This window comes from Nerophis lumbriciformis, linkage group LG17, assembly GCF_033978685.3.
Source record: "Nerophis lumbriciformis linkage group LG17, RoL_Nlum_v2.1, whole genome shotgun sequence".
NCBI lineage: Eukaryota > Metazoa > Chordata > Actinopteri > Syngnathiformes > Syngnathidae > Nerophis > Nerophis lumbriciformis.
In genome coordinates this window covers 23,007,501-23,115,000 of record NC_084564.2, presented here as the reverse complement: position 1 = coordinate 23,115,000, position 107,500 = coordinate 23,007,501, and the positions used below count along the sequence as shown (strand labels likewise).

Below are 107,500 nucleotides of genomic sequence, written 5' to 3'. Positions count from 1 at the left end.
TATACAATTTAATAAATCAGAAACTGATGACATAGTGCTGTATTTTACTTCTTTATCTCTTTTTTTTCAACCAAAAATGCTTTGCTCTGATTAGGGGGTACTTGAATTAAAAAAATGTTCACAGGGGGTACATCACTGAAAAAAGGTTGAGAACCACTGCCTTATTGTCTGCTGTCTGCTTTGTTCTATGCAAGTTGGAGACATCTCATGCACATTTTTGCATGTTTTGTCATTTGTCATTTGAAAACTTTCAACACATTGCACGTAGAAGACGTGGGCGATGCTGGGAGACATTTGATTGGTTAGACTTCTCAAACTGTGGTACGTGTACCACTGGTGGCACACGGGCTTCATCTCGTGGTATGCCAAAGAATCTCTTGATTGAAGTTAGTGTTTTATTTTCCTGCATTCAAACACAGTGTTACTGTTAAAAATTTCAGAACCACTGTGTTAGACAGTGGCGTTGCATTTGAGTGCTGCTGGGACAAATTCCGATAGCAAAAATGTCAATGATTGGACAAAATGTGAGGAGGAAATTGCGAGGATTGGACAACGTTACGAGGCTGCGCATAATACGCAGAGATTGTTTGAATTTGCGTGATCAGAAAATCCTGGAGGGACTGTTTAGTAGGACTCAACTGTAATACTTTTGATTTTTAGGCCCATTCATTTAATTTGCACATACAAGAAACAACTAATAGGATAATACTAATACCATACAAATCTCGATTTTCCCAATACATTATCTTTGTCTATCTTAAACCGACTACTCAATTTAGATTTACACTATATTGCCAAAAGTATTTGGCCACCCATCCAAATGATGAGAATCAGGTGTCCTAATCACTTGGCCCGTTGTATAAAATCAATCACTCAGGCATGGATACTGTTTCTACAAACATTTGTGAAAGAATGGGCCGCTCTCAGTGATTTCCAGCGTGGAACTGTCATAGGATGCCACCTGTGAAACAAATCCAGTCATGAAATTTCCTCGCTCCTAAATATTCCAAAGTCAACTTCATTATAAGAAAATGGAAGAGTTTGGGAACAACAACAACTCAGCCATGAAGTGGTAGGCCACGTAAACTGACAGAGAGGGGTCAGCGGATGCTGAAGCGCATAGTGCAAAGACTTTCTGCACAGTCCGTTGCTACAGAGCTCCAAACTTCATGTGACCTTCCAATCAGCCCACGTACAGTACGCAGAGAGCTTCATGGAATGGGTTTCCATGGGCGAGCAGCTGCATCTAAGCCATACTTAGACTTAGACTTAGACTTAGACTTAGACAAACTTTAATGATCCACAAGAGAAATTGTTCAACACAGTAGCTCAGTTACAATGATGGAAAGTGTAAGGATGGAAAGGACAATGCAGGTATAAATAGACTAATATGGCGATAAAAAATCTAACATATATACGAATATATACATAATATGTGTACAGAATAATATATATACAGATATATTATGTCAATAACATATATACAATATATACCAATGACCACGTACAATATTACAGTATATACAATATATGTGACAGCAGCAGCATACAATAGAGAGTAGATCCAGCAGGAAATAGAAAATAGACATTATAAACATTATAAACAAAGAGAAGTAGCTAACATGTCAGGTGTCAGGTAATAGGCAGATGTCATCTATTGCTGTATGGCGAGTGATTATACAGCTGGATGGAGTGTGGAATGAAGGAGTTCTTGAATCGCACAGTGCGGGAAGGAAGTTGAAGGAGCCTGTTGGAGTATGAACTCCGCTGTCCCTTAATTGTCAGGTGGAGTGGGTGGGCAGGATTGTCCATGATGGCCAGCAGTTTGTCCAGTGTCCTCCTGTCCCTCACTGACACAAACGCCTCCAACTGCGTGCCAATAGTTTGGCCGGCTTTCCGGATCAGTTTATCAATCCGGTTTGAGTCCATTTTGCTGGTGCTGCTCCCCCAACAAACCACTGCTAAGTACAGTGCACTGGCCACAACAGACTGATAAAATATCTCCAACAGCTTGCTGCACACATTAAAGGACCTAAGCTTCCTCAGGAAAAAGAGTCTGCTCATGCCCTTCTTGTAAACAGCTTTGCAGTTGTCCTTCCAGTCCAGTCTGCTGTTCAAGTACATACATCACCAAGTCCAATGTAAAGCGTCAGATGCAGTGGTGTAAAGCACGTCGCCACTGGACTCTAGAGCAGTGGAGACGCCTTCTCTGGAGTGATGAATCACGCTTTTTCATCTGGCAATCTGATGGACGAGTCTGGGTTGCCAGGAGAACGCTACATTTCGGACTGCATTGTGCCGAGTGTGGAATTTGGTGGAGGAGGAATTATGGTGTGGGGTTGGTTTTTCAGGAGTTGGGCTTGGCCCCTTAGTTCCAATGAAAGGAACTTTGAATGCTCCAGGATACCAAAACATTTTGGACAATTCCATGGGATGGCACTTCAGGTTCATATGTGAGTAAAGACTGGTGGCCAAATACTTCTGGCAATATAGTGTATGTGCTGTGTTGGAATACGTACTGTATGTGCTATAGTGCGTATATGAGGCCATTATTGCTGTTCATTCAGTCATGGATGCAGTAATGTCGCCACAATAGATTCCCCAAGGGAGGAAAGCATCTTCACTCTACAAGAAGGAATAAAATGTTGGTACTTGAGGTTTTAAGAGGATCTATTCAACATGCAAATGGGATTAATTACAAGAGTGAGCTGAATTATGGGAGCTAATATTTGTAGCGTTGTGGTGACAATCTGCCTCAGTGTTATCTCCTTAGACTTATCTTGCTAGTCTCCGCTTTCAGTGGGAAAACATCCCTGCCTCTCAGTATGCACGTGTGTGTGCGTGTGTGTGTGTGTGTGTTGGCGTACAGTCAGCCATGACGGACGGTACAAGGAATCAACTCACCGGGGCCATCAGGAAGCACATTCCAAACTTCTTCCTGTTTGCGGCACTCACTCACTTCCTGGCAAGTGTCTGATAACTTTCGAAAGCGCTTCATCATCCTTTGCTCGAAAGGAGACTGAAATAACTGGGCTGTGACCTCACGGTTAATTTATTTTTAGTATGATTCATTTTGTACCTATGCAGTTTGAATAGATATCAGCAGATTGATTATTGATAATTAGACATTTTGCTTTCATAGTATGTTTAGGGTAGTTATCAGTTTTGTAGCATTTTGTCTGAATGTGAGCAGAGTATAGTCCTACCATAAATGATTTAACTACAGACAAAAGCAGACCCGACCGCAGAAAGGTTTTATTGAAAAATAAAGAAGTCAAAACCTGCTCGCGGGATGTCTGTCCTTGATGGTCCTGAGAACCCACACGACGGCTTGAGTCGGTCACAAGATTCTTAATAGGACTAGTTGTTTAAGATCCTTAAATATTCAGCACAACAATTGAATGGGGTTGGAGATGCCCTCTTGGGTGGGTTGGAATTCGGCAACAATCACGTGGTGCCACCAGTACGACACATCTTCAGTTTTGTTCCCCGACGTTTTTGATTGATTGAAACTTTTATTAGTAGATTGCACAGTACAGTACATATTCCGTACAATTGACCACTAAATGGTAACACCAGAATAAGTTTTTCAACTTGTTTAGGTCGGGGTCCACGTAAATCAATTCATGGTAATTGGGTTATTGGGTGTTTCGGCCATTCATCACCAGTGTTGGGTTAGTTACTGAAAAACAGTAACTAGTTACAGTTACTAGTTACTTTATTTCAAAAGTAACTCAGTTACTAACTCAGTTACTTACGCCAAAAAGTAATGCGTTACTGTGAAAAGTAACTATTTAGTTACTTCTTCTACTTCTTTTTTTTTAAAGCTCCCATTAATGCCCTTTTAGCCTTCTTTCAGTACTGTTATTGCACTGGAGAATAATACAATCTGTTGATCAACTTGACATACATTTGCATCACTGAACTCTGCTAAGCAATGTGCTCTACATACAACACACAAAGACAAAGATATGTTTCAAAGGGCCAATTTATTTCAGGCCAGAACAAATTGACAAAACTATTTTAAATAGCTGCAACATAACATACATAAGTAACAAACAGCATAATAACACTAACACTAACACTAACACTAACCACGTTAAACCCAGATTCCGAACTAATAAAGGTCTTAACTCATTGTCTTTCTATGCCACTTCAATATGGAATGCACTCCCAACAGGTGTAAAAGAAAGGGCATCTCTATCCTCCTTCAAAACCGCACTAAAAGAACACCTCCAGGCAACTACAACCCTAAACTAACACCCTTCCTTCCACATAATACCTCTTCGGATTGTAAATAATCAAATGTAGACACTTTTTCTTATACTTTCTGATCTCTCTCTCTGTGTCCACTACTTGCTATACATATCCTACCAAGTCAGTCCTACACTGTTCCAATGTCCATTTCTCTGATGATGCAATTGTTGATGACTGAAGTGTTGATACCAACCAAACCTACCCCCCCCCCCCCCCCCCTCCATATCCCACACCCCGGATTGTAAATAATGTAAATAATTCAATGTATATACCCTGATGATTATCTTGTGTGATGACTGTATTATGATGTTAGTATATATTTGATAGTATATATCTGTATCATGAATCAATTTAAGTGGACCCCGACTTAAACAAGTTAAAAAACTTTTTTGGGTGTTACCATTTAGTGGTCAATTGTACGGAATCTACTAATAAAAGTTTCAATCAATCAATCAATCAACAACATAGCTGTAAACCTGGCTTCACCTAAGGAAGGCACACGTGACATACACAGAGCCTAACCAGACAGATTTGAATTGTTGTTTTGGGCAGGAGACGGGATCTTTGATCCAAGACACAACTTACATTTAACTAAAATGTTATTTTCTTTGTGCTCGACAAAAAAAAAGAAGTGAGAATATCTCATACTTGCCAACCCTCCCGAATTGCAGTGCCTCTCCCTGGGACAACCATTCTCCAAATTTCTCCCGATTTCCAGCCGGACTTAAGGCACGCCCCCTCCCGGTCCGTGCGGACCTGAGTGAGGACAGCCTGTCGTCACGTCCGCTTGGCCAACCAAAAAGTAACCACAGAACACTATACCGTATAGTCGTATAGTGTTATGTGGTTACTTTTTTGTTGGCCAACGGTTTACGTTGTATTGCGAAATCCCCCTCCCCTCCCCTCCCCTCCCAACACCCAGACACACACACACACACACAGAGAGTGCAGAGGAAGAATCAGAAGCACGTCTCTGCTTCGCTGGAATAAAACACACTCAGATCCTCAGTTTCTAGCCGATACTACATAAAAAATAACGTAAAATAACGCAGTAACGCATCATGTAGTAACGGTAACTGAGTTACTGAATATAAAAAATAACGCGTTAGATTACTAGTTACCGCCGAAACTAACGGCGTTACAGTAACGCGTTAGTCCCAACACTGTTCATCACCATACTTGCCAACTCTCCCGGATTTTCCGGGAGACTCCCAAAATTCAGCGCCTCTCCCGAAAACCTCCCGGGACAAATTTTCTCCCAAAAATATCCCGAAATTCATGCGGACCTGAGTGACGTGTCGACAGCCTGTTTTCACGTCCGCTTTCCCACAATATAAACAGCGTGCCTGCCCAATGACTGTAGAATGATCGAGGGCGAGTTCTTGGTTTCTTATGTGGGTTTATTGTTAGGCAGTTTCATTAACGTCCTCCCAGCGCGGTAACAACACACAACAACAGCAGTCACGTTTTCGTCTACCGTAAAGCAGTTCGTCTGCCGTAAACAGCAATGTTGTGACACTCTTAAACAGGACAATACTGCCATCTACTGTACATGCATATGTGACAATAACATCTAGGGCTTTTAGAAAGTGCAGTGCACAACTGCGCACACAACAAGGAGACGAAGCAGAATGCATCATCAGAGAGGGTGTTCAGCATGGTTAGAAAAATAGTGACAGAGAATAGAACAAGGATGGACAATTCAACCCTTAACTCAACAATGAGTAGATGAGTGTGTTATGTGTGTGTATATGTGGAAATAAATGAACACTGAAATTCAAGTATTTCTCTCATATATATATATATATATATATATATATATATATATATATATATATATATATATATATATATATATATATATATATATATATATATAATAAAATAAATATATATAGCTAGAATTCACTGAAAGTCAAGTATTTCTTATATATATATATATATACATACTGTATATATGAAATACTTGACTTGGTGAATTTTAGCTGTAAATATACTCCTCCCCTCTTAACCACGCCCCCAACCACGCCCCCGACCCCCCCACCTCCCGAAATCGGAGGTCTCAAGGTTGGCAAGTATGTTCATCGCAAGAGAACCTCTGCCGAAGTTGGCCCACCACAGGCTGATCAGACCTGGGTGTGTGTCTCATGGTGTCACCATGTGGTTATTTGGCAGCCCATGCTGCATCATAGTAGTATTTATACGCAGTTACAACACAGATCTTTTCTCCTGCAATTGTGGCACCCCATTAAAAACCTTTTTAGGTCAGAAAACTCGATTTAAATACTGTTTATAGACTAATTTTTTTGTGATGTCAAGGTTTTAATGTATTTCTATGCAGCATGCGATATTTAGTTACACCAGCAGAGGGCGCTTAGTGCCTTTGGTAACAGTAGCTGGCGCTGTAGAAGAAGTCTTGGGGCGGCATGGCGTAGTGGGTAGAGCAACCGTGCCAGAAACCTGAGGGTTGCAGGTTCGCTCCCCGCCTCTTACCATCCAAAAATCACTGCCGTTGTGTCCTTGGGCGGGACACTTCACCCTTTGCCCCCGGTGCCACTCACACCGGTGAATTGAATGAGGTGGTGGTCAGAGGGGCCGTTGGCGCAAATTGCAGCCACGCTTCCGTCAGTCTACCCCAGAGCAGCTGTGGCTATGAAAGTAGCTTACCACCACCAGGTGTGAATGATTGATGGGCTCTACATGTAAAGCGACTTTGGGTACTTAGAAAAGCGCTATATAAATCCCAGTTATTATTATTATTATTATTAAGTCTGTCAGTACGTGATATGAAAAAAATGCAGATGCATCAAGCTCCGGTTGTAACGCGGTTTTAATTGTTTTGCAGGTAAGCTGGTTTGCATATAACACATACAAGCAGTAGTATAATTTATTCTGTATCTTTTGGAGTAGGCAATGTTAAGCTAAGGTCTGTTTTGTTCATTTTATGAGTTAAAAACGAGTCACATTCAGTGTTATTTTTTAAGATGGCGGACGTTGGTCCGAGGGTAACCACGGTGACGAAGCAAAATACAGTTAACTTTAGTTTAAGAGTAAGTTCACGACATAAATACTCAGAGATACTTGAAAATAGGGCGTTAAATGCCATTGGATTAAAAACATGATTCAAAGGTAGATAAAAACAGTAAAAAGGGTTTTTGTGTATAGGTATGTATATGTATGTATATATATATATACATTTTTATTTTATTTTTATGAATATTTGTAAAATTGTTCGACTCCAGACATTGTATTTTGTAGAAGAAGTCAGTCAGTACGTGATATGAAAAAAAGCAGATGCATCAAGCTCCGGTTGTAACGCTGTTTTAATTGTTTTGCAGCTTGATCCTGAAAAATAAATGTGCCGCACAACGAAAGAGTTGGCCCATCTTTCGAGCTGTGTAACACAATAAGCACCTCGGAATCTGGTAAATGCATGATCAGTTCCACATTTGCATCCCAAAATTACGTCCACTATGTTTGAAACATGACTATTGATTTTTTGTTTGATTGTAAGTAGGAATTTACTTGGGTTTGCTCATACTTCCAGACAAATCGCCCTCGGTTTCATGTATGGGAGTCTTTATTAGATGTGTGTAATGGAATGCTAATATCCAATGCCCATTGGATGGTGATTTTTAAAATGAGGCAGCCAGCTCGGCTGTCACAATAGGAATGGCTGACTCACTGTTTGAGTGGCTATCAGCGGGGGAATGTTGGAGGAGCTCCAGTGATTGTGAGAGCCTGGCACTGTGTGGCAGCCTCACTTCCTGACTCCAATGGCCGGGAAGATAAAGGAGGCATCAGACTGGCCAGTTACCGTACTTAATGTTTATGTCCCATAAGAATCATAGGATATATATATATAAACTAATTTTTTTAGGCTTGACTGGCTAGTCGTGAATTCAATCCCGGCCTCGGGATCTTTCTGTGTGGAGTTTGCAAGTCCTCCCGTGACTGCGTGGGTTCCCTCCGGGTACTCCGGCTTCCTCCCACCTCCAAAGACATGCACCTGGGGATAGGTTGATTGGCAACACTAAATTGGCCCTAGTGTGTGAATGTGAGTGTGAATGTTGTCTGTCTATCTGTGTTGGCCCTGTGATGAGGTGACGACTTGTCCAGGGTGTACCCCGCCTTCCGCCCGATTGTAGCTGAGATAGGCTCCAGCACCCCCCGCGACCCCGAAGGGAATAAGCGGTAGAAAATGGATGGATGGATGGCTCAGCAAAGGAATATTAGCATAGTAAAGTGACTGTAGTTGCATCTCTATTTATTTAGCTTGAAAAAGTTGAGACTAAATGACCAGCACCCTCTGTTGGTTGCGTACAAGTAGTGCACACAGTTCATTAGGTTGTGATGCACAAATTCATCAACAGAAGATGGGACATCCTCATTTTTTCACATGACTGTAAATGACATTTGGTGCACCCACTGTGTTTTGTGCTCAACATACTATGAAAGACAACCCTGGCATACGAGTAACATTATTAACAATGACGAAATGATTTGACAATTTAGTCAATTAATTAAAACGAGGCGAAAATGTTGACACAGACGATGTCACGGCCCGGGCACATGCCAATGCGCATTCATCTATGAGCCATGCGAAGCGCACCTCTGGACACATCCACGGCCGCTCATATCCTACACTCTCCAGCGGCAGCAAGCAGCTGCAATCAATCTGCACTCAGCGCACCTCTGATTGATGAGCTTCCTGGGCTTCTTAAGCCAGTGCAGACCTGCGTTCTGGGCCGGAACTTAACCATCCGTTCCTGTACCGTAAGCGATCCTTTAGCTTTATGCAACCTTGCTGTCTCTCTCTCTGTGTTTTCTCTTCCTTCATGTTTGATTGGTCCCGTGTCTTTCTTGTCGTCCTCCCAGCAGTCTGCCTTCGTTCCCGTGTTGATGAGCTGTGCGTCTCGTCATTCCTCTTTGCTTTGCTTCCCGGACTGCCTCTTGGATCTCGACCTCCCGCTTGGACACGGACCTTCTTCGCCTCGCTCTTCGCCCTGACTACCCATCTGCTCACGGATCTCCAAGCTTGTTTTGTTCCCCCCTGGACTTCCTCACCTCTCGTTCAACACACCTGGTAACACTCATTAATTCCTACACATGGTCACACACATACACACTCTTGGATTTTCGTCACACTCCATACCCTCGTTTATTAAGATTATTGTTGGTTATTATACATATAGCGTATATATATAATGAATACATATAGCTTTACTGCCCCCTTGTGGTCTGTACCGTCTACTTCCTCCAGTACATAACAGACAAAATACAATCAGATTTAATTTTGTCTTTAGGCGGGTGGTAGAAAATATCCAATCACAGTTGCATGTGGGAGAGGAGCGGGTGGAAAAGCATTAAGGGGATTATATTTCAAAATGACTTCTACTGTATTGAATTACTGGTACTAGAGCAGGAGCAAGGTCGCTTACTCTACCACATGTCTGAAAATAAATACTTACTTAAAAACAAACTATTAGTATTAACTAGCTGTGTAGACCATAGGCTGGGAGCTGAGCCGAGTTTACCCGCCAGTATAATAAGCAGTATTGGTCTCTGATCACCAAGTGCAGAAATGACAGTTAGATTGGTGATGACGTGGGGCAGTTTTTGCCACTAGGCTCCACCCACTACGAGTAGGTAGGTACAGATACACCCATCGGGCACTTCAGGGTGTCATTATCATCATTTCTACCGAATAAGATCAAGATTTCAACTTGTGGAGCTGAGTTTTTAAAGTTTTGTATTTTGTGGCGAATCATCTGAGCAATGTTTGGCGCCATGCCACGCCCACATCTCATGGTGTAGGCAAAATTTGTTCGCAACATATCATTATCTCTATGTGTAGCATCTGTAACTTTGACCGTGACTCATTAGGCAAAAGTCCCTAGGAGGATTTCGTTAAAGTACCACCCCTTTTTTCACCGAAAAATGGCCAAAAACCATCGCAGCAAAGTTTGGCGACATACCACGCCCACATCTTATCGCGTAGGAAAAATTTGTTCGCAATTTATCATTGCCTATGTGTAGTATCTGACATTTTAACCGCGACTAATTTGACTTATTTGGTCAAAGTCCCTAAGAGGAGTTTGTTACATTACGACATACTGTGCATAAACATTCACTGTACAAATATACAGATACTGTACATATACATTCACTGTACAAACATACATATACACATACTGTACATACAGTCTACAAGTACATATACTTAATGTACATACACTCATGCATATAATCACATTTCAACAAACATATATTAACGTTGTTGCCCTGGGGGAAACTGGGTAACACATGGCACACTGACAAAGCTTCACCTATTGTTACTATAACAATCTACAAGGTTACTATAGTTGGCATATCTTCCTTTTTTTCTCTTTCTATCCACTCCTGATCCGGCCCGGCTGCACCAAATAATAATATACTGTAAATGCATTTAATAAAGTCAAATACAAATAAGGCAACAAGAGAAGTATACCACACTTCTCTTTTGTAAAGTAAATTTGTACAGCCGATGTGGTCATCTACATCAACAATATGATTTGCCTTAGTAGCTGGACAGGGCAAAAACAATGGAAAACAAAAACCAAGATGGCTGACTTCCTGTTTGTTTTCAGGCAAGGGTTCCTGAGACTTTTATGTGCGTCCCGTCATGATAGACGTCTCCTGCGGGTTTCGTGTGGATACGTGAAACTGGTAGGAGGGGCTAATTTTAAAGGCAGCGCTAGAGAGCAATTTTGAGATTTGACATTTTTGATACCCCCAAAATATTAAATATTTCGCCATACCTGATGCGCCTGTAAAATTTAGGGACTTTTCATGCATGTTAAGGGCCGCTAAAAGGCATCCAAACGTATAGAAGAAGAAACAGCAATTTCAATAGGCCTCTTGCGGTGTTCTGCATTGCTTGTGCAGGGTTTGCTCTGTTGTTAGGGTCCTAAATATATCATTAAATATTGATTAAGTGATCAGTTTATAAATAGAGAAAAGAGAGGCTGTAGTCCTCTGACTCGCCACACTGGTAAAGCTTGCAGATCCATCTTGCCACCATGTTTAATCAGAGAGTAAGCCAGCGTTTGTTTTGTTTTTTAGTTTTTTCAGATGCAAAAACATTGTTTTACTGTCCGAATGAATTAATGAATGAATGTGGTTGCCAATATGGAGGATTATAAATCCAAGATTAAAAACCTTTTTTAAACTGGACTTTAGACAAAACAGAGGTGATCATACAAAGCAGTGTTTTTCAGTGTGCCGTGAGATACAGTCTGGTGTGCCGTGGGAGATTATCTAATTTCACCTATTTGGGTCGATCTACGTTCCCATCCTCACCTATGGTCATGAGCTTTGGGTTATGACCGAAAGGACAAGATCACGGGTACAAGCGGCCGAAATGAGTTTCCTCCGCCGGGTGGCGGGGCTCTCCCTTAGAGATAGGGTGAGAAGCTCTGCCATCCGGGAGGAGCTCAAAGTAAAGCCGCTGCTCCTCCACATCGAGAGGAGCCAGATGAGGTGGTTCGGGCATCTGGTCAGGATGCCACCCGAACGCCTCTCTAGGGAGGTGTTTAGGGCACGTCGGACCGGTAGGAGGCCGCGGGGAAGACCCAGGACACGTTGGGGAGACTGTGTCTCCCGGCTGGCCTGGGAACGCCTCGGGGTCCCACAGGAAGAGCTGGACGAAGTGGCTGGGGAGAGGGAAGTCTGGGCTTCTCTGCTTAGGCTGCTGCCCCCGCGACCCGACCTCGGATAAGCGGAAGAAGATGGATGGATGGATGGATGGGTTAAAACAATTTTTTGCAAACCAGTAATGATAGTCTGCAAATTATGTGTTGTTGTTGAGTGTCGGTGCTGTCTAGAGCTCGGCAGAGTAACCGTGTAATACTCTCCCATATCAGTAGGTGGCAGCAGGTAGCTAATTGCTTTGTAGATGTCAGAAACAGCAGGAGGCAGTGTGCAGGTAAAAAGGTGTCTAATGCTTAAACCGAAAATAAACAAAAGGGGAGTGCCCCTAAAAACGCATTGAAGCTTAGGGAAGGCTATGCAGAACACAACTAAAACTGAACTGGCTACAAAGTAAACACAAACAGAATGCTGGACGACAGCAAAGACTTACTGTGGAGCAAAGACGGCGTCCACAATGTACATCCGAACATGACATGACAATCAACAATGTCCCCACAGAGTAGTATAAAAATAACTGAAATATTCTTGATTGCTAAAACAAAGTAGATGCGGGAAATATCGCTCAAAGGAAGACATGAAACTGCTACGGGAAAATACCAACAAAAGAGAAAAGGCCACCAAAATAGGAGCGCAAGATAAGAACTAAAATACTACACACAGGAAAACAGCAAAAAACTCAAAATAAGTCACGGCGTGATGTGACAGGTGGTGACAGTACACCTACTTTGAGACGAGCTATAGTGATGCATGGTTGGTTACGATTTAAAGTCTTATCCAACAATTGCGACAACAACTTTTTACTGTCAACTGAGTTTCGTTTTTTAATGATTTCTGCTGGTGGTGTGCCTCCGGATTTTTTTCAACGCCAAAAAATGTTCCTTGGCTCAAAAAAGGTTGAAAAACACTGATACGAAGTATGTTTTCCTGGAGGATAGATATTGCTGCTTCAGATGCAAACACAGTAAGGTAAGAAAGACACCATATTGTATTTATTTCATCAAAGCAAACAAACGAGACCAAGATGTATTTGACGTTTCTATGAAAGTGAATAACTCCATCTAATAGTAGAGCATGTGAGTTTAAGTAAAAAATAAAATAAAACCAGGGCAGGTCATTGGGTTCAGGTGTAAGTAAGGGAGTTACACAAACAAATGAAGACCCAAAATGCAGACATTAGGCACATGTGTCGCATGTGACTGGTTTGGTTCTAGACAGGAAGACACATGAAGAAGAGGGAGGAGAAAGGAAGTGTTAATTAAATGTAGATTAAAGTAATCTTGATGCATCTTTAAGACCCCCATCATGGTAAACTCCCTTTCCCACTGGAGTAAACACAGGAAGATGCTGCTCATTAGCGTCTGTGATGCGGTGAAGGCGCTGACGTCCTCCGCTTCTGTTGTCCTCCTACTCACCAGTCAGTGTGTATAAAGCGCTCTAAACACCCCTAATTAGTCTGTGGTGTTGGAGAAGTGCTTTCGCAGCAGAGCCAGGATCCAATTCTCATTATCAACATTTCCGACTTTTATCTGCCACTTACAGTAGTGCTTTTCCCTCATTCCTCGTCCTCTCGCCTTCTTTGTAGCTCACCTGTTTCCCACCCACGCACCTCTCACACATCTTAAATCACTCAATCTGCGTCACTTCGCTCCCTCCTATCTTTGGTCGACGACAGCTCCTTCTTCCCTAATTTAATTGCTTCTAATTCCACTTACACACGTCCAAAGCCGCATCTACACACACCAGACGGCAATCTCTCTATCTTTTTTTCTACTTCTTCTTCTTCTCCCCCAAGAGACATGATTTACTCGTGTCAGGGACAAGGACATCTGCCTATTAGGAAGTGCCTCTGACGTAGGCATCTGCGTCCCCTCCTCCTGATTATCCCCCTTCCTCATCTGCCTTCTTCTGCTGCTCCTCCTCCTCCTCGCCTTACTCAAATTGGGGTTGCCGACCTTTTATCGTGCAGACTGGTGAATCATCGGCAAGACTTCGCCGAGGTGGGACGCTCCCCAGTCGCTCCGCCCGCCCAGGATGCTTCCGTCCTCCTTGCCGTATTAGCAGGGTAACCCGACATTGTCTGCTCTCTACTGTCACATCACTCTATCACACGGCGAGGACAAAGACGTGGACTGAGTGGTGGGACAGTGGTGAAAGATACCGTACAATGCTTACATGCCATTATTAAAAAATTACACACTTAGGGCCGGATCTACTAAGATACTAAACAGCCTGTGCAATCTTGTGTGGTGTTCGGGTCTGTGGGACCCGTTTTAATTTTTTATTAACAGAAAAATTATACAATTAATAAATTTTTCAAACTGAGACACACTGACTTTGGCTGATTTTCTGTGAAGAACATATATCAGAATACATATTTAATGACCACACACCATATACTCCCCCTACATATTTCTATTACATATAAGATGTCCGAGTCCACTGGACAGAAGTGTGGAAATTGATGTTCTGTGTACCACATGCACCCACCCACCCTCCCACACAAACACACACACACACACACACACCAACACACACACACACACACACACACACACACACACACACACACACACACACACACACACACACACACACACACACACACAGCAGGCCTAGACAGGAGGAGGACAGAGTGTAGGTACACAGAACATCAGAGGGTCAAATGTGCGAGAAAATGAGAGCAGACAGTGTTGACAAACAATGTTGCAAGCTTGTGTGGGAACCGCAGGTGCAGAAACACAAAAGAAGAATCCCTGTGGGATGCAGAAACTGGCAGATAAATTTTCCGTGCAACGTTCATATTGTTGTTACACAGCCAGCGTTTGTGGGTCTGATGGACCCGTTGCATTTTGTGGCTTTTAATGCCTCACAATCAAACACTTTTATGTTAAAATACTGAACAGATGTTTATTGGGATAAGGTAAACATCACACTTTTATGTTAAAATACTGAACAGATGTTTATTGGGATAAGGTAAACATCTGTTCAGTATTTTAACATAAAAGTGTTTGATAGTGAGGCATTAAAAGCCACAAAATGCAACAGGTCCATCAGACCCACAAACGCTGGCTGAGTAACAATAATATGAACATTACACAAGGGTTAAACTACTATAGGGTTGTACGGTATACCCGTATTAGTGTAGTACCGCGATACTAATAAATCATATTCTGTACAATACCACCTCTGAAAAAATACCGGTCCCACACCCCTATATCAGTAGGTGGCAGCAGGTAGCTAATTGCTTTGTAGATGTCGGAAACAACGGGAGGCAGCGTGCAGGTAAAAAGGTGTCTAATGCTTGAACTGAAAATAAACAAAAGGTGAGTGCCCCTAAGAAAAGGCATTGAAGCTTAGGAAAGGCTATGCCTGTTTACATGCTAAGCTTTTCTTCTTCGCTATTCCGTTAGCTTCCCGTGCTATCGGCACACTGGTGCTCTTTTGTTTGTATCCCGCATGATTTATGGACATTAAATCATTTCCTTACCTGCATCTTGCTTCTGTAGTCCCGTCGGCATCCTGGGAGAACGATGCACGCAGTAAAATGCGACCCTGCCGTGACCACTATGACCATACACGGCAATTATTGCATACTTGCCAACCTTGAGACCTCCAATTTCGGGAGGTGTGTGTGTATAAAGGGGTGGGGGGCGTGGTTGGGGCGTGGTTAAGAAGGGAGGAGTATATTGACAGCTAGAATTCACCAAGTCAAGTATTTCATTATATATATATATATATGTATATATATATATATATATATATATATATATATATATATATATATATATATATATATCTACATCCTGAAAATATGCAAACAAAACTGTGTTTAGATAATTGATACTTCAAACTTGCATAAATAAATATTAAGGAATATAACATAACTCGGCTTCTGATAGCTTCAAAATGTAATGAATAAAATGTTAAAGTTGTTAATAAACAAGCAATTATTTTAATAATTAAATATGGTCATTTTAAATTAATTACTATGATCATTTAAAATTAATTATTTCAAATATGTTTATTTTAATGTATAATTCTATGGCTGAGTGTAATAAGGAGTCAGAAAAAATACAAATAAAAATATAATTAATTTTGATGTTTTTAGCAAAATATAGTACAATTTTTTGTATTTTTTTAAATTAATAAATATATTTATTTTTAGGTAAGATAAACATAATAATACAATTTATCTGTAGTCTGGATGATTTAGTTCTTGTCACCCTGTTGTCCTCCCGTCATGAAAAAAGGCTGTCCTCACTCAGGTCGCATGGAGCTGGAGGGGGCGTGGCCTCCAGCTCCGGCTGAAAATCGGGAGATTTTCGGGAGAATATTTGTCCCGGGAGGTTTTCGGGAGAGGCGCTGAATTTCGGGAGTCTCCCGGAAAATTCGGGAGGGTTGGCAAGTATGTTATTGTAAAAGAAAATGTCACTCATATCTTGCTTTTGAGTATATTTTAATGGAATACAAAATCATTTTGATCAGTAGTTGGGAAGGAGTAGGACAAACCAGCAGTAAAATGTATCCTTTTTTAACCAACTATTGGGTCAAGGAGCACTAAATAGTTAAGTTTGGAATAACCCAACATTGTAGTGAGCATAACTCAGCTTTTGTGTTAAATACATTCAACCCAATAGTTGGGTTATCAATCAACCAACATTGAGTTAGCATAACTCAACTTTTGGGTTAAATAATTTAACCCAATAGTTTGGTTGGGAATAATGCAACATTAAGTTATCATAACTCAACTTTTTGGTTAAATAATTCAACGCAAAAGTTGGGTTGAAAAAATTAACCCAAAATGTTGAGTTAAAATAACTCAAAAAGGGGTTTGTCCTTTTCTGAACCAGCACTTGGGTTATTTTTTAACCCAACATCTTTAGTGTGTATACTTGGTGTTTAAAAGGTGTGACCTATTCATGATCACATTGAGCGTATCTTTAGGAATTTTACTTTTGTTTCAAGACTCATTAAGAAAATGTGGACATTTCTAATTTCGGTTGATAGTGCCCAACCACAAACCCATTTTCACAGAAGGTCCTCCAAAAAGTATTAGGGGTACCATAGATTGTCCATTGAAATGTTTCAAGACCACAACAATGTGATTATTTTGTTTGGTGGAGATACCAGAGTCCCTTCTCTTCTTTAGAACTATAAGATCACCCTTGACGAAAACACAAAATCTCATACTGACTAGGACACAGGAAGGTAGAAGGTTTTGTGCCCGTTACTTGTGCGTTCGTCTCAGTCACTCTTTTGATTGATTGAAACTTTTATTAGTAGATTGCACAGTACAGTACATATTCCGTACAATTGACCACTAAATGGTAACACCCGAATAAGTTTTTCAACTTGTACTTTACCATGAATTGATTTACGTGGACCCCAACTTAAACAAGTTGAAAAACTTATTCGGGTGTTACCATTTAGTGGTCAATTGTACAGAATATGTACTGTACTGTGTAATCTACTAATAAAAGTTTCAATTAAATTCAATCAATCAATCAATTGTTTAAGTCGGGGTTCACGTAAAGCTCTCATCAAAAGCTATGAAAAATCTTGTCTTCAGATATTTCTTTGCCTTCAACTGTGTCTTCTTCAGTGATGCCATTTTTCCAGCTTTCCTAAGCTAACATGTCTGTGAGCACTGAACTTCTCTTACTTCTAAGCTGTCCAACTCTGGATTCTGGCTTCCTGAATCACCTTTCATTCTTCTAAACAAAAGAATCTTTAGGGGTTCATTCGCCCCTTTTGTTTGTCAAGACCCTGCTGACAATTTGCAGCTCCCCCCAGCCACATTGCCCAAAGTGTTTACAACTGAGCCAGATGTGAAAGGCAGCATCTTGACTTCATGTAGATTATTTGCTGATGTTATCTGGGAGAAGGAATCTGCATAAACAGAGATGGTTCAAAGCAAGCAAAGCTGTCTTTAATTTCAAAGCTCCCTGTTCCTTTTTAGTCATCCTCACATTTTTATCAAAGGAGACTATGATGCAAAACCAACTTTTCTTATCAATTGGTAACTGTTGTGTATTTGGAATTTGCGTAAGTCCCAAAAATGTGAAACCAAACCATGGAGGCATGGCGGACATATTTATAAAACAATCTTACCTACCTTAATACTTCCTACCTACATGCGACCTACTCAGTGGCCTAGTGGTTAGAGTGTCCGCCCTGAGATTGGTAGGTTGTGAGTTCAAACCCCGGCCGAGTCATACCAAAGACTATAAAAATGGGACCCTACCTCTCTGCTTGGCACTCAGCATTAAGGGTTGGAATTGGGGTTTAAAATCACCAAAAATGATTCCTGGGCGCGGCCACCGCTGCTGCTCACTGCTCTCCTCACCTCCCAGGGGGTGATCAAGGGTGATGGGTCAAATGCAGAGAATAGTTTCGCCACACCTACTGTTTGTGTGACAATCATTGGTATTTTAACTTCCTCCAAAGTAGCCGTTTGGAATTTGCCCAATTTATGAAGTTTTTTCCAATTGGTGACATCAGTGGGTATCTCCATATATGGTAAAGCTTTACGGGAAGAGCTTTGCGCGAGTCCGCCATTGTAGTCCGTAAGTTCCTTTTTTTTTCTATCCTCTTGTTGTGGGGCAGACTGGCTCTAACACAAAGTAGCGTGCAGTTATACGGTCAGAAAGTGGCCTTGAAGATGGTTTGTAAAACATAATCGATGCAAAATGTTGACCAAAGAACCACCATTATATGTTATGTCGGCCACAAGGAAGTGTTTTGAATGTAGAAACAACAAAATATGACTCCTTTAAGTAAATTCATGATCTTACTATTTCAGTCTTTTGCACATCCTCTCAGAGTGTTGCTATCTTTTTAGCCTCCCGTCTTGGTCCCTAATCTTGCATCTGCACTCCCTGCTGAAGATATTAATGAGAACAGCTGTCCAGAATCCCAAAGAAATACTGTAGCAATGGAGCACATGTAGTCATCTGATGACTTTACCAAAACAGGGTATATAAAAGTTTACTATTTGCCCAAAGACATGTTGCACTGGGAATGCTTGTGACGGCAACCTGGCCAGACGGTAGACCACACCTGGACACATCTGGACCAGGAAGGGCGGCCTTGGTCTGAATCCAGTACATCCGGAGTTGGAACACACAAGGAGATGTAGTCAAACACCACAACTGTTCACCAACTTTAGAGACTTCAAAACAAAACAATCACACACGACCGTTACTTCAGGACAAAATAATCTTATCAGTGTAAAAACCTACTTTAGAAATTGTCACTGCTGAATGAAAAGCTTTGTTTGTGGAGCTGATTCCTGTATGTGAACATTAATAACATTTAGTCTCCTTCTCTTTCTTTCAGACATCCGTTTGTCCTTCCCTGCCCAAACCCTCACAAATCATCCATCTTAATTATTATTATCATTTATATTTTTGTTAGTTTTTTTTGGCTAAGTCATTCCAGTCTAAGCTTTGATATAATGTCTACAAGCAGCAGTTTAGAGCCACTATTTACTGGAAGTAGGTAGCTAAAACAACATAAACACTCACGTTGTGTCCTTTGACAACATAACTTTAAAATATGTACATCCTCAAGACAAATCATTAGGTACACCTGCACACTTTATTTAGATACAATGCAATCATTTTACAACAATATTGATACAGCTTAGAGAGATTCATTTAGCTCCAGCCCACCTCATTGGTTGGCCACAGTGGGTTGTAGTCGTAATTTTTATGGAGGACATTCCAGCATGCAAGTAATATGCATATCCTCAACGTTGTATAATTGTTATTATTATTTTTTTTTGTGTGCTTGTATTTCAATCAAGCTTGCTCAAGTTTCGTGTACTAAAATTTAGTCGCAATTTGTCTAAACTTCCTAAAGTTACAGTGGCTGTTTTGTAGAGCCATTTTGTGCCCGGCAGCACATCCATTGTGTGCAATCGATTTTTAATGCTCAATCAGTTTGAGTGCTGATTGCTACTTTGTGTTGCTTTTAGGTGTTTTTGGCCTCTTTAGGTTATTTTTCTAGTTTTGCTATCCAAAAAAAGCAATGGACAAGCGATGTGTGGTTTGAAACATTCAGGAAGTATCCACAGCGTTGTCGACACTGCTTCCTTGCTGCTTCTCCCTTTATTTTTTATTCCTAATAATTGTAGTGATTTGGCTGTTTTAAGTTAAAGACTTTTGTGATTTATGAGTGCACCACAGGGCTATTGACAGCGTGTGTGTATGTGTGTGTGTGTGTGTGTGTGTGTGTGTGTGTGTTGTCAGGGTGCTGCAAATGATGACAGTTTAGCTTGTTGTTGTTTTGGCTTTTTTATTAAATAGAGAGTTGATCCATCACCCCCCTGTTATGTTTGATGTACAGTACTGTATTTATTTCTGTTCTAAGTGTACAAACTTGTACTAAATTATGGACTTTTGTTGAAGCTGGAATCCTCCATCCATCCATTTTCTACCGCTTGTCCCCATTATTTATATTCCTCTGCTTAGGCTGCTGCCCCCGCAACCCGACCTCGGATAAGCGGAAGAAAATGGATGGATGGATGGATGGATGCATTATTTCATATGGAGAAATTTGCTTCAATATACAATTTTTTTTGTATTTACGAACCCTGTTGAAGAACTGTTTTTGTTCATAAATCGAGGTTCCACAGTAAGTCTGACATATATAGTCAAACTTTGGGGTTTGATAACAGCGGCACCGTTTGGTGCATTGGTCAAAAAACCCATTAGCAACATAGTTAATGTTTTCACAAATTTTCACTATCGTGTACATCAATAGTAAAACTAATACATACCGTCCTGAGGTGTCCTAATTTATTCTACATGACTATTTTTATTATTGTAGTCCGTACTGTGGGAGAACAATACTTCATTGTACTGACAGTTGTTTAAAAAAAAAAAAATATATATATATATATATATATATATATATATATATATTATTAACCTACCTAATCTCTTATGTACACATCACTTTATGATATTCATACATAAGTCCTTTTTGAAACCGTGGCTCCGCTCAGGGCACCTAACTGCGGGTTCTGTGGCATTAATCATGTTAAGTGTTTGAGCATCAATCTTTGCTAATTATGTGGCTGAGGTACTTTACTTTCATGACTCACAGTGATGCACTTCGCTGAAGAAAAATTGGATTTTGTCCGAACACAACAAATGAGCCAGTCGTTAAGCTCCATTGTTTCCGTAAGTGACGCAAACAACAGTCGTCTCAGGGCTGCGTGACTTGAAGCATCTTGTGCATGGAGACCTTCAAAATTTTGCTGTAGGAATACATTTGGAGACAAACAGACATGTCATGGAACTGGAGGCCGGCTAAGTTGGCTCAGGAACAGGAACAAGCTGGGTGCTGGACAGTAGGAAGTGCAAGGTGCAATGACGACCTTGCTGTACTGTGTGTGTGTATGAGGAGGACCGCAGTAGACAGCGCCTATAAGTTCCTTGCAGGCACACTGAGCGTTAAGTTAAAGTTAAAGTACCAATGATTGTCACACACACACACACACACTAGGTGTGGTGAAATTATTCTCTGCATTTGACCCATCACCCTTGATCACCCCTTGGGAGGAGAGGGAGCAGTGAGCAGCAGCGGTGGCCATGCCCGGGAATACTTTTTGGTGATTTAACCCCCAATTCCGACCCTTGATGCGGAGTGTCAAGCAGGGAGGTAATGGGTCTAATTTTTTTTAGTCTTAAGCTGTGTTTCCACTAATTTATGTTTTAAATCCCAAGTGACAAAATTATTTCTAATGCATTATAGGTCAGATTCTTGGTCATGTATATACAGTAGTCCATCCGTCCATCCATTTTCTCTAGTTTAATTGGTTCTGTGACCGAGCTTTTAACTCAAAACACTCATATCTAAAATCAATGTCGCCCATTTAATTGAATTTAAATCAATTCAATTGATGCTCTGATGAGATGGCGACTTGTCCAGGGTGTACCCCGCCTTCCGACCGAATGCAGCTGGGATAGGCTCCAGCACCCCCGCGACCCCGAACGGATGGATAGATGGATGATGCTCGGCCCCCCAAAACATAACAATTTTAACATGTTACATACCTTTTAAAAAGAGAAACATTGTTTAAAAACAATACGATATTAACAACTGTTATAGTAATAATAAAGTACAGTATTTACCTTGGAGAATGGACTTTTTTGTTTTCTACTTCCAGCTGCTTCTCCGTCAAACACACCATAAGGAGCTTTTCCATATTTTCATGGATATGTGATGATATTATTTTAAAATTTTTGGCTGGCGTTAGACTCATTCTGCGTCAGTGTGGTGGAGACTAGCAGTGATACCCTCGAATTGCTTCGCCAACCAAGTTGGCATCACGCTTTGTCATGTTTCTGATGATTTCTGTCTTTAATTGAATGACTATCATCCGCTTGTTCTCGGCGCCGTCTTTCACATTCACTTTCTTCCTTTCCATAGTTGGAAAAACAATGGCATATCAATCTCTAGCTATAAGCTAATGCTAGCAAGTAAAACCAGATGTTTTGTTCAGATCGGTTCCCTGTGACATTTGCTACACCAAATGGGGATGCTTGTAACAAAAGCTTAAAGGATAACAATCAGCCAAGAGGCCGCACTTATCTCAATACACTGTTAAGTTTGGACATTCTTAAAATGAGATACTACTGTATAGACATGTTAAAGTCATATTTCTAGAAAAAGCATGTACTCTTTAGAATTACGTCAAAAGGTCACAATTAAACAAAGTTGTACAAATAAGAAAAATAAAGTATTTTGTCAGACTATATTTGTAATGTAGGGGGGAAAAACATGGTTTTTCACATGTACTGTCGCGATCAAAAGTTTACATACACTTGTAAAGAACATAATCTCATGGCTGTCTTGAGTTTCCAATAATTTCTACAACTCTTATTTTTTTGTGATTGAGTGATTGGAGCACATTGTTGGTCACAAAAAACATTCATGAAGTTTGGTTCTTTAATTAATTTATTATGGGTCTACTGAAAATGTGAGCAAATCTGCTGGGTCAAAAGTATACATACAGCAATGTTAATATTTGGTTACATGTCCCTTGGCAAGTTTCACTGCAATAAGGCACTTTTTGGTAGCCATCCACAAGCTTCTGGTTTAATTTTTGACCGCTCCTCTCTACAAAATTGGTGCAGTTCAGCTAAATGTGTTGGTTTTCTTACATGGACTTGTTTCTTCAGCATTGTCCACACGTTTAAGTCAGGACTTTGGTAAGGCCATTCTAAAACCTTAATTCTAGACGGATTTAGCCATTCCTTTACCACTTTTGACGTCTGTTTGGGGTCATTGTCCTGTTGGAACACCCAACTGCGCCCAAGACCCAACCTCCGGGCTGATTATTCTAGGTTTTCCTGAAGAATTTGGAGGTAATCCTCCTTTTTCATTGTCCCATTTAAAGCACCAGTTCCATTGGAAGCAAAACAGGCCCAGAGCACCACCACCATGGTGTTCCTGGGGTTAAAGGTCTCACCTTTTCTCCTCCAAACATATTGCTGGCAATTTTTGTTTCATCTGATACCACATGGACAAAGATAAGACCTTCTGGAGGAAATTTATTTGGAATGAAACAAAAATTGAGCTGTTTGGCCACAATACCCAGCAATATGTTTGGAAGAGAAAAGGTGAGGCCTTTAATCCCAGGACCACCCCACCTACCGTCAAGCATGATGGTGGTAGTATTATGCTTTGGGCCTGTTTTGCTGACAATGGAAATGGTGCTTCAAATGGGACAATGCAACAGGAGAATTACCTCCAAATTTTTCAGGACAACAAGGATGTTGTCCTATATATATATATATATATATATATATATATATATGCACCCCCCACGACCCCGAAAGGGACAAGCGGTAGAAAATGTGTGTGTGTGTGTGTGTGTATATATATATATATATATATATATATATATATATATATATATATATATATATATATATATATATATATATATATATATATATATATATATTTGTCATTCAATGTTAAAAAAGAAAAGGTGCAATTTTATGAATATATATGTGATGATATAATATGTATAATATATATATTTTGTATATGTTATTTATATTATACATATATCATTGTACATATTATATTGTATATATCATTATTATATATGATATACAGTATATATGTGTGTATATATACTACAGTATATATATATACCGTGTGTGTGTGTATATATATATATATATATATATATATATATATATATATATATATATATATATATATATATATATATATATATATATATATATATATATATAAATCTAGTGGTTAGAGTGTCCGCCCTGAGATCGGTAGGTTGTGAGTTCAAACCCCGGCCGAGTCATACCAAAGACTATAAAAATGGGACCCATTACCTCCCTGCTTGGTACTCAGCATCAAGGGTTGGAATTGGGGGTTAAATCACAAAAAATGATTCCCGGGCACGGCACCGCTGCTGCTCACTGCTCCCCTCACCTCCCAGGGGGTGATCAAGTGTGATGGGTCAAATGCAGAGGACAAATTTCACCACACCTAGTGTGTGTGACAATCATTGGTACTCTAACTTATATATATATATATATATATATATATATATATATATATATATATATATATATATATATATATATATATATATATATATATATATATCAGTGACGTGCAGTCACTAGAGGCAGGTGAGGCGGGGCCTCATCTGCCATCATGGAAAGGAAAAAAATGTAAAAAGAAAAAAATAAATTAAATTGTTATATGTATCCAGTGATTATACTATAAAGTTATTTTCCATTTAACTTAACCAGTTTTAGATTATTTTTATTCAAAATCGCTGAATTTTCACATTTGCCGTTCAAATACTGAGAAGAGACGGTGCGGTGAACAGCAGCCAGTTGAGGCACGTCACTAAGTGCCGCAACATGGATTGCGCAATGACTCGGCTAACTGCTGGCCTGCTGTGCAGTGAGACTGTATTGCTATATGAACTATATTATACATTTCCATAGTTTAGTTAGCTGAGGTATATAATGTACAGTGTATTTTGTCAACAACTGTATGTGTGTAAAGTATTTCTTGTGCTGAGCGATCATAAAACGGCTGCAAAAGACGCATTGGCTGAGGCTCGCCTCCTGCACCCCCGCCGTAGAATTGTTATATCAACTAAACCCCACACTTAAACTTTCCACGTGCAAGATTGAATCTATTTAAAAAAATTATTTCATAAGAAGCCAAAAAGTGCAAAAACTATAATGTTGGTGTTGGAGGAGTTGTGAATGACTGCAGGGACACAACATTAGATACACCTGCAGACTGCAGGTGTACCTAATTCACAACTCCTCCAACACGAACATTATTGTTTTTGCACTTTTTGGCTTCTTATTAAATAACTTTTGTAACCTATTTTCATGGGCTTTCCTCTTTGTGATGTTAAGTTCCTGTTATGCGCTGTTATACAGTATATGCCTTGAGCTCTTATTTTGAAGGCGCTAAGAGCGGAAGTGATGTCACGTTGCGGAGGTTTTTGAAAGAAGGTAAATAAAGTGGTCCTCGTGTAAACTGGAGCCTCCGTGTTTGTTATTTTGTAGTTTCATACAGTATAGGCGACATTTATAAACCCTCGGTTACACTTTTTTAAATAGATTCAATCTTGCACGTGGAAAGTTTAAGTGAGGGCTTTAGTTGCGGCGCATGGACTTAATTTCTAAGTAAAGGTAAGACCATAATAACGTTTTTTTGTAATTAAATGTGCTTTTTTGTGTGCTACAGTTTGTATGTGTAAAGTTAAAGTTAAGTTAAAGTACCAATGATTGTCACACACACACTAGGTGTAATGAAATTTGTCCTCTGCATTTGACCCATCCCTTTGATCACCCCCTGGGAGGTGAGGGGAGCAGTGGGCAGCAGCGGCGCCGCGCCTGGGAATCATTTTTGGTGATTTAACCCCCAATTCCAACCCTTGATGCTGAGTGCCAAGCAGGGAAGAATGCTGGTATGAGCTTTTAAACATAACCCGTTAACTGCTGCCTATCAAATGGTGAATAAGATACTCTTTAGGGTTCATATGTTTGTAAATCTGACTGTGATGAAGTCAGTGCCTCACCAGCCATCAACCTCACCGCACGTCACTGATATATATATATATATATATATATATATATATATATATATATATTAGTGTGTGTGTGTGTATATGTACTGTGTGTATATATATCCATCCATTTTCTACCGCTTATTCCCTTTGGGTTCGCGGGGGGCGCTGGAGCCTATCTCAGCTACAATCGGGCGGAAGGCGGGGTACACCCTGGACAAGTCGCCACCTCATCACAGGGCCAACACAGATAGACAGACAACATTCACACTCACATATATATATACATATATACATATATATATATATATATATATATATCCTGCGATGAGGTGGCGACTTGTCCAGGGTGTACCCCGCCTTCCGCCCGATTGTAGCTGAGATAGGCTCCAGCGCCCCCCGCGACCCCAAAGGGAATAAGCGGTAGAAAATGGATGGATGGATATACATATTTATTTTTTTATACAAAAATAAAGTGATATATATATATATACAACATTGGTTGTACATACATGTATCAAAAGCATTTAAAACTGACTTTGAAACAACATTGCAATATAGTTGTATTTGTAAATTGAGACAACATTGTTGTCTAAAATTGGATCCACGTTGTCGGTTGGGAATTTCAAAGGTCAAAGCAAACAACACAACCTCACATTGAGTAAACGTTGTCAAAAAGCATGTTGTTTCAATGTTTTATTCCATCCATCCATCCATTTTCTACCGCTTATTCCCTTTGGGGTCGCGGGGGGCGCTGGAGCCTATCTCAGCTACAATCGGGCGGAAGGCGGGGTACACCCTGGACAAGTCGCCACCTCATCGCAGGGCCAACACAGATAGACAGACAACATTCACACTCACATCCACACACTAGGGCCTTTTATTTGTGTTGTAAAATATAGGTTTGAAAATTACCAAAATTCAATGGTCAAATCAACATCAGATCGCAACATTGAATAAAAGTCGTCAAAAGCACGTTTTTTGCAATGATAGGTTTGAGTTGCTCGACGTCAGGACCTTATTCAACAAGTCCTCAGCCATGTTTTAATGTCTCATGCCTGCTAGGTTATGGGTTCCTGTCCCTGCGGAACCAGAATCGCGAGTAAGCCTCTGAATCCAGATGACAGAATAGACTGAACTAATTGCTCCTAATGATTTGCTAAGAAAGTAAGGCTGAATCTTAATGCTTTAATGCACTTTTTGTACAAAATAGCTGTCCCAATCCCTAATATAAGGCAATGCCAGGCTGTTGGAAGAAAAACAGTCTCTGGGCGGGGAGCAGGCTAAGAGGCTATAAGTCTGCCAGAGCAAGCTCTTGCAAAACATTAACAGAAAATGAAATGTTCTCAATGTCTATAAATGGTTTGATGTGTCTCTGTGGATGTTTCTGTACCACTTTTAATACTTAATACTGTTGCCATCCATTAGAGAGAAAATTCATTTCAACAGTCTGCAGGTGCTGCTCTCCATGAGGGAAAATAGCTAAGTGTTTAACGGTCTTTTTGACCCTACAGGGCATCATTAATTGATGCTAACGAGCAAAAGACGCATGACTTGGAGTTGAGTCAGACTCAACTGGGTTGGATTAATTCCCGTAGTGCCTTTCTTTCCAAGTCCCATTTCTGTTTCAGCCAACTATTTGATTGACAATTACCTGTGATTGAGAACGATCAGAGAGTCCAAATTAATGGGATAGACGAATGAAGAGGGCGGCGAGGTATGACTTGAAAAATGTTTCTCTCCACCCCCGTCGTCGGAAGTCAGCGGGACAGGCAGCGCAGCAGACGGCTTTTCCAGAGGATGGGAAACCTGGAGGCTGGAAATACCTTTCATTGGGAGGAGGGGGAGCTCAGTAAAGGCAAAGAACTTCAATATATGTTGCTATTAGGGTTGTCACCCTACCAGAATTTCAGTAGTCGATCTTGATGAATTTCTACGATATTGGATACCACGATAATTTATTGATCATTACTTTTTTGAAAACTGTTTAGTTTATAGGATCACTGTGCTTCAACATCTTTTTGCACATAATTTAAATTGCAGTATCAGCTGCCAAGGGGTAACTATTCATTGAAAAAAGAACAGCAGTAGCCTATTGCCTCCCAGTACATCAAAACAAACAATCCTGTGTTTATAAATAATAACGATAGTTCATGGGTTATACTTGTATAGCTCTTTTCTACCTTCAAGGTACTAAAAGCGCTTTGACACTATTTCCACATTTACCCATTCACACACACATTCCCACACTGATGGCGGGAGCTGCCATGCAAGGCCCTAACCACGACACATCATGAGCAAGGGTGAAGTGTCTTGCTCAAGGATACAACGGATGTGACCAGGTTGGTAGATGGGGATTGAACCAGGAACCCTCAGGTTGCTGGCACGGCCACTCTACCAAGTGCGCCACGCCGGTTTTAAAAAGAACAGTAGTGGCATAGAGCCTTAAGTATATGAACAAGATTGTTCTTAATATTCTTTCAATATGACGGTTATGTGACGATGTCATGTCATTGTAATTAAATAGGCTAATTGAATGGCTAATATTTAAGGAAATATTTTTGTTGTTCGTTGTTAGCATCAACATTTCAGCCTTTATTTGTCCATTTTTGCTGTTTTTTTGTGAATCGTATCCCTACAATGTTCCACAGGTGTCAAGTTTGCGGCTAGCGAGGCATTAAGCGTGACCCCAAGGTGCAGAGATGGCAGTTGGAATGCTGGTAAGAAAGTATATTTGAAGACTAAAAATGAAAAGTTAGTGCAGCTAGGGAGGGCACACAAAGCAAAAGAGAAAAAAAGCTATGAGACCTTGTGCAGCACAACACAGAACAGGACAATGATGGAGCCAGAGGACAGGGCTGGCATATAAAGCATCCTGCTTGGCAACCAGGAACAGGTGGGTCCTGATTGCTAATCAGATACAGGTGAGAGAGGCTGCGCTCAGGCCAAAAGAGAAGTGGCAGGAAATGAAAGACAAACAGGAAGCGGAAACAAAGGACACCAAGCACAGGAAAAACAACAAAAACTGCCTTGGAGGGTCATGACAACAGGCCCATAAAAAAGAGCTGCATTCAGCAAATAGCCCCCAAGCCACACTTCCTGGTGAAATAAGTAAACTAATAGTGTTCAAAGTGTTGCCAAACGACAGAAGAGTGTCTCTTAAGCTGTGTTTTCTGAACACATATGGAAGTGATAAAGGTTAAGTTCTACACTTCTGGAGGTTTTCTGCACGCTGTGGTAATGCACTCTCTCTGGGCTTGTGGTGGCGGATTTCCATTCTCTCTCGTGCGGCAAATACTTTTGTGGCGGTGGCGCGACATACACCTCTCTTTCACTTTTAATATGTGCCAGTCCTCGCTAAATATAGTGCCAAAATTGCTCAAGTGCATCACAGATCATTTCTGCTTCGTCTTATTCTCTGACTAACCAAGTGCGTGTGAGGTGTTTATGATATGAGCGAGGGTGCTGACTCATTATTGTACAAACTACAAAACCAGTGAAGTTGGCACGTTGTGTAAATCGTAAATAAAAACAGAATACAATAATTTGCAAATCCTTTTCAACTTATATTCAATTGAATAGACTGCAAAGACAAGATACTTAACGTTTGAACTGAGAAACTTTGTTATTTTTTGCAAATATTAGCTAATTTGGAATTTGATGCCTGCAACATGTTTCAAAAAAGCTGGCGTATGTGGCAAAAAAGACTGAGAACGTTGAGGAATGCTCATCAAACACTTATTTGGAACATCGCACAGGTGAACAGGCTAATTGGGAACAGGTGAGTGCCATGATTGGGTATAGAGGCAGCTTCCATGAAATGCTCAGTCATTCACAAACAAGGATGGGGCGAGGGTGACCACTTTGTGAACAAATGCGTGAGCAAAATTGTTGAACAGTTTAAGAACAACATTTCTCAACGAGCTATTGCAAGGAATTCAGTGATTTCAGCATCTACGATCCGTAATATCATCAAAAGGTTCAGAGAATCTGGTGAAATCACTGCATGTAAGCGATGATATTACGGACCTTCGATCCCTCAGGCAGTACTGCATCAAAAAGCGACATCAGTGTGTAAAGGATATCACCACATGGGCTCAGGAACACTTCAAAAAACCACTGTCAGTAACTACAGTTCCTCGCTACATCTGTAAGGGCAAGTTAAAACTCTACTATGCAAAGCGAAAGCCATTTATCAACAACACCCAGAAACGCCGCCGGCTTCGCTGGACTGATGCAAAGTGGAAAAGTGTTCTGTGGTCTGACGAGTCCACATTTCAAATTGTTTTTGGAAACGATGGACGTTGTGTCTTCCGGACCAAAGAGGAAAATAACCATCCGGGCTGTTCTGGGCGCAAAGTTCAAAAGCCAGCATCTGTGATGGTATGGGGGTGTATTAGTGCCCCGCTGCCTTGTGGGTTAGTCTGGGAAGACAAAAGGCTAGGGGAGCACACCCTGAGAGAAAAGCAAGTGCTGGTAGGCGCACCATAGGCGGTCCTCCGACAAACCGGAGCTCTGGCAGCCTCCTGCAGCTCTGAGGAGGTGCCGGTTGTCCTGGGTTTCCCTTGCCATCGGACACAGCTCCCCACAGCGAAGAAGTGACGTTGGACTCTGCGTATCCCCCTCGTCGTAAAAGACCTCAACGGCGGAGTGGGCGGATGATGGTTGCATAGAAGCTCCACAACGGTCACAAAGGCGGAAGAAGGCTGCATCAAAGATGGGCCTCCAATTGTCTTGGTCTTTATGCCATTGGACCCTGGCCTTCTCTTTGCCAAGGACAGTGTGATGACTGTCTGTGCACCAGTCTCCCCACTTTAAAAGATTCCACGCACAGGCGTTCTTCTGAAGGCAATCCCACCAACAGGAGGACAATCATACTCGTTTGAGTGATCGCCGACGAGTGCCCAAGGCATGGGTAACTTACACATCTGTGAAGGCACCATTAATGCTGAAAGGTACATACAGGTTTTGGAGCAACATATGTTGCCAACGGCGCAATGTCCTTTTCATGGAAGCCCCTGCTTATTTCAGCAAGACAATGCCAAGCCACATTCTGCCCATGTTACATCAACGTGGCTTCGTAGTGAAAGAGTGTTTGTACTAGACTGGCCTGCCTGTAGTCCAGACCTGTCTTCCACTGAAAATGTGTGGTAGATTATGAAGCATCAAATACCACAACAGAGACCCCAAACTGTTGAACAACTTAAGCTGTACATCAAGCAAGAATGGGAAAGAATTCCACCTGAAAAGCTTCAAAAATTGGCCTCCTCAGTTCCCAAACGTTTACTGAGTGTTGTTAAAAGGAAAGGCCATGTAACACAGTGGTAAACATGGCCCTGTGCCAACTTTTTTGCCATTGTGTTGTGTTGGACCTTCAATCCCTCAGACGGTACTGCATCAAAAAGCGACATCCGTGTGTAAAGGATATCACCACATGGGCTCAGGAGCACTTCAGAAAACCACTGGCAGTAACTAAAGTTACTGACATTTGCAAAAAAAAATTAAGTTTCTCAGTTCGAACATTAAATATATTGTCTTTGCAGTCTATTCAATTGAATATAAGTTGAAAAGGATTTGCAAATCATTGTCGTCTGTTTTTATTTAGGAATTATCCAACGTGCCAACTTCACTGGTTTTGGGTTTTGTATGTGTGCTACATGAAGTGCACTTCTGTCAGGATGAATGAGGTGCGTTCAGTCGTGTGTTGTTGGTTTTTTTGAAGGTAGGCAGCAGCCGGAGGCGGGGAAGCGATCTCCGAGATCTAATATGTGAGACGATGCATCCTTAAAGCGAAAGACGTTTGCTCATGTGCCAACGCCGTGAATACCAATTCCCTCCAGAAGCACCCGGAAGGACGGCTGCACCTTGCCGTCGTCTCCTTCTTCCGTCCAATCGCAAGAACAGACTGTGATGACTTCACGGCCACTGAGTCATCCATTCATACTTTTTCCCCCCCTTTTTTTTTTGGTATGATAACTGAATGTATTTTCTCCCATTCACAGAGTCCCAGGGCCACTTATTTATAATGAAGCAGCCATTGTCCAGTAGGAATGGTGCCATTCAAACACTGCAGGTGAGTTGGTTAGGCAGAGAAACCCATTCTTTGTTTATTTCATGCTATTTGGGTTTAAACATGACTTTTTTTGATTTGAGTTGGTTGAATAAAGTAATTATTAGCGGGGATGTAAGTGGAGAGGTAGCTTAGTGTAACACAAAAAAAAGTGTGAGGCAAAGTGTGTGTGAGGGAGAGAGAGAGGGAGAGAGAGAAAGGGGGAGGAGATACAAAAGGGAGTCAGAGGACAGGGAGAGGTGACAATATAGTAAGAAGAGGGAGTCGATTCATTCAGAGAGGTTCAAGTGGGAGAACTTGCATGCACAATACCAGCGGAGGGTGGAAGTGCAGGCGACAAAGTGAGGGAGTTGCCAACTTGCAGAAGGAAAGCCACTATTTGTTTTTCAATCACGCCAACATGGAGAGAGCGTAACACGCATTACACCACACACACACACACACACACACTTGTCACTGCCCTGAGAAACGCCGCGAAAGACAGACCGAAACAACTTTATCCAATCTGTCCAAAGGAGCAGGAGAGCGAGTCGAGGGATCGTAACACTGGAGCTCAAGGATAAACCATGGACCCTGCATACATCACAACACACCTGGAGGTGAGTACTGCAGCGGCGTTTTTTTTTTCCTGGCCTCTGTTGCCAAAGTGCATGATTCTCTTGACAGCGGGAAAAAAATAATGGTAACACTTTGGTATGGGGAACATATTCACTTTTCAATAATTAGTTGCTTATTAAAGTAACAAAGACTTAGGGGAACATATAAGGGTTAGGGTTACTAATAAGCATTTATTCTGAGGTTATTGAGGGAAGACTCTTAGTTAATTGCTTACTGGTTGTATAATAAGGCCATGCAGAATAAGGCATTAATAAGTACTTAATAATGACTAATTAAGAGCCAATATGTTACTAATTTGCATGTTAATAAGAAACTCATTAATGGTGAATGTGTTCCCCCTACTAAAGTGTTACCAAAACAATTTGCAAAACATTTGTCCAAACAGCCCATTTTGTGTTAATAATAATAATAGATTTATTTTAATAGGGTCACCATACTACTGTATGTACTTAAAAGCAGTTGAAGATACAGTCAAACGGTTAAAATGTAAGCATAAATTAAGCTTGCGGCGGAGAAACTGGGCTAGTATTTTTCCGACGCCACAAGGCGGCGCTCTTTCGTGATGACTTGAAATTTCTCACACAGCTCAACGGGCTGCACAGTGCATAACGCCCAATGTGATGTGGTGCACACCTTTAGGGGAGTGACACAAACACAGGTGTGTCAAATTTGAGCAAGATTGGTTGAAAAACATGGCCGCCGTCAACCAAACATCTTTTAAAGCACCAAATTCTGAGAGGGAATATTTTATTATTTTAAAACATACTGTGATATGTGTACCACTAGTGGTACGCAGGCTCCATATAGTGGTACGCATAAAAATCACTTGATTAAAGTACAGTGGGGTTTTTTCATATATTTAAACACAGTGTTACTGTTCAAACTGTGTGGAATGTTACAGTGGCCAAAAATATTAAATATACTTGTTAAATAAAAACTCTTCTTTTTTTTAACAAATACATATAGGCTTACTACACTACTGTATTTTAACCCTGCTCATTATGGTGGTACTTGGAGAGCCAAGTGTTTTCTGAGGTTGTACTTTGTGAGAAAAGTTTGAGAACCACTTTTGTATATGTAGGGCTGTGAATCTTTGGGCACCACACGATTCGATTAAACTCTTGGGGGTAAAGATTTGCATCAGAAACGATTCTCGATTCAAAATCAGTACTTTTTAAATAACATTGGGTGCCAATTCTATTATTAACTACAGTCCTCCATAAAATAGATAACAAATCAAATAAATTTGTATATTACTTAAAAGAAAACAAGTTCTGTTTGATAAAACTCTACCCAAACATTTAATAAAGTCAAATACAAATAAGGCAATTAGAGAAGTATCCCACACTTTTTTTCCCCCCAAAGTAAATCTGTACAGCAGATATGGGCATTTACAGCAAAAATATGATTTGCCTGAGTGGCTGGAATATCTATCCACATACATATATATATATATATATATATATATATATATATATATATATATATATATATATATATATATATATATATATATATATATATATATATATATATATATATATATATATATACACACATAGGGAGAAGGCGGTAGAAAACACACACACATATATATATATATATATATATATATATATATATATATATATATATATATATATATATATATACATAGGGAGAAGGCGGTAGAAAATGGATGGATGGATATATATAATATACACACACACATATATATATATATATATATATATATATATATATATATATATATGTGTGTATATTATATATATCCATCCATCCATTTTCTACCGCCTTCTCCCTATGTATATATATATATATATATATATATATATATATATATATATATATATATATATATATATATATATATGCGTGTGTGTATATATACTGTGTATATATATATACGTGCATATGTATGTACGTAAAAGCATGTGTATATATATGTGTATGTATGTATATATATATGTATGTATATATATATACATATATGTATATATATATATACACATATATATATATGTACATGCATATATATATATATATATATATATACATATGTGTACATATATATATATATATATATATATATACTGTATATATATATATATATGTGTGTGTACATATATATATATATATATATATATATATATGTGTAAATATATGTATGTATATGTTTATATGTATGTATGTGTATATATATGTATGAATGTGAATATATATGTATGAATGTGAATATATATGTATGAATGTGAATATATGTATATATATATATATATATATATATATATATATATATATATATATATATATATATATATATATATATATATAGGGCAGCACGGTGGAAGAGGGGTTAGTGCATCTGCCTCACAATACGAAGGTCCTGAGTAGTCTTGGGTTCAATCCCGGGCTCGGGATCTTTCTGTGTGGAGTTTGCATGTTCTCCCCGTGACTGCGTGGGTTCCCTCCGGGTACTCCGGCTTCCTCCCACCTCCAAAGACATCTGGGGATAAGTTGATTGGCAACACTAAATTGGCCCTAGTGTGTGAATGTGAGTGTGAATGTTGTCTGTCTATCTGTGTTGGCCCTGCGATGAGGTGGCGACTTGCCCAGGGTGTACCCCGCCTTCCGCCCGATTGTAGCTGAGATAGGCTCCAGCGACCCCAAAGGGAATAAGCGGTAGAAAATGGATGGATGGATGGATATATATATATATATATATGTATATATATATATATATATATATATATATATAAATAAAAGTGTGTGTATGTATGTATGTATGTGTATATATATATATATATATATATATATATATATATATATATATATATATATATATATATATATATATATATATATATATATATATATATATATAAATCAATCAATGTTTATTTATATAGCCCTAAATCACAAGTGTCTCAAAGGGCTGCACAAGCCACAACGACATCCTCGGTACAAAGCCCACATAAGGGCAAGGAAAAACTCACCCCAGTGATATATATATCATATATATACAGTATGTATGTTTTATTTTTTTCCAATGATTTTTTAATATTTAATTGATTAATAATCGTTACAATTAAGAGTGGCGATTCATTCAAAAAAATCGATTTTCTTTTGACACCCCTATGTACATGTATGCTAGAATGTCTTACACAACCCATAGGGGGCGCCAAAAATGTAAAAAAAAAAAAATCATTTTCCATCCTATTATTTTCACACAGCTGTACTGTAACGTGCATGTACTGTACACAAAAAAGCCACAGGAAAGTGTGCTGCTGAAACCATTAGTCACACTGACAAAACACACACACACACACACACACACACACACACACACACACACATACATACATACAAACACAATCCAAACTCCAGCGCTGAATAATATTCCCATTATGAGTTCAAAGAGCATCAGGTCATTTACTCATAATACGCACGTCATAAGTGAGTGTTGACGCCCTTTTTCTTTTTTTTTTAATGCAGAAAGCAGACAAGTCTGTTTTTCGTTCCTGGGTCTATATGGCTGTCAGAGCCACTAGTGACATATGTCAATATTTCCACCCGTGTTCGGTGCAGGGGAGGGGGCTCCTATAACCACAATGCACCTTTGCTGTCGGGGGGCTTAAAAAGGGTTTATAATACTTTTCTGGCAGTGTCCATTCAAACTTAGCATTATTATATTTTGTAAAGGCAGCATTTTACAACAAATTAAACCTCATTACAATGTGCAGGTGTGCCTAATGAAGTGTCCGGTGCTTGCAAATGCACTGTAATACACAAATTAGAAATAGGATTTTTTTTTTGGCTCTTTGAAGAGAGCCGGATGCTCAGGAGCCATTCCTGTCAAAGAGTCGTTTAAAAGTCTGGTTCCCTATTATATTTGTTTTTTTAGAATTTGTTTCAGAAGGTACTCCATTTTATTCAAGGAACTAATCACTGGTAGCTCTTCAGATTTGGGTCAGAATATTTCACATTTTTATCGATTCCTACTCTAATTTTGGGAAACATTCTAAAATATTCATTGTAATTTAATCCGTTTTCATTGTAAATTCAATAAGATGGTCCCTTATCCTCATGCTTTGATGGTTTCGTCATCATTTTCTCTCACCAAAGAAACTGTGTAGAACAAAAAAACCCTACAGAGGCCATACCATATTTTTCGGATTATAAGTCGCACCGGAGTATACGTCGCACTGGCCGAAAATGCACAATAAAGAAGGAAAAAAAACATATATAAGTCGCACTGGAGTATAAGTCGCATTTTTGGGGGAAATGTATTTGATAAAACCCAACACCAAGAATAGACATTTGAAAGGCAATTTAAAATAAATAAAGAATAGTGAACAACAGGCTGAATAAGTGTACGTTATATGACGCATAAATAACCAACTGAGAACGTGCCTGGTATGTTAACATAACATATTATGGTAAGAGTCATTCAAATAACTATAACATATAGAACATGCTATACGTTTACCAAACAATCTGTCACTCCTAATCGCTAAATCCCATGAAATCTTATACGTCTAGTCTCTTATGCGAATGAGATAAATAATATTATTTGATATTTTACGGTAATGTGTTAATAATTTCACACATAAGTCGCTCCGGAGTATATGTCGTACCCACGGCCAAACTATGAAAAAAACTGCGACTTATAATACGAAAAATACGGTAAATATCCTCCATGCAAGTCAACTTTACTATAAAAGTTTTCACACAATACAGGAAAAAAACAGAATTTACAAATAATACATCAATCTAACACATCATATACTTGTTGACTGCGTGGCGCAGATGGAATAGTGGCTGTGCCAGCAACCTGAGTGTTCCTGGTTCAATCCCCACCTTCTACCAACCTCGTCACGTCCGTTGTGTCCTTGAGCAAGACACTTCACCTTGCTCCTGATGGGTCGTGGTTAGGGCCTTGCATTGCAGCTCCCACCATCAGTGTGTGAATGTGTGTGTGAATGGGTGAATGTGGAAATAGTGTCAAAGCGCTTTGAGTACCTTGAAGGTAGAAAAGCGCTTTACAAGTATAACCCATTTATCATTCATCATACTTAGCAGCCAAGATATTTTGAAAATGTTGTTATCATTTCCATACCAAATATTTTATATAGGGAGAATCGGGCAGCACGGTGGCAGAGGGGTTAGTGCGTCTGCCTCACAATACGAAGGTGCTGAGTAGTCTGGGGTTCAATCCCAGGCTCGGGATCTTTCTGTGTGGAGTTTGCATGTTCTCCCCGTGACTGCGTGGGTTCCCTACGGGTACGCCGGCTTCCTCCCACCTCCAAAGACATGCACCTGGGGATAGGTTGATTGGCAACACTAAATTGGCCCTAGTGTGTGAATGTGAGTGTGAATGTTGTCTGTCTGTCTGTGTTGGCCCTGCGATGAGGTGGCGACTTGTCCAGGGTGTACCCCGCCTTCCGCCCGATTGTAGCTGAGTTAGGCTCCAGCGCCCCCCGCGACCCCGAAGGGAATAAGCGGTAGGAAATGGATGGATGGACGTTTGAATCGAGAATCGTGTTCAATCAAGAATCACTTCTGAATCGAATCATCAAGTCAAGAATCGAATCATGAGTTGTTTGTAAGATTCACATCCTTACAACAAATGGTATTACTCTACCTGCTATGTGTACAATATAACAAAAAGTCAGTAGATTTTATGGTAAAAATGTTGGTACTATTTTTGTAATGATAGTAATGCTTTGTAAAAACTACTAACAGTGGCATTGTTTTTCTATTTACATTAATGCCCTGTAAAAACGATCATAGACTTCATGTCAAAAAACAAACTACAGTAGCAGTTCAGTCAACTGAATTTTAGTCAAAAAATAACGATGGTATAGCTTTCAGTTTACAGTAATGCACTGTAAAAAGAACAATGGCGTTCACAAGGGGAAAAAAACGTCTGCTTTGTCGCCAGAATATTACCGTGAAAATAACAGTGGTACTGTATTTCTAATTATATTAAGGCATTGTAAAACATCCATAGATTTTACAGTAAAAAAACAAAAAACTTACAGCTCAGGTGCCAGAATTTTACCGTAAAATTAACAGTGGTACCATTTTTCAATTTACAGTAGTACACTGTAAAAAACGACCATGGATTTTACCGTAAAAAACTGACAGTTCAGACGGCAGAATTTTACCGTAAAAACAGTGGTGTTGTTTTTAATTTACAGTAATGCACCGTAAAAAATGACCATAGAGTTTACAGTAAAAGAAAAAAAAACGGTAGTTCAGTTGCCTGAATTTTAATGTAAAAATAACAGTGGTATCGTTTTTAAATTTACAATAACGCACAATAAAAATAACTGTAAAGTTTACGAGGGGTAAAAAACGACGGCTTGGTTGCCAGAATTTTTTCAGCAAAAATAACAGCTTTGCCGTTTTTACATTTACAGTAATACACTGTAAAAAAACGACCATGGATTTTACCGTTAAAAACTGACAGCTCAGACGGCAGAATTTTACTGTAAAAACGGTGGTGTTGTTTTTTAATTTACAGTGATGCACTGTAAAAAATTACCATTGAGTTTAACGTAAAATAAACGAAAACGGTAGTTCAGTTGCCTGAATTTTAATGTAAAAATAACAGTGGTATCATTTTTAAATTAACAATAACGCACAATAAAAGAGTTTACAAGAAAAAAAACGGCAGCTTAGTTGCCAGAATGTTTTCAACAAAAATAACAATGTTGCCGTTTTTACATTTACAGTAATGCACTGTAAAAACGCCCGTTGATTTCATGGTTTAAAAAACAACAACCTTGAAGCTCAGTTGCCCGAATTTTACCGTACAAAAATATCAGTGAGTACTGTTTTTCAATTCACAGCAATGCACTGTAAAAATCATTGTCGATTTTACCGTAAAATTCTGGCGACTGAGATGTCTGGGGTTTTTTTTACCGTAAAATATACAGATTTCGTTTTACAGCGTACACCTAAACTAGGGTTGTACGGTATATTGGTATTAGTATAGTACCGCGATACTAATGAATCATATTCTACCACCTCTGAAAAGTACCGGTACCGGTACCAAAATATTGGTATAGGGACAACACTAACCTAAACTTTACTTAACAAATCCACGACAAAACAACAAACCTGAAAAGCGCATCTAAATGTTGCTACGTTTCTTTCGACTCTTTTTCAGTCGGTCTGACTCCAGTCCACTCAGGTGGCTCCCAAGCAAATGTCTCCCGACTACAAATCGCTTCTCGTCTCGTTCTTACCTGAAAGAGTCATTGAAAAAACTCGACTCGTTCACGAACGTCACATCTTTAACACAAATAGTCCAATGCCTCCTACCTCCAATATTAAGGAAATGTCGTCTGCAAATTGAAAGCAGCATGTTTTCTGTCAGACTTTCAGCTCAAGACCCAACTTAGACATGAGATTTCTGGACATGACCCAAACTTACTAGAAGTCGCCGTGTGTTGCCATGACATTGACTTATGAAAGGCTGTGTAATAAGTTCAGTGTGGAAAAAGACAGTAGTGGATTCACAAGTCAGTGTGAAATGACAGAAGCAAAGAGTGCAGAGAGGACGAGGAATTTGGGCAAAGAAAGACGGGAAGAGCAACAGGAAGGGAAAGTTGAGGACCAGGCGTAACATGAAGACAGCGGCGGCGGATAAATCAGCCAGCTGCGGTGACACTCGGGGGCCCTCCATGTGCCGCACTCTTCCGCAAAAACACCATTCATTTAAAGCCCAGGACAAATAATGAAAAAAGAGCATTAATGGAGAGAGACGGAGTGGAAAAAAAGGCCATTGAGGTAAAAGAGACAATGTTGTGAATGCAAAAGGAGGATAAAGGGTAAAAGGCACTGGGGGGTTGGAATGAACTGATAAAAAGACACTTTATCAGTACTGTCTGCTTAAGAGGGGGGGTCAGGTCACATCTGATAAGTCTTATGGCATACATAACCTTAAACCTTCATTTCACTTCATCCACAAAACATCAATCACACCTTGTTTTTAATATCTGCAGGCCAATCATGTTAGAATACAAAAAGATAAATATGGTGGTATAAGAGTCACTGAACACAACACACAAAAGGGCCAAAAAGTGCAGTTTACATTAGATAGAGCCCAAGGAGAGGAGTCAAAAAAGTAAAAAAAATACTATGAGAATACAATTGTAATAAAATTAGTAAAATGATGAACTTTTTTTTCCACGAGAATAGTCTTTTTTTTTTCATCGGTATTCATACTCTAATAACATTGTAAAGACATGAGGATAAAATTCAAGTATAACATTTTTTTTTTTTTTTTAAAGAGAATAATGTGTATATATATATATATATATATATATATATATATATATATATATATATATATATATATATATATATATATATATATATGTATATATATATATATATATATATATATATATATATATATATATATATATATATATATATATATGTATATATATATATATATATATATATATATATATATATATATATATATATATATATATATATATATATTTATATTTATATTTATATATATATATTTATATTTATATATACATATATATATATATATATATATATATATATATATATATATATATATATATATATATATGCCATCCGCGGGGAGCTCAAAGTAAAGCCGCTGCTCCTCCGCATCGAGAGGAGCCAGATGAGGTGGTCCGGGCATCTGGTCAGGATGCCACCCGAACGCCTCCCTAGGGAGGTGTTTAGGGCACGTCCAACCGGTAGGAGGCCACGGGGAAGACCCAGCACACGTTGGGAAGACTATGCATCCCGGCTGGCCTGGGAACGCCTCGGGATCCCCCGGGAAGAGCTGGACGAAGTGGCTGGGGAGAGGAGAGTCTGGGCTTCCCTACTTAGGCTGCTGCCCCCGTGACCTGACCTCGGATAAGCGGAAGAAGATGGATGGATGGATATATATATATATATATATATATATATATATATATATATGTATATATATATGTATATATATATATGTATATATGTGTGTGTATATATATATATATATATATATATATATATATATATATATATATATATATGTGTATATATATATATGTGTATATATATATATATATATATGTGTATATATATATATATATATATATTAGTAATTTGAAGTAAAAGTCTGAATTTTACAATAATAATAATAATGATGAATTACATTTGTAACACACTTTACATTTGTTAAAATCTCAAAGTGCTACAACGTATAAAAAATATATTAAAAAAAGGTAAAAAATAAAAATAGAAAGTTAGAATATATAATAGAAAATTAAAATAGAAATAAAAACATGAAAAACACTAGATAAAACATAGAAACATAGATAAAATAGAAATAAAAACATGAAAGCACTGGATAAAACAGATACAAGGCAATCATGTAAAAATATTGTGTGATTATGCAATTGTAATATTACAATATTTTTTTTTATAAAATGTTTTTATAAAAATAAAGTCATATAAAAAAAATCTGATTGTTTTTACAAGTAATTTGTTTTCACCTTACAAGAATAAATTAATACAGTAGTTAAAAAAAAAAAATTGAAGTCATATTTTAACACAAATAGGTATAACATAATGCAAAGTCACAAAAATAAAGTTGTAATATTACAAGAAAGTTGTTTCTTTTACAGATTTTAACAAGGTAAAAGTTGTAAAGTTACAGAAATAAAATTGTAATATTACAAGAAAAAAAAGTTGTTTTGAAAAAATTAAAAATAAGTCATATCTTACCAATAATATTTTGTAATAACAAGTGATTATCCTACAAGATGACCCAAGAAAACCCAGAACCCATAACAATTTAATTTAATCCAAATGGTCCTTAAACTTCAGTGTGTGTACAATCATTCCCCAAAGTTTCAGTTATCTTGGTATCCAAATGGGCTCCAGGGCGTTGGAGGCAAACTTGCATCTGCTGTGCAAAAGTGTCTATAACTGGAACACATTCCTCTTTGGTATTTTACTATTAAGATTTTACACAGTCCCGTGCTCTCTGAAATTCCGAACCCAGTCAAAAATGTTACTTTTTGATGAAGACACCAAAACTTTATCCAAAAATTTGCTTGCACTTCAGTGAATAATTTGTTGGAGAAATGTTTATTTTCCTTCTTTGACCAAAACATGTTGGGGAAGACTAATGTCTGGCGTCCAAACAGTGCCAACATTCTTGCATATAAAAACCACGCGTGGTCTTTTTTCCCCAGATTGGCTATTTTTCACTGTTATGACATTATACTATTGTTCCAATATTCCATGCACAATATCGACATGTATACCCTGAACAAAAGAAAAACATTTAAAATGGACAATTTAAAAAAAAATATTTGTGGATTCTGTTTTTTGGGGTCACTCAATACAAAAATAAAGTAACATTTTCTATAGAATATTTAGATTTTAAAAAATATATAATAATTTGTATACACAAATTAGTTTGTAAAGTTCCAATGATGAAAAATAAAAAGTCTAAAGTCATAATTTTAATAAATGAATGTCAAACTTTTCTACAAGACCCTGAAGGCAACATACCAACAGTTATTTCATATATTACGACTTGTATAAAATAAAAGAGGAAAGATTAATTTTAAGAATTTATTTAATTTGTGGGTTGTGGGTTTTTTGTTGGGGGGGTCACGCTGTAAAAAAAAAAAAGTTTAACAAAAGTTTTCTAAGACTAGTTTAGTTTTATTTTATTTTTTTTAAAGAATTAGGCTATAAAGTTCCAAATATTACTCAAAATAATTATGATTTCAACAAGTCAATGTCAAAATTCCCACAGAAATATGAACACAACATTCCAACAGATCTGCTATACATTAATCAGATAAGATTAAAACATATTTCCATCCACTTTTCTACCGCTTATTCCCTTTGAGGTCGCTGGAGCCTATCTCAGCTACAATCGGGCGGAAGGCGGGGTACACCCTGGACAAGTCGCCACCTCATCGCAGGGCCAACACAGATAGACAGACAACATTCACACTCACATTCACACACTAGGGCCAATTTAGTGTTGCCAATCAACCTATCCCCAGGTGCATGTTTTTGGAGGTGGGAGGAAGCCGGAGTACCCGGAGGGAACCCACGCAGTCACGGGGAGAACATGCAAACTCCACACAGAAAGATCCCGAGCCTGGGATTGAACCCCAGACTACTCAGCACCTTCGTATTGTGAGGCAGACGCACTAACCCCTCTGCCACCGTATTTGTTATATAAAAAAAAATGTAATAAGTCTCGTTAGATAAATTAAATAATGCTACCAAAAAAGGTAAATTCAGTGCCCATACCGATGAAACCTTGATTATTTTTCTCATTTAACGCATGACCAGGTGAAACTCAAAACATTTGAATTTGAAAGGTTTGTCTATCCCAGCAATTAGACATAGGCCATAACATGCAACTCAAATTATTTCATGCTGTCTTTTGATATCATTTTGATGATTATGGCTTACACTTTATGAAAACCTGAAACTGAAACTCTCAGAAAATGCGGAGTTTTCAAAAACTGTAAGCCATGACCATCAACAGTGCAATACATTTTCATAACATGGTCACTACTGCATAGTTTCTCTTCTTATATTCTTATTTTTACTGTTATATTTTTGTTCTTATTGTTGCTTTTTATTTGTATTCTTATTGTTATATTTTGTCTTTCATTTCCATTTATACCCCCATTATTTACTTTCTACTTGTTAAATTCGATCTCAATTCTGTACACTGCTGCTGGAATTTTAATTTTCCTGAGGGAACTCTCCTGAATTAATCAATAAAGTACTATCTCTCTATCTAGTACTATCTATCAAAATTATAGCAAATACAGGCATGACATATCTCACTTTGCATGTTAATAACTAGAGATGTCCGATAATATGGGCTGATAAACGCTTTAAAATGTAATATCGGAAATTATCGGTATCTGTTTCAAAAAGTAAAATTCATGACTTTTTAAAACGCCGCTGTACGGAGTGGTACACGGACATAGGAAGAAGTACAGAGCAGTTGCGTCTCCCAGTCATACTTGCCAACCCGCCCGAATTTCAATCTCCCGGGGCAAGCATTCTCCCGAATTCCTCCCAATGTCCACACAGACATCGATATTAGGGACGTGCCTTAAAGGCACTGCCTGAAGTTGCCGGCCCAATCACAAAATATCTACGGCTTTTCACACACACAAGTGAATGCCACGCATACTTGGTCAACAGCCATACAGGTCACACTGAGGGTGGCCGTATAAACAACTTTAACACTGTTACAAATATGCGCCACACTGTGAACCCACACCAAACAAGAATGACAAACACATTTCGGGACAACATCCGCACCGTAACACAACATAAACACAACAGAACAAATACCCAGAACCCCTTGCAGCACTAACTAACTTCCGGGACGCTACAATATACACCCCCGCTACCCCCCCACACCCTAACCCCGCCCACCTCAACCTCCTCATGCTCTCTCAAGGAGAGCATGTCCCAATTTCAAAGCTGCTGTTTTGAGGCATGTTAAAAAAAATAATGCACTTTGTGACTTCAATAATAAATATGGCAGTGTCATGTTGGCATTTTTTTCCATAACTTGAGTTGACTTATTTTGGAAAACCTTGTTACATTGTTTAATGTATCCAGCGGGGCATCACAACAAAATTAGGCATAATAATGTGTTAATTCCACGACTGTATATATCGGTATCGGTTGATATCGGAATCGCTAATTAAGAGTTAGACAATATCGGAATATCGGATATCGGCAAAAAATCCATTATCGGACATCTCTATTAATAACACATATTAGTTTCACATTAAAAGTTCAATTGCTGACATTATTGGACTTTTGCACAATATTACATTTTTTTATTTCACCTGCAGACATTTATATGATCTTAACATACTTGCTTTTCTTGCGCTATTTCCACTTTTTTACTACTTTTCTTGTGCAATTGCTTTTATCTTCCCAGTGTGGCCCTGAAGCTCGTAAGTAGAGAGGAGGAGAGCGGATGTCAAACAATTTTCTGACCTTTTGTGTGTGTCTGTTGTGCCAGCTCTGAGCGACACACCCGACCTTCCGTGTGAACCTTTGAACCTCGGCGTCACTTTTCTGTCGTTTAGGTGAGGAAAGTACAGGAGAGACGTTTCTCTGCTTTACAAGGCTGCACGGTAATAAGGGAGAGGTTGTCCATCCGTGCCATTCTAATCTGTAATTGTCCTCTGCTGCTGCCTTTGCCTCAGGTGAAAGAGTCCTGGGCGGGGCTGCTGCTGTCACACTTTAATGGATAGCTTGCAACAATCCCACGCTGCTGCAGAGGTGACTTTTTGTTGTTGTTGTTGTTGTTGTTGCTGTTCTCGGGGCCCTCGTGCTCTTTGAACCCCGGTGGATGTGCACACACAATCACGTATGCATAAAGACATAAACAGATATGGTCACACCTGTAGCCTCCTTCTAACCCCTTTCCTGACAAGGCGGCGAGATTAGCGGCCATTACGGCGTCATTATGCGCTCTCTCGTATCCATAAACGCTTATCTTCGGCGTTAATCGATTCACAGGCCAGTAAAGAGAGAGAGATAAGCGGGACGAGGAATGATGCCTGACTTTCTTTTGCAGCTTACATTTCTCTGTTGTTACTCCTTTAATTATGGTGACCTTTTGACACCTCAGGGCTGGTACCTTTTCTGCCGTCTAATTACTGGTTCACTTATTAACGTGTGAAGGTGTCAGGGGGCGTTATAGCAGTGGCTGTTATTGTGTGACCTTCTTGTTTGTGGTCACATTCCCGCACTCAGTTGACATACAAAAGCAATGGTAGTTACTAGTTGCTAATGGGAAGTTCATGCTAAGTACATATAGAACATTTTCCGTATTTTCCGGACTATAAGACGCACTTAAAATCCTTTTTTCCCCCCCTCAAAACTCCACAGTACGCCTTATAACCCGGTGTGCCGAATGTACGTAATATTTCTGGTTTTGCTTACCGACCTCAAGGCAATTTTATTCGGTACATGGTGTAATGATAATTGTGACCAGTAGATGGCAGTCAAACATAAGAGATACGTGTAGACTGCACTATGGTGGCAATATGACTCAAGTAAACAACACCAACATTTTATATGTTCCATTGAAAATATAGAACATTACACACGGCACTCAAAAATCTATCAAAATGTTTTAGTACGACTTTGGTAAGCTATGAAGCCGCACCGCTTGATGGATTGTCGGCGCATTAAACAAGTATTATTGTGGTGTGTGTATAAGGTAAGACGTATTATCTGCCGTTTTGTTTCGCAATATTATGCAAAAGCAACTTTTCTTACCTTCTGGTACCTGCTGATCTGTATTTGGGATCTGCATAAATCCTGAAAAATCGCATGCGTATGCCTTTGTAGTCCGTGCCGACACCGTAGTCCAGGCCTGGGCAATTATTTTGACTCTGGGGCCAAATTTAGGGAACAAAATGTGTCTGGGGGCCGGTATATCTGATTTTTAGGAACAATAATACAAAAACTCACAATAACGTCTGATTGAATGATAAACATGTTATGACAGACTGCCTTGAAAAACGGAATGGAATTTAAAAAATTTTTACTGAATGAGACACCCAGAATGTACATGAAAATAAAGAATGTGGGATTTACAATATTAACTATGAACGATAAAACACTGAACATTGACAACATGTGAACGTCACACCCCCTCTTGATCGTCATTATTTACAATCAAGCGAAACACAACAAAAATGCAACAAACACAGCGAAATATGAACGTGAAGGGTAAAAAAAAACCATCTACAATCTGATGTACAGTGTCTGATATATATCAGCTTTAGAACTTTGTTGTAAAAATCTCCTTCCGCCTATGTCCCTGACACCCGCATTTCAGGCCGGCCGCTCTGGAAAGACTGGAAATGCTCCCCACCCACACTGCTTGGTGCCTTGTCTGAGCTGCTGTGACTTAGATTACCATGGACCACAATGGAAACAAGCCTTTTGGCTTTTTGTGCCATCCATTTGCATTTTTAAAGCATTACATGTATTCAATTCTTTAAGATGTCAATAAACTTCTCAATCTATCAATCAAACCACAGTAACTACAATATCATGGAAAGGCGCAGATTACAACCATTGAAATACTTTGTATAGTTCAAGACTTCTCGTAATTTGAAAATACGGTACACTACATGAGCTACTTTCATTCATTCATCCTTTACAATGATATTGGGATGGTTTTGTTCAAATCATAATATGAAAGGGGACCTATTATACAAAACCAATTTTTCTGACCAATTGATACCTGCTTTTGTGTATTTGGGATCTGCATAAGTCCCGAAAAATGTTAAATCAAACCATGGAGGCATTCGGTAGATATTTATAAAACAATCTTGCCCTCCTTCATACTTCCTCCAAACGAGCCGTTTGGAAATTTCCCAATTTGTGACGTTTTTCCAATTGGTGACGTCAGCGGATATCTCCATATATGGTCCAGTTATTCCCAAAGACCTTTGTAGTCCGACGTTGTAGTCAATAAGCTCCTTATTTTTTCTCTATCCTCTTGTTGTGGGGCAGACTGGCTCGTTCATGCACATGCATCTTCTGCTATTTCCATTTTTAATACAAAGTAGCGTTATGTTTGAATTTATATCTGTCAGTAGACTCCCTATGACAGCACTAAAAATTAGAACATGGCTGACAGGGAGAAGACGCAGTCGAAGTGGAGGCACGTGAATAACACCACCCACAAATGACGTATCCTGAAGGAATGGTCAGAAAGAGGTTTGAAGATAGTCTGTAAAACATAATCTATGTACATTTTTGACCAAACAACCACCATTAAATGTAGACCACAAGGAAGTGTTTTAAATGTTGAAAAAAAATCATAACACGACCCCTTTATAGGGGAAAGTCCAATTTGTACAAAGCTTATGTAAATAATGTTTATGTTATTATTACAATAATATATATATTAGGGGTGTGAATCTTTGGGTGTCCCACGATTCGATTCAATATCGATTCTTGGGGTCACGATTCGATTCAAAATCGATTTTTTTTTTTTTTCAATTCAACACGATTCTCAATTCAAAAACGATTTTCCCCGATTCAAAACGATTCTCTATTCATTCAATACATAGGATTTCAGCAGGATCTACCCCAGTCTGCTGACATGCAAGCAGAGTAGTAGATTTTTGTAAAAAGCTTTTATAATTGTAAAGGACAATGTTTTATCAACTGATTGCAATAATGTAAATGTGTTTTAACTATTAAATGAACCAAAAATATGACTTATTTTATCTTTGTGAAAATATTTGACACAGTGTGTTGTCAAGCTTATGAGATGGGATGCAAGTGTAAGCCACTGTGACACTATTGTTCTTTTTTAATTTTTTTTTATAAATGTCTGTTGATAATGTCAATGAGGGATTTTTAATCTCTGCTATGTTAAAATTGTAACTAATATTGATACTGTTGTTGATAATATTAATTTTTGTTTCACTACTTTTGGTTTGTTCTGTGTCGTGTTTGTGTCTCCTCTCAATTGCTCTGTTTATTGCAGTTCTGAGTGTTGCTGGGTCGGGTTTGGTTTTGGAATTGGATTGCATTGTTATGGTATTGATGTGTATTGTTTTGTTGGATTGATTAATTTAAAAAATAAATTTAAAAAATCGACCCTGCGATGAGGTGGCGACTTGTCCAGGGTGTACCCCGCCTCCCGCCCGATTGTAGCTGAGATAGACTCCAGCGCCCTCCGCGACCCCAAAGGGAATAAGTGGTAGAAAATGGATGGATGGATGGATTTTTTAAAAAAAGAGAATCGATTCTGAATCGCACAACGTGAGAATCGCGATTGAGATTCGAATCGATTTTTTCCCACACCCCTAATATATATATATATACATCATTACTTACATTAAATTGTAGTGTGTGTGTGTGTGTGTGTGTGTGTGTGTGTGTGTGTGTGTGTGTGTGTGTGTGTGTGTGTGTGTGTGTGTGTGTGTGTGTGTGTGTGGTTGTTTTTTAAGTTTTAGTATTAGAGAGAAAAGTCAGATTTTTACAAGGCAAATGTAAAAAGTGTTGTATGGGAATAAAATTGTGGTATCATAATATTTTATTTAAAAAAAAAAAAAAAAAAAAAAAAAAAAAAAAATAATAATATTTTATTTATTTTATGTATTTTTTTTAAAGTCATAATATTAAAGAAAAGAGTCAGATTTTTACCCGGCAATCGTGGAAAATGTTGTTTTGGAATACAATATTTCAATATATATATATATATATATATATATATATATATATATATATATATATATATATATATATATATATATATATAAATCACATATTAAGGGGAAAAGTCAGATTTTTACAAGGCAAATGTAAAATGTGTACGGGAATACAATTGTAATATCAAGGGCCACTTTCACAAGTGAGCTGGAGCCTATCTCAGCCAACTTTTGGAGGCGGAGCCATTAGTCAATTATAGGCAGTGTTGGGACTAACGCGTTACTAAGTAACGCGTTACTGTAACGCCGTTAGTTTCGGCGGTAACTAGTAATCTAACGCGTTATTTTTTATATGCAGTAACTCAGTTACCGTTACTACATGATGCGTTACTGCGTTATTTTACGTAATTTTTTATGTAGTATCGGCTAGAAACTGAGGATCTGAGTGTGTTTTATTCCAGCGAAGCAGAGACGTGCTTCTGATTCTTCCTCTGCGCTCTCTGTGTGTGCGTGTGACTGTGTGTCTGAGTGTGGGAAGGGGAGGGGAGGGGAGGGGAGGGGGGTGCGCAATACAACCGTTGGCCAACAAAAAAGTAACCACAGCACACTATACGACTATACGGTATAGTGTTCTGTGGTTACTTTTTGGTTGGCCAAGCGGACGTGACGACAGGCTGTCCCCACTCAGATCCGCACAGACCGGGAGGGGGCGTGCCTTAAGTCCGGCTGGAAATCGGCAGAAATTTGGAGAATGGTTGTCCCAGGGAGAGGCAGTGAAATTCGGGAGGGTTGGCAAGTAGGAGATATTCTCACTTCTTTTCTTTTGTCGAGCACAAAGAAAATAACATTTTAGTTAAATGTAAGTTGTGTCTTGGATCAAAGATCCCGTATACTGCCCAAAACAACAATTCAAATCTGCCTGGTTAGGCTCTGTGTATGTCACGTGTGCCTTCCTTAGGTGAAGCCAGCTTTACAGCTATGTTGTTGATTGATTGATTGATTGATTGAAACTTTTATTAGTAGATTGCACAGTACAGTACATATTCCGTACAATTGACCACTAAATGGTAACACCCAAATAAGTTTTTTAACTTGTTTAAGTCGGGGTCCAGATACAGATATATACTATCAAATATATACTAACATCATAATACAGTCATCACACAAGATAATCATCAGGGTATATACATTGAATTATTTACATTATTTACAATCCGGGGTGTGGGATATGGAGGGGGGGGGGGGTTAGGTTTGGTTGGTATCAACACTTCAGTCATCAACAATTGCATCATCAGAGAAATGGACATTGAAACAGTGTAGGACTGACTTGGTAGGATATGTACAGCAAGTAGTGGACACAGAGAGAGAAATCAGAAAGTATAAGAAAAAGTGTCTACATTTGATTATTTACAATCCGAAGAGGTATTATGTGGAAGGGAGGGTGTTAGTTTAGGGTTGTAGTTGCCTGGAGGTGTTCTTTTAGTGCGGTTTTGAAGGAGGATAGAGATGCCCTTTCTTTTACACCTGTTGGGAGTGCATTCCATATTGAAGTGGCATAGAAAGAGAATGAGTTAAGACCTTTATTAGTTCGGAATCTGGGTTTAACGTGGTTAGTGTTAGTGTTAGTGTTAGTGTTATTATGCTGTTTGTTACTTATGTATGTTATGTTGCAGCTATTTAAAATAGTTTTGTTAATTTGTTCTGGCCTGAAATAAATTGGCCCTTTGAAACATATCTTTGTCTTTGTGTGTTGTATGTAGAGCACATTGCTTAGCAGAGTTCAGTGATGCAAATGTATGTCAAGTTGATCAACAGATTGTATTATTCTCCAGTGCAATAACAGTACTGAAATGAAGGCTAAAAGGGCATTAATGGGAGCTTTAAAAAAAAAAAAAAGTAGAAGAAGTAACTAAATAGTTACTTTTCACAGTAACGCATTACTTTTTGGTGTAAGTAACTGAGTTAGTAACTGAGTTACTTTTGAAATAAAGTAACTAGTAACTGTAACTAGTTACTGTTTTTCAGTAACTAACCCAACACTGATTATAGGGCATATTAAGACTCAATAATTGCAGTGTACCAAAAACATTAGCATTCGCAGCTGTGGCTGTAAGCAACCTCCTGATGTTTCCTTCTTCTGATTATCTGAGGTCGGGTCGCGGGGCAGCAGAGCCCAGACTTCCCTCTCCCCAGCCACTTCATGCAGCACCTCCCGGGGAATCTCGAGGTGGAAAGCCGGGAGACATAGTCTTCCCAATGTGTCCTGGGTCTTCCCCGTGGCCTCCAACTGATCGGACATGCCCTAAACACCTCCCTAGGGAAGCGTCCGGGGGGCATCCTGACCAGATGCCCGAACCACCTCATCTAGCTCCTCTCAAGGTGGAAGAGCAGCGGCTTTACTTTGAGCTCTTCCTGAATGACAGAGCTTCTCACCCTATCTCTAAGACTGCTGCAACACAATTCTTGTCGGGATCCCAAGCAACAACATCCAGAAGCTGCAATACATACAAAATAGTGCTGCTAGGATCCTGATGAGAGTGCGGAAATACGACCATATCACACCAATTCTCAAATCCCTTCACTGGCTTCCTGTTCCACTCAGGATTGAATACAACGTCTACCTACTAACCCACCAGTGCCTCAATGGAAATGCCCCCCTTTACCTCAAAGAACTACTCACCCCCAAATCCTCCACACGACATCTCCGCTCCAGACTGGCTAACCTCCTCCAACCTCCGAGGACAAAGCTACGAACTATGGGAGACCGGGCTTTCTGCTGCGCCGCTCCCAGTCTGTGGAATGCTCTCCCTGACCACCTGAGGGCACCACAGACTGTGGATGCTTTTAAAAAAGGCTTAAAAACCCTTCTTTTCAAAAAAGCCTTTTTATAGATATAAGCAAACTACTTGTAGCTATTTGGCTGTTCTAGTTTTTATTTTTATTTAGATTTTTTTTATTATCTTTTTATTATTATTATTTTTTTCAATACACCGTAGCACTTTGCGGTTGTTTGCTCAATGTAAAGTGCTTTTTACACATAAAATCTATTATTATTATTATTATAAGGGAGAGCCCGACATAGGAAACTCATTTTGGCCGCTTGTACCCATGATCTTGTCCTTTTGGTTATAACCCAAAGATCATGACCATAGGTGAGGATAGGGATGTAAATTGACAGGTAAATTGAGAGCTTTGCCTTCCAGCTCAGCTCCTACAGGGTCTGCATCATTGCACTGATCCGCCTGTTGATCTCATGATCCACTCTTCCCTCACTCGTGAACAAGACCCCGTGGTACTTGATCTCCTCCACTTGGGGCAAGATCTCCTCCCCAACCCGGAAATGGCTCTCCAATCTTTTCCGGGCGAGAACCATGGACTCGAACTTGGAGGTACTGATTCTCATACCAGTCGCTTCACACTTGGCTGCGAACGGGTCCAATAAGAGCTGAAGATCCTGGCCAGATAAAGCCAACAAGACCACATCATCCGCAAAAAGCAGAGATCTAATCCTGCAGCCATCAAACCGAATCACCACAACGCCCTGACTGCGCCTAGAAATTCTGTCCATAAAAGCTATGAACAGAATTGGTGACAAAGAGCAGCCCTGGCAGAGTCCAACCCGCCTCATGTAGTTTTTCTTTATCTACTCCACAAAATGACAGTAGTTTCCTTCAAAGTGTCACAAATGGTCACCATGAGCTTTAAAATGTTAATAGCACTCATGTGTAGGGATGGGCACCAAATGTGAACCGACTATTTTTATCGGCACCAGCCAAATTCCATTGGTACCACCTGGCATAAATATAAACAATATACAGTATAGGTGCTATATTTCGATACTTTTGTTGCTCATGACGTCATGTCCGGTTGCAGACTCGTCACTTGGTGGAGAAACAAGCACTTAAGCAGACTCTGCCAAACTGCGTCTATGTAATGTTAAAATGTTCAATGCCAACAAAACAAGTAGAGAAAACGCTCAAATGCAAGGCTCCACTTTTCCAAAATGTGCGAGCTCAATGCTAATTTACATTGGCTTTGACATAGACATGCTACTTATTAGATTTAGCAATTTTACATGGTGATGGCAATAACTAAGAAGAATATAAGTAAAATACTTACAGTATAAACACTTTGTAGGGCTCAATAGACAGACAGTCAACTTAATGACATAGACTACTATCTAGCTGGGCAACACACCGCAGTCTAACATCTAACGTCTTGGAATTGCAACTGCATGCAAAGTCTACTATAATACTTGCAAATGAGACTCAGAAATGGAATAAAAAACAAGATATAACAACTGGACAGCACAGTTCATTTTTTAAATGTTACATGAATTCATTTGATTTTGTTATTTAACAATTAACATTTATTAACGAACACAAATTTACTGAAAATTGTGTACCGATATCGATTCCCAGGTCCCAGGAGATAGATTGAAGTGTGAAAAGTACCCACACATCCCTACTCATGTGAAACTATTTTACAATCAGTGGTTTTAATGCTGTCTCAGCAGATTTTTCCTTACCAACATGACAACATTAGTCCCATTGCTGCAATGTTGGGCAATAGTTTGTCAATAAATGAATATGTGGTTAAATAATTACTTTTTAGGTTCACTTTCTTATGGATTATTAAAGTTGGAGTATTAGGTTCAGAGTTATTTTTCATTTTTTTGCATAACTGCATCTCTCCAATTATAAGTTAAAGTTAAAGTACCAATGATTGTCACACACACACTAGGTGTGCTGAAATTTGTCCTCTGCATTTGACCCATCCCCTTGTTCACCTCCTGGGAGGTGAGGGGAGCAGTGAGCAGCAGCGGTGGCTGTGCCCGGGAATAATTTTTGGTGATTTAACCCCCAATTCCAACCCTTGATGCTGAGTGCCAAGCAGGGAGGTAATGGGTCCCATTTTTATAGTCTTTGGTATGACTCGACCTCACAACCTACCAATCTCAGGGCGGACACTCTAACCATAAGGCCACTGAGTATCAACTTCACACTCCCAACACGTCCTCTTTGCGGGTTTATTTTTCCACATATTCCGGTTCAACCTTTGATATTCATTGAACTCACAGCCCTCATAACACTCTGTTTGAAATCCCTCCCCCCCCAGGTCCACCATGCTCCCTGCTAACCTTCTGCTCCTCATGGTCCTGCTGCTACCTCAAGCCACGTCAAGTCGCCACGGTGACACTGGCGACATTATCGACAATGGCACGCCATCACACCCCGCTCCAACCTCCTACCCGGAACCCGGCCTGACCCGGACCCTCCAGAACCTCCTGCTGAGCCGCCTGGGCCTGCAGTCTCAGCCTAATCCTCGGCCCGGAGTGCCGGTCCCGAGGTACCTCATGGATCTGTACCGCTTCCAACAGCAGCAGTACCACCTATTGGAGGATGCCTCTTTCAGCTTCCCCAGTCACCACGTGCAGCAGGCCAATACCGTACGCAGCTTTCATCACACTGGTAAGTTTTTGCTACAGCATGACGCCATGCAATTTCAAGTGTAATAGTAAACAAAAGACCTTTAGACTCTCTTATGCAAGCTTTGTGTGTTCGATTTTATCTACAATGGCTGGAATTTATGACACCGAATCCAAACACTCTTAGATAAGAGGTCAGGTGAAAAAATTAAGACACCCCATGGTGTAACTCTTCTACTCTTGAACCTCTGAACTAAAGATGGTGTAAATGTGTCAAAATTGACAAATACACCACATAGTGGCAAATTTTAACCCCATAAGTCAAACAGACTTTTACCGACGCACTTGAAAAAAACGTGGCCGCCATCAAACAAAGCATCTTTGCAGCAACACAAGTTAAGTTAAAGTTAAGTTAAAGTACCAATGATTGTCACACACACACACTAGGTGTGGTGAAATTTGTCCTCTGCATTTGACCCATCCCCTTGATCACCCCCTGGGAGGTGAGGGAAGCATTGGGCAGCAGCTGTGCCGCGTTCGGGAATCATTTTTGGTGATTTAACCGCCAATTCCAACCCTTGATACTGAGTGCCAAGCAGGGAGGTAATGGGTCCCATTTTTATAGTCTTTGGTATGACTCGGCCGGGGTTTTAACTCACAACCTACCGATCTCAGGGCGGACACTCTAACCACTAGGCCACTGAGTAGGAACTCAAGTGGAACTTAGCGGCTAATTGCTCATAAGTCGTTGATATTTTGTCTATTCATAACAAAATATCGGTATTACAGGTATGCTAGTATGTCTTATTTAAAGCATTTTGAGCACAACTCATAGGGGGCGCCACACATGTCTTTAATAAAAATGAGGACACCCCCTGGTGGTCTCATTTTTCACATGACTGTATAGTATGTACAGCGTGAGGAAACGCAGAATAAATCATGTTTTATATAATACATATGTGTACAGATGTAATAAAAACATTTAATTATCATAGTCGTGGTCAATCCAGGGTGTACCCCTCCTTCCGCCCGATTGTAGCTGAGATAGGCTCCAGCGCCCCCCGCGACCCCGAAGGGAATAAGCGGTAGAAAATGGATGGATGGATGGATGTTGGTCAAAAGTTTACATACACTCGTGAAGGACATAATGTCATGGCTGTCTTGAGTTTCCAATCATTTCTACAACTCTTATTTGTGATAGAGTGATTGGAGCACATACTTGTTGGTCACAAAAAACATTCATGAAGTTTGGTCCTTTTCTCCTCCAAACATATTACTGGGTATTGTGGCCAAACAGTTCAATTTGTGTTTCATCTGACATCACATGGGCAAATATAAGACCTTCTGGAGGAAAGATATGTGGTCAGACGAAACAAAAATTGAGCTGATTGGCCACAATACCCAGCAATATGTTTGGAGCAGAAAAGGTGAGGCCTTTAATCCCAGGAACACCAGCGGGGTGGGGGAGAGTGTACCGATGTACCGATGTACCTCATGTACCGATGAGAATATGATGGCAAATTTCCTCAGACATTTTCATTGTCCCCTGTGGCATGCAGTGTTAGTGCTGGGCTTGTAAACAGTCATACTTGGATTAAGAAATATATATTTTACTAATGTTACATTTGTTATTTTGCAATAAAAATAATTTTTCGGATGAATTTGTTTTATTACAATACATGCATGAAATTACGTTTTAGTTACCGTATTTTCCGGACTATAAGGCGCAACTAAAAATTATTTTTTTTCTCAAAACTCGACAGTGCGCCTTATAACCCGGTGCGCATAATGTACGGAATAATTCTGGTTTTGCTTACCGACTTCAAAGCTATTTTATTTGGTACATGGTGTAATGATAAGTGTGACCAGTAGATGGCAGTCAAACACGAGATACGTGTAAACTGCAATATGATGGCAATATGACTCAAGTAAACAACACCAACATATTATATGTTCCATTGAAAACATAGAACATTACACACGGTGCGGTTTTAGTACAAATTTGGTAAGCTATGAAGCTGCACCGCTTGATGGATTGTCGGCGCATTAAACATACGAGTATTATTATGGTGTGTGTATAAGGTAAGACATATTATCTGGTGTTTTGTTTCACAATATTATGCAAAAGTAACTACTCTTACCTTCTGGTACCTGCTGATCTGTATTTGGGATCTACATAAATCCTGAAAAATAGCACGCGTATGCCTTTGTAGTCCGTGCCAACACCGTAGTCGATAAGCTTCTTCTTTTTCTCCATCTTCTTGTTATGGGACATTCATCCTCCGCTGTTGCAATTTCTAATATAATGTAGTGTAAAGTTCTTACTTAGATATGTCTGTAAACTCGCCATGAAAGCACTAAAACATACCGGTGTAGTGAGTTTGCATTATTCACCCAATGAACTTTAGTCATTAGAGAGTTCCAGTCGAAGGATTTTTCACGGGACACATTTCTGGCGTTGTTGTTGTTTCTGGATGAGGAGATGCTGCTCCGTTATTGATTTAAGTAAAGTCTGAATGTCATTAAAACAGTTAGCTCCATCTTTTGACACTTCTTCCACGCCCGTCCTTGCACGCTACACCGCTGCAACAAAGATGACGGGGAGAAGACGCTGTCGAAGGTGAGCCACGTAAATAAGACCGCCCACAAAACGGCGCATCCGGAAGCGACTGTCAGAAAGCGGCTTGAAAATGATCTGTAAAACATAATTTATGCAACATTTTGACCAAAGAACCACCATTACATGTTATGTAGACCACAAGGAAGTCTTTTACATTTAGAAAAAAATTATAATAATATGAACACTTTAATGCGCCCTGTAATCGGGTGCGCCTTTTATATGAAAAAAGATCGAACATAGACCATTAATTGGCAGTGCGCCCTATACTCCGGCGCACCCTATGGTCCGGAAAATACGGTACTTGATTAAAAAAATGGGTAAGTGCAAAATAAAAATTTATATTTTTCTCATGATTTCCCTCTCATGAATTACTGCTTTTTTTTGTATGTTTCTGCTTTTTATACTTTTGTGTCTATTTCTGTTGCCTCTTATAGCTATTTTTTTCCCGATGATTATGTTGATGCATATGATTCTGCTTCAGCTTCTTATGCTAATTAAACTTCTTTTTGTATTTTTTTCATCTTATGTATTACTCTACTACTGCTTTTGTTTGTTTTACATTATTCAGTTCAACTAGCACTGCAAAATGTGTATGTTACCTATTTTCTAGTACTGGGTCGGGCACTTTTTAAGCCCTTGCACCGTTTCAGGAGAACCAATTTGCTATTTGGTAGTAGTATCAGTAGAAATGTAAACAATACAAACGCCTTATATATGAAAAAAGATCGAAAATAGACCATTCATCGGCAGTGTGCCTTATAATCCCGTGCGCCCTATGGTCCGGAAAATACGGTAATTTAAAAAGTATATCAATAGTTTCACTTAAGAATATGTAAAAAAAAAAATGTTAGTGAAGCAATGATTGTACGTTAAATATGTATCTTATTAAGAGAGTTAAAAATAGGTATTATTGATGACATTAATAGGAAAAAAGTAGAATAAAAGCAAATGTTACTTAGAAATAAATACTATAAAAAGTAGATGTGTTTCTGTCAGGGGGGTTCATCAGTGGAACAGTTTGGATGATTCCTTAAAATGTTCCAGTTCCATTCACACATTTAAAAAACACTTTAAGACCAATGTCTTGGAAAAATATATAACTCTTGAATCAACACAGTAGTTAATACTATGATTGATGTTAATTACAAACTAAATGTTGGATGTAAATAATAATGGAAGTATAATTGTTTGTATATAGTATATAATGGGCAGCACGGTGGAAGAGGGGTTAGTGCATCTGCCTCACAATACGAAGGTCCTGAGTTGTCTTGGGTTCAATCCCGGGCTCGGGATCTTTCTGTGTGGAGTTTGCATGTCCTCCCCGTGACTGCGTGGGTTCCCTCCAGGCACTCTGGCTTCCTCCCGCCTCCAAAGACATGCACCTGGGGATAGGTTGATTGGCAACACTAAATTGGCCCTAGTGTGTGGATGTGAGTGTGAATGTTGTCTGTCTATCTGTGTTGGCCCTGCGATAAGGTGGCGACTTGTCCAGGGTGTACCCCGGCTTCCGCCCGATTGTAGCTGAGATAGGCTCCAGCGCCCCCCGCGACCCCAAAGGGAATAAGCGGTAGAAAATGGATGGATGGATGGATAGTATGTAATTGGTACAAAGGTTCAACTAACACGTGTACAGGGATATTTCACATGTCTTTACTGTGTATATAATTGAACAGTATTTATGTTGTGTACAAGATGTATTTATAATATGTTGTGCAAAGGAAATATCATATTTTTAGGAAGCTCATCTTGTATTTGACATTGTTTATAGGGTTAGGCGCAATAAGTGTTCAACTTCAGCCTAAACCCTTTCGGTCTGCAAAATTTTAAATTTATGAAAGTACAGTTTATGTAAAACTGTTTGTTTATTTTGTTGACCCCTGACCGAAGGAAAAAAAACTAAACTAATAAACTAAACTAATAATAATGATTGTTGTTTCTGTCCTTCTAGAGCCCCTCACAGCAGAGGACCACAGACGGCTGCACATCTCCTTCAATATCTCCTCCATCCCGCAGGATGAGAAGGTGCTCTCCGCTGAGCTGCGCCTCCTCCGCATGGCCGGAACCAACCTCAGACTGAACCTGTACCTCTCAGAGCACCACGAGGACCCCCGACCCACACTGCTAGAGACAAGAATACTGGCCGCCGGCCCTCAAAGGCAGAAATCTAGCAACCTCTGGGAAGCGTTTAGCCTGAACGCAGAGCTCTTTGATTTGGCCCTCAATGGCGCTGGCCATCTGGGCTTCCTCCTGGAGGTCATACCCGAGAACAGCAGCTCCTCGGCCCAGGTGGAAGGGGAGGGACGCCAGGGGGGTCACCTGAGGGTGTGCAGGTCTGTGGGGCAAGACGAGCACAGCTGGGCCCAGGAGCGACCCCTCCTTGTAACTTATAGTCATGACGGGCGTGGAGAGCCTTTGGTCAAACATAGGAGGAACCTCAGTGGGGTCCAGAGGATGAGAGGCAGGAAAGGGACAAGAGAGAAGAGCAAAAGCTGGAATAGAGACCAAAAGTGGGTTAAAAACACAAGTTTGGGGGGTGATACAGGAAGTGAAAGCGGAAGGGTAAAACGAAACGGTGGGAGGGCCGCGAAGCTTAAACGCCTTTCCCGTAACAGATGCCGCCGCCATCCGCTCTATGTCGATTTTAACGACGTGGGCTGGCACAAGTGGATCATCGCGCCGAGCGGCTACGACGCCTTCTTCTGCCTCGGGGAGTGCCGCTTCCCCCTGGCCGACCACATGAATTCCTCCAGCCACGCCATGGTGCAGACGCTGGTCAACTCGGTGAACGGGGCCGTGCCGCGGGCTTGCTGCGTGCCCACCTCCCTCAGCCCCATCGCCCTGCTCTACCTGGACCCGCAGGACCGAGTGGTGCTGAAGAACTACCAGGACATGGTGGTGGAGGGATGCGGCTGCCGGTAGCGTGCTGGATGGCGGGACGGTGAAAGTTCGAGCAGCATGAGAATCAAGCAGCTCATCGTTTAATTTTGCCTCACCAGCGACGGGGAAATGAGAGCATGAGGTTTTTGTCAAACAATGCGAAATCATCGTAAAACATTACGTCGCTTTTCCATTGCATGTTACTGTCTCGGCTCAGTGTCCCGCCGCATTGAACGCATCAGTCAGAAGGAGACATGTTAACAAAAAATGCAGGAAAACAAAGGTTTTCTCTATGTGTTGAAGTTAGACACATTTTTATCCAAGAGGAGACTGAGGGCAGCAAGAAAACAGAAGCTTCACTGTAGCAGCCAGAGATTAAAACACCGATACATTGTAGAAGTAAAATTTTGACAAAAGAAAATATGTGAAAGGAGACTGAGGGCCCCAAGAAAACGGACTTCTGCAGCAAAGTGGAGACTTTAGAGTGTAACCCTGCAGCATCCAGATTATAAAACACAATTACATTGTGTTTATTTTAGAAAACAAAATGTAACTGGAAAAACTGCAGCAAGAGAACAGATCTTTGCAGCTCTGTGGAGACTCTGGAGTACAATTCTGCAGTTGTAAAATTGTTGATCGAAAAAATATATATATCCAAGAGGAGACTCAGAGCAGCAAGAACGGGCTGTTGCAGCAGAGTGGAGACTGTGGAGTATGAAACTGCAGTTGATAGTTAATAGAAAATAAGTATCCAAGAGAAGATTGAAGGCAGCAAGAAAACAGGCTGTTGTAGCAGAGTGGAGCCAATGGAGTTTAGCGCAGCAATTAAACAAAGTAAAATATCCAAGAGGAGACTGAGGGCAACAAAAAAAATGGGGGTTTTGGAGCAGAGTTTAGACTGTGGAGTATATTACTTCAGTTGATAGATTATTGGTTAAAAAAAAAAATATCCAAGAGGAGACTCAGAGCAGCAAGAACGGGCTGTTGCAGCAGAGTGGAGACTGTGGAGTATAAAACTGCAGTTGATAGTTAATAGAAAATAAATATCCAAGAGAAGATAGAAGGCAGCAAGAAAACAGGCTGTTATAGCAGAGTGGAGCCAATGGTGTTTAGCGCAGCAATTAAACAAAGTAAAATATCCAAGAGGAGACTGAGGGCAACAACAAAAAAACAGGCTTTTGGAGCAGAGTTTAGACTGTGGAGTATGATACTTCAATTGATTGATCATTGATTAAAAAAAATATATATACAGTATATCCAAGCGGAGACTGAGGGCAACAAGAAAATAGGCTGTTGCAGCAGAGTTGCTACCTTGGAGATACAGCATATTCACTACAACATCCTAAGCTGAACACAGTGTTTATTTTCTTCATTCGCAGTCAAATAAAACATTTCAGAGAGGAGGCTGAGGGAACTTTGCAGCAAAGTGGAGACTGTGGAGTATTATACTGCCGACATAAGACACAGTGACATTGTGTGTTGATAGTCTTCATGACCAGTCGGGTACTAGGAGTAGTAGTGATAGTACCTACTTTTGCCAAAGTGAGGAGAGCCGAGAAGGTACCATGCAGTGGAAACAGGGCGACACATCACCGTGACTTTTGTTTTGCAGCGATGAGTAACGCCATTAGCAATAAGAGCACGGCATCGTAACTTTACGCGACGACGTGGTTGCTGCAATATTTGCAGAAACTACCAAGAAGAAGGAAGGGTGCTGACTACAAGGACTGTCCCTGAACGCACCATTAAGTCACAAGCTATTTAAAAAAACAAAAACAAAAAAAAACATATCAACAATGCTGACACTATTGTTTGAATGTACTGCTACTCTTCCACACTACATTATTATTTAAACTGAAGACTTTTCATACATTTCTTTACAGACGTGTTGTGATTCAATTTAATCCACTGCAATTCTAACTTAAAGGGTGTGTATTTAAAAATGTAGTGTATTTAATCTTGATGATATTTAAAAAAAAACACACACAAAAACAAAAACATGCACACACAGGAAGACCTGAGTTAATACATAAGTTTTGGCTTTTACTTGTGAAGTGTGTCCAGTGTCCAACATACAACAGTGTGAGTACGTGTCGCCTTTAGAGCTCGACAACAAACTAACAAGTGTGTGTATTGTCGCTACTCCAGTGTGTAACCACAGGTGTCTTGTTCGCTGTGTCTGCATGTGCCAACAACAGCAGCAAAAAAAAAAAAAAAAGGAAGATTGATATGAGAAATATTGTGCCTTTCAAACGAGGGCCTCGGACGTGTTTTCTGCTGAGCTAATCGTTTTTCAGTGTCGCATATTTCTGTCTTCATAAAAAGCAACGGCTTGTAAGATGTTCCAAAATATGCCTCCAATAAAGAAAACAAACAGAACAGCTGTGGTGGGACTTTTTTTTTTTTTAAAGGCTTTTATTTTATATCCCGCAGCCTTTTGTTGCCATTTATTCATGCTTTTTTTCTTTGAGTCATTGTACGTTAGCCCCGCCCCATAACCCCGCCCCATAGCCCCGCCCCATAACCCCGCCCCATAGCCCCGCCCTATAGCCCCGCCCTAAACTACCACATGGTACAGTTATGTCCTACCTCAACTAGGAAGTAGTCTTATCGCGTACAAAATGACAGGTAGGTCCGTGCTCTATTTAAAAAAAAGAAACAAACAAGTTTTGATGTCAGGAGACATAACAAGTGTCAAATATGTTTTTTTAAGATATTTTATACATTACATAGTGTATCATTGGCAGTACATTTCATTTATGACACATCATGGCTCACTTACTGGCCGCCTGATAACCTCTGACTTTTTCTCTTCCATTATCCACCCTTCTCCATTTCCTAAGCCTTCGCTCACTTCCTCCTCTTTCACCAACAACCATCCCTTATTCTAGCGCTCATTTCATCCGTCTAGCTCATCTTTTCAAGTCAGCAGCTTCAAATCAATTTTGTATGCTCTGGTGATTGGTGTTAAACAGTACATACTAGTGTTGTCCCGATACCGGTACCAAAATTATTTAGATACTTTTCTAAATAAAGTGGACCACAAAAAAATTAATTATTGGCTTTATTTTAACAACACATCTTACAGTACATTAAACATATGTTTCTTATTGCAAGTTTGTCCTTAAATAAAATGGTGAACATACCAGACAACTTGTCTTTTAGTAGTAAGTAAACAAACAAAGGCTCCTAATTTAGTCTGCTGACATATGCAGTAACATATTGTCTTATTTTCCATTCTATTATTTTGTCTACATTATTAAGGACAAGTGGTAGAAAATTAATTATTAATCTACTTGTTCATTTACTGTTAATATCTGCTTACTTTCACTTTTAACATGTTCTATCTACACTTCTGTTAAAATGTAATAATTACTTATTCTTCTGTTTGATACTTTACATTAGTTTTGGATGATACCACACATTTGGGTATCAATCCGATACCAAGTCGTTACAGGATCAAACATTGGTCATATTCAAAGTCCTCATGTGTTCAGGGACATATTTCCTGAGTTTATAAACATAATCAAATTTTTTTTTAAACAACAGAAGATGTTGTGATGCCAAAATATATTGACGTAATCATAGTAGTATCGACTAGATACACTCTCGTACTTGGTATCATTACAGTGGATGTTGGTGAGCTACGGTGTGTATTCCTCGTCCTGCAGAGATGATACTTGTAAAAAACGTACTTTATTTGTCGCCATGGAGGCGAGGATTAGTGATTTAGAAGTAGCTAAAACACTGCCGACTGGGGCTTTAGCCGCTAGCTAGCTAGCCATGTCTTAAAGCACCTCTTCCTGAGGGCGTTTCAGTGTTATAACTTCACCTTTATCGTTAGTTTTTAAGCCAAACTGCGTCCGTTCTCCCTTTTCTGTCTACACACTGTGTCTGCTTGTAAGTACTCCGTGATTGTGCGCTGCCGAACATGCTCATCTGCTCGACCCCCGCAGAGGGACGGGGGACCGGTACTTTTTAGAGGCGGTATAGTACCGAATGTGATTCATTAGTATCGCGGTACTATACTAATACCGGTATACTGTACAACCCTACTGTATACACAAGATTAGCTATAGTCGACCTATTTCATTCTGCAACCTTAAAAACTTAGTGACCCTGTAAGACCCTGCATATGGATCCTAAAAAAAGATACAAATGTTGCAATGAATAAAAGAAACACTCGTAGTGCCACTAATTGGGGCACTACGAGCGCTATCTGTTCGCTAACTAGAAATTAGGGGCTAGTTTGCTTCTCCATAAAATGAGCAGTATCACCAGTCAGTGTCTTTATCAAAATGCGGTTATCATTCACAATTTGAAACAATAATACTGACCGTTGAGAGTTCTAGCACGTTTTGTTATTAGTACCAGTGACCATTACATCGCTAGTCCCTATTGATGAAATAGGTATGACAATTTGCAGTCATATTGCTGTTACCACAGGCCAAATCGCTATCAATAGCTAAAAACACTAAAAGATACAAACTAAAACTTGTGTCAAACTCAAGGCCTGGGGGCCAGATCTAGCCCGCCACATCAATTGTGGCCCACGAAAGTCTCGTAAATTATCTTTTTTTTTTACTAAATGTTTTCCTTCTTTCTGTTTTGACTGAAAACATACTTGTACTGCATGCAATTGCATATACCCGGTATATTAAATTTTAATATTCTCTAATAATGTAAGAAATATTACATATTATTGAATAATTTAATTAAATGTGTATGAATTTAGAAAGGGAAAGTACTTATCAATGAATCTGTAATAATAATTTTGTTAATGTTCATAATGTAATGTTAGTTAAATTGGTATGAACTTAGGTTTGAAAGTAGTTGTAATCTGTAATAGGGTTGTACGGTATACCGGTATGAATATAGTACCGCGATACTAATGAATCATATTTGGTACTATATTGCCTCTGAAAAGTACAAACTTGCAATAAAAAACATATGTTTAATGTACCATAAGATTTTTTGTTAAAATAAAGCCAATAATGCAATTTTTTGTGGTCCCCTTTATTTAGAAAAGTACCGAAAAGTATCAAAATAATTTCAGTACCAGTACCAAAATATTGGTATTGGGACAACACTAATCTGTAATAATAACATTTATTAGTTATTATTCGTGTTTCCTAATAATGAAATAAAAAATATATTTTCATACATTACACTTTTTTAAAATAAAATAAATATCTGATTGACTTATACTTTTAAAGTGAGTTATCCATTCAATTGTACACTGTAAAAATGACAATAGGTAAAAAAAAAAAAAAATCAAAACTGTCTGCTCTGCCGTCAGAATTTTGCCGTAAAAAACAGTTGTACCGTTTTTCCATGTACAGTAATTCACAATAGAACAATAACAACCGTATATATATAAAAAATAGCCTCTCGGTCGCCAGAATTTTACCATTTTTACATTTATAGAAATTTGCTGTAAGAAAACACTGTAAATTCTACGGTAAAATGACTGTCTACAGCAGTGTTTTTCAACCACTGTGCCGAGGCACACAGGTGTGCCGTGAGATACAGTCTGGTGTGCCGTGGGAGATGATCTAATTTCACCTATTTGGGTTAAAAATTTGTTTTTCAAACCAGTAATTATAGTCTGCAAATGATGTGTTGTTGTTGAGTGTCTGTGCTGTCTAGAGCTCGGCAGAGTAACCGTGTAATACTCTTCCATATCAGTAGGTGGCAGCCGGTAGCTAATTGCTTTGTAGATGTCAGAAACAGCGGGAAACAGCAGGAGGCATTCTTAAACCAAAAATAAACAAAAGGTGAGTGCCCCTAAGAAAAGGTATTGATGCTTAGGGTAGGCTATGCAGAACAAAACTAAAACTACTACAAAGTAAACAAAAACAAAATGCTGGACGACAGCAAAGACTTACTGTGGAGCAAAGATGGCGTCCACGATGTACATCCGAACGTGACATGACAATCAACAATGTCCCCACAAAGAAGGATAAAAACCACTGAAATATTCTTGATTAGTAACACAAAGTAGATGCGGGAAATATCGCTCAAAGGAAGACATGAAACTGCTACAGGAAAATACAAAAAAAGACAAAAAAACACCAAAATAGGAGCACAAGACAAGAACTAAAACACTACACACAGGAAAACAGCAAAAAACTCAAAATAAATCACGGTGCGATGTGACAGGCGGTGACAGTACACCTACTTGGAGACAAGAGCTATAGTGATGCATGCTTGGTTATGGTTTAAAGTCATATCCAACAATTGCGACAACGACTTTTTACTGACAACTGAGTTTAATTTTTTAATGATTTCTGCTGGTGGTGTACCTCCGGATTTTTTCAACGCAAAAAATGTGCCTTGGCTCAAAAAAGGTTGAAAAACACTGGTCTATAGAGAACGTAAAAAAATGATTTAATGATCAAATGCATGTCCAATTGTATAATAACATCTCAAGGCGAATCCTTATACATTTATATTCATTTATTACTCACTGTTACAAGCCATGTGGCCCTCAGTGAAAATCAGTTTGACACCCCTGTACTAAAAGCTGTATGATGGGGGGGATCCATCCATCCATCCATCCATTTTCTACCGCTTGTCCCTTTCGGGGTCGTGGGGGGCGCTGGAGCCTATCTCAGCTGCATTTGGGCGGAAGGCGGGGTACACCCTGGACAAGTCGCCACCTCATCGCAGGGCCAACACAGATAGACAGACAACATTCACACTCACATTCACACACAGGGTCAATTTAGTGTTGCCAATCAACCTATCCCCAGGTGCATGTCTTTGGAGGTGGGAGGACGATGTAATGCTTAAAACACACAGGAATATTAGCGCCCTCTCGCCATCAACACTTCAATTGTGAGATACCCATAATGCAAATGGTAAGCAGCCTGCTAACTAATGAGTAAAATAAATGTATTATCTGTAGTCGTAATTGAACAATTAGCCACCTTCCCCGGAAATCAGAATGCAGCAGTCCATTCACTAGGAAGTAGCCTATTCACATACGGACGGACAAATTAGTTTATTAGTCTTTGTTTTTTTGCACTTCAAGTTAAGAATTTGAAAAAACCGTCACAGAACTGCCCAGTTGACTTGATTCATGCACCATGAAGCAGGAAGTAACCTCTGCTGGCTAACAACAAGACCCACTTGCAAACAAAGATGACGCATGGGAATTTTTTATTTTTTTAACTTTGGTTTATCATGAATTGATTAACGTGGACCTCGATTCAAACAAGTTGAAAAACTTATTCGGGTGTTACCATTTAGTGGTCAATTGTACTGAATATGTACTGTACTGTGCAATCTACTAATAAAAGTTTCAATCAATCAATCAAACATGATTTTATTTTTTTGAGTTATGAAGATACTGTTCCCTGCCCCATAAAATAAAACATAGTACGGTCCATTTGTCTCCGTGAACCAGGAAGTAGCCTGCTAGCATACAAATGGACAAATCCACCAAAATACAGCAAACATTTTTGTTATTTTGGGAGAATCATTTTCTGTTCTTGTCCTTTGATTCATGATCCTATGATGGGTGCCGAATTTGGTACTTTTATAGGTACCGACCAAATTCTGTCAGACGACCGGGTACCAATTCACATGAAATCAAACAGGACTGTATTGTGCTGCCTTTGTTTTGCACGTGACGTCACGTCACAGACTCAAGCAGTTGGCGAGGAAACGAGCAGTCAAGCACTGGTAATGTTACACCTAGAGATGTCCGATAATGGCTTTTTTGCCGATGTCCGATATTCCGATATTGTCCAACTCCTAATTACCGATTCCGATATCAACCGATACCGATATATACAGTCGTGGAATTAACACATTATTATGCCTAATTTTGTTGTGATGCCCCGCTGGATGCATTAAACAATGTGACAAGGTTTTCCAAAATAAATCAACTCAAGTTATGGAAAAAAATGCCAACATGGCACTGCCATATTTATTATTGAAGTCACAAAGTGCATTCTTTTTTTTTAACATGCCTCAAAACAGCAGCTTGGAATTTGGGACATGCATGAGGAGGTTGGGGGGGCAGGGTTGAGGTGTGTGTGTGTGTGTGGAGGTGAGGGGGGTAGCGGGGGTGTATATTGTAGCGTCCAGGAAGAGTTAGTGCTGCAAGGGGTTCTGGGTATTTGTTCTGTTGTGTTTATGTTGTGTTAAATGTGTTTGTCATTCTTGTTTGGTGTGGGCACAGCATGGCGCATATTTGTACCAGTATTAAAGTTGTTTATACGGCCACCCTCAGTGTGACCTGTACGGCTGTTGACCAAGTATGCCTTGCATTCACTTGTGTGTGTGAAAAGCCGTAGATATTATGTGATTGGGCCGGCACGCAAAGGCAGTGCCTTTAAGGTTTATTGGCGCTCTGTATTCTGTTCTCCCTACGTCCGTGTACCACTCCGTACAGCGGCGTTTTAAAAAGTCATAAATTTTACTTTTTGAAACCTATACCGATAATTACCGATATTACATTTTAAAGCATTTATCGGCCGATATTATCGGACATCTCTAGTTACAACCTTTCAACACAACAAAGCAGGGATATGTGCTCGAAAGTACAGTAAAGGCTTTACTTTTGAAAAATGCACTAGCTCCATGCTAATTCACATTGGATAATACAAAACCATCCCACACAAAAATAGTACGGCCCCTTCAACATCCATTATATCCTTGTACGAGCTGCTATTTAACAATCGGACATTTTTAAATTGTAGTAAATAAAGAATATATTGAACGTTGAGAGGTTAAATGCTCATTTTCTTCCTTGAGGCTCTTTCAAAACATGTTTTCTCTCTCATTCTCTACATCTCATGGGAGCTCTTCCAGTAGATTCAAAAAGGTGAAAGGTCGTGGAGCACCAAGACGCAGCACGACTGAGCGGGCTTATCTTGTCGGGTGAGGATCATCATGTTCGAGGCTGCAGCATTGACCCAGTCAACCTGGACTAACACCTTTCCCCAATTCCATAAATCATGCAGGTGACTGATCTGAGAGGACAGTTCAGAACAGGTGTTTGTCCTTATCTGTGATATTCTCCAGGTATGCATGAGGGAGGACGGAGAGGATGATGACGTGGACGGAATTAGGTAATTTTTTATCATCAATACCAGCAAAGTCTCAGATGAAGCTAGTGTAGTTTGCTCAAAGTTCCAAGGAAATTGGTAGTGCTGCTTTGCATATTCATGGTCAAATCTCAAAGTATTTTTTCTGAACAATTTAAAATAAGTTTCTTTGGTTCCATAATAGTGAATCAGAAGTGTGTTTGGCAAAATATAGCCTTGATGCTGGAATTTAGCAACTTCTTCTACTCAGATCTGCATACTAAAAAATCAAAGGATGCAGGCACCATTTTGATATTTTTCATTTTCAAAACCTGTACTAGGGATTTTTTATTTATTTAAAAAAAAACAGCCTGCATGTCAGCGTTGTTACATTTGTCCGTTGTTTATTGCGGCCAATTGGTGTCAGGCCTGTCTGCAGTAAAATAATTTCTGCAAGATAGTTGTTTACAACCTTCTACATATGTTTTTTCTTAACATAATAAGAGCCCTCTAAACATGAAATAACACCCATATAGTTACGTTTACACTCATTTCACCCAACATAGTGTAGTAGCCTTGAGTGTGTTCTACTGTAAATCACAGTACTTACCAGTAGCCCGAAGGATCCTCCGAGCGTCATTGGCTGTCACCCGGCCACTACAACACGGCCACAACATGAAAATACTTCATCACTTTCTGGGTAATTCCTCTAAGTTAGAACAGAGTTTCCATGTGCTGAAACCATGGGCTTGTGTTGTTCTGCAAAAATCTGCTACGATCATTAGCCGTGTTGTTAGTATTCTGTGTTGTTAGCATTGTGTGCCCTGGGCTGTCATTCCACGTCGCTTACAATGGTCACCAATGTCTTATTGAGCTGTGTTATTGACAGTATTCTGAATAACGCCACTACTAACACTGTTGCTTTTACTAGTAACCAGTGTGGGGACTAACGCGTTACTTTGTAACTATTTTTTATGTAGTATTGTCTAGAAACAGAAGATCTGAGTGTGTTTTATTGGAGTGTTGCGGTGTCGTCCTTCTGTGTCACAAGGAAAATAAAAGGCGTGCTTTGTGTGGGTGGAGGCGGGGGGGAGACCGTAGTCGAGGAGCGCAGGGGAGACGTTCCTCCAGGGCCCATGTACTTCGGGGCTAACAACTTTCACTTTACCTGGCAGTGGGTCTTTACAGCTCCGGACTCGAGGGTGAATGACGAGGCCGGCGGTTTGTTGCAACTTTGTGACTTTATTGGTGTCTTGCAGGTGGCCATCCACCAAGCTAGAGCACCTGCACGCACTCACTGTTGCCACTCCGTCACCTCTCTCGCCCACTCACTCACTGACGTCACTCACCTCACATGCTGTCATATCTTAAAGGGCCAAACACACACACACACACACATACGCTACTCTCATAACAACTAACAAGACATCATGGCGAAGCCAGAAGTCGAGTTTCTTAACATGGAGACATTCTCAATACTTTTCTTTTGTCGAGCACAAAGAAAATAACATTGTAGTTAAATGTAAGTTGTGTCTTGGATCAAAGATCCTATCTACTTAAAGTTAAAGTTAAAGTGCCATTATCTTCCAGCTATTTAAAATAGTTTTGTCAATTGTTCTGGCCTAAAATAAATTGGCCCTTTGAAACATATCTTTGTCTTTGTGTGTTGTATGCAGACCACATCGCTTAGCAGAGTTCAGTGATGCAAATGCATGTCAAGTTGATCAACAGATTGTATTATTCTCCAGTGCAATAACAGTACTGAAATGAAGGCTAAAAAGGCATTAATGGGAGCCTTAAAAGAAAAAGAAGAAAAAAATAAGTAACTAAATAGTTACTTTTCACAGTAACGCATTACTTTTTGGTGTAAGTAACTGAGTTAGTAACTGAGTTACTTTTGAAATAAAGTAACTAGTAACTGTAACTAGTTACTGTTTTTCAGTAATTAACCCAACACTGCTAGTAACCAGTAATATAATTATCGTATTTTTCCAACTATAAGCCGCTACTTTTTTCCTACGCTTTGAATCCTGTGGCTTATAAAACAGTGTGGCTAATTTATCTTTTATGTTCGCTAGTGGCTGTAAGGTTTTGTATTCAAGAAATAGTTTTCAACACCGACAGAGACACCGGAAAGGTGTGTTATTGTTTGTGCTATCTTTTGGACCACTTTGCTTACTGCAGGTCCTAGGGGTTGAAAATTAACTTCCTGTTTAGTGCCTTGAACCGGAAGTTCTGCTGTTCTGCCACTTAGCAACAGGCACCACCTTTTAAAGGCACATACACACACTCTGGTCTCGTGAAACATTGCGAGATATTTGAAGGGTTTTTTTTAAGTATCGCAATAATTGCTCCCCTTAGCAATGATTTAAAAAGAGTAATTCTATTAGTAATAAAATACTTTTTTGGCATAGTAACGAGTAACTATGATTTATTACTTTTTAAAAGTTATTTTCCGAGCATTTGTTATTGATGTTGAAGATGAAGTGCATCTTAAATTAACAACGTTCATCTCCACTTAGCATTTTCCGGACAGCTGATAGCAGTCTTGTTAGAATTAAGTGCCACGCCGGTGCTGCTACTTCCCACTGTTTTCTTCCGACATCGCTCGTGTCAAAGGCTTATCAATGTGAAGATGTGTTATTGATGAGGCAGGAGTTGAAGATGAAGAGCATCAAATAGTTTGGTCACACTTTAGTATGGGGAACATATTCTAAGTAATAAAGACTTAATTTAGAGTTATTTGCACACCAGGGGAACATATAAGTGTTAGGGTTAGGGTTACTAATAAGCAATAATTCTGAGGTTATTGAGGAAATACTCTTAGTTAATGGATTACTAGTTGTATAATAAGGCCATGCAGAATAAGGCATTAATAAGTACTTAATAATGACTAATTAAGAGCCAATGTGTTACTAATTTGCATGTTAATAAGCAACTAATTAATGGTGAATATGTTCCCCGTACTAAAGTGTTACCAAAAGTTTTTCTGCCAAAAGTTGGATAACTTGATTGCTGCAGTGAAGATAGCACTGATTAGCCACTTGTTGTTATTGTCACCCTTAACCCGATGACTGTCTCCCTCGATTGCCACAAAATAACAAGAATAAGTTCAACTACACACAAATAAAAAATATATGCAAATAAAACAAATAATGCATATGTAATATGTATAAGACATAAATAAGACTTACGTTAACACTTGATTTTAGGCCACAATATGTAGAAAATATTATAAAAAATAAATACAAAATGTATAAATGTATAAAACAGGGATGTCAAACATGCTGGGTTCAATCCAGCTCACAAGATCAGTTTGCTAAGTATAAAATAGAGCTGCATTTTTAAATTAAAGAAACTGCTGTTCTAAATCTGTCCACTACATGTCGCAATAGTAATTCTGTTTGGCAAGCAAATAGTTTATACCAAGTAAGATGTACATGGTAAAGCAGGGCTGCAACTCCTCCCCCTCGACCTAACGTAAAACAAACAGGAGTACAATAAACAACTGGTAACCCCACTCAAAATGCTGCATGAAACACTGCACATTAATATAGTTCTGTGGAAATTATTGTCTTCTGTGCACATTTAAAGGAAGTGACCAGTATGTGATTTACTGCAATACTGTCAGCCTTTTAAGTTTTTATTTTATTTGTGTTTTTTTTTATTTAGTTTTTAAGTTGTATACAAAAGAGGATAAAAGTAAAGGATATTAAATGAGCTCAAATATACCTACACATGAGGCATAATGATGCAATATGTACATACCGCATCTCTGCGCTGCTGACCCGTCTCTGCTCGGGATGGTTTCCTGCTGGCCTCACTATGGACTGGACTCTTACTATTATGTTGGATCCACTATGGACTGGACTCTCACAATATTATGTCAGACCCACTCGACATCCATTGCATTCGGTCTCCCCTAGAGGGGGTGGGGGTTACCCACATATGCGGTCCTCTCCAAGGTTTCTCATAGTCATTCACATCGACGTCCCACTGGGGTGAGTTTTTCCTTGCCCTTATGTGGGTTCTGTACCGAGGATGTCGTTGTGGCTTGTGCAGCCCTTTGAGACACTTGTGATTTAGGGCTATATAAATAAACATTGATTGATTGATTGATTGAGCTCGCTTAAATAGCATGTTAGCATTGATTAGTTTGCAGTCACGCACTGACCAAATATGACTGATTAGCACTCCAGCAAGTCAATACCATCAACACAGCTCACCTTTGTGCATACACACACAGTATAAAAGGTTTGGTGGACAAACTGAGGCAAAAAAGGAGTGGAAGATTTTACATGTAAACAAACTGTTGCGTCACAGTCCACACAACACACAAAACATATTAAACAGTGGGCTTTCTAACAATGGGGAAGGTTTGTGTCATGTTTGTCCTCAAACAAAAAACATCCATCCATTTTTTACCGCTTGTCCCTTTTGGGGTCGCGGGGGGTGCTGGAGCCTATCTCAGCTGCATTCCGGCGGAAGGCGGGGTATACCCTGGACAAGTCGCCACCTCATCGCAGAGCCAACACAGATAGACAACATTCACACTCACATTCACACACTAGGGCCAATTTAGTGTTGCCAATCAACCAACAAAAAACATACTAAAACAAAAAAAAAATGTTTTCCCCCATCTTTTTCCATTTTCAATCCTTTTTTAAAAATAAGGCCACTTTAGTGCCACTAGGGCGGCACTAAAGAGCCACATGCGGCTCGAGAGCCGCGGGTTGCTGACCCCCGTACTCGGCGGTGGAGGGTCAATCTCGGGGGGGGGGGGGACAGCGGCCCAGACGATAAGCACACATAAACATGTTATGACACAGAAACCATGAAACATGGGGGGCCTTTGGTGGCGAAGCTGCAGCTCTTTTAGCGCTGCTCCAGCCGTCCATCGCCCCTGAAGGGGTTTAGGCAGTGGCAAAGGCGTGGGGTGGGGGTGGGGGTATGTGTGCAGGTTAACATTAAGGAGTGCTACAGGAAGACACAAACGTTAGTAGAGCTGCGGGCTACAGTGATAACATTACCGTCACATTTTAACTGCAACATCAGGCTGATTAGTTGGCAAAAAAACTAAATGATCACATTTAACGATTTTATGTCTGTAGATGACTAATTTAAGAAGTGTAGCAAAGCCTGCTTTTTTTTTTTTTTTTTTTTTTTTAACTTTTTTAGCCTTTAATCTCTAGTAGCCATGAGTGTCGCCTTCAGGCAGTCATTCAGACACTTATTATGAGGTAAATTTGTGGCCTTGGCAAAGCGACACTGCCAGGACATCCCGTGCTTCTGGTGGACATCACACACTGTTTGCACTCCGAGTAACCCCTTAAGTACACTAAATTGTAGGCTGATACGTGCGTGTGTCACGCCATAAAATGAGAGCGTCCCAAACTACTACAGCAGATCTCAATGACTCCACCAGTTGTGTGTGCTGCTGTTGAGTCCACTCGCATAAAACAAACAGATTCACAAAGCGAAGGAGAAGCAGTGGACGTCTGGGTCCCAGAGTGAGGCAGGTGCGACGAGTCAAACCGTCAATCAGGGCCGCCACGAGCCAGGAGCCTCTTGGACGACTGCAGCATCTCGCTGGAAATTAATGAGAGTAGCAGACTTTAAAAAAAACAACAAAAAAAACAACTCCTCATGAAAACAACCTTTCCGATCCAGCTTTCTTCAGCCTATTCTTGTAAAGAAAAAATATGTTTTTACAGGTGTCTCTCAATTTGATCACTTTTTGTATTTTCTGAGGAAGTTGAGAATCATTTCTGAACAGCTCCACACTTTCATAAATCACATGGCTCCAAGCCCACCTTGACTAAAGGGCGGGGATACCTCGACCCGTTCTACGGTTCCCTCAGGGATTTATTAGAACATGGAATTAATTGGTCAAAGCAGTGCGATAACATCTGTTTTCAAGGGCACCTAAAATGACAAGCGGCCCACCCTGTTGGTGCATACTTTCACAGGCTGCTTGGTTGCATAAGGTAATACGTGCTTGGAGACAAATGTTCCTACATCTTTTCCACATCTGGCCAGAGTTCAGGTTAGATTTCAGTGCACACCTGAGACCTGGTGGTTCCATTGACACATGCTTGAAGCTAAGTAGTAAGGGTGTTACCAATGAATACAACTTTCCATATTAGCTCATGTTTTTGTCTCCAAGTTGACGTATTGTCCAAGGCGTCCCGACCCAAAATGCTTCTTCCTTACATGTTTACCACTGTGCAGAGATAAAGAGATGCGGCGGAGGGCTTGAGTAAATTAAATAGCAACAGAAATATGCCAGTGATTCAAGCGAGTGCCAGGTCTTTTGTTAGTATGACAGCTTCCATCAAGGGATTTACAACCACTGTCTACCACAGCCTTTCCATCTAATCAGGCAGGATAACAAATCAGAAAATCTAAAATGTACCATTCCTATTCTGACATGGGGGGGAAAATGGTAAGCATTTTTTTTTAATGCTAGAGTTTACTATCAGATTGACACTAAATTGAGTGGCTTCTGTCATGACCTGTTGTCCGGGTCATGCTTTGCTGTCATTCTCGTAGGTTTTGTGTTTAGTTCTGTTTCTAGCGCTTTTTGCAGTCCTTTGTTTACATTCTCGTTGCTAGGAGTACTTGAGCTCACACACCTGTTTCTGTTCGTTGATTAGTGTCTGCACCTGCTGCCATCACTAATAACACACCCGTTTTACACCCGACTCGCCGTTCACTCGGCACAGGTCGATTGTTTGTTCTCCATGACAGGTACGTTCACCATTTGCTTACTGCTTGCTACATGCTGCGTTTGTCCAGCGTGGTTGAAGACAGTTAAAGTTCTCGATTTGCTAAACTTGTGTGTATTTTGTGCGCTACAATGTTACCAGAAGGTAACTGTTTTCCTGATTGGCGTATGTACCCATCTACCAAGTAGCTGTAATCTGTACATAGCGTAATGTTTTAGGTGTGCAATATGTGTGTTACTATGGTATTATTACTAGGGATGTCCTGATCAACATTTTGGGTCTTTTGATCCCGATCCCATTTTTTGCGCTCAGTTTTCGAGTCCCGATCTAAGTACAATGTTTAGCATGTAAACAGTGGGACACAGCAGTGGCAACGATTGGCGGGGCTCAGCAGCTCATCAGCCAATCAGAAATATCGGGGGAAATATCATATTGGGATCAGGACATCTTTAATTATTATGCATTATTTGTACTTTGCTCCATCCAATACAATGGAGGGGAACAGTTATATCCTGTATTTACCTGATTTTATCCGAGAAGAGACTCAGGGCAGACAAAAAAAATGTGCCACAGTAGCAAAGTATATATATATATATATGTATATACATATATATATATATATATATATATATATATATATATATATATATACATACATTATATACATATATATAAGGGGCCTTGCAATGAGGTGGCGACTTGTCCAGGGTATACAGCGCCTTCCGCCCGAATGCAGCTGAGATAGGCTCCAGCGACCCCCCGCAACCCCAAAAGGGTAAAGCGGTAGAAAATGGATTGATGGATGGATGGATATATATGAGGTAGATCACCTTGACTTGGTCATTTGATAAGTAGCCCACTTGCTGAAATATAAATTAAATTAATAAACGTCCTCAAAAATATTAATATAGAGCATTAAATGCATTGACGAAAAAGTTAATGTTGTGTCCTTGCCTCGATCTTTTACATTGTTAAAATCCAATGTTGGCAAAGCCCGAACGACCACTTTTGTGTGTCGCCAAAGTAGCCACAGCGTGCGGAAATGTGCCAAAGTAGCCACAGCATGTAGACATGAGGAACTGCACATGTCCGCGTTCATTAAACTCTTGATACATCTCGACGATGATCTTTTTCCCCTCTTGCTTTGGCATGTTTTGATCCCCCCAAATCATAAATCTTTTTGTGAAAAAAAAATCCATCCATTTTTTACCGCTTGTCCGTCTCAATATCATTAATCTATTTATTTGTGAGAAAAAATAAAAAAATCAAATAAAAGATTATGTGGAAAAAAACGGAAATCAAATTAAAAAAAATAAAAAATCGTAAATCCATTTTTTTTGGTGAAAATAAAAAATCCACCCATTTTCTACTGCTTGTCCCTCTCGGGATCGTTAATCTATTTATTTGTGAGAAAAAAATAAAAACAATTTGGGGAAAAAACGGAAATCTAATTTTTTGTGACAAAAAAAATCGTAAATCCATTTTTGGTGGGAAAAAAATGCATACTTCCACCCATTTTCTACCGTTTGTCCCTCTCGGGATCATTAATATATTTACTTGTGTGAAAAAATAAAAAAAATAAAAAATTTTGGGGGAAAAAACTGAAATCAAATTTTTAATGAAAAAAACTATCCATTCATCCATCCATTTTCTACCGCTTTTCTGTCTCAGGACCATTAATCTATTTATTTGTGAGAAAGAAAATTAAAAAAAAATTATTTTGAAAAAAACAGAAAAAAATCTTAACTCAATTTTTTGGTGGAAAACTAATTCATTCATTTTCTACCGATTGTGTCCCTCTCTGGATCATTAATCTATTTATTTGTGAGGGGGGAAAAAATATCAAATACAAATTTTTGTGAAAAAATCGTAAATACATTTTTTTGTAAAAAATCGTAAATACATTTTTTTGTGAAAAAATCGTAAATACAATTTTATGTGAAAAAATCGTAAATAAAAATTTTTGTGAAAAAATGCTAAATACCATTTTTTGTGAAAAAATCTTAAATACAATTTTTGTGAAAAAATCCTAAATACAATTTTTGTGAAAAAATCCTAAATACAATTTTTTGTGAAAAAATCCTAAATACAATTTTTTGTGAAAAAATCCTAAATACAATTTTTTGTGAAAAAATTGTAAATACAATTTCACAAAAAATACAATTTTTTGTGAAAAAATTGTAAATACAATTTCACAAAAAATACAATTTTTTGTGAAAAAATCGCCCAGGCATTGGGAAAACAATACGGGAGTATCTCATCGTAAAAAAATTTTGTTCGTGTAGAAGTGTTAAGTGGAATGAGAAATGCAGTGGAAAAGAGACATGACATAAACCATAGGCCTATGTTTTGAAATGGCATATTAAATGAAAGTCTGGTCAAGAACCAAACAAATGCCACATTTTTGGTCTACATATGTTCACCTGTATCACCTTTGGTCTCTCGCTGTGTCAACATGTGCGTAATATCACTGCAACTAAAAGCATAACAAGCTCGTGAGGTATAAAGTGTAAAATAGACAACTTGACAGACGGGCGGTTCCAATGTGTGTGTCTGCGTCTTAACAATGCACAAGCCCATATAGTATGGATATAAATAAAAAGCAGCTGTTGTATAGGTCGCCCCTGAGATATATCAACAGACTGCAGCATTTCTGACCTTTCTCCAAAGAGAAAGAGGAAATAAAACAAATCAAAAACAGAGCAAGCGGGAACAAGGCAGCCGGAGGAGGGAGAAGGCCTGGCATAAAGATTAGATTTTGCACTTTAAACATCTGCGAACTTGTATGGCGGCCCGAGTGCTTCCCAACAGATTTGGGATCTGAGCTCACTGTTGCTTTTCCTTCCACTTCCCTGTCGCTGTTTTTCACCTCTCCTCTCCCCGTTTTGTACGCTCCATTTGCTCTGTTTTGTACGTCAGTGTTGGAGCGCCCGCATCCAAGAATGTGCGTCGCTATCTGAAGATGACATTTGTTTTCATTGCGTGATTTATTTCATGTAGGAGCAAAGAAAAGTGAGATTTGAATATGTATTATTTGTTTCTATAACAACGGACAGCAACCATCATAATGTATTTGCAGCAATTACTCAACTGCAGGGAGTACCAGGCGTTTTTTAGCGTGTACCAAGCTTGTGCGAAATTCCAAATTGAATTGAAAATGTAATTGATTGTAATGTGATTGGAGCACATACTTGTTGGTCACAAAAAATATTCATGAAGTTTGGTTTTTTTATGAATTAATTATGGGTCTATTGAAAGTGTGACCAAATCTGCTGGGTCAAAAGTATACATACAGCAATGTTAATATTTGCTTACGTGTCCCTTGGTAAGTTTCACTGCAATAAGGCGCTTTTGGTAGCCATCCACAAGCTTCTGGCAAGCTTCTGGTTGAAATTTTGACCACTCCTCTTGACAAAATTGGTGCAGTTCAGCTAAGTTTGTTGGTTTTTCTGACATGGACTTGTTTCTTCAGCATTGTCCACACGTTTAAGTCAGGACTTTGGGAAGGCCATTCTAAAACCTTAATTCTAGCCTGATTTAGCCATTCCTTTACCACTTTTGACGTGTGTTTGGGGTCATTGTCCTGTTGGAACACCCAACTGCGCCCAAGACCCAAACTCGGGGCTGATGATTTTAGGTTGTCCTGAAGAATTTAGAGGTAATCATCCTTTATCATTGTGAAGTGAAGTGTGAAGTGAATTACATTTATATAGCGCTTTTTCTCAAGTGACTCAAAGCGCTTTACATAGTGAAACCCAATATCTAAGTTACATTTAAACCAGTGTGGGTGGCACTGGGAGCAGGTGGGTAAAGTGTCTTGCCCAAGGACACAACGGCAGTGACTAGGATGGCGGGCCGAGCTATACCGCCCATTGTTCCATTTACTCTCTGTAAAGCACCAGTTCCATTGGCAGCAAAACAGGCCCAGAGCATAATACTACCACCACCAGACTTGACGATAGGAACGGTGTTCCTGGGATTAAATGCCTCACCTTTTCTCATCCAAACATATTGCAAACAGCTCAATTTTTGTTTCATCTGACCACAGAAATTTCCTCCAGAACGTCTTATCTTTGTCCAAACAAAAATTGTGTTTGTTTTTAAGGTCCTTCTGTAGTCCAAGATCATCTCTATGCCAACACATTTGTGTTTTTTAAGAATCTGCTGCAAAAATGTGGGTCTCTCACAAGTTTTTTTAACTGAACTCTCAGGCCACCAGTTGAATAGCACAAATGATGAAAAAAAGAGGCCCTAAAATGGAACTCTGAGGAACACCACTTGTATAATTAAAGAAATTGAACAAATGACTACTGACTGCATCTGAAGTAGACACCTGAGTGACATAAATCACATTGCGATAAAGAATGTATAACTGACAAAAAGGAGAGGACTTAAAGGTGTGCTTCATAGAACATCTCAGTTATGGAGATCTCAAGTTTGGACCTCAGTGTTCTATGTTTGCTAGCAAGGTTAAAACGTTAAAGTAAGAATCTGCTGATGTCTTTAGAGTGGTCCAATTTCCTCTATACAACACAAGCCCTCTATTGCTTTTAGGAATTTGCTGCAAAAATGTCTTTCCCCCAATTTTGAACCGGTATCGCGTCATTCCCAGTCCAGATTTGGTTGAATATCCCTGCTACTGTAAACGTCGGCTTTAAGGGTTCCACATCGGCTCTGGAGGCAGTGTGTGTGGAAAAAGTATGTTTATTTAAGGTGTGGCGTTTACTTACTCAAACTGCTTGTTGTTGCTCAGCGCCTCAAAGAACAGAGCCATGATTTGAGGAATTACAGTGAAACATTTTTTCATGGACACTGATTGGATATTTATTCTTTTTTTTCTTTCTGACAATACCCTTTTCTGTTTTTGCCGTCATGAATAAATGAGGTGACGTGTGCACGTTCCCAGCAGCCCTCGCAAAACAAAACAGTTCACTGTACACTTAGTGACTGTGTGTGTGTCTGAGAATGTGGAGATAAGTTGATACTCCCGCATGCCAGTCCGAATAAACTCTATAATTCATCCCCAAACATTTAGCTACTAAATAAAAACCAAGCCACATGGTTTCGCCATTTCCCAAAACCTGCTCTGAGTCAACATCAGGTGCGTGCGTGTGTGCGCATGTGTGTGTGTGTGTGTGTGTGTGTGGGCGGGGGTGGGGGGATATTGTTAAGCGAGAGTAGGCCATCTAGGTGCAAACGGCACACCTTCAAAACACTGTGGTGGAAACAATGAGCACCCTAGCAGGTGTCCCTTTTTTTAGTCTTGTTTGGAAGATGTCTGCTAATTAAAACTGCATGAACGCAATTATAGCAACTGTTATTGTGTTTAATGGCCATTATTTGGGCATATGAAAAAAGGTTGCATAAACATTCAGTTTAGATTTTTATTTTGTGAATGCTGAGATATCTAAAGCTGCTGCTTATCACAGGCTTCATTTTTAACCATAACTATAAGAACATTAACACCCGAGAGTCGGGCTGTGAATCTTTGGGCACCACACAATTCCATTGGATTCTTGGGGGTAACCATTCAATTCAGAATTGCTTCTCGATTCAAAACAATTCTGAATTCAAAATCAATACTTTTTAAATACTTTTGGGGGCCACTTCTGTAAATAACTATGTTCCTCTATAAAAGGGATAACAGCTCTGATAAATCTTTATATTACTTAAAATAAATTTGGATTTGTTTAATAAAGTTCTACCCAAACATTTAATTAAGTCAAATACAAATAAGGCAACAAGAGAACTATCCCACATCATCAACAATATGATTATATATATATATATATATATATATATATATATATATATATATATATATATATATATATATATATATATATATATATATATATATATATGTCTTAATAAGGTTATCCAAAAAATAGTGCTCGATACCGTAGTAGAGCGCAATATATGTATGTGTGGGGAAAAAATCACAAGACTATTTCATCTCTACAGGCCTGTTTCATGAGGGGGGTACCCTCAATCATCAGGAGATTTTAATGGGAGCATTCGCATACCATGGTTTATATAGGGCACAGAGTGGGTGGGTACAGGCTGGCCTAGGGGCGTGGTGATTGGCTCATGTGTTACCTAGGAGGTGTTTCCGTCTATGGCGGCATGCTGTTACAATTTCGCTGCGCTTGTTGAGGGATGACAGGTCTGGACGGTAAATAATAAACAGTTTCTCTTTCAAGCATAGGTTGCATCTTTTATTACCACTATTGTAAGGTGTGCTGGATGCAAGAATTTGCCATGTTATTGAATATTCAACATTATTGTCTTTGAGGTCCCAAATGTGTTTGCTGAGTTCTGTGGTATTTCGCAGGTTTTTGTTCCTGAAAGAAGCCTTGTGATTGTTCCATCTGGTTTTGAATTCTCCCTCGGTTAATCCTACATATGTGTCGGATGTGTTAATGTCCTTGCGTATTACCTTAGATTGGTAGACAACTGATGTTTGTAAGCACCCCCCGTTGAGAGGGCAATCAGGTTTCTTTCGACAGTTACAGCCTTTGGAGTCGCTCTGTCTGGGGGCCGACGGCTCATTTGCAATTGTTTTGTTGTGGTTTGAGATGATTTGTCGTATATTGTTCATGCAGCTGTAGCTCAATTTAATGTTGTTCTTGTTGAATACCTTTCTTAGGGTGTTGTCTTTGGGAAAGTGTTTGTCAATCAGATTGAGGAATTTGTGTCCAATGTTCGTTGAGACGTTTTTGCTGTATGGGGGGTTGTACCAGATGATGTCGTTTCGTTTTCTGTTCTTTTTTGGCCGGTTTCCTGGCGTGGGTTCATAGGTGAGGGTGAAATTGTATCCGCTTTCATCAAGGGCTTTTTGGTACGGGGGGGTTGCTTGGTCAAATTCAGCTTTGCTAGATGACAGCATCGATAGCCTTTTATTGATTCCGGTAGGTATTCTTTTCGTGGTGGTGGGTGGGTGGTTGCTGTCATGGTGCACGTATTGGAGTGTTGTGTTGGGTTTCGTGAATGGTTGGTAGCTGTTATTTCTCAGGTTGAAAGTGACGTCAAGGAAGTTGACGGTTTGCTTGTTGGCTTCAATTGTGATCCGTAGGCCGTTCTCTTTGAAAATTTGGCATATGAGCTTCTTGGTATTCTCGCTGCTCCTTGGCGAGGCGCGACACACTGCCAGTCCGTCATCACGGTAAATACCAAGGTTCAGATTGAGGCTAGCGAGCTGGGAGAGGAGGAAACTCCCAACGAGTTCACACGTTTCTGCTCCGTCAAAACTTCCCATAGTGACGTCAAATGTTGCATTGTTCTTTTTTTGCCATGGTGTACTGTTGTGGATGAGAATGGAGTTTTTTGCGTGGTAATAAAAGATGCAACCTATGCTTGAAAGAGAAACTGTTTATTATTTACCGTCCAGACCTGTCATCCCTCAACAAGCGCAGCGAAATTGTAACAGCATGCCGCCATAGACGGAAACACCTCCTAGGTAACACATGAGCCAATCACCACGCCCCTAGGCCAGCCTGTACCCACCCACTCTGTGCCCTATATAAACCATGGTATGCGAATGCTCCCATTAAAATCTCCTGATGATTGAGGGTACCCCCCCTCATGAAACAGGCCTGTAGAGATGAAATAGTCTTGTGATTTCTTTCCCACACATACATATATTGCGCTCTACTACGGTATCGAGCACTATTTTTTGGATAACCTTATTAAGACATATACTCCGCTCCAAATTGACATTTGTTGAGCACTGTACGACGATCAGAAATGGAAAAATTCAACATCGACTACTCCACGAAGAACATTCCCATACCCGCGCAGAATGACTACAAGCTAAGGCTCATAGAAAAGACGGAACACTTCCTAAGAAGGATGCGGTGGAAAGCACATTTTTTCCTCCACCCTGAAACAAAAGGAACGCAAAAGGAAACTTACGGATTCAAATCTACCAAGAACCCACCCACAGTTGAGGAACTAAAGGATTTTGAGAACGACATGCTCAAAATGATACAATCAGTCAAATTCAAGCCAATCCGCAACCCACTCCTCACCAAGCTGAAAAATGACAAGGAGCGCATCAAGAAAGTAAACAACCTCATCATAGCTGCCGATAAAACCACAAACTTCTACAGAATGGACATACCAGAACACCACACCTTACTGGACAGAAGCATCACCAAATCATACAAAAAAGCGCAACCCAACACCTTACAGAACATCCACCTGGAAAATAAAAGGATCGCGGCTGAACTGGACATTGAGGACAGGGTGGACGCCACAGCCAACAAGGAAGCCTTCATCACATTGAAGGACCACAAACCCAACTTCGCAAATAACCCAACATGCCGACTAATAAACCCAACTAAATCTGAAATAGGAAAAATCAGCAAAATAATCCTGGACAGAGTCAACACAAAAATCAAGGACAAAACACCACTCAACCAATGGAGAAATACAGCAGCAGTAATCAAATGGTTCAACAACATCCAAGACAAACAACAGCACAACTTTATCTCCTTTGATATCGAGGAATTTTACCCTTCCATCACGCAAGACCTACTGACCCAAGCACTAGACTTCGCCTCAGACTACGACTCAATCACAGGCAACGAAAGAAACATCATCATCCACGCAAAAAACTCCATTCTCATCCACAACAGTACACCATGGCAAAAAAAGAACAATGCAACATTTGACGTCACTATGGGAAGTTTTGACGGAGCAGAAACGTGTGAACTCGTTGGGAGTTTCCTCCTCTCCCAGCTCGCTAGCCTCAATCTGAACCTTGGTATTTACCGTGATGATGGACTGGCAGTGTGTCGCGCCTCGCCAAGGAGCAGCGAGAATACCAAGAAGCGCATATGCCAAATTTTCAAAGAGAACGGCCTACGGATCACGATTGAAGCCAACAAGCAAACCGTCAACTTCCTTGACGTCACTTTCAACCTGAGAAATAACAGCTACCAACCATTCACGAAACCCAACACAACACTCCAATACGTGCACCATGACAGCAACCACCCACCCACCCCCACGAAAAGAATACCTACCGGAATCAATAAAAGGCTATCGATGCTGTCATCTAGCAAAGCTGAATTTGACCAAGCAACCCCCCCGTACCAAAAAGCCCTTGATGAAAGCGGATACAATTTCACCCTCACCTATGAACCCACGCCAAGAAACCAGCCAAAAAAGAACAGAAAACGAAACGACATCATCTGGTACAACCCCCCATACAGCAAAAACGTCTCAATGAACATTGGACACAAATTCCTCAATCTGATTGACAAACACTTTCCCAAAGACAAAACCCTAAGAAAAGTATTCAACAAGAACAACATTAAATTGAGCTACAGCTGCATGAACAATATACGACAAATCATCTCAAACCACAACAAAACAATTGCAAATGAGCCGTCGGCCCCCAGACAGAGCGACTCCAAAGGCTGTAACTGTCGAAAGAAACCTGATTGCCCTCTCAACGGGGGGTGCTTACAAACATCAGTTGTCTACCAATCTAAGGTAATACGCAAGGACATTAACACATCCGACACATATGTAGGATTAACCGAGGGAGAATTCAAAACCAGATGGAACAATCACAAGGCTTCTTTCAGGAACAAAAACCTGCGAAATACCACAGAACTCAGCAAACACATTTGGGACCTCAAAGACAATAATGTTGAATATTCAATAACATGGCAAATTCTTGCATCCAGCACACCTTACAATAGTGGTAATAAAAGATGCAACCTATGCTTGAAAGAGAAACTGTTTATTATTTACCGTCCAGACCTGTCATCCCTCAACAAGCGCAGCGAAATTGTAACAGCATGCCGCCATAGACGGAAACACCTCCTAGGTAACACATGAGCCAATCACCACGCCCCTAGGCCAGCCTGTACCCACCCACTCTGTGCCCTATATAAACCATGGTATGCGAATGCTCCCATTAAAATCTCCTGATAATTGAGGGTACCCCCCCTCATGAAACAGGCCTGTAGAGATGAAATAGTCTTGTGATTTTTTCCCCACACATACATATATATATATATATATATATATATATATATATATATATATATATATATATATATGTATATATATATGTATATATATATATATATATATATATATATATATATATATATATATATATATATATATATATATATATATATATATATATATTTATATATATATTGGCCCTAGTGCGTGAATATGAGTGTGAAGGCAGCAGTAGCGATGGCCTGTCTTATAGTTCATGCAACTGTGCCTTCCGGCAACAGTAGCGAGGGCCTGCCCGGCCACCTTATAGTCCTTATAGTTGTTAAGCCAACCCTTTTAAGTTTCGGTTCGGTAGTTGGCTGGGCAGGGCCATGGCTAATGTTGCCGGTAGGCACAGTTGCGTGTATCGGCCCAGCAGCCGGGCAGGTCCATGGCTAATGTTGCCGGGAGGCACAGTTGCGTGTATCGGCCCGGCGGCCGGGCAGGTCCATGGCTAATGTTGCCGGTAGGCACATCAGCGTGGATCTGCCCGGCGGCCGGGCAGGGCCATGGCTAATGTTGCCGGTCGGCACAGTTGCGTGGATCTGCCCGGCAGCTGGGCAGGGCCATGGCTAATGTTGCCGGTAGGCACAGTTGCGTGGATCTGCCCGGCGGCCGGGGAGGCCGCTTTTCCACTTATTGCAGATAATGCTGTCAGGATTCAGCCCTTTGTAGTTTTACATTTAATCAATTAAATTCTCAAACCAATTGGTTTGAATGATCAAACAACTCATGTAATGTCAAAGTCTAAGGCTTTTGCTTTTAATAGAACATCACCAGTCTTCTTTACTGAAACTGCCATTTTGGATAGCCAGTAAGAATTACCAGTCAATGTCATAACCGGTATGCAATGTCACCTTTAGCAGAAATTTGTTTCAAACTGTTGCTTTAATATGTTTTTTATCTGGGAGAATGACGCAGGCATTTAGCTTTTCCACTCACCATCCTGACTCACGGTTTCGACATTTGGTTCTTCTTAAAAGTGTATGAATTTCCTTTGTGCTTTCTGCAACCATTGGCCTTCCCAATGTAAAGTGAGAGGAAACAATTTGGAGATAGCACTATAGCAATATCAGAGAAGTGCTGCTTTGACTTTTTGTCTTGTTGTTAAACTTGCACGTCAACTTCTTTTTGGACAATTTTGCAGCCGAATACGCCAAATTCATTCAACATGACATAGGCCAACGTATTCAGCTGTATGACTCAGAGTCATATAACTTGGTTTCATGCGCAACAGCTATAAGGTATAATGCAATCGCCGCTCATGGAAATTACCAAACCGTATCTTAGAATAGTAGGCTGAACAGCTATACGGTATGATGCAATCGAATGCTTATGTTAATTACCAAATCGTAGCTTAGAATGTTTGCTGAACAATTATAAGGTATGATGCAATGGCCACTTACTAAGGAAAGATGTGACATCACAGATGCAAAGATTCAATATACTACATATATTGCAGGGTTCGGTGAAAGCCCAAAAACAAATGGAGTTTTCTTTTTATAGTTTGACAGACAATTTAAATACTTATTATTTTGAGGGATTTTATGTTCTGTTTGTGCTCAAGGCAAGCTTGTTATGAGTTTATAGGAAAAATGTGGCAACTCATTAATTTGGGTTAGGGTTCTCTCTCTCTTTCTCTCTTTCTCTCTCAAATTGTCAAAACCGGTATGCAATGTCACCTTTTAGCAGAACTCTGTTTCAAACCGTTGCTTTAACGTGTTTATTATCTGGGAGACTGACACAGGCATTTAGCTTTTCCACACACCATCCTGACTCATGGTTTCAACATTTGGTTCTTCTTAAAAGTGTATTAAATTACTTTCTACTTTCTGCAACCATTGGCCTTCCCAATGTAAAGCGAGTGGAGACAATTTTGAGATGGCACTATAGCAATATAAGACTAAGTGCTGCTTTGACTCTTTGTCTTGTTAAACTTGCACGTGGCTTTACCCAAAAGTTCCCAAATTTTGGGGAAATTTCTTTTGAAATCAATGGGACATTCTTCAAAGTTCCACAATTCCCACATTTTTCATCTGATTCCAACTGTTCCAACTTCAAAATATTCAGCCTGTTCAGGAATTGTGTGCTCGACTTCAACAATGCTTAAAAAATTCCAGGATTTCAGTTCATGTTCAGCATTGGAGCATTCACACGCAATTCCTACAGGAATTGCCTCATCTAGTTTTAAATGTTTAATAAAAAAGGAATATAACTACAAAAAATATGCAACAATTTTATTTATTTTTTCCTTTCCTTTCCCTTCTTCTTTCCTTTCTTCCCCTCCCTTTCTCGAGGGGGGAGGAAAAAAATGTCTATAAGTTATCATTCAATTTATGTCGCTAAAGGCTTCCAGGTAGTTCCCATTCGTTCATATTTGTAGAGTTTATAAATCTTATTTTTTCAAGAGTCATTACGTTCACAAATTAATTTAACCAGTTCCTGAAGTTCGATGCAGATGGGGTTTTCCACTCTTTGAGATGGAGCCTTTTGGCCAAAACCATCTCGAGAAGCAACACATCTGTAATATATTTTGGAAGTTTTTATGTTTGCACTTTGCTTTATTTTGTGAATGCTCCAAACATTCACACATATGGTTTTCTACACCAAAATTCATCAATTTTTCTTTTTCTTCTTCTTCTTCTTCTTCTTCTTCTTCTTCTTCTTCTTCTTCTTCTTCTTCTTCTTCTTCTTCTTCTTCTTCTCCATCTCCAGATTTTGGCGTACTCAACCTTCCACATTTTTCACCCGATTCAAACCGTTCCAACTTCAAACTGTTCAGCCTATTCAGGAATCGTGGGCTTTCCCCTGTCAAATTCCAAAAATTCCCAGATTTCCCAGAATTCCAGGTTTTCCTGGACATTTTTCCTGTTCAAAATGAATTGGCCATTTTTCAAACTTCCACCATTTCCACATTTTTCAACCTATTCAAACCATTCCACCTTCAACACATTCCACCATTCTGGAAATTCAAACTTCCCCTTTTCCAAGTTAAAAAAAAGTCCAGGATTTTCCAGAATTCCTGCTTTTCCAAAGCCCTATTTCCACCCTTTTTTCTGGCGACTACTCTTTCCACATTTTTCAACGCATTTCAACTGTTCCACCGTCAAAACATTCCTCTTAATCAGAACTGGGAAAATTCCCGGTTTTCCCGAAATTCCAGGAATTCTGTAATACCATTTCTCATTTCAACATGTTATTACTTTAACATTTCTCCACCGATTTAAAACATTTCAACACCAACCTTTTCAACTCATTCAGACCATTAAAGTGTTTTTTTATTAATTTTAAAAAAATATGATGCAATCCCCGCTCACGTTAACTACCGAACCGTAACTTATAAGGGTTGGCTGAACAGCTATTAAGGTACGACGCAATCGGCGCCCATGTTAACTACCGAACCGTAACTTAAAAGGGATGGCTTAAGAACCGTAACTTAAAAGAGTTGGCTTAACAACTATAAGGACTCTAAGGCGGCCGGGCAGGCCATCGCTAATGTTGCCGGAAGGCACAGTTTCATGGACTGGATATATATATATATATATATATATATATATATATATATATATGTATGTATGTATGTATGTATGTATGTATGTATGTATGTATGTATGTATGTATGTATGTATGTATGTATGTATGTATGTATGTATATATATATATATACATATATATATATATATATGGCTATATATGGCTCTCCCTTAGAGATAGGGTGAGAAGCTCTGTCATTCGGGGGGAGCTCAAAGTAAAGCCGCTGCTCCTCCACATCGAGAGGAGCCAGATGAGGTGGTTCGGGCATCTGGTCAGGATGCCACCCGAACGCCTCCCTAGGAAGGTGTTTCGGGCACGTCCGACCGGTAGGAGGCCACGGGGAAGACCCAGGACACGTTGGGAAGACTATCTCTCCCGGCTGGCCTGGGAACGCCTCGGGATCCCCCGGGAGGAGCTGGACGAAGTGGCTGGGGAGAGGGAAGTCTGGGCTTCCCTGCTTAAGCTGCTGCCCCCGCGACCCGACCTCGGATAAGCGGAAGAAGATGGATGGATGGATGGATGGATGGATGGATGGATATATATATATATGCAGATATATATGTATGTATGTATATATATATATGTGTATGGATATAGATGTGTATATATATATATATGTGTGTGTATATATATTTGTATGTATGTGTGTATATGTATGTATGTCTGTATATATATATATATATATATATATATATATATATATATGTGTATGTATGTGTGTGTATATATATGTGTGTATGTATGTATGTATGTATATATATATATATATATATATATATATATATATATATATATATATATATATATATATATATATATATGTGTATATATGTATGTATATATACATATGTATATATATATGTATGTATATAAATGTATGTATATCGTAATCGGCAGCATGATGTAATGAACACAACACAGTCAAATGTTCAGGCTACTTATATGTGACATATAGTACAGTTGTTTTAAGTCCCTATGTCTTGATTTTTTTTTAAATATATCTCATCAAGAGACAATCATTTAGAAAATCATACTTTGCACTGTACGCGTTGGGATTCCTGCTTAACCTCAATGAACCGCAGCTCACCCGCTGCCAGCAGCACTCATGCAGCCCAGGACCAAAACACAATTATTACTCACTCTTGTTATGAGCTACAGACGGAAATGGTTGTGTTACTCATCGTAAACCTATACTGCTATACAAGCTTTATACTGACTACTCTAAAGTTTCATTTCTATACTAATGTCCCTTGAGAAGATGTACTGTAGTAAAAAATGGCTACTAAAATGAAGCTTTTGTGAGATGCTGTATAAGTAAATGTAGTGATACTAAACTGTTCTTCCACCCGTGCAGACCTCCAGGGAACCTCTGGAGTTCTTCAGATCGAACTTCTTGAACCCTTTATAAATCCAGTGTGCATGGATCCCATAACTTAAAAAAAAAAAAGAGTAAGTATTCTTCAACATGTCGGAATACAACGTTATTTTTTTATGAGTGTGTCATAAATGAAGCAAACGCATCCAAGTCTGCTTGTTTATGTTACGGAAATCATGTCATAAAGTGACGACTCAGGAATCCCTCCAGTTGAAAGACATTTGGAGGAAAACTCCAGCTGTGAAATAGAGCAATAGGCTGTGGTTATTAGCGAGCAGGGTGGCTTGTGGTGATATGAAGGAAAAAGGGGGCGTGTCAACAGCAATTTTTCTAATGGAGACTTAAACCTCTGGCGGGTGGGGTCCACTTCTCTCCCTCCATCGGCGTTGCTAGGACACCAATGCCAGGACTGCATGCCACTTCCTTAAAGGCGGTTCTCAGGGAAGCTGGAGGGCTGGGAACAGGAAACTCTACAACACATGACAGACGAGTGGGAATTAATATTTGAAAAAGTGAGTGCATGGAGGGGAGAATCAAAAAGATTTTGATTAAAGAAGGAGAAAAACAGATGCTTTCGTACAGGTGGGATGATGGAAAATGTCCTTCATCCTTTCTTCGTGTGACATTCTACTTCTGTCAAACCTCACACACGCTTGATGCAAATCCAACCCAAACTTGGTTGTATGCCTCCTCGTGTGTTTTGAAGGTATATGGACATATGGTAGCCATCACATCATCATATAGCAGAGAGACGAGGAAGGAATGGAAAAATCTGCCAAACAATTCTTCTATTCTTGACTTGTCCACTCTCCAGAATTTACAGAAATAGTAAGAACAGGAAGCATTACTTCCGGAATCAAATTTTTTATGACTTTACCATAGCTGGGGAAGAAAATATCACAATTCCCAGGAATATGGGTGTATCATACCCATACAGGAAAGTCGTTATACTCCGTTTTAGTTACTCACCCTTCCAAAAAGCTAAATTACAGACATTCCCGACATCTTGTCCTCCTCTGACATGGAACTCGATGTACAGCTTTATCGCTACCGTCTCACACTTTTTTCACCAAGTACCACCTCAGAAACTCCAAGTACCACCATACTGACCAACTTTAGAACCCAGTAGAGTAGTAGGTCTACATGTTCATTACAAACAAGACGGACGTTTTATTTAACCAGTATATTTACTGTATTTTACGGACCATAAGGCGAACCGGATTGTAAAGCGCACTGCCGATGAGCGGGTCTAGTCGGGTCTATTTTCATACAAAAGGCGCACTATAGGGCGCATTAAAGAGGTCACAATATTATATATTTTTTCTATATGGAAAACACTTCCTTGTGGTGTACATGTAATGGTGGTTCTTTGGTCAAAATGTTGCATAGTTTATGTTTTACAGATCATCTTCAAGATGCTTTCTGACAGTCGCTTCAGGATGCGCCGTTTTGTGGGCGGTCTTTTTTACGTGGCGTCTTCTCCCCGTCATTTTTGTTGTAGCGGTGTAGCGTGCAAGGACGGGAGTGGAAGAAGTGTCAAAAGATGGAGCTAACTGTTTTAATGACATTCAGACTTTACTTCAATCAATAACAGAGCAGCATCTCCTCATCCGTGGCTCACTAGTGCAACAACAAATGTGTCCCGTGTAAAACCGTCTGACCGGAACTCTCTAATAACTAAAGTTCCTTGGGTGAATAATGTAAACTGACTATACCAGTATGTTTTAGTGCTTTCATGGCGAGTTTACAGACATATCTAAGTAAGAACTTTACACTACTTTATATTAGAAATGGCAACAGCGGAGGATGAATGTCACATAACAAGAAGATAGAGAAAAAGAAGAAGCTTATGACTACAAAGGCAGACGCGTGCAAATTTTCAGGACTTATGCAGATCCAAAGTACAGATCAGCAGGTACCAGAAGGTATGAAAAGTTGCTGTTGCATTATATAACGAAACAAAACCCCAGATAATATATTTTACCTTATACACACACCATAATAATACTCGTATGTTGAAGCACAGTACAATCCATCAAGCGGTGCAGCTTCATAGATTACCAAAGTCGTACTAAAACATTATGATAGATTTTTGAGCGCCGCGTTCTATATTTTCAATGGAACATATACAATTTCGGTGTTGTTTACTTGAGTCATATTGCAGTCTACACACATATCTTTTGTGTAGCTGCCATCATATGGAAGTCTACACGTATCTCTTATGTGCGACTGCCGTCTACTGGTCACACGTATCATTACACCATATACCAAATAAAATAGTATTTAAATAGCCAAAATTATTCCGTACATTAGGCGCACCTGGTTATAAGATGCACTGTCGAGTTTTGAGAAAATGAAAAGATTTTAAGTGCGCCTTGGAGTCCGAATAATACGGGAATATTTTTGGCCACTGCACTGCAAATTGTTTGTCACTTGCCAAGGTTTAAAATGTTGGTGATCGACACTGCATTGTTTGATCGATACAATTACATTTACCTAATATTATCAGTAATTGTATGGCGGAGGTCTTCAACAGGGATCCGTGACCCCCATGAGGTCTGCTGAGGTACTGTAGGGGGGCCTTGAAATTTTGGGTGGATTTTTCTATATATATATATATATACATATATATATATTTTCATATTTCCTACCACAATTTTCCACAAATATAAATGTTTTTAAATACACTTGAACATTGAGCAAACACACTGTCATGTCATCGAATGTGAACAAATTACATGTAACATGAATAAAATATATTATTAATATATTCATGTTAGCATTTAAGATAGACAACGATTAGCACTCTAGTTGTCAGTACTATAGTTTATAGTTTAGTCTTTATTTGGAGGGACAATGCACAGAAACATTAAGCTGAAAGACAGATGTGTTCTGTACCAAATTATAGCTAAATAGCTCATTTCCATCTGCAGTCCCATGTTACCTAAATTAAAGGGATACAAAAATCATGCAATAAAATTATGACAATAAAATCATACTATAGCATGTAATGAAATTAAGAAAAGTCATAAAATGCCCTTTCATTGACACATACTTATTATTCAATACAACCAGACATCATTTACATCATCATACAAAGACAATACATGCCCTTGTTCACATCTGTCATCATTTGTAAAAACAACCATGATTTTAACAGACACACCTCACAATTTACAACAAAATGCTCTCATGGATAAATATAATACACATTAAGTTGATGTGTCAATCATCGTGCCCATCTTAGTGACCGTGTGAGCAGCTTTGATTGCTACAAAGCCACTTTTTAACTTCAATTGTGAATGAAGAGTAATCTGTTAGACTTTTCAAGTTTGTTGTGAGGTCGTTCCATGCCTTTATCGCTTTATATGAAAAGACTGATTGTGCAAAATATGTTTTACATCTGGGTACGCTACACTGCAACCTGGTGGAGGCTTGTGTGTTTCTAGTTGTCACAGCAGATGTAAACTGGACAAAGTGCTTAAGTGGCGCTGGTGCAGTGTTATTTAGGATTCGATAAGCCATTCGTATTGATGCTAATCTTTGAATGTTAGCTAAATCTAACAATCTATATTTTTGGAGTTAGCGATTGGCACTTTAATTTTCCGCTAGCGATTGGCACGTTAGTTGCCAGCTAGAATCAGCGCACTAGTTCTCAGTTAGCGATTAATGCCGCTGTTACCAGTTGGTGTCTAGCGCATTAATTGACAGCTAGTTAATAGCGCACTAGTTACCATCTAGCGATTAGCAGCACAATACAATTATTATTGCACAAGGCACCTTTAGGGCCAGTTTAATGTAAAATACAATCATAATTGTCATACAAGATCTACATACAAGAGTGTATTGACAGTGCTTCACTTTTTCCACATTTTGTTATGTTACAGCCTTATTCCAAGACTGATTAACATTGTTGTTCTTCATATTCTACACACAATACCCCATAATGACAGGGTGAAAAGTTTTTTGAGAATTTTTCGCCAACTTATTGAGTCTTTGATTGGCCCACCCAGAGCCTCTGGAGAGATCTGAAAATGGCTTTGCACCAATGCTTCCCATCCATTTTTCCGTTTTCCACATTGTCATTATGGGCTATTGTGTGTAACATTTTGAGGACAAAAATGAATTTATAAAACATAACAAAATGATGAAAAAAGTGAAGCGCTGTGAATACTTTCCAGATGCACTGTATAAAATACTTCTCTCCATCACTCTGGGGGTCCTTGGCCCAGAAAATGTTGAAGACTCCAGTTGTATATTATGTAGCCAACAAAAAAAGATTATTTTGCACTTTAATTGAAGTTTCAAAGTGTGACCATCATGCAAACTGTGGTCCATCCGTCCAGTCTTCCACATCACAGTATGTCTCCATAAAGCAGAGGAAAGACTATAAGTAGCAACGCAATCCTCGTAAAAGCCACCACTAAAGATTTATTACTCTTCGGAGGACAGAGAAGAAGCCATAAGTGTCAGATAAAGACAGCGACTAGTCCACCTTGTGACACAAAAGCCTAAATGTCTTTTGGCTTAAAATACATTTTTTCGTGGAGAGGGCGGGGGTTTGCATCTGGTTTTGCTTTCAGTTTTGAGTCGGACCATATGATGGGATCATCTTCATCTCACCTCGTCGGTCAGCAGCAAAGCTGCGCGTCGGTAGCTACTGTTGCTAATAAACAGAGAGGTCGTCTGTACTTTTTTCCCCCGAAAGTAGGACTCTCAATAGGCCCAAGCAAAGCACCTGTCTCGTCTCAAGAAGAAAAAACACTTTATTGTCCAAATTCCTGCTCAAACATTCCTATTGGAGTCACGGGCTTAGATGGTAGAGCTTCCTATACCCCAGGGCAGCTGTGGCTACAAATGTAGCTTACCACCATCAATGTATAAGTGTGCAGTGAATAGATAATGGGTTCTCAGTTCTCTATTAAGCACCTTCAGTGTCTAGGAAAGCTCTATATAAATCTAATCTATTATTACAGATCAGTGTTTGGATGCAAAACTATTTTCTTCAGCTGAATAGAAACTACCGTTAGTCATCTTGAGACTCTCTCCCTGAAACCTAATAATCAGGTTAGAAATCTAGGGGTAATAATGGACACGGACTTGAACTTTAAAAGCCACATTAATATCAACAGCTTTTTACGACCTAAAAAAATTGCCAAATCAGAGGAATAGTGTCCAAAGCAGACTTAAAAACACTAATCCATGCCTTTCCATCCAGTGGGTTGGATTATTTTAATGGCCTTCTCACTAGGCTCTATAAACGAGCTGTAAAGCAGCTGCAGTATACACAGAATGCTACTGCTTGAGTCCTGACTAGAACCAGGAAATATGACCATATTAGTCCATTGCTTAGGTCACTCCACTGGCTTCCTGTTGCTCAGAGAATAGACTTCAAAACAGCTCTGCTTGTATGCAAGTCTTTTCATGGTCTTGTGCCAAAGTACGTATTTGACATGTTAGAACCACATGAACCATCTCGAGCTCTGAGAACCTCAGGGAGTGGTCTCCTGCTGGTGCCTAGAATCAGGACCAAACATGGCGAGGCTGCGTTTCAGTTTTATGCTCCTGAAATCTTCCTGACGATGTGAGACATGGCCTTAACTAACATTGACAATGTTCAAATCCAGGCTGAAAAAACTATTTTATTTAATTGTGCATATTACAACTGAAAGTATTTTATCTACACTATTTGTTTTTAATTTAGATTATGATAGCTTTTATGATTATATTATTTTATGTTTTTAATTTGAATTTTGACTATTTTATTTAAAATGTTTCCTTTTAATTTTCTGTAAAGCCCTTTGAATTGCCTTGTGTACGAATTGTGCTCTATAAATAAACTTGCATTGCATTTTATTATTATCATTATTCCTATAGTGAGGGTTATATTAAAAGTAGCCACGTAACAGCTTTTAAGCTTCCATCCTCATGCAGAGAGGATGAACACAATGGCATCCAATCCGTCTAAAGACGCCCTAGTGGGAAGGTCCCCGCTTAATTTGTCTTCTCTCCACTCTGTGATTGGCCCCTTGCCATGTTTTTCAATTAATACGAGCAGTCCAAATATGTCTCTTGTGTTCTCCGTGTCTCATTGTCGTACAAGAATAGGGGTGAGGGCAAAGCTGGCTACCTTCAAAGTTGGCAACGATTGTTGTCTTATACCAGACAGAAACTGTTTACCTTTTTGACGCTTAATGACCCTTTAAAATTAGGTCACACTTTTAACCTTAAAGGGCCCCTCTAATGTTGACAACATTGCCATTTATTTCATAGTTCTGGACATAAAAATGAACTCTATAGGTAAAATTCCCCCTGACTTAGACACATTAGTGATTTTAGACTTGTTTTCTAACGCGTTCTTAGCACATTTTGGAACACACACTTTTAGCTCCAAAATGTAGGCAGGCCTGCATCAAACTGGAAGCAATTTCATATGAGGTGCTGAATGTAAAAGTTTAGTCACACTTTTCTAGCAGATATATAACTCAGATTTAACTCACTTTTCTCATATTTATCTCACTTTTTTCAGATTTTGCTCATTTTCATCACATTTATGTTTAAGTTAAATGTTGACTGTAACTATTATATCTAAATGTTAGATCTAAATCTTAAATATAAATATATATATATATATATATATATATATATATATATATATATTCTTAAACTGTGATTAATCATGAGTAAACATAGGTTATTATTTGCGTGTGTGTGTGTGTGTGTGTGTGTGTGTGTGTGTGTGTGTGTGTGTGTGTGTGTGTGTGTGTGTGTGTGTGTGTGTGTGTGTGTGTGTGTGTGTGTGTGTGTGTGTTCTGGCAATAAAGGGAAACCTTTTTAAATGATAGTCAGATCCATTCTGAAGATGCCTAAGTGATTTTTAAGCTTTGGCCCATAAAACATGTTTACTGGTTAGTTTGAGTGTGAGACATTTGCACAGCAGCCCCCTCATCGGGCTGTAGCTGGTACATTTAAGTGGTGAAACTTCCTATAAGAGGACAGCTGTAGTGCTGTATTCTGAGGATCATGTCATATTTAATTTGAACTTCTTTTTTTTTTTAAATGGTCCTCAGTAGTCACGTACAAATTTGTTTTAATTATGCAAAATAATTTAAATTTGGTCCCCATGAACCATATTAACTCTTTTTCCCCAGGGTTCCCAGTAAGAATGATCAGGACATTACTTCATCAATCCAGAGATTTAAAGACGTGTATGAGCTAACTGGGCAGTGGCCATTTTACCAAAAAGATTGTATGCCTCCACGACCTGTAGAAAGGGTGGTCCCCACAAGTGATGATCAAAAACTTGGTCCCCATTCCAAATGATAACCAGTAATGTGTGTGTGTGTGTGTGTGTGTGTGTGTGTGTGTGTGTGTGTGTGTGTGTGTGTGTGTGTGTGTGTGTGTGTGTGTGTGTGTGTGTGTGTGTGTGTGATAGAAGGTGCCTTGACAAAAAGCCACTGTGTTGATGAGATTTCATCTAATTACAAAACCTCAGTTACACAAAAAAGCTTGTTTACCTTTTCAGACGACAGCACTGATGTCTTTTTCGTACAAACCTTGTACAACGTTAATTAGCAACATGAACATCTTGCAGCACCTGGTCTTCACAGATGTTGCAGCACCTGGTCACAGATGTATTGTGTCCTACGTGTGGTGGCTGTCTATTTAAAAAAATCGTTGTTTAATTTATTTGTGGTAAACTCGGATAAACTTAGCCAGCGTAGTTTGTTGTCCTCTGTTTGCTGTCCATGTAGCATTGATGCTAGCGACGCCATCTTCACGTTCATGTTTCGCTTTAAGATGCTATTTTAAACTTGATGTGCACCGATGATAAGGAAGTTTGTCACTGCAATACTAACTAATGACATCAGTTTTATCTAAACTTCAGTCTGAGTTTGTTTTGAAGGGCGCATCGCTCATACTTGCCAACCTTGAGACCTCTGAATTCGGGAGATTGGGGTGTGCGGGGCGGGGTTTTGTGGTAGCGGGGGTGTATATTGTTGCCCGGAAGAGTTAGGGATGCAAGGGATTCTGGGTATTTGTTCTGTTGTGTTTATGTTGTGTTACGGTGCAGACGTTCTCCCGAAATGTGTTTGTCATTCTTGTTTGGTGTGGGTTCACAGTGTGGCGCATATTTGTAACAGTGTTAAAGTTGTTTATACAGCCAACCTCAGTGTGACCTGTATGGCTGTTGATCAAGTATGTCTTGCAGTCACCTTCGTGTGTATGCAGAAGCCGCATACAACATGTGACTGGGCCGGCACGCTGTTTGTATGGAGGAAAAGCAGACGCCACTACAGGTTGTAGAGGACGCTAAAGGCAGTGCTATCACGGCACGCCCTCAATATTGTTGTGTGGGTGAAAATCGGGAGAATGGTTGCCCCGGGAGATTTTCGGGAGGGGCACTGAAATTCGGGAGTCGCCCGGAAAAATCGGGATGGTTGGCAAGTATGGCATCGCTCTAACTATCATCACACTGGCGTGTGACGTGATCACTGCCCGTGCAATGCGCACAAAACAAACACAGTGATTAATCTTCAATCATTTATGGTAACGCGCTCATTTATTTAATTAATCACATGCGTTAATGTTGACAGCACTAGTTTATACATGGTAAAGTCACTGTAGCGTAAACTAAATAATGTGGTTGTAGAGGTTGCCCTCTAGTGGGTTCCTCGGACCACCACACACTGCCACGAGAGCCCGGATCAGGGGTACAACACTGTTTTATTTCCATAAAATAGTGCAAGGCTTTTGCTTTTCAGCGAAATGTGTTTTTTTGAGTCTGTGTGTGTCTCTCTCTCTCTCTCTGGCTCCCACTCCAACTCCAACTGACGTGTCTCGTCCCGGCTGCTGCTAATAAAGGTGATTAGATAACAAGGCCCACCTGGGCCATCTACTCACCTGTCGCCGTCTTCGAGGCGAGTCCTTGCACACCCCGTTTCGCGGCAGGCCCACAGGCCACGCCCCCCTCCACAGTGGTATATACGTTCTACAGTGCTAGCAATAGCGCCTGTTTCCTCTTCATCCACCGTGTTTGAAGGTTGCAGAAAAAGTCCATATTTTCCCATAAGTTGTTTATATTCAGACAAGACAAGGCGCAAAAATAGCTTTTGTGGATGTGGCCATCTTGATTTCTAAATTTGTAACTGGAACTCTCACAGCTCGGCCGTGACGTCATGCCCACCTCCCACTTCCAACTTCCCAGCTAAATGGAACGCACCATATGGTGTCTACGAAATGTCCTTTTTTTGCTCATAATGTTAACCATATCAGTTTTGAGGTAAACATAAACCAGGGCGACAAAACATGCAATTAAGTGATCAAAAATAATAGTTTTACATGCCATTATTTACAAACGTACCGCCTGGGGGCTGGATCAGGCCCGCGAACAGGTTTTATCCGGCCCCCGGGATGAGTTTACTAAGTATAAAAATTTACCCGAAATTTTGGAATGAAAGAAACAGCTGTTCTAAATGTGTCCACTGGATGCTACATATGTACAAAATAAACCACATGATGTTAGTGCACCAGTCGAGGAAAATGATCGAACGACATAAATAACATCCTGTAATTTGATTTTGATGCAATTTTTTTATCTTGATGGATTGAAAGATAACACCAATGAGTTGACTGATGAACATTATCACATCATTTATTCAGAACATATAAAAAAATGACAAAATAAAGATACAATTCTATTAACCGCAACATGTAAGTTTAAAAAAAACAACAGCTTTATGATTTGTACATTTTCAGAATGTGCTTGTTCTATTTTCAAACAAAGAAAACAATCTGAAGTTGTCTTTATTTTTAAGTTATCATGCCACGATTTTACCAGTCTGGCCCACTTGGGAGTAGATTTTTCTCCATGTGGCCCCCAATCTAAAATGAGTTTGACACCCCTGATCCACACTGTCTATGCGGGGAAATTGGCTCCAGTTCTGTAGATCAGTGTTTTTCAACCACTGTGCCGCGGCACACTAATGCCGTGAGATATTGTCTGGTGTGCCGTGGGAAATTATGCAACTTCACCTAACTGGTCCCAAAAATATTGTTTTCAAATCAGTAATTATAATCTGCAAATAATGTGCCGTTGCTTATTTAAAGTTAAAGTACCAATGATTGTCACACACACACTAGGTGTGGTGAAATTTGTCCTCTGCATTTGACCCATCCCCTTGTTCACCCCCTGGGAGGGGAGGGGAGCAGTGGGCAGCAGCGGTGCTGCACCCAGGAATAATTTTTGGTGATTTAACCCCCAATTCCAACCCTTGATGCTGAGTGCCAAACAGGGAGGTAATGGGTCCCATTTTTATAGTTTTTGGTATGACTCGGCCGGGGTTTGAACTCACAACCTACCGATTTCAGGACGGACACTCTAACAACTAGGCCACTGAGTAGGATACTTAGTGTCTGTGCTGTGTAGAGCTCGGCAAGGTAACCACATATAACTCCATGGCAGCAGGTAGTTAATTGCTTTGTAAAAGTCTGAATGTGTCGGGTGAGACGAGGATGGTTTGTTGTGATCACAATATGCAGGTAAAAACGTATATAATGCTTAAACCAAAAATGAACATAAGGAAAAGGCAATGAAGCATACAAATGGCTATGCAAAACACAAGTAAAACTGAACTGGCTACCAAGTAAACAGAAACAAGATGCTGGACGACAGCAAAAACTTACGGCGTCCACAAAGTACATCGGTACATGACATGACAATCAACAATGTCCATACAAAGCAGGATAGCATCAACTTAAATAGCCTTACATGCTAACACAAAGCAGGTGCGGGGAATAGCGCTCACAGGAAGTCATGAAACTGCTATAGGAAAACACCAACAAAACAGGAAAGGCCACCAAAATAACAGCACAAGACAAAAAACTAAAGCACTACACAGGAAAACACAAACAAACTCGGTATGCAGGGCACGGCACGTAAATGGAGCGTTGTTGGAAGTTTTTTACACTTAAACTTAGACTTAGACAAACTTTATTGATCCACAAGGGAAATTGTTCCACACAGTAGCTCAGTTACAAAGGATAGAAAGGGTAAGGATGGAAAGGATCGTGCACTCAAGGGCACAAAAAGAGGGTGAAAACAAAAGGTATAAAGTAGACTAAAAATGTACCATAGTAGCAATATAAAATATAACATATACAGGTAAAAGCCAGTAAATTAGAATATTTTGAAAAACTTGATTTATTTCAGTAATTGCATTCAAAGGGTGTAACTTGTACATTATATTTATTCATTGCACACAGACTGATGCATTCAAATGTTTATTTCATTTAATTTTGATGATTTGAAGTGGCAACAAATGAAAATCCAAAATTCCGTGTGTCACAAAATTAGAATATTACTTAAGGCTAATACAAAAAAGGGATTTTTAGAAATGTTGGCCAACTGAAAAGTATGAAAATGAAAAATATGAGCATGTACAATACTCAATACTTGGTTGGAGCTCCTTTTGCCTCAATTACTGCGTTAATGCGGCGTGGCATGGAGTCGATGAGTTTCTGGCACTGCTCAGGTGTTATGAGAGCCCAGGTTGCTCTGATAGTGTCCTTCAACTCTTCTGCGTTTTTGGGTCTGGCATTCTGCATCTTCCTTTTCACAATACCCCACAGATTTTCTATGGGGCTAAGGTCAGGGGAGTTGGCGGGCCAATTTAGAACAGAAATACCATGGTCCGTAAACCAGGCACGGGTAGATTTTGCGCTGTGTGCAGGCGCCAAGTCCTGTTGGAACTTGAAATCTCCATCTCCATAGAGCAGGTCAGCAGCAGGAAGCATGAAGTGCTCTAAAACTTGCTGGTAGACGGCTGCGTTGACCCTGGATCTCAGGAAACAGAGTGGACCGACACCAGCAGAAGACATGGCACCCCAAACCATCACCCAACCATGCAAATTTTGCATTTCCTTTGGAAATCGAGGTCCCAGAGTCTGGAGGAAGACAGGAGAGGCACAGGATCCACGTTGCCTGAAGTCTAGTGTAAAGTTTCCACCATCAGTGATGGTTTGGGGTGCCATGTCATCTGCTGGTGTCGGTCCACTCTGTTTCCTGATATCCAGGGTCAACGCAGCCGTCTACCAGCAAGTTTTAGAGCACTTCATGCTTCCTGCTGCTGACCTGCTCTATGGAGATGGAGATTTCAAGTTCCAACAGGACTTGGCGCCTGCACACAGCGCAAAATCTACCCGTGCCTGGTTTACGGACCATGGTATTTCTGTTCTAAATTGGCCCGCCAACTCCCCTGACCTTAGCCCCATAGAAAATCTGTGGGGTATTGTGAAAAGGAAGATGCAGAATGCCAGACCCAAAAACGCAGAAGAGTTGAAGGACACTATCAGAGCAACCTGGGCTCTCATAACACCTGAGCAGTGCCAGAAACTCATCGACTCCATGCCACGCCGCATTAACGCAGTAATTGAGGCAAAAGGAGCTCCAACCAAGTATTGAGTATTGTACATGCTCATATTTTTCATTTTCATACTTTTCAGTTGGCCAACATTTCTAAAAATCCCTTTTTTGTATTGGCCTTAAGTAATATTCTAATTTTGTGACACACGGAATTTTGGATTTTCATTTGTTGCCACTTCAAATCATCAAAATTAAATGAAATAAACATTTGAATGCATCAGTCTGTGTGCAATGAATAAATATAATGTACAAGTTACACCTTTTGAATGCAATTACTGAAATAAATCAAGTTTTTCAAAATATTCTAATTTACTGGCTTTTACCTGTATGCAATGTAACAATATATAAGAAATCCCAATTACCATGTACAATATTGCAGTATTTGTAACAGCTGCAGCAAAAAAATCGGATCAGGCCCGCAAACAGGTTTTATCCAGCTCGTGGGATGAGTTTGTTAAGTATAAATATTAGCCAAAATGTTTGAGTGAAAGAAACTGCTGTACTAAATGTGTCCACTAGATGTCACAATAGCAATTCTTTGTATCTTTGTAGATAATGCTACATATGTACAAAAAAAAACAAAAAACATGATGGTAGTGCACCAGTCGAGGAAAATGAGCAAACTACATAAATAACATCCTGTAATTTGATTTTGATATATTTTTTTTTATCTTGATAGATTGAAAATTAACACCAATGAGTTGACTGATGATTTATTCAGAAAGTTGACAAATAAAGATACAATACTATTAACAGCAACATGTAAGTGTAAAAAAAACCCAACAACATTATGATTTGTACATTTTCAGTGTGTCCGTTATATTTTTAAACAAAGAAAACAATCTGTAGTTGTCCTTATTTTGAAGTTATCGTGCCATTTTTTACCAGTCCGGCCCACTTGAGAGTAGATTCTTCTCCATGTGGCCCCCGATCTAATATGACTTTGACACCCCTGAAATAAAGAGTAGATCCAGCAAAAAATATACATTATACATTTTAGTGGGCTTCATAGAAGTATCCCCATTATCTGCATTGTTAGAAGTTTTTTTACCCTGTAGAACGCACACAAAAGAACAACATATGTGTTCTTTTCTCACATAAAGATTGTGGGTGATGGGCAAAATACCCGCCCCCCCCCCCAAGTGCTTTCCTTTAATAACTTTGATTTTGATGTGTAATTATTTTTGTAGCAAAAACTTGTTTACCCTTCGGCCTCCAAAGGGTCCCACACATGAAAGTCTACTAAAATGTATATTTACTGTAGACTGTCCCCTTTCATTGCATCAACAACTTTTGGAAACTTTTTGTGATGACGCTCTGCTGCCCTCTAGTGGTTGAGCGTCTCATCACACCTGTTTTCCCTTCATTTTGAAGGCACTGGAGAGCAGGGCCGGCCCGTGTCATAGGCCGTATAGGCAAATGCTAAGGGCGCCGTCCATCAGGGGGCGCCACGCCAATGCCACAAATGTTGGAGAAAAAAAAAAAGAAAGTTGGTACTATTATTTCTAAATACAAAAAATAATCCCACGTTAATTAAAATGCAAAGTAAAGCCTATTTAATAGAAATATTATTTGTTACAACATTACGCCCCCCCCCCCCTCTCCCTTCCCGTATCATGACTCTTTTTGGACGTCACCACATCAAAAAATCAACACAAGATGTCAAAACGGCCAAAACTGTCAGGTGCCCAAGGAAGAAAAAAGAGAAAAGAAGAGGAGTAGAAACGAGAAAAGACAGATGTAGCAGGTAGGTAACGTTAGCCTACATGAAATCATTTGTCTGTTACAGAATGTGATAGTAACCTGGCTTGTTAGCATTAAGCTAATGTTATGATTCGGCAATTGCTAATCAATAAATAGCTAGTTCTGTTTTAACGTCGGGTTAATATTGTGGAGGGGGCTAAATTGGTATGGAAAATAATAATGTAACGTTAGGTAATTACAGTACTCCCACCTTACATTCCTCAGGTATTAGATCTTTTAAGCAGGTGTTTTTTGTTTACATTGTTATTGCCTTCTGGTTAGCTAATGTTTGCCCTGCAGGTAATAGTCACTTGTCCACCCCTTTATATATTAGGTATAGTTGTAAGTAAAAAAAAAAAAAAAAGGTCAAAGATAAAGCTATTCGGTTTCTTGTGAGGGGGGGGGGGGGCGCCACCTAAAATCTTGCCTAGGGCGCCAGATTGGTTAGGGCCGGGCCTGCTGGAGAGGGTCGCTTAATTAGCATGATTATGTGTGCATGGGGAAGCATGATAATATGTGGGGATTACAGTACATACAGTATGTGGTTATAATAGTAGTCACCTCATCTTTCTTTCATCCTAAAAAAGCTTTATTCAATAATTGTCAATTTACACGCATTTCCAAATGCACTTTTGCATGCTAGTTTAATAAATAAACTCATACAGTACAGTTGTGTTTATTGCGGATTATCAGAAGTGCTCATATTACATTTGTGCATGACATTTTTAAGTCATTTAGACGTTAGCAATGATTCTCAAACTGTGGTACGTGTACCACTAGTAGTATGCGGGCTCCATCTAGTGGTACGCCAAAGGATCACTTCATAAATATTCAATCACAGTGTGACTGTTCAAACTGGGTGTAATGTTACAGTGGCAAAAAATATTAAATATACTTGTTGGATAAAACCTTTGCCTTGCTTTTAATGAATATTTAGGCCGACTATACTACTGTATTTCAATGTTAGTCATTAAGTGTTTCCGGAGGTGGTACTTGGTGAAAAAAGTTTGAGAACCACTGAACTAGAGCAAATTGTTTAAGTGGAAGCAATGACCTCATTTTGAATGTTCCATCACTGCATGTATAGAAAACTAAACTGTACAGGCAAAGGGTGTCCGATCTTTTTCCATTGAGGGCCACACACTGAAAAATGATAGCATGCGGGTGCCATTTTGATATTTTTCACTTTCAAAACTAATACAATATTGTAACCATTCGCTCTCCCCTCAATCTTACTGTATGTTAAAAATCCCAGGGACTCGGAAGGGTCTTAGTCATTAAAGTGTTCAAGTCATATGGTAATATTTTTTTTTACTTTCAACACTTAAATATCTATCGATCAACTTCAGATTCGACCATTGTCATGAAGTTGTTATTTTGTTTATGTTTTATGGTCTTTTCTTCAAAGAAAACCCTGTTTTTTAACGGCAAAAACACACAATATACTTTTTCAAAAGTGACTAGAGCCTTGAATAGGTCAATAATTCATGACAACATTGCGCTTGTTTCCTTATCATTTTTTTGAGCAATGAATAAGTGTAAATATTGCAACATTTTCTTCAACATTTTTATGTTTTTTTTTATAATAGTATTTTTCAAATGTGCCCCAGGCCAAACTTTAGATATAAAAGTATCCTTGCATACACAGATATACATGCATTTGTCGACTTAAGGCCTGATTTACTAAGATCCAAATACGACACACTAAACAGTGTGTGCAATCTATAAAATAGCGTAT

General features: G+C 39.5%; 1 protein-coding gene across 1 annotated transcript; it reads left to right on the top strand.

The window, feature by feature from the left end:
• The first annotated feature begins 32,373 nt into the window (after nt 1–32,373).
• On the top strand, nt 32,374–63,267 carry bmp16 (bone morphogenetic protein 16). Its single transcript, XM_061972788.2, has 3 exons — nt 32,374–32,704; nt 55,088–55,440; nt 59,966–63,267. The coding sequence occupies exons 2-3, from the start codon at nt 55,095–55,097 to the stop codon at nt 60,934–60,936; spliced, it is 1,317 nt and encodes a 438-aa protein (XP_061828772.2). The 5' UTR covers nt 32,374–32,704; nt 55,088–55,094; the 3' UTR covers nt 60,937–63,267.
• Nucleotides 63,268–107,500: the final 44,233 nt, after the last annotated feature.

Bases quoted from the DNA above. Each gene is read 5' to 3' on its own strand.
- bmp16 (XM_061972788.2), top strand. From the start codon at position 55,095: ATGCTCCCTGCTAACCTTCTGCTCCTCATGGTCCTGCTGCTACCTCAA. The intron at 55,441-59,965 runs GTAAGTTTTTGC...CTGTCCTTCTAG, and splicing joins ACGCAGCTTTCATCACACTG to AGCCCCTCACAGCAGAGGAC.